This window comes from Oncorhynchus kisutch, linkage group LG4 (assembly GCF_002021735.2).
Source record: "Oncorhynchus kisutch isolate 150728-3 linkage group LG4, Okis_V2, whole genome shotgun sequence".
In the NCBI taxonomy this organism is placed as follows: domain Eukaryota; kingdom Metazoa; phylum Chordata; class Actinopteri; order Salmoniformes; family Salmonidae; genus Oncorhynchus; species Oncorhynchus kisutch.
The window spans coordinates 1,914,867-2,037,366 of record NC_034177.2 but is presented as its reverse complement, the minus strand read 5'-3'; the positions used below and the strand labels follow the sequence as shown (position 1 = coordinate 2,037,366).

The 122,500-nt window shown below is 44.1% G+C and overlaps 2 protein-coding genes across 8 annotated transcripts; one reads left to right on the top strand and one right to left on the bottom strand.

The window, feature by feature from the left end:
* Positions 1-36,685: 36,685 nt before the first annotated feature.
* LOC109878834 (cyclic nucleotide-gated channel cone photoreceptor subunit alpha-like) lies at positions 36,686-56,696 on the top strand. The gene is made up of 9 exons (XM_031822286.1): positions 36,686-36,936; positions 46,214-46,372; positions 47,564-47,680; positions 48,340-48,468; positions 48,954-49,013; positions 51,880-52,041; positions 52,521-52,622; positions 52,758-52,864; positions 54,180-56,696. Exons 2-9 carry the CDS (start codon positions 46,266-46,268, stop codon positions 55,559-55,561), a joined length of 2,166 nt encoding a protein of 721 aa, XP_031678146.1. The 5' UTR covers positions 36,686-36,936; positions 46,214-46,265; the 3' UTR covers positions 55,562-56,696.
* A 6,881-nt stretch (positions 56,697-63,577) lies between these two features.
* LOC109878840 (ubiquitin-protein ligase E3A) lies at positions 63,578-102,881 on the bottom strand. Of its 7 annotated transcripts, none has more exons than XM_031822281.1 (15): positions 102,613-102,881; positions 99,150-99,199; positions 96,417-96,718; positions 91,695-92,404; positions 91,309-91,380; positions 90,105-90,164; positions 87,322-87,417; positions 85,659-85,985; positions 81,340-81,484; positions 72,343-72,548; positions 69,196-69,360; positions 65,929-66,084; positions 65,171-65,244; positions 64,824-64,967; positions 63,578-64,674 (listed from the first exon to the last, which is right to left on the bottom strand). In XM_031822281.1, exons 3-15 carry the CDS (start codon positions 96,454-96,456, stop codon positions 64,554-64,556), a joined length of 2,316 nt encoding a protein of 771 aa, XP_031678141.1. In that variant the 5' UTR covers positions 96,457-96,718; positions 99,150-99,199; positions 102,613-102,881; the 3' UTR covers positions 63,578-64,553. The 7 variants fall into 7 exon arrangements, with proteins under 7 accessions (XP_031678141.1, XP_031678143.1, XP_031678139.1 ...); XM_031822283.1 differs by having other exon boundaries at positions 96,417-96,502; XM_031822279.1 differs by having other exon boundaries at positions 99,161-99,199.
* Positions 102,882-122,500: the final 19,619 nt, after the last annotated feature.

Here is a 122,500-nt window from a genome sequence, read left to right as displayed (position 1 = left end):
CTCACAGGCAGCCACACTGTCACTGAGGACTAGGGCTGCTTGAGTGCCCACGCTGTCACGGTAACCTCCTGCCCTTAAAGTGGCACATTAACATTTGTGTCTCATCTGTGATATCGGATATTAAATATTGAATATTAAATCAATAATGCCCGAGAGGATGTGGTACGGTATATGGCCAATATACCAAGGCTAAGGGCTTTATCCAGGCTGTATTCCATGAAGCATCGTGCCTAAGAACAGCCCTTAGCCGGGTTTCTTCCAGACGTGACTCTTGGAATTCAGGCCAAACAGTTCAATCTTGGTTTAATGAGACCAGAGAATCTGCAGAGATGGTTTTCCTTCTGGAAGGTTCTTTCCTCTCCACAGAGGAACTCTGGAGCTCTGTCAGAGTGACCATCGGGTTCTTGGTCCCCTCCCTGACCAAGGCCCTTCTCCCCTGATTGCTCAGTTTGGCCGGGCGGCCAGCTCAAGGAAGTCTTGGTGGTTCCCAAACTTCATCCATTTAAGAACGATGGAGGCCAGTGTGTTCTTGGGGACCTTCAATTCTGCAGAAATGTTTTGGTACCCTTCCCCAGATCTGTGCCTCGACACAATCCTGTCTCAAAGCACTACGGACAATTTCTTCAACCTCATGGCTTGGGTTCTGCTCTGTCATGCACTGTCAAATATGGGACCTTATATAGACAGGTGTGTGTCTTTCCAAATCATGTCCAATCAATTGAATTTACAACAGGTAGACTCCAATCAAGTTGTATAAACATCTCAAGGTTGATCAATGGAAGCAGGATGGACCTGAGTTCAATTTTGAGTTTCATAGCAAGTGGTCAGAGTTATTTCAGTTTTTTATTTTTAATCAATGTAATAACATTTCTAAAAACCTATTTTTGATGTGTCATTATAGGGTATTGTGATGTCATTATAGGGTATTGTGATGTCATTATAGGGTACTGTGATGTCATTATAGGGTACTGTGATGTCATTATAGGGTACTGAGATGTCATTATAGGGTACTGTGATGTCATTATAGGGTACTGAGATGTCATTATAGGGTACTGTGATGTCATTATAGGGTACTGCGATGACATTATAGGGTACTGTGATGTCATTATAGATTACTGTGATGTCATTATAGGGTACTGTGATGTCATTATAGGGTACTGTGATGTCATTATAGGGTACTGTGATGTCATTATAGGGTACTGTGATGTCATTATAGGGTACTGTGATGTCATTATAGGGTACTGTGATGTCATTATAGGGTACTGTGATGACATTATAGGGTACTGTGATGTCATTATAGGGTACTGTGATGACATTATAGGGTACTGTGATGTCATTATAGGGTACTGCGATGACATTATAGGGCACTGTGATGTCATTATAGATTACTGTGATGTCATTATAGGGTACTGTGATGTCATTATAGGGTACTGTGATGTCATTATAGGGTACTGTGATGTCATTATAGGGTACTGTGATGTCATTATAGGGTACTGTGATGTCATTATAGGGTACTGTGATGTCATTATAGGGTACTGTGATGTCATTACAGAGTATTGTGTATAGATTGATGAGGGGAAAAAATAGAATTTAATAAATGTTATAATAAGAAAATGTGTAAAAAGTCAAGAGGTCTGAATACTTTCCGAAAGGCACTGTACTTGGAACCGAAAATGGTTCTACCTGGAACCAACAAGGGTTATTCAAAGGGTTCTACTATGGAGACAACTGAAGAACCCTTTTAGGTTTTAGAAAGCACCTTTTTGGTTCCAGGTAGAACCATTTTAGAGTCTATATAGCACCTTTTTGGTTCAAGGTAGAACCATTTTAGAGTCTATATAGCACCTTTTCAGTTCCAGGTAGAAGCATTTTAGGTTTTAGATAGCACCTTTTTGGTTCCAGGTGAAACACTATTAGATTGGTCAACAGTAGAGATGTTTGTTGTCGTTTTGTTGTCATTCACTTGTGAAATACTACACCAAACATCTTAGTTCATGTAAAATTATGTGACTAAGACCTCCTCTGCAAAAATGTCAAAATATATATTCTGCACAGTGGTTTAGGAGCAACAGACTGGCTGTCAAAGACTGACTATCCTGGATGCCTTGTTCCCTATAGCCATCACCCACAGCCCCTTGTCCCATACAGCCATCACCCACAGCCCCTTGTCCCATACAGCCATCACCCACAGCTCCTTGTCCCATACAGCCATCACCCACAGCCTCTTGTCCCCTGCACTCATCACCCACAGCCTCTTGTCCCATACAGCCATCACCCACAGCCTCTTGTCCCCTGCACTCATCACCCACAGCCTCTTGTCCCGTACAGCCATCAACCACAGTTCCTTGTCCCGTATAGCCATCACCCACAGCCTCTTGTCCCCTATAGCCATCACCCACAGCCTCTTGTCCCGTATAGCCATCAACCACAGCCTCTTGTCCCGTACAGCCATCACCCACAGCCTCTTGTCCCGTACAGCCATCAACCACAGTTCCTTGTCCCGTACAGCCATCAACCACAGTTCCTTGTCCCGTATAGCCATCACCCACAGCCTCTTGTCCCCTATAGCCATCACCCACAGCCTCTTGTCCCCTATAGCCATCACCCACAGCCTCTTGTCCCGTATAGCCATCACCCACAGCCTCTTGTCCCGTATAGCCATCACCCACAGCCTATTGTCCCCTATAGCCATCACCCACAGCCTCTTGTCCCGTATAGCCATCACCCACAGCCTCTTGTCCCGTATAGCCATCACCCACATCCTCTTGTCCCGTATAGCCATTACCCACAGCCTCTTGTCCCCTGCACTCATCACCCACAGACCCAAACATGTCCCTCTGCCGGAAAAACAGTGTTTGATGAGGTACCTGGACTGATTTAATGTTTGATGAGGTACCTGGACTGATTTAATGTTTGATGAGGTACCTGGACTGGTTTAATGTTTGATGAGGTACCTGGACTGGTTTAATGTTTGATGGGGTACCTGGACTGGTTTAATGTTTGATGAGGTACCTGGACTGGTTTAATGTTTGATGAGGTACCTGGACTGGTTTAATGTTTGATGAGGTACCAGGACTTGTTTAATATTTGATGGGGTACCTGAACTGGTTTAATATTTGATGGGGTACCTGAACTGGTTTAATATTTGATGGGGTACCTGGACTGGGTAAATGTTTGATGAGGTACCAGGACTTGTTTAATATTTGATGGGGTACCTGGACTGGTTTAATATTTGATGGGGTACCTGAACTGGCTTAGTGTTTAATGAGGTACCTGGACTGATTTAATATTTGATGGGGTACCTGGACTGGGTAAATGTTTGATGGGGTACCAGGACTTGTTTAATATTTGATGGGGTACCTGAACTGGTTTAATATTTGATGGGGTACCTGAACTGGCTTAGTGTTTGATGGGGTACCTGAACTGGCTTAGTGTTACAATAATATGGGCCTGTCTCCTGCATGGTTACAATTTATTTATTTTTATTTATTTTTATTTATTTTTTTCACCTTTATTTAACCAGGTAGGCTAGTTGAGAACACCTTTATTTAACCAGGTAGGCTAGTTGAGAACAAGTTCTCATTTGCAACTGCGACCTGGCCAAGATAAAGCATAGCAGTGTGAGCAGACAACAAAGAGTTACACATGGAGTAAACAATTAACAAGTCAATAACACAGTAGAAACCAAAGGGGGAGTCTATATACAATGTGTGCAAAAGGCATGAGGAGGTAGGCAAATAATTACAATTTTGCAGATTAACACTGGAGTGATGAATGATCAGATGGTCATGTACAGGTAGAGATATTGGTGTGCAGAAGAGCAGAAAAGTAAATAAATAAAAACAGTATGGGGATGAGGTAGGTGAAAAAGGGTGGGCTATTTACCAATAGACTATGTACAGCTGCAGCGATCGGTTAGCTGCTCAGATAGCTGATGTTTGCAGTTGGTGAGGGAGATAAAAGTCTCCAACTTCAGCGATTTTTGCAATTCGTTCCAGTCACAGGCAGCAGAGTACTGGAACAAAAGGCGGCTAAATGAGGTGTTGGCTTTAGGGATGATCAGTGAGATACACCTGCTGGAGCGCGTGCTACGGATGGGTGTTGCCATCGTGACCAGTGAGCTGAGATAAGGCGGAGCTTTACCTAGCATGGACTTGTAGATGACCTGGAGCCAGTGGGTCTGGCGACGAATATGTAGCGAGGGCCAGCCGACTAGAGCATACAAGTCGCAGTGGTGGGTGGTATAAGGTGCTTTAGTGACGAAACGGATGGCACTGTGATAGACTGCATCCAGTTTGCTGAGTAGAGTGTTGGAAGCCATTTTGTAGATGACATCGCCGAAGTCGAGGATCGGTAGGATAGTCAGTTTTACTAGGGTAAGCTTGGCGGCGTGAGTGAAGGAGGCTTTGTTGCGGAATAGAAAGCCGACTCTTGATTTGATTTTCGATTGGAGATGTTTGATATGAGTCTGGAAGGAGAGTTTGCAGTCTAGCCAGACACCTAGGTACTTATAGACGTCCACATATTCTAGGTCGGAACCATCCAGGGTGGTGATGCTAGTCGGGCATGCGGGTGCAGGCAGCGACCGGTTGAAAAGCATGCATTTGGTTTTACTAGCGTTTAAGAGCAGTTGGAGGCCACGGAAGGAGTGTTGTATGGCATTGAAGCTTGTTTGGAGGTTAGATAGCACAGTGTCCAAAGACGGGCCGAAGGTATATAGAATGGTGTCGTCTGCGTAGAGGTGGATCAGGGAATCGCCCGCAGCAAGAGCAACATCATTGATATACACAGAGAAAAGAGTCGGCCCGAGAATTGAACCCTGTGGCACCCCCATAGAGACTGCCAGAGGACCAGACAGCATGCCCTCCGATTTGACGCACTGAACTCTGTCTGCAAAGTAATTGGTGAACCAGGCAAGGCAGTCATCCGAAAAACCGAGGCTCCTGAGTCTGCCGATAAGAATATGGTGATTGACAGAGTTGAAAGCCTTGGCAAGGTCGATGAAGACGGCTGCACAGTACTGTCTTTTATCGATGGCGGTTATGATATCGTTGAGTACCTTGAGTGTGGCTGAGGTGCACCCATGACCGGCTCGGAAACCAGATTGCACAGCGGAGAAGGTGCGGTGGGATTCGAGATGGTCAGTGACCTGTTTGTTGACTTGGCTTTCGAAGACCTTAGATAGGCAGGGCAGGATGGATATAGGTCTGTAACAGTTTGGGTCCAGGGTGTCTCCCCCTTTGAAGAGGGGGATGACTGCGGCAGCTTTCCAATCCTTGGGGATCTCAGACAATATGAAAGAGAGGTTGAACAGGCTGGTAATAGGGGTTGCGACAATGGTGGCAGATAGTTTCAGAAATAGAGGGTCCAGATTGTCAAGCCCAGCTGATTTGTACGGGTCCAGGTTTTGCAGCTCTTTCAGAACATCTGCTATCTGGATTTGGTTAAAGGAGAACCTGGAGAGGCTTGGGCGAGGAGCTGCGGGGGGGGCGGAGCTGTTGGCCGAGGTTGAAGTAGCCAGGCGGAAGGCATGGCCAGCCGTTGAGAAATGCTTATTGAAGTTTTCGATAATCATGGATTTATCAGTGGTGACCGTGTTACCTAGCCTCAGTGCAGTGGGCAGCTGGGAGGAGGTGCTCTTGTTCTCCATGGACTTCACGGTGTCGCAGAACTTTTTGGAGTTGGAGCTACAGGATGCAAACTTCTGCCTGAAGAAGCTGGCCTTAGCTTTCCTGACTGACTGCGTTTATTGGTTCCGGACTTCCCTGAACAGTTGCATATCACGGGGACTATTCGATGCTATTGCAGTCCGCCACAGGATGTTTTTGTGCTGGTCGAGGGCAGTCAGGTCTGGGGTGAACCAAGGGCTGTATCTGTTCTTAGTTCTGCATTTTTTGAACGGAGCATGCTTATCTAAAATGGTGAGGAAGTTACTTTTAAAGAATGACCAGGCATCCTCAACTGACGGGATGAGGTCAATGTCCTTCCAGGATACCCGGGCCAGGTCGATTAGAAAGGCCTGCTCACAGAAGTGTTTTAGGGAGCGTTTGACAGTGATGAGGGGTGGTCGTTTGACTGCGGCTCTGTAGCGGATACAGGCAATGAGGCAGTGATCGCTGAGATCCTGGTTGAGGACAGCGGAGGTGTATTTGGAGGGCCAGTTGGTCAGGATGACGTCTATGAGGGTGCCCTTGTTTACAGAGTTAGGGTTGTACCTGGTGGGTTCCTTGATGATTTGTGTGAGATTGAGGGCATCTAGCTTAGATTGTAGGACTGGCGAGGTGTTAAGCATATCCCAGTTTAGGTCACCTAACAGAACAAACTCTGAAGCTAGATGGGGGGCGATCAATTCACAAATGGTGTCCAGGGCACAGCTGGGAGCTGAGGGGGGTCGGTAGCAGGCGGCAACCGTGAGAGACTTATTTCTGGAGAGAGTCATTTTCAAAATTAGTAGTTCGAACTGTTTGGGTATGGACCTGGAAAGTATGACATTACTTTGCAGGCTATCTCTGCAGTAAGCTGCAACTCCGCCCCCTTTGGCAGTTCTATCTTGACGGAAGACGTTATAGTATGGGCCTGTCTCCTGCATGGTTACAATAATATGGGCCTGTCTCCTGCATGGTTAAATAATATGGGCCTGTCTCCTGCATGGTTCCAATAATATGGGCCTGTCTCCTGCATGGTTCCAATAATGTGGGCCTGTCTCCTGCATGGTTAAATAATGTGGGCCTGTCTCCTGCATGGTTACAATAATATGGGCCTGTCTCCTGCATGGTTACAATAATATGGGTCTGTCTCCTGCATGGTTACAATAATATGGGCCTGTCTCCTGCATGGTTACAATAATATGGGCCTGTCTCCTGCATGGTTACAATAATATGGGCCTGTCTCCTGCATGGTTACAATAATATGGGCCTGTCTCCTGCATGGTTAAATCATATGGGCCTGTCTCCTGCATGGTTACAATAATATGGCCTGTCTCCTGCATGGTTACAATAATATGGACCTGTCTCCTGCATGGTTAAATAATATGTGCCTGTCTCCTGCATGGTTACAATAATATGGACCTGTCTCCTGCATGGTTAAATAATGTGGGCCTGTCTCCTGCATGGTTACAATAATATGGGCCTGTCTCCTGCATGGTTACAATAATATGGGCCTGTCTCCTGCATGGTTACAATAATATGGGTCTGTCTCCTGCATGGTTACAATAATATGGGCCTGTCTCCTGCATGGTTACAATAATATGGGCCTGTCTCCTGCATGGTTACAATAATATGGGCCTGTCTCCTGCATGGTTACAATAATATGGGCCTGTCTCCTGCATGGTTAAATCATATGGGCCTGTCTCCTGCATGGTTACAATAATATGGCCTGTCTCCTGCATGGTTACAATAATATGGACCTGTCTCCTGCATGGTTAAATAATATGTGCCTGTCTCCTGCATGGTTACAATAATATGGACCTGTCTCCTGCATGGTTAAATAATATGGGCCTGTCTCCTGCATGGTTACAATAATGTGGGCCTGTCTCCTGCATGGTTAAATAATGTGGGCCTGTCTCCTGCATGGTTAAATAATATGGGCCTGTCTCCTGCATGGTTACAATAATATGGGCCTGTCTCCTGCATGGTTACAATAATATGGGCCTGTCTCCTGCATGGTTACAATAATATGGGGCTGTCTCCTGCATGGTTACAATAATGTGGGCCTGTCACCTGCATGGTTACAATAATATGGGCCTGTCTCCTGCATGGTTAAATAATGTGGGCCTGTCTCCTGCATGGTAACAATAATATGGACCTGCCTCCTGCATGGTTACAATAATATGGGCCTGTCTCCTGCATGGTTAAATAATGTGGGCCTGTCTCCTGCATGGTAACAATAATATGGACCTGCCTCCTGCATGGTTACAATAATATGGGCCTGTCTCCTGCATGGTAACAATAATATGGACCTGCCTCCTGCATGGTTACAATAATATGGGCCTGTCTCCTGCATGGTTAAATAATGTGGGCCTGTCTCCTGCATGGTAACAATAATATGGACCTGTCTCCTGCATGGTTAAATAATATGGGCCTGTCTCCTGCATGGTTAAATAATATGGGCCTGTCTCCTGCATGGTTACAATAATATGGGCCTGTCTCCTGCATGGTTACAATAATATGGGCCTGTCTCCTGCATGGTTACAATAATATGGGGCTGTCTCCTGCATGGTTACAATAATGTGGGCCTGTCTCCTGCATGGTTACAATAATATGGGCCTGTCTCCTGCATGGTTAAATAATGTGGGCCTGTCTCCTGCATGGTAACAATAATATGGACCTGCCTCATGCATGGTTACAATAATATGGACCTGTCTCCTGCATGGTTAAATAATGTGGGCCTGTCTCCTGCATGGTAACAATAATATGGACCTGCCTCCTGCATGGTTACAATAATATGGGCCTGTCTCCTGCATGGTTAAATAATGTGGGCCTGTCTCCTGCATGGTAACAATAATATGGACCTGCCTCCTGCATGGTTACAATAATATGGGCCTGTCTCCTGCATGGTTAAATAATGTGGGCCTGTCTCCTGCATGGTAACAATAATATGGACCTGTCTCCTGCATGGTTAAATAATGTGGGCCTGTCTCCTGCATGGTTACAATAATATGGACCTGCCTCCTGCATGGTAACAATAATATGGGCCTGTCTCCTGCATGGTTACAATAATATGGGCCTGTCTACAATGCAGAGATCAAAAGGGAACGTCAGCTCACTGTTTTACTGTAATGCTCCGGGTGCCCTCGGTCGGACTCGTGACATTTACTCCTCTCAAACTTTATATTTGAATAAAGATTTGGTAATTAGGATTTATTTCCAAGAGGTCTCAGGGGCCAAACCCTTTATTGACAGTCTAGACTACTTTGCAACTGCATTGGGCAGCCAAAAAAAGCCTTAATTAAGAGGAGGACCTGTCTCTATGCTTGGTTTTTAATCAAATACAATGAAATGGTAAAAAACATGATTTTTAAAATGTTTCTAAATGCAAGACATGAGCATGTTTGGGATGGTCTGGATCAATGTGTATGACACCACGTTCCAGTTCCCGCCAATATCCAACAACTTCACACAGCCATTGAAGAGGAGTGGGACAACATTCCACAGGACACCATCAACAACCTGATCAACTCTATGTGAAGCTGTCACGCTGCATGAGGCAAATGGTGGTCACACCACGCCCCCCTACCTTTTTTCTAAGGTATCTGTGACCAACAGATGTATATCTGTATTCCCAGTCATGTGAAATCCATAGATTAGGGCCTAATGAATTTATTATAATTGACTGATTTCCTTATATGAACTGGAACTCAGTGAAATTGTTGCTTGTTGCGTTTATATTTTTGTTGGGTATAATTAACTTGGAGGTTTCATGTCTGCGCCCCCCTACCCAGTCATGTGAAATCCATAGATTAGGGCCGAATGAATTTATTTACATTGACTGATTTCCTAATATGAACTGTAACTCAGTAAAATCTTTGAAATTGTAGCATGTTGCATTTTATATTTTTGCTCAGTGTTTATCACAGAAGACTGAAATATATCTAAAAAATGTTTAACATAGAAATAACAGATTTTTAGCGTTTAAAAAAAAGTTGATTAATTATGAAATTATAAAAAAATATGAATAACATTCCACCCATGAGGCCACTAGGTTCATTTGACGCAGGAAAATGATCTTTGACACCGTGGAGCCCGTGTGTGATATGGGTTGGAAAACATACCTCAAATTCTATAAACATGTTTTCGCTTTGTCATTATGGGGTATTGTGTGTAGATCATTATGGGGTATTGTGTGTAGATCATTATGGGGTATTGTGTGTAGATCATTATGGGGTATTGTGTGTAGATCATTATGGGGTATTGTGTGTAGATCATTATGGGGTATTGTGTGTAGATCATTATGGGGTATTGTGTGTAGATCATTATGGGGTATTGTGTGTAGATCATTATGGGGTATTGTGTGTAGATCATTATGGGGTATTGTGTGTAGATCGCAGAGGATTCCCCCCCCCCCCCAATCCGTTTTATAATAAAGCTGTGACGTGGAAAAAGTCAAGGGGTTTGAATACTTTCCCACTGAGTGTTAATATTTGTAATGGATGCTGGTAGCAGGGAAGTCAGGAGAACGAACAGAGTCGTTTAATAAGTGTTAATATTTGTAATGGATGCTGGTAGCAGGGAAGTCAGGAGAACGAACAGAGTCGTTTAATAAGTGTTAATATTTGTAATGGATGCTGGTAGCAGGGAAGTCAGGAGAACGAACTTGGTATGAACAGAGTCGTTTAATAAGTGCTGACAAAACTCCAAAAACCAAAATATACTAAATAATAAAAGTTGGTACAAAACCCGTCGCACACCAGAACATAACTTGCACATCACATAAAATCAAACAATCTCCGACAAGGACATGAGGGGAAACAGAGGGTTAAACACACAACATGGGATTGATGGGATTGGAACCAGGTGTGAAGGAAGACAAGACAAAACCATTGGAAAATGAAAAATGGATCAGTGATGGCTAGAAGGTCGGTGACGTCGACCGCTGAACAAGGAGAGGGACCGACTTCGGCGGAAGTCGTGACAATATAAGCTATTTTATAGCACATTTCTGGGTTGCTTAAATAAAAATAAAAAAGCTTTACTGGAAGCTTATCAGAAGTAGACTTCCTTGTGTTATTTATATGGCTCTGATAGTGCACGGTGAGCTGCACACAGTGGACTTCCTACTAGGACACACCTCCTCAGTGTTAACAGTGGTCTTCCTATAGGACACACCTCCTCAGTGTTAACAGTGGTCTTCCTATAGGACACACCTCCTCAGTGTTAACAGTGGTCTTCCTACTAGGACACACCACCTCAGTGCTAACAGTGGTCTTCCTATAGGACACACCTCCTCAGTGTTAACAGTGGTCTTCCTACTAGGACACACCTCCTCAGTGCTAACAGTGGTCTTCCTATAGGACACACCACCTCAGTGTTAACAGTGGTGTTCCTATAGGACACACCTCCTCAGTGTTAACAGTGGTCTTCCTATAGGACACACCTCCTCAGTGTTAACAGTGGTCTTCCTACTAGGACACACCTCCTCAGTGCTAACAGTGGTCTTCCTATAGGACACACCACCTCAGTGTTAACAGTGGTGTTCCTATAGGACACACCTCCTCAGTGTTAACAGTGGTCTTCCTACTAGGACACACCTCCTCAGTGCTAACAGTGGTCTTCCTACTAGGACACACCTCCTCAGTGTTAACAGTGGTCTTCCTACTAGGACACACCTCCTCAGTGCTAACAGTGGACTTCCTACTAGAGTACACTGCCTCAGTGTTAACAGTATAACTCTGGATCATAGGCACATAATTACAGCATACAATAGCTGTAGGATCAACAGAGGTATTCATCATAACATGGCGCCGACAGAGAGGGCTGCCTTGCTTCGAGTCCTTAGGAAACTTTGCACTATTTCGTTTTTTAAAAATTTATTATTTCCTTAGTCCAGAAAATCTTAAGTGTTATTACATACAGCCAGGAAGAACTATTGGATATCAGAGCGATGTCAACTTACCAGCAGTACGACCAGGAATACGACTTTCCCAACGATGATCCTTTGTTCGAACCACACAGGGCATTTGAACTGATTCCAGAGGCTGACTGAAAACAACGCCGCCAGAGAAGAGGAAGACGGAATGGTCTTCTGGTCAGACTTCGGAGGCGCGCAAATCACCCACCGCTTCCCAGTATATTACTTGCCAATGTCCAGTCCCTAGATAACAAGGTCAGCGAAATCAGAGCAAGGGTTGCTTTCCAGAGAGACATCATGGATTGTAACATACGCTGTTTCACGGAAACATGACTCTCTCTGGATATGCTGTCAGAGTCAGTATAGCCACCTGGATTCTTTGTGCATCACGCCGACAGGAATAAACATCTCTCCGTGAAGAAGGGCAGGGGTGTATGTTTCATGATTAACAACTCATGGTGTAATTGTAACAACATACAGGAACTCAAGTTCTTTTGTCCACCTGACCTAGAATTGCTCACATTCAAATGCCGACCGTATTATCTCCCAAAATAATTATCTTTGGTTATTGTCACAGCAGCAAGCCGATACGTCGACGGCCCTCAAGGAACTTCACTGGTCTTTATGTAAACTGGAAACCATGTATCCTGAGGCTGTATTTATTGTAGCTGGGGATTTTAACAAAGCAAATTTGAGAACAAGGCTACCTAAATTCTATCAGCTTATCGTCTATAGCACTCGAGCTGGAAAAACACTCCACAAGGCAATCAAACAAGAAACATGTCAGTAAAAAGACAAAGTGGAGTCGCAATTCAACGGTTCAGACACGAGATGTGGCCGGGTCTACAGACAATCACGGGCTACGAAAGGAAAACCAGCCACGTCACGGACACCAACGTTTTTGCTTCCAGACAAACACCTTCTTTGCTCGATTTGAGGATAATACAGTGCCACCGACGCGGCCCGCTACCAAGGACTGTGGGCTCTCCTTCTCCGTGGCCGACGTGAGTAAGACATTTAAGCGTGTTAACCCTCGCAAGGCTGCCGGCCCAGATGGTATCCCTAGCCATGTCCTCAGAGCATGCTCAGACCTGCTGGCTGGTGTGTTTACGGACATATTAAATCTCTCCCTATCCCAGTCTGCTGTCCCCACCTGCTTCAAGATGGCCACCGTTGTTCCTGTACCCAAGAATACAAAGGTAACTGAACTAAATGACTACCGCCCTGTAGCACTCACTTCTGTCATCATGAAGTGCTTTGAGATACTAGTCAAGGATCATATCACCTCCACCTTACCTGTCACCCTAGACCCACTTCAATTTGCATACCGCCGCAATAGGTCCATAGATGATGCAATCGCCATCACACTGCAATTGTGTCCTGGACTTCCTGACGGGCCGCCCCCAGGTGGTGAAGGTAGGAAACAACATCTCCACCTTGCTGATCCTCAACACTGGGACCCCACAAGGGTGCATGCTCAGAGGTAAGGGCTCTCGGAGTGTGGTGTCAGGAAAAGAACCTCTCACTCAACGTCAACAAAACAAAGGAGATGATCGTGGACTTCAGGAAACAGCAGAGGGAGCACCCCCTATCCACGTCGACGGGACAGCAGTGGTGAAGGTGGAAAGTTTGAAGTTCCTCAGCGTACACATCACGGACAAACTGAAATGGTTCACCCACACAGACAGTGTGGCGAAGAAGGCACAACAGCGCCTCTTCAACCTCAGGAGGCTGAAGATATTTGGCTTGTCACCTAAAACCCTCACAAACCTTTACAGATGCAAAATTGAGAGCATTCTATCGGGTTGTATCACCGGCTGGTACGGCAATTGCACCACCCACAACCGCAGGGCTCTCCAGAGGGTGGAGAAACTACCTGCCCTCCAGCACACCTACAGCACCCGATGTCACAGGAAGGCCAAAAAGATCATCAAGTACCACAACCACCCGAGCCACTGCCCCCCCCCACCATCCAGATGGCGAGGTCAGTACAGGTGCATCAAATCAAAGCTGGGACCGAGAGACTGAAGAACAGCTTCTATCTCAAGGCCATCAGACTGAAAAACAGCTTCTATCTCAAGGCCATCAGACCTGGTAAACAGCTTCTCTCTCAAGGCCATCAGACTGGTAAACAGCTTCTATCTCAAGGCCATCAGACTGGTAAACAGCCATCACAAACTCAGAGAGACTGAAAAACAGCTTCTATCTCAAGGCCATCAAACTGTTAAACAGCCATCACTAACTCAGAGAGACTGAAAAACAGCTTCTATCTCAAGGCCATCAGACTGAAAAACAGCTTCTATCTCAAGGCCATCAGACCTGGTAAACAGCTTCTCTCTCAAGGCCATCAGACTGGTAAACAGCTTCTCTCTCAAGGCCATCAGACTGGTAAACAGCTTCTATCTCAAGGCCATCAGACTGGTAAACAGCCATCACAAACTCAGAGAGACTGAAAAACAGCTTCTATCCCAAGGCCATCAGACTGTTAAACAGCTTCTATCTCAAGGCCATCAGACTGCTAAATAGCCACCACTAACACAGAGAGACTGAAAAACAGCTTCTATCTCAAGGCCATCAGACTGGTAAACAGAAAACAGCTTCTGTCTCAAGGCCATCAGACTGTTAATCAGCCATCATCACTAACACAGAGAGACTGAAAAACAGCTTCTATCTCAAGGCCATCAGACCTGGTAAACAGCTTCTCTCTCAAGGCCATCAGACTGGTAAACAGCTTCTCTCTCAAGGCCATCAGACTGGTAAACAGCTTCTATCTCAAGGCCATCAGACTGGTAAACAGCCATCACAAACTCAGAGAGACTGAAAAACAGCTTCAATACCAAGGCCATCAGACTGTTAAACAGCTTCTATCTCAAGGCCATCAGACTGCTAAATAGCCACCACTAACACAGAGAGACTGAAAAACAGCTTCTATCTCAAGGCCATCAGACTGGTAAACAGAAAACAGCTTCTGTCTCAAGACCATCAGACTGTTAAACATCCATCATCACTAACACAGAGAGACTGAAAAACAGCTTCTATCTCAAGGCCATCAGACTGGTAAACAGCCATCATCACTAACACAGAGAGACTGAAGAACAGTTTCCATTTCAATGCCATTAGACTGCTAAACAGCCATCACTAACACAGAGAGACTGAAGGACAGCTTCTATCTCAAGGCCATCAGACTGGTAAAACAGCCATCACTAACACAGAGAGACTGAAGGACAGCTTCTATCTCAAGGCCATCAGACTGTTAAATAGCCATCACTAACACAGAGGCTGCTGCCTACATACACAGACTTGAAATCATTGGCCATTAATAAATGGATCACTAGTCACTTTAATAAGGTCACTTTAAGAATGTTTACGTATCTCACATTACTATTCTCATATGTTGTATTTTATACCATTGCATGCTCATCCATATATTTAGATTTATATATTTCATCCCTTTAAATTTGTGTCTATTAATTAGGTAGTTGTTGTGGAAATCTTAGATTTTTTGTTAGATATTACTGCAATGTCAGAACTAGAAGCACAAGCATTCCGCTACTCTCGCAATAACATCTGCTAAACATGTGTATGTGACCAATAACATCTGCTAACCACGTGTATGTGACCAATAACATCTGCTAACCACGTGTATGTGACCAATAACATCTGCTAACCATGTGTATGTGACCAATAACATCTGCTAACCACGTGTATGTGACCAATAACATCTGCTAACCATGTGTATGTGACCAATAACATCTGCTAACCATGTGACCAATAACATCTGCTAACCATGTGTATGTGACCAATAACATCTGCTAACCGTGTGTATGTGACCAATAACATCTGCTAACCATGTGTATGTGACCAATAACATCTGCTAACCATGTGTATGTGACCAAAAACATCGGCTAACCATGTGTATGTGACCAATAACATCTGCTAACTACGTGTATGTGACCAATAACATCTGCTAACCACGTGTATGTGTCCAATAACATCTGCTAACCATGTGTATGTGACCAATAACATCTGCTAACCACGTGTATGTGACCAATAACATCTGCTAACCACGTGTATGTGACCAATAACATCTGCTAACCACATGTATGTGACCAATAACATCTGCTAACCACGTGTATGTGACCAATAACATCTGCTAACCATGTGTATGTGACCAATAACATCTGCTAACCACGTGTATGTGACCAATAACATCTGCTAACCACGTGTATGTGACCAATAACATCTGCTAACCACATGTATGTGAACAATAACATCTGCTAACCATGTGTATGTGACCAATAACATCTGCTAACCATGTGTATGTGACCAATAACATCTGCTAACCACGTGTATGTGACCAATAACATCTGCTAACCACGTGTATGTGACCAATAACATCTGCTAACCACGTGTATGTGAACAATAACATCTGCTAACCATGTGTATGTGACCAATAACATCTGCGAACAATGTGTATGTGACCAATAACATCTGCTAACCACGTGTATGTGACCAATAACATCTGCTAACCATGTGTATGTGACCAATAACATCTGCTAACCATGTGTATGTGACCAATAACATCTGCTAACCATGTGTATGTGACCAATAACATCTGCTAACCATGTGTATGTGACCAATAACATCTGCTAACCACGTGTATGTGACCAATAACATCTGCTAACCACATGTATGTGACCAATAACATCCGCTAACCATGTGTATGTGACCAATAACATCTGCTAACCATGTGTATGTGACCAATAACATCTGCTAACCACGTGTATGTGACCAATAACATCCGCTAACCATGTGTATGTGACCAATAACATCTGCTAACCATGTGTATGTGACCAATAACATCCGCTAACCATGTGTATGTGACCAATAACATCCGCTAACCATGTGTATGTGACCAATAACATCTGCTAACCATGTGTATGTGACCAATAACATCTGCTAACCACGTGTATGTGACCAATAACATCTGCTAACCACATGTATGTGACCAATAACATCCGCTAACCATGTGTATGTGACCAATAACATCTGCTAACCATGTGTATGTGACCAATAACATCTGCTAACCACGTGTATGTGACCAATAACATCCGCTAACCATGTGTATGTGACCAATAACATCTGCTAACCATGTGTATGTGACCAATAACATCCGCTAACCATGTGTATGTGACCAATAACATCCGCTAACCATGTGTATGTGACCAATAACATCCGCTAACCATGTGTATGTGACCAATAACATCCGCTAACCATGTGTATGTGACCAATAACATCTGCTAACCACATGTATGTGACCAATAACATCTGCTAACCATGTGTATGTGACCAATAACATCTGCTAACCATGTGTATGTGAACAATAACATCTGCTAACCATGTGACCAATAACATCCGCTAACCATGTGTATGTGACCATCTGCTAACCATGTGACCAATAACATCTGCTAACCATGTGTATGTGACCAATAACATCTGCTAACTACGTGTATGTGACCAATAACATCTGCTAACCATGTGTATGTGAACAATAACATCTGCTAACCATGTGACCAATAACATCCGCTAACCATGTGTATGTGACCATCTGCTAACCATGTGACCAATAACATCTGCTAACCATGTGTATGTGACCAATAACATCTGCTAACCATGTGTATGTGACCAATAACATCTGCTAACCATGTGTATGTGACCAATAACATCTGCTAACCATGTGTATGTGACCAATAAAATGTGATTTTTCATGTATTTCATCTGTAGTTTAATAAACTGCATAGTTTCCCGAGTCGTAGTGGGAGGATCACACACCATGACACCAAGTTAAATTCTATATGATGGTTATTATATCAATATTTGCACATAAAAGTGTTTCCACATACATCTCTCACATAATTCATTTTACAAACACAAAAATATCTCACTGTATTTTGTCGTGTTGACATTTGGAAAGTTGACTGAAAAATGATCTGTTTCCATCAGGCCTGTCATAACATGTTTTTGTCTGACGTACTTTACGAATGAAAAGGTTGGCTGGAAAGCAGAGTGGACAGTGTAATGATTATTCTGCTCTCCTTGGCTGACATTGAAAGCTTTCTATTGGTGAAGAGGTTGTAAATTCAATCACTCCTCAGCTGTGTAATCAGTGTAGAGAAGCAAGCAGTGTATCACAAGAGTCTCTATTATAGGTACACGCACGCACTCACACGCACGCACATACACACGCACGCACACACACACACACACACACGCAAACACCTCAGGATATGACCCAGATGCAGACACAGGAGGCGGAGAGTTTGATTGACAGTTCTCAGATGATTTATTATAACACGGAGCAAAAGGCAGGTCGAGGGCAGGCAGAGGTTTGTGATCAGGTCAGAGTCAGGCAGAGGTTTGTGATCAGGTCAGAGTCAGGCAGAGGTTTGTAATCAGGTCAGAGTCAGGCAGAGGTTTGTGATCAGGTCAGAGTCAGGCAGGGGTTTGTGATCAGGTCAGAGTCAGGCAGGGGTTTGTGATCAGGTCAGAGTCAGGCAGAGGTTTGTGATCAGGTCAGAGTCAGGCAGGGGTTTGTGATCAGGTCAGAGTCAGGCAGAGGTTTGTGATCAGGTCAGAGTCAGGCAGGGGTTTGTGATCAGGTCAGAGTCAGGCAGAGGTTTGTGATCAGGTCAGAGTCAGGCAGAGGTTTGTGATCAGGTCAGAGGCAGGCAGATGTTTGTGATCAGGTCAGAGTCAGGCAGAGGTCTGTGATCAGGTCAGAGTCAGGCAGGGGTTTGTGATCAGGTCAGAGTCAGGCAGAGGTTTGTGATCAGGTCAGAGTCAGGCAGAGGTTTGTGATCAGGTCAGAGGCAGGCAGAGGTTTGTGATCAGGTCAGAGGCAGGCAGAGGTTTGTGATCAGGTCAGAGTCAGGCAGAGGTTTGTGATCAGGTCAGAGTCAGGCAGAGGTTTGTGATCAGGTCAGAGTCAGGCAGGGGTTTGTGATCAGGTCAGAGTCAGGCAGGGGTTTGTGATCAGGTCAGAGTCAGGCAGAGGTTTGTGATCAGGTCAGAGTCAGGCAGGGGTTTGTGATCAGGTCAGAGTCAGGCAGAGGTTTGTGATCAGGTCAGAGTCAGGCAGAGGTTTGTGATCAGGTCAGAGTCAGGCAGGGGTTTGTGATCAGGTCAGAGTCAGGCAGGGGTTTGTGATCAGGTCAGAGTCAGGCAGGTACAGGACGGCAGGCAGGCTCGGGGTCAGGGCAGGCAGGCTCGGGGTCAGGGCAGGCAGGGGTTTGTGATCAGGTCAGAGTCAGGCAGGTACAGGAAGGCAGGCAGGCTCGGGGTCAGGGCAGGCAGGCTCGGGGTCAGGGCAGGCAGGGGTTTGTGATCAGGTCAGAGTCAGGCAGGTACAGGACGGCAGGCAGGCTCGGGGTCAGGGCAGGCAGGGGTTTGTGATCAGGTCAGAGTCAGGCACAGGTTTGTGATCAGGTCAGAGTCAGGCAGGGGTTTGTGATCAGGTCAGAGTCAGGCAGAGGTTTGTGATCAGGTCAGAGTCAGGCAGGGGTTTGTGATCAGGTCAGAGTCAGGCAGAGGTTTGTGATCAGGTCAGAGTCAGGCAGAGGTTTGTGATCAGGTCAGAGTCAGGCAGAGGTTTGTGATCAGGTCAGAGGCAGGCAGAGGTTTGTGATCAGGTCAGAGTCAGGCAGAGGTTTGTGATCAGGTCAGAGTCAGGCAGGGGTTTGTGATCAGGTCAGAGTCAGGCAGAGGTTTGTGATCAGGTCAGAGTCAGGCAGGGGTTTGTGATCAGGTCAGAGTCAGGCAGAGGTTTGTGATCAGGTCAGAGTCAGGCAGGGGTTTGTGATCAGGTCAGAGTCAGGCAGGGGTTTGTGATCAGGTCAGAGTCAGGCAGGGGTTTGTGATCAGGTCAGAGTCAGGCAGAGGTTTGTGATCAGGTCAGAGTCAGGCAGGGGTTTGTGATCAGGTCAGAGTCAAGCAGGGGTTTGTGATCAGGTCAGAGTCAGGCAGGTACAGGACGGCAGGCAGGCTCGGGGTCAGGGCAGGCAGGGGTTTGTGATCAGGTCAGAGTCAGGCAGGTACAGGAAGGCAGGCAGGCTCGGGGTCAGGGCAGGCAGGCTCGGGGTCAGGGCAGGCAGGGGTTTGTGATCAGGTCAGAGTCAGGCAGGTACAGGACGGCAGGCAGGCTCGGGGTCAGGGCAGGCAGGGGTTTGTGATCAGGTCAGAGTCAGGCAGGGGTTTGTGATCAGGTCAGAGTCAGGCAGAGGTTTGTGATCAGGTCAGAGTCAGGCAGGTGTTTGTGATCAGGTCAGAGTCAGGCAGAGGTTTGTGATCAGGTCAGAGTCAGGCAGAGGTTTGTGATCAGGTCAGAGTCAGGCAGAGGTTTGTGATCAGGTCAGAGGCAGGCAGAGGTTTGTGATCAGGTCAGAGTCAGGCAGAGGTTTGTGATCAGGTCAGAGTCAGGCAGGGGTTTGTGATCAGGTCAGAGTCAGGCAGAGGTTTGTGATCAGGTCAGAGTCAGGCAGGGGTTTGTGATCAGGTCAGAGTCAGGCAGAGGTTTGTGATCAGGTCAGAGTCAGGCAGGGGTTTGTGATCAGGTCAGAGTCAGGCAGGGGTTTGTGATCAGGTCAGAGTCAGGCAGGGGTTTGTGATCAGGTCAGAGTCAGGCAGAGGTTTGTGATCAGGTCAGAGTCAGGCAGGGGTTTGTGATCAGGTCAGAGTCAGGCAGAGGTTTGTGATCAGGTCAGAGTCAGGCAGGGGTTTGTGATCAGGTCAGAGTCAGGCAGAGGTTTGTGATCAGGTCAGAGTCAGGCAGAGGTTTGTGATCAGGTCAGAGTCAGGCAGAGGTTTGTGATCAGGTCAGAGGCAGGCAGAGGTTTGTGATCAGGTCAGAGTCAGGCAGAGGTCTGTGATCAGGTCAGAGTCAGGCAGGGGTTTGTGATCAGGTCAGAGTCAGGCAGAGGTTTGTGATCAGGTCAGAGTCAGGCAGAGGTTTGTGATCAGGTCAGAGGCAGGCAGAGGTTTGTGATCAGGTCAGAGGCAGGCAGAGGTTTGTGATCAGGTCAGAGTCAGGCAGAGGTTTGTGATCAGGTCAGAGTCAGGCAGAGGTTTGTGATCAGGTCAGAGTCAGGCAGAGGTTTGTGATCAGGTCAGAGTCAGGCAGAGGTTTGTGATCAGGTCAGAGTCAGGCAGAGGTTTGTGATCAGGTCAGAGTCAGGCAGGGGTTTGTGATCAGGTCAGAGTCAGGCAGAGGTTTGTGATCAGGTCAGAGTCAGGCAGGGGTTTGTGATCAGTTCAGAGTCAGGCAGAGGTTTGTGATCAGGTCAGAGTCAGGCAGAGGTTTGTGATCAGGTCAGAGTCAGGCAGGGTTTGTGATCAGGTCAGAGTCAGGCAGGGGTTTGTGATCAGGTCAGAGTCAGGCAGGTACAGGACGGCAGGCAGGCTCGGGGTCAGGGCAGGCAGGCTCGGGGTCAGGGCAGGCAGGGGTTTGTGATCAGGTCAGAGTCAGGCAGGTACAGGAAGGCAGGCAGGCTCGGGGTCAGGGCAGGCAGGCTCGGGGTCAGGGCAGGCAGGGGTTTGTGATCAGGTCAGAGTCAGGCAGGTACAGGACGGCAGGCAGGCTCGGGGTCAGGGCAGGCAGGGGTTTGTGATCAGGTCAGAGTCAGGCAGGTACAGGACGGCAGGCAGGCTCGGGGTCAGGGCAGGCAGGGGTTTGTGATCAGGTCAGAGTCAGGCAGGTACAGGACGGCAGGCAGGCTCGGGGTCAGGGCAGGCAGGGGTTTATGATCAGGTCAGAGTCAGGCAGGTACAGGAAGGCAGGCAGGCTCGGGGTCAGGGCAGGCAGGCTCGGGGTCAGGGCAGGCAGGGGTTTGTGATCAGGTCAGAGTCAGGCAGGTACAGGACGGCAGGCAGGCTCTGGGTCAGGGCAGGCAGGGGTTTGTGATCAGGTCAGAGTCAGGCAGCTCCAGGAAGGCAGGCAGGCTCGGGGTCAGGGCAGGCAGGGGTTTGTGATCAGGTCAGAGTCAGGCAGGTACAGGACGGCAGGCAGGCTCGGGGTCAGCGCAGGCAGGGGTTTGTGATCAGGTCAGAGTCAGGCAGGTACAGGAAGGCAGGCAGGCTCGGGGTCAGGGCAGGCAGGGGTTTGTGATCAGGTCAGAGTCAGGCAGGTACAGGACGGCAGGCAGGCTCGGGGTCAGGGCAGGCAGGGGTTTGTGATCAGGTCAGAGTCAGGCAGGTACAGGACGGCAGGCAGGCTCGGGGTCAGGGCAGGCAGGGGTTTGTGATCAGGTCAGAGTCAGGCAGGTACAGGACGGCAGGCAGGCTCGGGGTCAGGGCAGGCAGGGGTTTGTGATCAGGTCAGAGTCAGGCAGCTCCAGGAATGCAGGCAGGCTCGGGGTCAGGGCAGGCAGGGGTTTGTGATCAGGTCAGAGTCAGGCAGGTACAGGACGGCAGGCAGGCTCGGGGTCAGGGCAGGCAGGGGTTTGTGATCAGGTCAGAGTCAGGCAGGTACAGGACGGCAGGCAGGCTCGGGGTCAGGGCAGGCAGGGGTTTGTGATCAGGTCAGAGTCAGGCAGGTACAGGACGGCAGGCAGGCTCGGGGTCAGGGCAGGCAGGGGTTTGTGATCAGGTCAGAGTCAGGCAGGTACAGGACGGCAGGCAGGCTCGGGGTCAGGGCAGGCAGGGGTTTGTGATCAGGTCAGAGTCAGGCAGGTACAGGACGGCAGGCAGGCTCGGGGTCAGGGCAGGCAGGGGTTTGTGATCAGGTCAGAGTCAGGCAGGTACAGGACGGCAGGCAGGCTCGGGGTCAGGGCAGGCAGGGGTTTGTGATCAGGTCAGAGTCAGGCAGGTACAGGACGGCAGGCAGGCTCGGGGTCAAGGAAGGCAGGCTCGGGGTCAGGGCAGGGAAGGATTGGGGTCAGGGCAGGCAGGGGTTTGTGATCAGGTCAGAGTCAGGCAGGTACAGGAAGGCAGGCAGGCTCGGGGTCAGGGCAAGCAGGCTCGGGGTCAGGGCAGGCAGGCTCGGGGTCAGGGCAGGCAGAGGTTTGTAATCAGGTCAGAGTCAAGCAGGTACAGGACGGCAGGTAGGCTCGGGGTCAGGGCAGGCAGAGGTTTGTAATCAGGTCAGAGTCAAGCAGGTACAGGGCGGCAGGTAGGCTCGGGGTCAGGGCAGGCAGAATAGTCAGAACTGGGAAAACTAGGAAAAACAACTTGAGAAACAGGAAGATGGGAAAGCACCCTGACAAAATAAGACAAACTGGCAACAGACAAACAGAGAACACAGGTTTAAATACACAGGGGATAATGGGGAAGATGGGCGACACCTGGAGGGGGGTGGAGACAAGAACAAAGACAGGTGAAAGAGGTCAGGGTGTGACACACACACACACACACTTTATTTGGATAAATTACCTGATCCCTGAAAAAAGTCATGACCACGCTGATGGAAACAAGATATGCCGGTACAATTTTAGAGATGCCTACAGACAATTTGTTTGTTCGACATGGTGGGATCTGTTTTGTCTTGGTAAAATTAATTATGTGAGAAATTGAAGTGAAATCACTTTTATGAGCAACTATTGACATAATAATCATCATATCATTTTGGAGTCAGGTATTGATATGGGGTGTGGTCCTCCCACTACGACTCAGGAAACCATGCAGTTTATTAGGCTACAGATTAAATCAATTATTATGAACTTCACAGTATGGTGAAAGTGCACGTGATTGAGCAATTATGTAGTGTATTATGTAGTATGTAGTGTATTATGTATTATGTAGTGTATTATGTATTATGTAGTGTATTATGTATTATGTAGTGTATTATGTATTATGTAGTGTATTATGTAGTATGTAGTGTATTATGTAGTGTATTATGTATTATGTAGTGTATTATGTAGTGTATTATGTATTATGTAGTGTATTACGTAGTGGTATTATGTATTATGTTGTGTATTATGTATTATGTGAGTGTATGATGATGTATTATGTATTATGTAGTGTATTATGTATTATGTATGTATTATTATTATGTATTATGTAGTGTAGTATGTAGTGTATTATGTAGTGGATTATGTAGTGTAGTATGTATTATGTATTATGTAGTGTATTATGTATTATGTATTATGTAGTGTATTATGAGTGTATTATGTAGTGTATTATGTAGTGTATTATGTATTATGTAAGTGTATTATGTAGTGTATTTGTATTATGTATATTAGTGTATTATGTAGTGTATTATGTAGTGTATTATGTAGTGTTTATGTATTATGTAGTATATGTAGTTATGTATTATGTAGTGTATTATGTATTATGTAGTGTATTATGTAGTATGTAGTGTATTATGTATTATGTAGTGTATTATGTAGTATGTAGTGTATTATGTAGTTATGTAAGTGTATTATGTATTATGTAGTGTATTATGTAGTATGTAGTGTATTATGTATTATGTAGTGTATTATGTATTATGTCGTGTATTATGTAGTATGTAGTGTATTATGTATTATGTAGTGTATTATGCATTATGTATTATGTAGTGTATTATGTATTATGTTGTGTATTATGTATTATGTAGTGTATTATGTAGTATTATGCAGTGTATTATGTATATGTAGTGTATTATGTAGTGTATTATGTAGTGTATTATGTATTATGTAGTGTATTATGTAGTATTATGTAAGTGTATTATGTATTATGTAGTGTATTATGAGTGTATTATGTATTATGTAGTGTATTATGTATTATGTAGTGTATATGTTTATGCAGTGTATTATGTATTATGTAGTGTTATTATGTATTATGTAGTGTATTATGTATTATGCAGTGTATTATGTATTATGTAATGTATTATGTATTATGTAGTGTATTATAGTGTATTGTATTATGTAGTGTATTATGTAGTGTATTATGTAGTGTATTATGTAGTGTATTATGTAGTGTATTATGTAGTATGTAGTGTATTATGTATTATGTAGTGTATTATGTATTATGTAGTGTATTATGTATTATGTAGTGTATTATGTATTATGCAGTGTATTATGTATTATGTAATGTATTATGTATTATGTAGTGTATTATGTAGTGTATTATGTATTATGTAGTGTATTATGTAGTGTATTATGTATTATGTAGTGTATTATGTAGTGTATTATGTAGTGTATTATGTAGTATGTAGTGTATTATGTATTATGTAGTGTATTATGTAGTATGTAGTGTATTATGTATTATGTAGTGTATTATGTAGTGTATTATGTAGTGTATTATGTAGTATGTAGTGTATTATGTAGTATGTAGTGTATTATGTAGTGTATTATGTAGTGTATTAGGTAGTAGTAGTGTATTATGTATTATGTAGTGTATATGTATATGTAGTGTATTATGTATTATGTAGTGTATTATGTAGTATTATGTAGTATGTAGTGTATTATGTATTATGTAGTGTATTATGTAGTATGTAGTGTATTATGTATTATGTAGTGTATTATGTATTATGTAGTGTATTATGTAGTATGTAGTGTATTATGTATTATGTAGTGTATTATGTAGTGTATTATGTATTATGTAGTGTATTATGCATTATGTATTATGTAGTGTATTATGTATTATGTAGTGTATTATGCATTATGTATTATGTAGTGTATTATGTATTATGTTGTGTATTATGTAGTATTATGTAGTGTATTATGTAGTATTATGTAGTGTATTATGTATTATGTAGTGTATTATGTAGTGTATTATGTATTATGTAGTGTATTATGTAGTATTATGTATTATGTAGTGTATTATGTAGTGTATTATGTAGTGTATTATGTAGTGTATTAGGTAGTGTATTATGTAGTATGTAGTGTATTATGTATTATGTAGTGTATTATGTAGTGTATTAGTGTATTATGTATTATGTTGTGTATTATGTAGTGTATTATGTAGTGTATTATGTAGTATGTAGTGTATTATGTAGTATTATGTAGTGTATTATGTATTATGTAGTGTATTATGTAGTGTATTATGTAGTGTATTATGTATTATGTAGTGTATTATGTATATGTAGTGTATTATGTAGTGTATTATGTAGTGTATTATGTAGTGTATTATGTAGTGTATTATGTATTATGTAGTGTATTATGTAGTGTATTATGTAGTGTATTATGTAGTGTATTATGTAGTATGGTCTACTACACCTGTTGTATTCAGCATTTCACTGTGAGGTCTACTACACCTGTTGTATTCAGCATTTCACTGTAAGGTCTACTACACCTGTTGTATTCAGCATTTCACTGTAAGGTCTCCTACACCTGTTGTATTCAGCATTTCACTGTAAGGTCTCCTACACCTGTTGTATTCAGCATTTCACTGTAAGGTCTATCTATACCTGTTGTATTCAGCGCATGTGTCAAATAAACTTTGATTTGATTTGAGCCACAGTCTGTGTCCCAAATGGCACCCTATTCCCTATGTAGTGCACTACTTTTGACCAGAGACAATAGGAAATAGGTTGCCATTTGGGACTCATCAGTGTAAGAGGATACACGGTGCTGATAGAGACCACTGAACATTACTGATTCCTACAGGACACACTTAAGCCTACTTATGATAGCCACATCTCTGTGTGATTGTAGTGAGGCAACCCACATAAAAAAAAAAATCTTCATTTTACTATAGAATACTACAGTACATACTATATAATTATGTAGTATAGTAAGTATACTGTAGAATCCTATACTCCACACTGTAGCTTCCCTCAATCGTGTAGTGTTTACTTTATCATTTTTACAATCGATTGTAATGTTAGCTAGCTTTACTGCTAGCTGCCAACATTGTCAAAGCTGTTTTGGATGCGCTGTCCCTGGGGAGTTCATGCTGGGGATTTCCTCTAAGCCCCCCCCCCCCCCCCCCCCTGACGTGTAGTGCTTACTATATAACTGTTTAGTATACTGTAGAATACTACACTCCACACTGTAGTATCCATTGATTATATTTGACTATTCAGTATATAGTAATACCTGCTGACTGGGGTTAGTATATAGTAATACCTGCTGACTGGGGTTAGTATATAGTAATACCTGCTGACTGGGGTTAGTATATAGTAATACCTGCTGACTGGGGTTAGTATATAGTAATACCTGCTGACTGGGGTTAGTATATAGTAATACCTGCTGACTGGGGTTAGTATATAGTAATACCTGCTCACTGGGGTTAGTATATAGTAATACCTGCTCACTGGGGTTAGTATATAGTAATACCTGCTGACTGGGGTTAGTATATAGTAATACCTGCTCACTGGGGTTAGTATATAGTAATACCTGCTGACTAGGGTTAGTATATAGTAATACCTGCTGACTGGGGTTAGTATATAGTAATACCTGCTCACTGGGGTTAGTATATAGTAATACCTGCTGACTGGGGTTAGTATATAGTAATACCTGCTCACTGGGGTTAGTATATAGTAATACCTGCTCACTGGGGTTAGTATATAGTAATACCTGCTGACTGGGGTTAGTATATAGTAATACCTGCTGACTGGGGTTAGTATATAGTAATACCTGCTGACTGGGGTTAGTATATAGTAATACCTGCTGACTGGGGTTAGTATATAGTAATACCTGCTCACTGGGGTTAGTATATAGTAATACCTGCTGACTGGGGTTAGTATATAGTAATACCTGCTCACTGGGGTTAGTATATAGTAATACCTGCTCACTGGGGTTAGTATATAGTAATACCTGCTGACTGGGGTTAGTATATAGTAATACCTGCTGACTGGGGTTAGTATATAGTAATACCTGCTCACTGGGGTTAGTATATAGTAATACCTGCTGACTGGGGTTAGTATATAGTAATACCTGCTGACTGGGGTTAGTATATAGTAATACCTGCTCACTGGGGTTAGTATATAGTAATACCTGCTGACTGGGGTTAGTATATAGTAATACCTGCTGACTGGGGTTAGTATATAGTAATACCTGCTGACTGGGGTTAGTATATAGTAATACCTGCTGACTGGGGTTAGTATATAGTAATACCTGCTCACTGGGGTTAGTATATAGTAATACCTGCTGACTGGGGTTAGTATATAGTAATACCTGCTGACTGGGGTTAGTATATAGTAATACCTGCTGACTGGGGTTAGTATATAGTAATACCTGCTCACTGGGGTTAGTATATAGTAATACCTGCTCACTGGGGTTAGTATATAGTAATACCTGCTGACTGGGGTTAGTATATAGTAACACCTGCTGACTGGGGTTAGTATATAGTAATACCTGCTCACTGGGGTTAGTATATAGTAATACCTGCTGACTGGGGTTAGTATATAGTAATACCTGCTCACTGGGGTTAGTATATAGTAATACCTGCTCACTGGGGTTAGTATATAGTAATACCTGCTCACTGGGGTTAGTATATAGTAATACCTGCTCACTGGGGTTAGTATATAGTAATACCTGCTCACTGGGGTTAGTATATAGTAATACCTGCTCACTGGGGTTAGTATATAGTAATACCTGCTCACTGGGGTTAGTATATAGTAATACCTGCTCACTGGGGTTAGTATATAGTAATACCTGCTCACTGGGGTTAGTATATAGTAATACCTGCTCACTGGGGTTAGTATATAGTAATACCTGCTGACTGGGGTTAGTATATAGTAATACCTGCTCACTGGGGTTAGTATATAGTAATACCTGCTCACTGGGGTTAGTATATAGTAATACCTGCTGACTGGGGTTAGTATATAGTAATACCTGCTCACTGGGGTTAGTATATAGTAATACCTGCTGACTGGGGTTAGTATATAGTAACACCTGCTGACTGGGGTTAGTATATAGTAATACCTGCTGACTGGGGTTAGTATATAGTAATACCTGCTCACTGGGGTTAGTATATAGTAATACCTGCTGACTGGGGTTAGTATATAGTAATACCTGCTCACTGGGGTTAGTATATAGTAATACCTGCTCACTGGGGTTAGTATATAGTAATACCTGCTCACTGGGGTTAGTATATAGTAATACCTGCTGACTAGGGTTAGTATATAGTAACACCTGCTGACTGGGGTTAGTATATAGTAATACCTGCTCACTGGGGTTAGTATATAGTAATACCTGCTCACTGGGGTTAGTATATAGTAATACCTGCTCACTGGGGTTAGTATATAGTAATACCTGCTCACTGGGGTTAGTATATAGTAATACCTGCTGACTGGGGTTAGTATATAGTAATACCTGCTCACTGGGGTTAGTATATAGTAATACCTGCTGACTGGGGTTAGTATATAGTAATACCTGCTGACTGGGGTTAGTATATAGTAATACCTGCTGACTGGGGTTAGTATATAGTAATACCTGCTGACTGGGGTTAGTATATAGTAATACCTGCTCACTGGGGTTAGTATATAGTAATACCTGCTCACTGGGGTTAGTATATAGTAACACCTGCTGACTGGGGTTAGTATATAGTAATACCTGCTCACTGGGGTTAGTATATAGTAACACCTGCTGACTGGGGTTAGTATATAGTAATACCTGCTCACTGGGGTTAGTATATAGTAATACCTGCTGACTGGGGTTAGTATATAGTAATACCTGCTGACTGGGGTTAGTATATAGTAATACCTGCTCACTGGGGTTAGTATATAGTAATACCTGCTCACTGGGGTTAGTATATAGTAATACCTGCTCACTGGGGTTAGTATATAGTAATACCTGCTCACTGGGGTTAGTATATAGTAATACCTGCTGACTGGGGTTAGTATATAGTAATACCTGCTCACTGGGGTTAGTATATAGTAATACCTGCTGACTGGGGTTAGTATATAGTAATACCTGCTGACTGGGGTTAGTATATAGTAATACCTGCTGACTGGGGTTAGTATATAGTAATACCTGCTGACTGGGGTTAGTATATAGTAATACCTGCTCACTGGGGTTAGTATATAGTAATACCTGCTGACTGGGGTTAGTATATAGTAATACCTGCTCACTGGGGTTAGTATATAGTAATACCTGCTGACTGGGGTTAGTATATAGTAATACCTGCTCACTGGGGTTAGTATATAGTAACACCTGCTGACTAGGGTTAGTATATAGTAACACCTGCTGACTGGGGTTAGTATATAGTAATACCTGCTGACTGGGGTTAGTATATAGTAACACCTGCTGACTGGGGTTAGTATATAGTAATACCTGCTGACTGGGGTTAGTATATAGTAACACCTGCTGACTGGGGTTAGTATATAGTAACACCTGCTGACTGGGGTTACTGACAGATGGTCGAGGGTTTAAAGACAAGTCTACTGGCAGATGGTCGGGGGGTTAAAGACAAGTCTACTGACAGATGGTCGAGGGGTTAAAAACAAGTCTACTGACAGATGGTCGAGGGTTTAAAGACAAGTCTACTGGCAGATGGTCGAGGGTTTAAAGACTGGCAGATGGTCGGGGGTTTAAAGACAAGTCTACTGGCAGATGGTCGGGGGTTAAAAGACAAGTCTACTGACAGATGGTCGAGGGTTTAAAGACAAGTCTACTGGCAGATGGTCGGGGGTTAAAAGACAAGTCTACTGGCAGATGGTTGGGGGTTAAAAGACAAGTCTACTGACAGATGGTTGGGGGTTAAAAGACTGGCAGATGATTGGGGGTTAAAGACAAGTCTTCTGGCGGATGGTCGTTGTTAAAAGACAAGTCTAATGGCAGATGGTCTGGGGTTAAAAGGCAAGTCTACTGGCAGATGGTCGGGGGTTTAAAGACTGACAGATGGTCGTGGGTTAAAAGGCAAGTCTACTGGCAGATGGGCAGGGGTTTAAAGACAAGTCTACTGACAGATGGTCTGGGGTTAAAAGGCAAGTCTACTGGCAGATGGTCAGGGGTTTAAAGACAAGTCTACTGACAGATGGTCTGGGGTTAAAAGGCAAGTCTACTGGCAGATGGTCTGGGGTTAAAAGGCAAGTCTACTGGCAGATGGTCGGGGGTTGGAATCTCTATTCAATTCAGATGATTATGATTGGCAAATCCATGAAATCCCAGAAACATATTGACAGAACCAAAGTTGATGTAAATACACTTAATGTTGTGATGCCCTGTTTTTCTTCAAATGAGAACCTTAATTAATGTCATGTTATTTTCATTTTATTTTGTATTTTATTTGCTTACTAACTAGTGTACATTAGTATTGGCAGTACGACTGGAGAAAGCCTAATGACCAATTAGGGTTGAATCCCTGTCCTTATAACGTTCTCCATACTTAGGCTAGGAAACTAAGTGGTAAGTACTTCTTCTACAGCCAGGCAACCCCCTAAACACACACTACAGTAGACCTGTCGAAACCGCTCCATCAGGAAACCCAGGGGCTCTATTCTGGTCTGGTTGTTTACACTACCTTTATTTCTGTCTCTTTTATAATGTCTATTTGCTCTTCTGTCAAGTCTACGCATGACAGACCACAATGATAGCCAACCTGAGGTTACTCATAGAGATGGATAGAGGACTCGCTTGGCCCAAAACCTGTTATAGCATGGGCAGGGCTAATCGTCATTGAGGCCTTTCATCATTTCGAAGTAGTCAACTGGGTGGGACTTGCAATAGGTTAGGAAAGGACACAGATAGCCCAAAAAATGTGTAATATGTTGTAATATATTCTAAATGTTCTATGTAACTCAATGTGGAAGGGTCACAGAAGAGGCCATTTTGAAGATAGAAGAGCTCGCTAGTCTCTATGAGGTTAGTTTCTCGAAGGGTACGCCTATCTGTGCCCGTGTCCAAGCAGCAGCATTAGGAGGCTCAGATGGTGCTCAGGTCTAATCTGGGATTAACGGGGCCGCTCTATCTGCAGATTGGCCAGGGATTTCTCAGGTCTTTCTCAGCTAACTGGGGGTGCTTGGCTTATGTCAGGTCAGGTGTTACTTTGTGTAACGGGCCGTGTGTCCTGTGTCCTAATCACCTGGATCGCTGGCTCATCAAATATCAGGCTGCCAACCCAGAATTGTTGTGATAGTTACAGGAATGTTGAGAGTTACAAAGAGTACAGATGACCCTATTGACAGAGAGCATGTTAGATGTTACAGTAGAGGGGCTGTGGTCTATCTAGAAAGCTAAAGCGTTACAGACTCAGCTATAGAAATTGAAAGGTAATTTCTGATTGAGCAGACATAAACATTGTTTTAGTCTCCGCTAAAGAAAGCAACATTACCTTTAAATTCAATCACGCTGTAAAGCTGAACTTCTGTGATGTGGAATGAATATAGCCGAGGTCTAGATATGTCCAGTACTCAGTTATGTACAGTGTACCGTGTTTTCTTATTTTGGCTCGAAACTCCAACATTTTGGATGTTAAATCAAGCAATGACCATGACGTTAAAGTGCAGACTATCAGCTTTAATTCGAGTGTATTTTGTAAACCGTTTAGAAATTACAGCACTTTTTGTACAAAGTGCCCCCATTTTAGGGAACCAAAAGTATTGGGACAACTTCACATACTGTATGTGTATTAAAGTAGTATTTGGTCCCCACAGCATGGAATGACTACATCAAGCTTGTGACTCATTTGTTGGATGAATTTGCTGTTTGTTTTGGTTGTTTCAGATTATTTTGTGCCCAATAGAAATTCATGGTAAATAATGTATTGTGTCATTTTTGGAGTCACTTTTATTGTAAATAAGAACACAATATGTTTCTAAAAATTTCTACATTCATGTGGACACTACCATGATTACAAATAATCCTGAATGAATCTGAAACACAACCAAAACAAACAGCAAATGCATCCAACAAATCTGTAGTCTCAAGATTGATGTAGTCATTCCATGTTTCAAGGCTGTGGGTAACTGGTAAAATGAGTCAGGAGCAGGAGAGCTGAGATGCGTGGACAAGGTATTTAATACAAGATAACATCAGTATAGACACCATAGAATGGTGTGGGAAGAATACCGGTACCACGACATAAACAGGAATAATAACAAAACCCAGCAACAATATACCAGCCGTCAGATACCAGCCTTCAGATACCAGCCTTCAGATACCAGCCTTCAGATACCAGCCGTCAGATACCAGCCGTCAGATACCAGCCGTCAGATACCAGCCGTCAGATACCAGCCTTCAGATACCAGCCTTCAGATACCAGCCGTCAGATACCAGCCGTCAGATAGCAGCCTTCAGATACCAGCCGTCAGATACCAGCCGTCAGATACCAGCCGTCAGATACCAGCCTTCAGATACCAGCCGTCAGATACCAGCCGTCAGATACCAGCCTTCAGATACCAGCCGTCAGATACCAGCAGGTCAGATACCAGCCGTCAGATACCAGCCTTCAGATACCAGCCGTCAGATACCAGCCGTCAGATACCAGCCTTCAGATACCAGCCTTCAGATACCAGCCGTCAGATACCAGCCGTCAGATACCAGCCATCAGATACCAGCCGTCAGATACCAGCCTTCAGATACCAGCCTTCAGATACCAGCCGTCAGATACCAGCCTTCAGATACCAGCCTTCAGATACCAGCCGTCAGATACCAGCCGTCAGATACCAGCCGTCAGATACCAGCCGTCAGATACCAGCCGTCAGATACCAGCCTTCAGATACCAGCCGTCAGATACCAGCCGTCAGATACCAGCCGTCAGATACCAGCCGTCAGATACCAGTCGTCAGATACCAGCAGGTCAGATACCAGCCGTCAGATACCAGCCGTCAGATACCAGCAGGTCAGATACCAGCCGTCAGATACCAGCAGGTCAGATACCAGCCGTCAGATACCAGCAGGTCAGATACCAGCCGTCAGATACCAGCCGTCAGATACAGTCTTCACAATAAAACAAACACGCACACAAACATGCCACACTACATAAAGAGAGACCTAAGACAGCAACATAGCATCAACAGATGACAGCATGGTGGCAACACAACATGACAACAACATGATAGCAACACAGCACGGCAGCAGCACAACATGGTTTCAACACAACATGGCAGCAGCACAACATGGTAGCAGCACAAACAGGGTACGAACATATGTGTATATATTTTATTTAACCAGGTAGGCCAGTTGAGAACAAGTTCTCATTTGCAACTGTGACCTGGCCAAGATAAATCAAAGCAGTTCGACACATACAACACAGAGTTACACATGGAATAAACAAACGTACAGTCAATAACACAATAGAAAAAAGAAAGTCTATATACAGTGTGTGCAAATGTAGTAAGATTAGGGAGGTAAGGCAATAAATAGGCCAATAATCGAAATAATTACAATTTAGTAATTAAACACTAGAGTGATAGATGTGCAGAAGATGAAAGTGCTAGTAGATATACTAGGGTGCAAAAGAGCAAATAAATGTATAACAATAGGGGGACGAGGTAGTGGGCTATTTACCGATGGGCTGTGTACAGGTGTAAATGACCTGGTGTAAGTTAGAGAGGGAGATATAAGACTCCAGCTTCAGTGATTTCTGTAATTCATTCCAGTCATTGGAAGCAGAGAACTGGAAGGAAACGTGACCAAAGGGGGAGTTGGCTTTGGGGATGACCAGTGAAATATACCTGCTGGAAAGCGTGCTACGGGTGGGTGCTGCAATGGTGACCAGTGAGCTGAGATACGGCGGGGCTTTACCTAGCAAAGACTTATAGATGAACTGGAGCCAGTGGGTTTGGCGATGGATATGTAGTGAGGGCTAGCCAACGAGAGCATAGAGGTCGCAGTGGTGGGTAGTATATGGGGCTTTAGTGACAAAATGGATGGCACTGTGATAGACTACATCCAATTTGCTGAGTAGAGTGTTGGAGGCTATTTTGTAAACGACAAGAAGCGGTAGGATAGTCCGTTTTACGAGGGTATGTTTGGCAGCATGAGCATGCTTTGATGTGAAATAGGAAGCCGATTCTAGATTTCATTTTGGATTGGAGATGCTTAATGTGAGTCTGGAAGGAGAGTTTACAGTCTAACCAGACACCTAGGTATTTGTAGTTATCCACATATTCTAAGTCAGAGCCGTCCAGAGTAGTGATGCTGGACGGGCAGGCAGGTGCGGGCAGCGGTCGTTTGAAGAGCATGCATTTAGTTTTACTTGCATGTAGGAGCAGTTAGAGGCAACGGAAGGAGAATTGTATGGCATTGAAGCTCGTTTGGAGGTTTGTTAGCACAGTGTCCAAAGAAGGGCCAGATGTATACAGAATGGTGTCGGCTGCGTAGAGGTGGATCAGAGAATCACCAGCAGCAAGAGATACATCATTGACATATACAGAGAAAAGAGTCGGCCCAAGAATTGAACCCTGTGGCACCCCCATAGAGATTGCCAGAGGTCCGGAAAACAGGCCCTCCGATTTGACTCACTGAACTCTGTCTGAGAAGTAATTGGTGAACCAGGCGAGGCAGTCTTTTGAGAAACCAAGGCTTGGGCAATTGCTGCTGGGGGTGCAGAGCTGTTGGCAGGGTTGGGGTAGCCGGTTGGAAAGCATGGCCAGCCGTAGAAACATGCACGTTTAAATTCTCTTTTATCGTAGATTTATTGTTGGTGACAGTGTTTCCTAGCCTCAGTGCAGTGGGCAGCTGGGAGGAGGTGCTCTTATTCTCCATAGACTTTACAGTGTCCCAGAAAGAGGTGCTCTTTATAGTGCGACCCCCCCCCCCCCCCAGTATACTTTGTAGTGTGATTCCCCCCAGTGTACTTTGTAGTGTGATTCCCCCCAGTGTACTTTGTAGTGTGATTCCCCCCAGTGTACTTTGTAGTGTGATTCCCCCCAGTGTACTTTGTAGTGTGATTCCGCCAGTGTACTTTGTAGTGTGATTCCCCCCAGTGTACTTTGTAGTGTGATTCCCCCCAGTGTACTTTGTAGTGTGATTCCCCCCAGTGTACTTTGTAGTGTGATTCCCCCCAGTGTACTTTATAGTGTGATTCCCCCCAGTGTACTTTGTAGTGTGATTCCTCCCAGTGTACTTTATAGTGTGATTCCCCCCAGTGTACTTTGTTCATGACGTTCATGTCCATTCTAGTATTGTAATTATACGACAGCATCGTTGATAAAAAAATAGCCTGATTCTTTGCCTGTTGAATGTTGATGAATTGGAGCACCAAGAGGCTCCGCACCAACCATTATTGGGTTGCCGCCCCCCCTTGGGTTATGCCGTGGCGGAGATCTTTGTGGGCTATACTCGGCCTTGTCTCAGGATGGTCAGTTGGTGGTTGAAGATATCCCTCTAGTGGTGTGGGGGTTGTGATTTGTCAAAGTGGGTGGGGTTAAATCCTGCCTGTTTGGCCCTGTCCGGGGGTATCATCGGATGGGGCCACAGTGTCTCCTGACCCCTCATGTCTCAGCCTCCAGTATTTATGCTGCAGTAGTTTATGTGTCGGGGGGCTAGGGTCAGTCTGTTATATCTGGAGTACTTCTCCTGTCTTATCCGGTGTCCTGTGTGAATTTAAGTATGCTCTTTCTAATTCTCTTTTTCTCTCTTTCTTTCTCTCTCTCTTTCTCTCTCTCAGAGGACCTGAGCCCTAGGACCATGCCTCAGGACTACCTGGCCTGATGACTCCTTGCTGTCCCCAGTCCACCTGGCCATGCTGCTGCTCCAGTTTCAACTGTTCTGGATGCGAACCCTGACCTGTTCACTGGACGTGCTACCTGTCCCAGACCTGCTGTTTTCAACTCTCTAGAGACAGCAGGAGTGGTAGAGATACTCTTAATGATCGGCTTTGGAAAGCCAACTGACATTTACTCCTGAGGTGCTGACTTGTTGCACCCTTGACAACCACTGATTATTATTATTTGACCCTGCTGGTCATCTATGAACATTTGAACATCTTGGCCATGTTCTGTTATAATCTCCACCCGGCACAGCCAGAAGAGGACTGGCCACCCCTCATAGCCTGGTTCCTCTCTAGGTTTCTTCCTAGGTTCTGGTCTTTCTAGGGAGTTTTTCCTAGCCACCGTGCTTCTACACCTGCATTGCTTGCTGTTTGGGGTTTTAGGCTGGGTTTCTGTACAGCACTTTGATATATCAGCTGATGTCAGAAGGGCTTTATAAATACATTTGATTTGATTTGATTTTTAAAAAGCCAGATTGTTTGCCTGTTGAATATTGATGACTTGGAGCACCGAGAGACTCCGCCCTACCAGACAGCTCAGTGATCTCCTATTAGCGCGCTGTCCGTGATGGTGAAAGGCTGTTCTGAAAGTCACTCACTAAATTCTCTACTATTTGGATTACAATTGGGATTATGATTTTTTTTTCCTCACAGGACAACAACTAACGACCAAACGACGTAGGATTACAATTATTCCTGAAAAATGGAATTATCCAATGTCAATTTGTGAGGAATGATGTGCAACACAGTGTGAGGAATGATGTGCAACACAGTGTGAGGAGAGGACCAGGCTACATTCAGGTGAGCTGCTGGTGCTTTAGCTGAAGACACAGGTCTAGATGAACGTCTGTAACTATATACCTATTAGTGTTTGCCAAACGACTACCAGGTTATTGTCTAAAGAGAGCACCACATCATAGGCTACATGTTTTGTCAGTTTAAGTTAAACAAACAACATTAATTGTCCTACCATAGGGATACTTAATGGACTGTAATTATGTGAAGATGCTGAAATGTTTAAGATCGATGGTACTACTATATGCGCATGTATATTCGGAGTTTACCTAACTAGGATCTGCTTGAGCAGAGCTTAAAGCCATGGTATTATCTACCACTAATCTGTAGGTACACGTGTTAACAGCAGTGGTCTTCACACCACAGATCAGATCACTCCATCACGAAATGAATAAACATCAGGAGTGTGGTCAATTATATTTCAATTCCAGTCAATTCTGGAAGTTAACTGACATTCAAATTCTCTCCAATGTTTTTCAACGAGGAAAATGTGAATTTGGAAATGGGTCTACGTTCTGAATGTAAATGGAAAATACCCATGACCCTGATAAACATGCAAAGACAGTGTCACTTGAGGTCAACAGAAATGTTGATCTCAGTAAATGAATTACGACCTACCTATACTATATCCCATATACAGACATAACCATGTAGGACTAGATATTTTTGTCATAGCATTGATTTTCGGGACTTTTTGACTTTTACTTTAAAACAGGAAGTTATTTCAGTGACGTTTACATTCACAAGTTGAATGACTTAAAAAAAAAACGTTTTGAAATGAGAAAGACAATCAAAACGGAAGCTCTCTTAGTCTCTGTACAGATTATAGTCAATAAATAAACATGGAATCAAATATTAGCCACGTGAGGTCAAAACCAACCTATAGCCTATTCATAACCATGCTATTATTAGCATAGGCTCCCATTGATTGCTATCAATAATTGGGAATATTTTAAATATTACAGCACTTTGATTTGAATGAACTTTCTGGCGATTTACTTGAAAAGAGGACATTCTTTTGGGTGAAATGTAAATTCACAGGGAAATAAACACAATGGTCTCTTCTTTTACATGTTTTACTATCCACACCACCAGTGGTCTCTGACTCTCTGTCTACACCAAAGGTCTGTGGTCTCTGACTCTCTGTCCACACCACAGGTCTGTGGTCTCTGACTCTCTGTCTCCACCACAGGTCTGTGGTCTCTGACTCTCTGTCCACACCACAGGTCTGTGGTCTCTGACTCTCTGTCTCCACCACAGGTCTGTGGTCTCTGACTCTCTGTCCACACCACAGGTCTGTGGTCTCTGACTCTCTGTCTCCACCACAGGTCTGTGGTCTCTGACTCTCTGTCCACACCACAGGTCTGTGGTCTCTGACTCTCTGTCCATACCAGAGGTCAGTGGTCTCTGACTCTGTCTACACCACAGGTATGTGGTCTCTGACTCTCTGTCTACACCACAGGTCTGTGGTCTCTGACTCTCTGTCTACACCAAAGGTAAATGGTCTCTGACTCTGTCTACACCACAGGTAAATGGTCTCTGACTGTCTGTCTACACCACAGGTCTGTGGTCTCTGACTCTCTGTCCACACCAAAGGTAAATGGTCTCTGACTCTCTGTCTACACCACAGGTAAATGGTCTCTGACTCTCTGTCTACACCACAGGTAAATGGTCTCTGACTCTCTGTCTACACCAAAGGTAAATGGTCTCTGACTCTCTGTCTACACCACAGGTCTGTGGTCTCTGACTCTATGTCCATACCAGAGGTCAGTGGTCTCTGACTCTCTGTCTACACCACAGGTCAGTGGTCTCTGACTCTCTGTCCATACCAGAGGTCAGTAGCCTCTGACTCTCTGTCTACACCACAGGTCAGTAGTCTCTGACTCTCTGTCTACACCACACGTCAGTGGTCTCTGACTCTCTGTCTACACCACAGGTAGTGGTCTCTGACTCTCTGTCCACACCACAGGTCAGTGGTCTCTGACTCTCTGTCCACACCACAGGTCAGTAGTCTCTGACTCTCTGTCCATACCAGAGGTCAGTAGTCTCTGACTCTCTGTCTACACCACAGGTCAGTGGTCTCTGACTCTCTGTCTACACCACAGGGCAGTGGTCTCTGACTCTCTGTCTACACTACAGGGCAGTAGTCTCTGACTCTCTGCCTACACCACAGGTCAGTGGTCTCTGACTCTCTGTACATACCAGAGGTCAGTAGTCTCTGACTCTCTGTCTATACCACAGGTCAGTAGTCTCTGACTCTCTGTCTATACCACAGGTCAGTGGTCTCTGATTCTGTGTACACCACAGGTCAGTGGTCTCTGACTCTCTGTCCATGCCAGACTCTCTGTCTACACCACAGGTAGTGGTCTCTGACCCTCTGTCTACACCACAGGGGTAGTGGTCTCTGACTCTCTGTCTACACCACAGGGTAGTAGTCTCTCACTCTCTGTCTACACCACAGGTCAGTAGTCTCTGACTCTCTGTCCATAACAGAGGTCAGTTGTCTCTGACTCTCTGTCTACACCACAGGTCAGTGGTCTCTGACTCTGTCTACACCACAGGTCAGTAGTCTCTGACTCTCTGTCTACACCACAGGTCAGTAGTCTCTGACTCTCTGTCTACACCACAGGTCAGTAGTCTCTGACTCTCTGTCTACACCACAGGTCAGTGGTCTCTGACTCTCTGTCTACACCACAGGTCAGTGGTCTCTGACTCTCTGTCCACACCACAGGTCAGTGGTCTCTGACTCTCTGTCTACACCAGAGGTCTGTGGTCTCTGACTCTCTGTCCACACCACAGGTCAGTGGTCTCTGACTCTCTGTCCACACCACAGGTCTGTGGTCTCTGACTTTCTGTCTACACGACAGGTCTGTAGTCTCTGACTCTCTGTCCACACCACAGGTCAGTGGTCTCTGACTCTCTGTCCACACCACAGGTCAGTGGTCTCTGACTCTCTGTCCACACCACAGGTCTGTGGTCTCTGACTCTCTGTCCACACCACAGGTCAGTGGTCTCTGACTCTCTGTCCACACCACAGGTCATAAAAGAAAATAAACATTCATTATAATGTCAACATTAAACCCTTTTCCCGTATTAATGAAAAGTTGATCACTTTCTATTCAGGGACTTGGATATTCACAATTTGACTGATTAATGGCCCTGTGGCTAGGCCCTGTAGCTAGGCCCTGTAGCCAGGCCCTGTGGCTAGGCCCTGTAGCTAGACCCTGTGGCTAGGCCCTGTGGCTAGGCCCTGTAGCTAGACCCTGTGGCTAGGCCCTGTAGCTAGACCCTGTGGCTAGGCCCTGTAGCTAGACCCTGTGGCTAGGCCCTGTAGCTAGACCCTGTGGCTAGGCCCTGTAGCTAGACCCTGTGGCTAGGCCCTGTAGCTAGACCATGTGGCTAGGCCCTGTAGCTAGACCCTGTGGCTAGGCCCTGTAGCTAGACCCTGTGGCTAGGCCCTGTAGCTAGACCCTGTGGCTAGGCCCTGTAGCTAGACCCTGTGGCTAGGCCCTGTAGCTAGACTCTGTGGCTAGGCCCTGTGGCTAGGCCCTGTAGCTAGGCCCAGTAGCTAGGCCCTGTGGCTAGGCCCTGTAGCTAGACACTGTAGCTAGACCCTGTAGCTAGACCCTGTGGCTGGGCCCTGTAGCTAGGCCCTGTAGCTAGGCCCTGTAGCTAGACCCTGTGGCTAGGCCCTGTAGCTAGGCTGTGTGGCTAGGCCCTGTAGCTAGGCCCTGTAGCTAGGCCCTGTAGCTAGACCCTGTGGCTAGGCCATGTGGCTAGGCCCTGTAGCTAGGCCCTGTCACTAGGCCCTGTGGCTAGGCCCTGTGGCTAGGCCCTGTAGCTAGGCCCTGTAGCTAGACCCTGTGGCTAGGCCCTGTATCTAGGCCCTGTAGCTAGGCCCTGTAGCTAGGCCTTGTGGCTAGGCCCTGTAGCTAGGCCCTGTAGCTAGGCCCTGTAGCTAGGCCCTGTAGCTAGGCCCTGTAGTGTAGCTAGGCCCTGTAGCTAGGCCCTGTAGCTAGGCCCTGTGGCTAGGCCCTGTAGCTAGGCCCTGTGGCTAGGCCCTGTAGCTAGGCCCTGTGGCTAGGCCCTGTGGCTAGGCCCTGTAGCTAGGCCCTGTAGCTAGGCCCTGTAGCTAGGCCCTGTAGCTAGGCCCTGTGGCTAGGCCCTGTAGCTAGGCCCTGTAGCTAGGCCCTGTAGCTAGGCCCTGTAGCTAGGCCCTGTAGCTAGGCCCTGATTAATCTAAATCAGTGTTCTGATTGTTCTCTTTCCTTTTAATGTTGTTTTACTTTATACGGCCTGTCACTTTATTTTGATCCAAGGTTCTCCATCCAGCTACATTTGATCCAAGGTTCTCCATTCAGCTACATTTGATCCAAGGTTCTCCATTCAGCTACATTTGATCCAAGGTTCTCCATTCAGCTACATTTGATCCAAGGTTCTCCATTCAGCTACATTTGATCCAAGGTTCTCCATTCAGCTACATTTGATCCAAGGTTCTCCATTCAGCTACATTTGATCCAAGGTTCTCAATTCAGCTACATTTGATCCAAGGTTCTCCATTCAGCTACATTTGATCCAAGGTTCTCCATTCAGCTACATTTGATCCAAGGTTCTCCATTCAGCTACCTTTGATCCAAGGTTCTCCACTCAGCTACATTTGATCCATGGTTCTCCATTCAGTTTCCTTTGATCCAAGGTTCTCCATTCAGCTACATTTGATCCATGGTTCTCCATTCAGTTACCTTTGATCCAAGGTTCTCCATTCAGTTTCCTTTGATCCAAGGTTCTCCATTCAGCTACCTTTGATCCAAGGTTCTCCATTCAGCTACCTTTGATCCAAGGTTCTCCATTCAGCTACCTTTGATCAAAGGTTCTCCACTCAGCTACATTTGATCCATGGTTCTCCATTCAGTTTCCTTTGATCCAAGGTTCTCCTTTCAGCTACCTTTGATCCAAGGTTCTCCATTCAGCTACCTTTGATCAAAGGTTCTCCATTCAGTTTCCTTTGATCCAAGGTTCTCCATTCAGCTACCTTTGATCCAAGGTTCTCCATTCAGCTACCTTTGATCCAAGGTTCTCCATTCAGCTACCTTTGATCCAAGGTTCTCCATTCAGCTACCTTTGATCCAAGGTTCTCCATTCAGCTACCTTTGATCCAAGGTTCTCCATTCAGCTACCTTTGATCCAAGGTTCTCCATTCAGCTACCTTTGATCCAAGGTTCTCCATTCAGCTACCTTTGATCCAAGGTTCTCCATTCAGCTACCTTTGATCCAAGGTTCTCCATTCAGCAACCTTTGATCCAAGGTTCTCCATTCAGCAACCTTTGATCCAAGGTTCTCCATTCAGCTACCTTTGATCCAAGGTTCTCCATTCAGCAACCTTAAAGCTTTTTTAATAAGAGCAGAATGATGCAGTTGTTATGCAGTTCAATGACGGTATCATGAAACCATCAGTGTGGTGTATTCTCAACATTGAACAGCACCAGTAGTACCAGTCAGAATGTCTGTATTTAGATCAGGCTGGGCAAGCTCAGAAAAGCTCCGTCTCAGCCAGTGCATTTTGGATACATTACAAAGTGTCCTTTGCAAGGACAGGCTAAGTACGCTAATCTCTTCCCAGAAGCCAATGGCTAATGAACTGTTCCTCGAAAATCACCTTTAACAAAAAAAATGTCTTAAAATACATATTCACTCATACTAGAGGTCTTTCAGGGTGATTCTGTAAAATGTCTTAAAATATCTTATTCACTCATAGTAGTGGTCTTTCAGGGTGATTCTATAAAATGTCTTAAAATATCTTATTCACTCATACTAGTGGTCTTTCAGGGTGATTCTATAAAATGTCTTAAAATATCTTATTCACCCATACTAGAGGTCTTTCAGGGTGATTCTGTAAAATGTCTTATTCACCCATACTACATGTCCTTAAAATGAGGTCCTTCACATAGTCTATACGTGACCACAGAACTAGAAAGGTTCTATTTTTATGGACCTGTAGACCTAATGAAACACAGGGCCTAGCTACAGGGCCTAGCTACAGGGCCTAGCCACAGGGCCTAGCTACAGGGCCTAGTCACAGGGCCCAGCTACAGGGTCTAGCCACAGGGCCCAGCTACAGGGCCCAGCTACAGGGCCTAGCTACATGGCCTAGCTACAGGGCCTAGCTACAAGGCCTAGCCACAGGGCCCAGCTACAGGGCCTAGCTACAGGGTCTGGCTACAGGGCCTAGCTACAGGGCCCAGCTACAGGGCCTAGCCACAGGGCCTAGCTACAGGGCCCAGCTACAGGGCCTACCTATAGCCTATAGGGCCTAGCCACAGGGCCCAGCTACAGGGCCTACCTATAGCCTATAGGGCCTAGCCACAGGGCCCAGCTACAGGGCCCAGCTACAGGGCCTACCTATAGCCTATAGGGCCTAGCCACAGGGCCCAGCTACAGGGCCTACCTATAGCCTATAGGGCCTAGCCACAGGGCCCAGCTACAGGGCCCAGCTACAGGGCCCAGCTACAGGGCCCAGCTACAGGGCCTACCTATAGCCTACAGGGCCTACCTATAGCCTATAGGGCAGCTACAGGGCCTAGCTACAGGGCCCAGCTACAGGGCCCAGCTACAGGGCCCAGCTACAGGGCCTAGCCACAGGGCCCAGCTACAGGGCCCAGCTACAGGGCCCAGCTACAGGGCCTAGCTACAGGGCCCAGCTACAGGGCCCAGCTACAGGGCCCAGCTACAGGGCCCAGCTACAGGGCCTACCTATAGCGTACAGGGCCTACCTATAGCCTATAGGGCAGCTACAGGGCCTAGCTACAGGGCCCAGCTACAGGGCCCAGCTACAGGGCCCAGCTACAGGGCCTAGCCACAGGGCCCAGCTACAGGGCCCAGCTACAGGGCCCAGCTACAGGGCCTAGCTACAGGGCCCAGCTACAGGGCCCAGCTACAGGGCCCAGCTACAGGGCCCAGCTACAGGGCCCAGCTACAGGGCCTACCTATAGCCTACAGGGCATACCTATAGCCTATAGGGCATGGTTCTTTTAAATCTGTGGCAGGTGATCTTTCAGAGGGCCAGGGCACTGATCCTGTTTAGTGTTTAAGACTTAATCAGGATGTATTTTTAGGAGCCTCCTGAAGTCCTGCTCCCCTCTCAGATGGCCTGCCTTGATTGTCACTTTGAAAATTGTTTTTCAGTCAGCCAGAATAACCCTCGTCATGACAACAGGTGTGCTTCCCAAATGTCATCCTGTTCCTTTTCAACTGCACTACTTTTGACGAGAGTCCCGTGGGTAGAAACCATGTGGGTAGAAACCCTGTGGGTAGAGTCCCGTGGGTAGAAACCCTGTGGGTAGAGCCCTGTGGGTAGAAACCCTGTGGGTAGAGCCCTATGGGTAGAAACCCTGTGGGTAGAGCCCTATGGGTAGAAACCCTGTGGGTAGAGCCCTATGGGTAGAAACCCTGTGGGTAGAAACCCTGTGGGTAGAGCCCTATGGGTAGAAACCCTGTGGGTAGAGCCCTATGGGTAGAAACCCTGTGGGTAGAAACCCTGTGGGTAGAGCCCTATGGGTAGAAACCCTGTGGGTAGAGTCCTATGGGTAGAAACCCTGTGGGTAGAAACCCTGTGGGTAGAGCACTGTGGGTAGAGCCCTATGGGTAGAAACCCTGTGGGTAGAGTCCCGTGGGTAGAAACCCTGTGGGTAGAGTCCTGTGGGTAGAGCCCTGTGGGTAGAGTCCCGTGGGTAGAAACCCTGTGGGTAGAGCCCTATGGGTAGAAACCCTGTGGGTAGAGTCCTGTGGGTAGAGCCCTATGGGTAGAATCCTGTGGGTAGAAACCCTGTGGGTAGAGTCCTATGGGTAGAAACCCTGTGGGTAGAGCCCTATGGGTAGAAACCCTGTGGGTAGAACCCTATGGATAGAAACCCTGTGGGTAGAGTCCCGTGGGTAGAAACCCTGTGGGTAGAGTCCTGTGGGTAGAGCCCTATGGGTAGAGTCCTGTGGGTAGAAACCCTGTGGGTAGAGTCCTATGGGTAAAAACCCTGTGGGTAGAGTCCTATGTGTAGAAACCCTGTGGGTAGTGCCCTGTGGGTAGAAACCCTGTGGGTAGAGTCCTGTGGGTAGAAACCCTGTGGGTAGAGCCCTGTGGGTAGAAACCCTGTGGGTAGAGTCCTGTGGGTAGAAACCCTGTGGGTAGAGTCCTGTGGGTAGAACCCTATGGGTTTCCCTATGGGTAGAGTCCTGTGGGTAGAGTCCTATGGGTTTCCCTATGGGTAGAGTCCTATGGGTTTCCCTATGGGTAGAGTCCTGTGGGTAGAGTCCTATGTGTTTCCCTATGGGTAGAGTCCTATGTGTTTCCCTATGGGTAGAGTCCTATGGGTTTCCCTATGGGTAGAATCCTATGTGTTTCCCTATGGGTAGAGTCCTATGGGTTTCCTTATGGGTAGAGTCCTATGTGTTTCCCTATTGGTAGAGTTCTGTTGGTAGAGTCCTATGTGTTTCCCTATGGGTAGAGTTCTGTGGGTAGAGTCCTATGGGTTTCCCTATGGGTAGAGTCCTGTGGGTAGAGTCCTATGGGTAGAGTCCTATAGATAGAGTCCTATGCTGGGCTCTGGTCATAAGTAATGCGCTATAACTATGAAGGTAAGAGTGTACCACATGGGACAGCTACTGAGCCTCCTCTAATCTGTCATCTCCAATCTCACTGCTGTTTATCACATCTACAGCCTAGCATCTGATTCAATCTCATGATGGAGAATCTTAATGGAATTAAGATGTACCAGGTGGTGATTACGCACCTTCACCACCATTACAGGCCTTTCTTTCATTACGACTAGCAGTTATAGTCAGACATACTGTAGTCTTACTTTTCTAAATGTTTCATGGGGATTTTATGGGAAAAAAAAACCAGATTCAACTGTAAATTGCTCTTGACGAAGGCCTATTTTCTGGCTGTCCACACGCCCAGTTACTTTCATATACATGCAGGGTACGCGTTTTGTGACGTCCGAGCAGGTTTCACCTGTGAACTGATCATTGATTGGCTGACCTTTTATAATCTCCACCCGGCACAGCTAGAAAAGGACTGGCTACTCCTCAGAGTCTGGTTCCTCTCTAGGTTTCTTCCTAGGTTCCTGCCTTCTAGGGAGTTTTTCCTAGCCGCTGTGCTTCTGCTTGCTCTTTGTGGTTTTAGGCTGGGTATCTGTAAAGCACTTTGTGACATCAGCTACTGATATTATAAGGGCTTCATAAAATACATGTAATTGATTGATTGTGGTCTATGACCCCTTTACCTCTACAGTGTCTTGTTGGATGGCTGGAGGCCCCTGGCCAGCAGAACCTTAGGAGTCAGCATGGCAAAGATCTGCACAGACCAGTCCTACCCGGCAATGACCCGGCAACGGCCATCTCTCTGCACGCCAAATGACAATCTGGATTCCATTGAGAACGGAACCCCAAGGTCAGAGGTCGCTACAGAACGCTTGAGAGCCAATGAGCTTCTGCCTCCTAAATGGCACACTAGTCCCTATATAGTTCTCTACTATTGATCAAGGTCCAAAGGATTCTGGGAATAGGGTGCCATTTTGGACGTACCCAAATCAAAAGGTTTAGGTTGAGCTCCATGAATTCAGTATGTGGTGCATGAACATTTAGGCTGTGTCTCAATCCAAAACAGCTGCCTGCTGTCTACCTTGTGGATTGAGACATGTCGACAGTGTACTGTACGTGTAGGGGAGAGTGTAGGGGAGAGTGTAGGGGAGAGTGTAGGGGAGAGTGGGGTAAAATTGAGCCATGTTTTGCATCCAGCATCACTCCATAAAGGGAAATACAGGATTATTTCTAACAAAGATATCTACATATATTTCAGGATAATGTGTATCCCTAGTAATAATCATCAGAATTCATGTAAACATTACAGTTTTGAAAACAGCTTGTCCAACAAAAGAAAGTGGTCTCTTGGCACAACTTACCCGGGTGTGGGGTAAATCACATGTCTGTACTGAATGAAATATTACCACGCCCTTTTAAAATCACGTCTGTCTTTATTTCCCAAACACTGTTTTTAAAGCCCTTTTATCAAAGGCCCTGCTGTTACCTCACATCCCAGTGATAACGCCTTGAATTACAGCTGGAAGAAAACTATTCAATTGGCTCAAATTTCCTCAAAGCAAACATTTAGACTACATCAGCCCACACAGCTACAGTAATGCTATTTCATGCTAGGTTAAGACCTAAAGCTGATAGAGACCCCAAATGATGTATAGAACAAATTAAAAAAGTTTCTACTTTGGTTTAGAGAAAAGCATAATGAAATCTCTAACACAATAAATACATTTGACTTATTCACCCATACTAGAGGTCTAATCCGTTTTTTTCCCATGTGGTTTCTTCTTGAAAATGATGACCTCGTCCTACACATTTGGTCAAATGATACATTTTGTGTATGGTGTCTTAGAAACAAGGGTGGCTCAACTTACCCTTTTTGGTTCAACTTACCCCACTCTTCCCTACAGTAACAATCACAAATGGCACCCCATTCCCTATATAGTGTACTACTGTTGTGTCCTCTGGGCAACAGGACACATACTGTATGTCACTGCTGTCATGTTCTCTCCCTAACGTCCCACTCTCCATCTCCTATTTCTTTAAGGTCCAACTCAGAGTGTGAGGACACCTCGTCAGAGATTCAGGGTTCTGCCTCCGTGTTAACCATCAGACACCCAGAGTCTCACAGAGATTCCTTCACAGGGTCAGGAGCCCTGGCCAGGTATCCCCACCTCGCAGTGTCGCACCATCTCACTAGTGTGGTCATGAGCGGTGAATTCTTGACCAATGGAGATATTTAATGAAATAGTGATCCATTCTGACTACTACATTTTTCGTCACACAGGAACATCTGCTGATACAGACCAATCACAGGCCTGTTAGACTCACTCAGCCAGGATGAAAACGACTACACCGACCATGATCCTTTGCTATTTACAGCCACATTTACCATGATCCTTTGCTAGTTACAGCCACATTCACCATGATCCTTTTCTAGTTACAGCCACATTTACCATGATCCTTTGCTAGTTACAGCCACATTTACCATGATCCTTTGCTAGTGACAGCCACATTCACCATGATCCTTTGTGATTTTCTTATGCAATTCAGCCCCATTCAGCATTATAGCGCCTTTCATATTGAAATACTTCTGGCTTCACATGAGCCATCGGGAGTTTTCTAGAGGAATTAGTGGATGACGTCAGCGCTATCGCTATCACATATGTCTATGAATCTCATTCAGTCATTCATTTTTCATAGGGAGCCATTTGGGACGTAGCCAGCGGCAGCGAAGACACAGAGTGTGTTATGTTGTCGTTTTACCTGATTGTCTAGACTCTCTCACTTCCTGTTCATGCTGCGGACCTGGGCCTCTCCCAGGATGCACCGTGAGGTGGAGAGACCGGACTCCTTCCTGGAGCGCTTCAGGACCCCTGAGCTCAAAGAGGTCTCCAGCAGAGAGAGCAACGCACGGTCACAGGGATACCCCGACAGAGTCCGTAAGAGGAAGTAAGTCTGGACTAGAGATGGGGATGGTTAACTAGGATTTGCAAAATTCTGCAGATTTTTTTAGTGGAGGTTTCACTTCTTTTGTCCTCATTACGGGAATCTTCCAACCCAGCCTGGGATTTCTGGGAAACCTGTTACCAGAATATAGCAACTTTATACTCAACGAAAAAAAGCTGTCTTGACGAGTGAACCCTAAAAACAGATTGAACAGGTCTCTCTTCTCTCAAAAGAGATTTTCTGATCTCAGCGGGTCTAACCTGTATAAGAAAAAGGTTCAATGAAAACAAACTGAAAATCTCTAACTTGGAATATCCTTTAATAGACCTGTGATTTAATATCTTAACTTAAGATAACTCAGGAGCATTCTAATACATCCACAGAGAAAACTAGAATTAAATTATGCTCAGTTTATGAAATAAATGAAGCTCAATTTGAGTCATTGTTTAACTAACCCTGCCAATCTGTCCCTGTCTTTCCCTCTCAAGCCAAGTCAGTCAATGGCCGCTGGCTATGTACAATATGAACAACTGCAACAACACAGATGAGTAAGTGGAGCTAGACGTAGCTCTTTAGACAGGAAGTAGAAAGTAGCTCTTTAGAGAGGAAGTAGAAAGTAGCTCTTTAGAGAGGAAGTAGAAAGTAGCTCTTTAGAGAGGAAATAGAAAGTAGCTCTTTAGACAGGAAGTAGAAAGTAGCTCTTTAGACAGGAAGTAGAAAGTAGCTCTTTAGAGAGGAAATAGAAAGTAGCTCTTTAAACAGGAAGTGGAAAGTAGCTCTTTCGACAGGAAATAGAAAGTAGCTCTTTAGACAGGAAGTAGAAAGTAGCCCTCGATACTAGTTTATAGAGGACACTGGAACTGTTAGAGGTCTTATCCTATTGGTACACTGTAAATCCTGGTATGTATATAGTGTAGTTGTACACCAGTAGTTGTATAGTCGTATAAGCATGTACGACCATAGACAGTAAGAGCCTCTGTCGATTGTGTTCGTCCGTGGTAGACATTTGCCCTGTAGTTCGGTATGATCAGTTTAAATCCTGAGTGTTGCAAAGATACTATAGGTGTACCTATCTCTGGTAGTGTAATAGTTCTATAGACATATAGTTCTATAGACATATAGTTCTATAGACATAATAGTTCTATAGACATAATAGTTCTATAGACATAATAGTCCTATAGACATATAGTTCTATAGACATTTAGTTCTATAGACATAGTTCTATAGACATTTAGTTCTATAGACATAATAGTTCTATAGACATATAGTTCTATAGACATAGTTCTATAGAGATTTAGTTCTATAGACATAGTTCTATAGACATTTAGTTCTATAGACATAATAGTTCTATAGACATAATAGTTCTATAGACATATAGTTCTATAGACATAATAGTTCTATAGACATTTAGTTCTATAGACATAATAGTTCTATAGACATAATAGTTCTATAGACATATAGTTCTATAGACATAATAGTTCTATAGACATATAGTTCTATAGACATAATAGTTCTATAGACATAATAGTTCTATAGACATAATAGTTCTATAGACATAATAGTTCTATAGACATATAGTTCTATAGACATAGTTCTATAGACATTTAGTTCTATAGACATAATAGTTCTATAGACATAATAGTTCTATAGACATATAGTTCTATAGACATTTAGTTCTATAGACATAGTTCTATAGGCATTTAGTTCTATAGACATTTAGTTCTATAGACATAATAGTTCTATAGACATATAGTTCTATAGACATTTAGTTCTATAGACATAGTTCTATAGACATTTAGTTCTATAGACATAGTTCTATAGACATTTAGTTCTATAGACATTTAGTTCTATAGACATTTAGTTCTATAGACATAATAGTTCTATAGACATTTAGTTCTATAGACATTTAGTTCTATAGACATTTAGTTCTATAGACATAATAGTTCTATAGACATAATAGTTCTATAGACATATAGTTCTATAGACATTTAGTTCTATAGACATTTAGTTCTATAGACATAATAGTTCTATAGACATATAGTTCTATAGACATATAGTTCTATAGACATATAGTTCTATAGACATATAGTTCTATAGACATTTAGTTCTATAGACATAATAGTTCTATAGACATATAGTTCTATAGACATATAGTTCTATAGACATATAGTTCTATAGGCATTTAGTTCTATAGACATTTAGTTCTATAGACATAATAGTTCTATAGACATTTAGTTCTATAGACATAGTAGTTCTATAGACATTTAGTTCTATAGACATTTAGTTCTATAGACATAATAGTTCTATAGACATTTAGTTCTATAGACATAATAGTTCTATAGACATAATAGTTCTATAGACATAATAGTTCTATAGACATAGATAAGCATGTAAAGATCTGCTATGTCAATAGCAGTTGCTCCAGTTGGATTTTAGTTGCAGCTATAGAATGAGAAGACACTATCATTGTTTGAGAGGTCCCATTTGGGATCATTATTAAATAGCTTTTAATGGAATACGTATAGAGTAGTTTTAGTCTTCTTTAGAATGCATTGTTGAAAGTCCTGATCTTGATTATACTGGTTAGGCCACTGTTTGATATTGTATTTCAAAAAGATACATCTAAAAGTAAAATTAAGTATAAACTTCTACTCCTTATTCAACATTCAGTGAACTATACCATTTTATATTTATGTCAATGTAAAATTTAAGTTAGTCTCATGAGAAGTGAACTGTATGGTGAACATAAATAGGAGTGGTGCTGCCACCTACAGGGCTGTCGTATAACCTGCACTTTCACATACGGTAATGCCCTCTGAAACCCTATGGGACTGTTTCCACTGGATATGATTGACCTGTTACTGTTTCTGTAGAGCAGGGGTCCACAGGCATAGGCCGATGGTCGGGGGGACCAGAACATAGTTATAAATAAATATTTAATACACTGCAAATTGACCACAAGAATCCCAATCAGATATAGTATTTGACGATAATCTCCTACCTTGATTACATTGGGATACGATCACATATGGCTTTATTTATGCGTGGGACTACTTGGAAACAGATGTTCTAAATTAAAATAACTTTGAGTTGATTTCCTAGTGATTTTACATTGTTTCATGTCCAACAACAAAAATGATTAAATAAAATAACAATTGTTCAGAAAACTTGGGTGGGCAAATAAAATGAGATTCGGGCCGCCTATTGGGGAACCCTGCTGTAGAGTATCAATGCCCCCTAGGCAAGTAACGACCTTTCCACTAGCCTTGGCTCATATTGTACTATGATTGTCCACCAATAGTCTACCAATAGTATGCCAATTAGTCCACCAATAGTCTGTCAATAGTCTGCCATAAATACCCTAGAAAGTCACTTATAGATCATCTTAATCCTTAAACATCCATTATCCAATAGCAAAAAAGATGACAAGAAGGACGAAATAAAGAAAGAGGAAAAAAAACAGGAAGCGCAAGAAGATGAGAAGAAAGAGGAGGAGCCTAAGAAGGAGGAGCCTAAGAAGGAGGAGCCTAAGAAGGAGGAGCCTAAGAAGGAGGAGAAGAAGAAGGAGGAGCCCCCGTAAGTATGACTGTAGTCTGATTGGTCGTCTGCCCCAAGATGTGAAGGATAAGGCACATCTGGCAGCATTGCTACACTAACATAAAAAATGGATAGGTGGGAGAGTAACACTACTTGGGTGTCGGTAAGAACACACACAGGAGAGAAGGGTAGCCTTTGTTTTACCAACATTGAACATGGTGGCCATTGATTCTACAATGTCGGAACAGACAGTTGTAATGTATTGTATATGCAAGATGGGGGTCAATCTTGTCACTCAACCCCTTTGTGATTGAGGCCACCCCTCATAGCCTGGTTCCTCTCAAGGTTTCTTTCTAGGGAGTTTTTCCTAGCCACCGTGTTTCTACACCTGCATTGCTTGCTGTTTGGGGTTTTAGGCTGGGTTTCTGTACAACACTTTGAGATATCAGCTGATGTAAGAAGGGCTATATAAATCCATTTGATTTGATTTGATTGAAAACTGTGCGGTCATGTTTCAGGAAAGAGATTTGGATCATGGACCCATCAGCAGACAAATACTACACATGGCTCACCATCATAGCAGCACCATGTTTCTACAACCTGATGATGCTAGTGACCAGGTTTGTTCTCATACAGTACAGTTCACTTCATTTTATCTTACAAAGGGAATATATCCGATTTTTGTTGTTGAATGTTTGTTTTATAAAAATAAAAAAATGTATATTGTTGTTGACTGTTGTTTTGCCGTCCAACAGGGCATGTTTTAACGAACTCCAGAACACATACACAATACTGTGGATTGTCCTGGACTACACCTCAGACTTAGTCTACTACGCAGACACATTCGTCAGGTCTAGAACAGGTGAGGTTCTTCTTCTAAAAACACATGATAGACCGGGATGAGCAGGGAGACAGTTAGAGGGAAAGTAGTGTGAAGACCGGTGGGGCTGGGGTGGGAAGACCGGTGGGGCTGGGGTGTGAAGACCGGTGGGGCTGGGGTGGGAAGATCGGTGGGGCTGGGATGGGAAGACCGGTGGGGCTGGGATGGGATGACCGGTGGGGCTGGGGTGGGAAGACCGGTGGGGCTGGGGTGGGAAGACCGGTGGGGCTGGGAAGACCGGTGTGGCTGGGGTGTGAAGACCAGTGGGGCTGGGAAGACCAGTGGGGCTGGGAAGACCGGTGGGGCTGGGATGGGAAGACTGGTGGGGCTGGGGTGGGAAGACCGGTGGGGCTGGGATGGGAAGACCAGTGGGGCTGGGGTGGGAAGACCGGTGGGGCTGGGAAGACCGGTGTGGCTGGGGTGTGAAGACCAGTGGGGCTGGGAAGACCAGTGGGGCTGGGAAGACCGGTGGGGCTGGGATGGGAAGACTGGTGGGGCTGGGGTGGGAAGACCGGTGGGGCTGGGATGGGAAGACCAGTGGGGCTGGGAAGACCGGTGGGGCTGGGATGTGAAGACCGGTGGGGCTGGGGTGGGAAGATCGGTGGGGCTGGGATGGGAAGACCGGTGGGGCTGGGATGGGATGACCGGTGGGGCTGGGGTGGGAAGACCGGTGGGGCTGGGATGGGAAGACGGTGGGGCTGGGGTGGGAAGACCGGTGGGGCTGGGAAGACCGGTGTGGCTGGGGTGTGAAGACCAGTGGGGCTGGGAGACCAGTGGGGCTGGGAAGACCGGTGGGGCTGGGATGGGAAGACTGGTGGGTCTGGGGTGGGAAGACCGGTTGGGGCTGGGATGGGAAGACCAGTGGGGCTGGGAAGACCGGTGGGGCTGGGATGGGAAGACTGGTGGTGCTGGGGTGGGAAGACCGGTGGGGCTGGGGTGGGAAGACCAGTGGGGCTGGGGTGGGAAGACCGGTGGGGCTGGGATGGGAAGACCGGTGGGGCTGGGGTGGGAAGACCGGTGGGGCTGGGGTGGGAAGACCGGTGGGGCTGGGATGGGAAGACCGGTGGGGCTGGGAAGACCGGTGGGGCTTCGGTGTGAAGACCGGTGGGGCTGGGATTTAAAGACCGGTGTGGATTTGAACCAACGCTAGTAGCGGTGTCTTTGATCATTTGTGATTTGTCAAGCAAGAGAGGCAGTAGACACTTCCATGCAGTCAAAATTCATTAACATTTGTTTGTGATTATTTGATTTATTTTTGATTTTCACTAATTACATTTTCTCTTCATTATCTTAAAAGGTTATTTGGAACAGGGGCTGCTTGTGAAAGACAAACAAAAGCTTCTAGACAAATACAGACAAACGGAACAGTTCAAATGGGACGTCATTTCAATGATACCCACAGACCTGCTTTTTCTGAAAGTGGGCATCAACAACCCCGAGCTCAGACTGAACCGGCTTGCAAAGATGAACCGCCTCTTTGAGTACTTTGACCGCACAGAAACCAGAACCAGCTTCCCCAACGTTTTCCGAATCAGCAACCTGGTACTTTACATCCTGATCATCATCCACTGGAACGCCTGCATCTTCTTCGCCATCTCCAAGACCATCGGGTTCGGGTCCGACACATGGGTGTACCCAAACATCAGTCACCCTGAGCACGGCCGCCTTTCCAGGAAGTACATCTACTGTCTCTATTGGTCGACCCTGACACTTACCACCATCGGAGAAACCCCGCCCCCCGTCAGGGACTTTGAGTACCTCTTCGTGGTCGCCGACTTCCTCATCGGCGTGCTGATTTTCGCCACCATTGTCGGTAATGTTGGCGCCATGATCTCCAACATGAACAAAAACCGTGCAGACTTCCAGGCTAAGATCGACTCCATCAAGCAATACATGCAGTTCCGTAAGGTCTCCAAGGATCTGGAGGCCAGGGTCATCAAGTGGTTTGACTACCTCTGGACGGAGAAGAAGACCTGCGATGAGAAGGAGGTGCTGAAGAACCTGCCGGACAAGCTGAAGGCCGAGATTGCCATCGACGTCCATCTGGATACCCTGAAGAAAGTGAAAATCTTCCAGGAATGCGAGGCTGGGCTGCTTATTGAGTTGGTGATGAAGCTGCAGCCTCAGGTGTTCTCCCCAGGAGATTACATCTGTAAGAAGGGAGACATCGGCAGAGAGATGTACATCATTAAGGAAGGGAAGCTAGCTGTGGTTGCGGAAGACGGGGTGACACAGTGGTGTGTGCTCAGCGATGGAGCGTACTTTGGAGATATCAGTATCCTAGGCATCAAGGGTTCCAAAGCTGGTAACAGGAGAACGGCCAACATCAGGAGCGTGGGTTACTCTGACCTCTTCGCTCTGTCGAAAGATGATCTCATGGAGGCTCTTACCGAGTATCCCGAAGCCAAGAAGATCCTGGAAGAGAAGGGAAAGGCTACGCTGATGAAGGACAACATGATCGATGAGGAAATCGCTAATGCAGGTGCCGACCCCAAGGACATGGAGGAGAAGATCCTCAGGCTGGAAAGTAATATGGAAATCATGACGTCCAAGTTGGCCAAGATCATGGCTGAGTTCACATCCGGCCAGGGCAAGATTAAACAGAGGATCACCGACATGGAGTCAACAGTGAAGTCGGTCCGGCCCGAGGATATATCTGAGGTGGTGGCCGACAAGTAGACCAAATAGGCACACGACACAATGTATTTACCCAGAGACTTTAGGAACCTTTCACACTGAGCAATGCAGAGTAAAAGGACGAAGCCAACTCAACGTGTTTCAATAGGGAAGGTGCGTCGGAGTGGGAGAGGTGAAGGTGTACCAGGGTGCGTGAAGTTGTACAAAACGTGGCATTCCTCCGTTAGCTCTGTGTGGGATGTGTTGCCAGTGTGTGTGAGCCCTTACAGTTAACACAGAGATGTTATTTTTGGTTTTCAAAAAACAATACATAAAACGGTAGATAGTTTGATACTTTTTGACTGTTCGTATTTATACATCATATGTACATTACCAACCGCGTATTATGTACCTTCTTATTGAGTAAAAATGCACCTCTAAATATGTGTCAAATGTCAATATGTTCATATCCAGTGTATGCAGTGGATACAGCTTTCCATATGCAGTGACCGAGAAGTTACAGACTTGTGCATCTCCAAAATCAGAATCGTGGCATGGAACTGGTTTCGAGACACTCGTTGGGGCAGTAAGAGAGTCGGGTCGATTCAATTCCAGTCCATTCAGAGACCCACATTTCTATTCCAATTTCAATACTCTTCAATGCTTTACAATTAGTAACATTTAGAATTGTAATCGTGATTTGGTTTACTTTCTGAATTGAAATGGAATCGACCCCACACCCTGGTAAAGAGACAAACTCTTTTTGTACAGGACATTTTCATAATATAGCCTTTAGTGGTTTTGGAAATGTATTCTTTATTTTTCAAATGTTATGAGTCTAGTTGAATGAAGTGCTTCACAGAGAGTATTATAATTTAGTATTATTGATCATCTGTCAATGTGTATGAATGTGGCATGCATGAAACATATTCTAATGGATTCTATTTCTATGGCGACTACAGTCCACAACGGTGTATTTTACAACGGAGGTTATCATCTCATTTGATAACTTAAAAAGTTATGAAAAACTTGACCAAAACATTAGTGTACCTCAAATATGCACAAATCACAAGACCAGACTGTCATCAAAAACGTGTATTTGATCTGGCGTGATCTACAATATAAATATGAAATGTGCAATGGTATGTATTAGCAAGTGTTCAATTCCAACCAAAAGATTAATAATAAAAACCAAATGTTATTGTGTGTGTTCTATGTCTTTATAGTGACCGATGAATGTTCCTGTACATTGTAGTTCATCACTTATATTATATAACATCCTCTAGCTTTGGCTCATATTGTATTCTGTCTACAAATAGTCCAACAATAGCCCACCAATAGACCATCTATAGCCCACCAATAGACCATCTATAGTCCACCAATAGCCAACCAATAGTCCATCTATAGCCCACCAATAGACCATCTATAGTCCACCAATAGCCCACCAATAGACCATCTATAGCCCACCAATAGACCATCTATAGCCCACCAATAGACCATCTATAGCCCACCAATAGACCATCTATAGTCCACCAATAGCCAACCAATAGTCCATCTATAGCCCACCAATAGACCATCTATAGTCCACCAATAGCCCACCAATAGACCATCTATAGCCCACCAATAGACCATCTATAGGCCAGCAATAGACCATCTATAGCCCACCAATAGACCATCTATAGTCCACCAATAGCCAACCAATAGTCCATCTATAGCCCACCAATAGACCATCTATAGTCCACCAATAGCCCACCAATAGTCCATCTATAGCCCATCAATAGCATACCAATAGTCCATCTATAGCCCACCAATATACCACCAATAGTCCATCTAAAAAATAGATAAGTAAACAATAAAAATAACAAATAATTACAGAGCAGCAGTAAAATAACATTGGCGAGGCTATATACAGGGTGTTACGGTACAGAGTCAATGTGGAGGCTATATACAGGGTATTACGGTACAGAGTCAATGTGGAGGCTATATACAGGGTATTACGGTACAGAGTCAATGTGGAGGCTATATACAGGGTGTTACGGTACAGAGTCAATGTGGAGGCTATATACAGGGTATTACGGTACAGAGTCAATGTGGAGGCTATATACAGGGTGTTACGGTACAGAGTCAATGTGGAGGCTATATACAGGGTATTACGGTACAGAGTCAATGTGGAGGCTATATACAGGGTGTTACGGTACAGAGTCAATGTGGAGGCTATATACAGGGGCTACCAGTACAGAGTCAATGTGGAGGTTATATACAGGGGGTACCGGTACATAGTCAATGTGGAGGCTATATACAGGGTGTTACGGTACAGAGTCAATGTGGAGGCTATATACAGGGTGTTACGGTACAGAGTCAATGTGGAGGCTATATACAGGGTGTTACGGTACAGAGTCAATGTGGAGGCTATATACAGGGTGTTACGGTACAGAGTCAATGTGGAGGCTATATACAGGGTGTTACGGTACAGAGTCAATGTGGAGGCTATATACAGGGTGTTACGGTACAGAGTCAATGTGGAGGCTATATACAGGGTATTACGGTACAGAGTCAATGTGGAGGCTATATACAGGGTGTTACGGTACAGAGTCAATGTGGAGGCTATATACAGGGTGTTACGGTACAGAGTCAATGTGGAGGCTATATACAGGGTGTTACGGTACAGAGTCAATGTGGAGGCTATATACAGGGGGAACCGGTACAGAGTCAATGTGGAGGCTATATACAGGGTGTTACGGTACAGAGTCAATGTGGAGGCTATATACAGGGTGTTACGGTACAGAGTCAATGTGGAGGCTATATACAGGGGGAACCGGTACAGAGTCAATGTGGAGGCTATATACAGGGTGTTACGGTACAGAGTCAATGTGGAGGCTATATACAGGGTGTTACGGTACAGAGTCAATGTGGAGGCTATATATAGGGGGAACCGGTACAGAGTCAATGTGGAGGCTATATACAGGGTGTTACGGTACAGAGTCAATGTGGAGGCTATATACAGGGTGTTACGGTACAGAGTCAATGTGGAGGCTATATACAGGGTGTTACGGTACAGAGTCAATGTGGAGGCTATATACAGGGTGTTACCGTACAGAGTCAATGTGGAGGCTATATACAGGGGGTACCGGTACAGAGTCAATGTTGAGGCTATATACAGGGTGTTACGGTACAGAGTCAATGTGGAGGCTATATACAGGGTATTACGGTACAGAGTCAATGTGGAGGCTATATACAGGGTGTTACGGTACAGAGTCAATGTGGAGGCTATATACAGGGTGTTACGGTACAGAGTCAATGTGGAGGCTATATACAGGGTGTTACGGTACAGAGTCAATGTGGAGGCTATATACAGGGTGTTACGGTACAGAGTCAATGTGGAGGCTATATACAGGGTGTTACGGTACAGAGTCAATGTGGAGGCTATATACAGGGTGTTACGGTACAGAGTCAATGTGGAGGCTATATACAGGGTGTTACGGTACAGAGTCAATGTGGAGGCTATATACAGGGTGTTACGGTACAGAGTCAATGTGGAGGCTATATACAGGGTGTTACGGTACAGAGTCAATGTGGAGGCTATATACAGGGGGTACCGGTACAGAGTCAATGTGGAGGCTATATACAGGGTGTTACGGTACAGAGTCAATGTGGAGGCTATATACAGGGTGTTACGGTACAGAGTCAATGTGGAGGCTATATACAGGGTGTTACGGTACAGAGTCAATGTGGAGGCTATATACAGGGTGTTACGGTACAGAGTCAATGTGGAGGCTATATACAGGGTGTTACGGTACAGAGTCAATGTGGAGGCTATATACAGGGTGTTACGGTACAGAGTCAATGTGGAGGCTATATACAGGGTGTTACCGTACAGAGTCAATGTGGAGGCTATATACAGGGTGTTACGGTACGGAGTCAATGTGGAGGCTATATACAGGGGGTACCATTACAGTGTCAATGTGGAGGCTATATACAGGGTGTTACGGTACAGAGTCAATGTGGAGGCTATATACAGGGGGTACCATTACAGTGTCAATGTGGAGGCTATATACAGGGGGTACCGGTACAGAGTCAATGTGGAGGCTATATACAGGGGGTACCGGTACAGAGTCAATGTGGAGGCTATATACAGGGTGTTACGGTACAGTCAATGTGGAGGCTATATACCGGGGGTACCGGTACAGAGTCAATGTGGAGGCTATATACAGGGGATACCGGTACAGAGTCAATGTGGAGGCTATATACAGGGGATACCGGTACAGAGTCAATGTGGAGGCTATATACAGGGGGTACCGGTACAGAGTCAATGTGGAGGCTATATACAGGATTTTACGGTACAGAGTCAAGATCCCCATAAGCCCCACAGGACAGCATTTGTGGATTCGATTACAGGCTCAAAATGGCCAGAAACAAATAACTTTCTTCTGAAACTCGTCAGTCTATTCGAGTTTCAGAAGAAAGTGCTTAGTTTCTGGCCATTTTGAGCCTGTAATCAAAACCACAGATGCTGATGCTCCAGATACTCAACTAGTCAAAAGAATACAATTTTTATTGATTCTTTAATTAGCACAACAGTTTTCAGCTCTGCTAACAATTGAAAAAGGGTTTTCTAATGATCAATTAGCCTTTTAAAATTATAAACTTGGATTAGCTAAGACAATGTGCCATTGGAACACAGGAGTGATGGCCTCTGTACGCCTACATAGATATTCATTAAAAAAATAAAATTAATCAGCTGTTTCCAGCTAAAGTAGTCGTTTACAATATTAACATCTAAACTGTATTTCTGATCAATTTGATGTTATTTTAAATTGACAATTTTTTTTTGCTTTTCAAGGACATTTCTAAGTGACCCCAAACTTTTGAATGGTAGTGTATATATATTTCCTGAGCGTTCTTATACAGTATCTCCTAGCTATAGGACACACTTCAAAACCTTATTCCTTTTTTAAAGGTATTTCTATGGGCTACAGTAGTAAAGGCCAAATTCAATATTTCATCCGGGGTCCTACAATTCAATATCAAATAGCTAAATGATCCATGGTATGGCCTTCTTAAAACAATACCATATGTCAGCTTAGATTTTTAAGAATTAAAGCACCATTTAATGGTAATGTGGCAGCCATATTGGATTTGGAGTCAAATCTAGGGGTGCCCCCTAACTAAGGGTGAGACGTTTGAACATTTAAACGAATTTGGGATCATTAATGTTTAGAAAACATGTCTAACCGAAAACTTTATTTTATTTTTTACTAAATTAAACCGCTAACAGGTCCCGATCATCATCATAAAGGCAAAAATACAAATTAAACAAACATTTAATGCAAATAGGAGGTATGCATCGTTCAAATGATTTGCCACGGATATAAAGCGCACCGGCAGGTCATAGTCGTTAACAGTTGTAAAAATGGCAGTGAGTGAGACAGGGAAGCGACAGCAGTGAAGGATTGTATACGTTGAACAGTTAAATGAGAAGGTGATGAAACATTGCGAGGTGGAATTGAACTACAGCGGCAGTACAGGTGCAATGCTGAAAGGGAGGCACCGGGAGACCCATTCTGTTGCAGGCAGCAGTGTGATGAGGGACAGAGTGGGGCGGCAGGTAGCCTGGTGGTTAGAGCGTTGGGGCGGCAGGGTAGCCTGGTGGTTAGAGCGTTGGGGCGGCAGGTAGCCTGGTGGTTAGAGCGTTGGGGCGGCAGGTAGCCTGGTGGTTAGAGCGTTGGGGTGGCAGGGTAGCCTGGTGATTAGAGCGTTGGGGCGGCAGGTAGCCTGGTGGTTAGAGCGTTGGGGCGGCAGGTAGCCTGGTGGTTAGAGCGTTGGGGCGGCAGGTAGCCTGGTGGTTAGAGCGTTGGGGCGGCAGGTAGCCTGGTGGTTAGAGCGTTGGGGCGGCAGGGTAGCCTGGTGGTTAGAGCGTTGGGGCGGCAGGTAGCCTGGTGGTTAGAGCGTTGGGGCGGCAGGTAGCCTGGTGGTTAGAGCATTGGGGTGGCAGGGTAGCCTGGTGGTTAGAGCGTTGGGGCGGCAGGTAGCCTGGTGGTTAGAGCGTTGGGGCGGCAGGTAGCCTGGTAGTTAGAGCGTTGGGGTGGCAGGGTAGCCTGGTGGTTAGAGCGTTGGGGCGGCAGGGTAGCCTGGTGGTTAGAGCGTTGGGGCGGCAGGGTAGCCTGGTGGTTTGAGCGTTGGTGCGGCAGGGTAGCCTGGTGGTTAGAGCGTTGGGGCGGCAGGGTAGCCTGGTGGTTTGAGCGTTGATGCGGCAGGGTAGCCTGGTGGTTAGAGCGTTGGGGCGGCAGGGTAGCCTAGTGGATAGAGCGTTGGATTAGTAACCGAAAGTTTGCAAGATCGAATCCCCGAGCTGACAACGTAAAAATGTGTCGTTCTGCCCCTGAACAAGGCAACCCACTGTTCCAAGGCCGTCATTGTAAATAAGAATTTGTTCTTAACGGTAAAATAGAAAAAAAAGAGTGAGAAAAACCACAGAGCTGATTACATGATTGCAGTTGTTATGCGGATAGACGTCGGCTTCAATACCCTGATGGCATATCTAGAACCAGACTACAAGACTGTGATGGCCCAGATGGAGAAATTGTACAATGATTGCTCTGCAAGTACAAAGCGCGTTAACAACAGATTGTTATGAACACGCTGTCATACATCACTGCAACGAAATTGATGAGAAGTACTGACCACTGAGAACATGGAGGAAAGGAACACAACAGAGAACCTAAATCGGCATTAATACCATTGTTGCTGAGTGGGTCGGGGACAGCAGTAAGGTGAGCGCCATCTAGCTGGTAGGAGGTCGAGACAACGGTACATTGAAATGAATTGCCCCCTAGTGGTCATAGGCGATCGTATCTGAATTTTGAATTCACGTTATCCTATGATTTTATTACAAATGATTAAATGAGAGAGAAAAAAGTCTGGTTAAATCTTAAGGACATTTTTACATTTGTCACATCCCCTAAAATAATCGCAAGAGCTGTATATATACAATCCAGAGAGGAACCTTTGCCTGGAAAAACATACCGTTATCAGTGTCTGAGCCCACTTGCCTTAGAGTCGATTACAATAGCCAGAACATCAAAAAACGTGTAACTGGATGCATTTTTGTCTGGCAGGCCCATACAGCACTGAATGAGGGCACATATGACATGGAAAGCTGGCATGCTGATGGAGAATGTCTCTGCATGGCTTAATGGGTCACTGTTAATTCCTGACCTTTGACCTTTGTGTTCTGAGCCTTAAGCAGGCAGGTCTGTGACACCATGTAAAGCTGCTGCTTAGATGACACAGCCACCGGAGATAAGGTTATCTCGGGCCGGAAGAGGAGCATCATGGGATTTGAACTCTGACCTTGAACAGTTTCTTCTCCGGTGGCTTACAGACTTCACAGTCACACATTTGAATGTATTAAGGATCCCCATACAACAGTGAGGTACCATCACCAAAGTGACATTCTGAAATCAACCCTAACGAGCGATGGAGAGGTACCAGAATCACTGCCCGGCCATCCGAGTTCATCAGGCCAGTCAATTTAGCATTTCTGCAGAATTTTTGAGCATGTCAAATTCGTGATGGTAAATGCACAGTGAAACATATTGCAAATGCATAGCGGTGCACCTGGTGATTGGAACAGGTTACCAGGAGCACATTTTTAAAACATTTTTTTTAATGCCATTACGGGGTAGCAAGGGGTCCACAGTTGGGTAGGGAGCACCCCCCACCCGTGCCATCCAGCCCCTTGTCATTTTGGATGTTTTCTTAAAAATCGTTAAAAAAACAACAGTCCCACTTCTCCCTCATCATACATGACAAATAGACCATCTAGGTTGATTCATGGCTTAACATAGTGCTATAGATCATTTTGGCAGTATAAATGCCTTTTGGACATGGTTCACTGACTTTTGGGTTTGTAAACCGACTTCCATTGATCGTACACGGCAAATGGACATAACTTCCTGATTTGGCACTTTCAAATCTTCCATATTGCATTTGGACATTTCTTATGGAATTTGGCAAAAAAAAGTGACTTTTGACTTCCGATGAAATCATATTGCAAATGGACAAAACATATGCCTTATGGACAAGTAACATTTGTTTTTTATTATAATCAAATATGACAAAAGTATGTTCATACAGTTCTTATAAAAAATCTAAAGAATTTCGAAAAACGGTCCAGAAAGGACTTTAAGGGGGTGATACGTTTTTGACAAAATGTTACTCTTGAGTCTTGACTTGTGTTACATTTGCAATATGAAAAATTACGGTGGAGCGCACTCGCCATCTATTGGATTTTTGCAGTGTTACACTTGGCATTTGCAATCAACTTTGAATGAAACCACGTCCAATTGAATGGTATTGGACATCGTGTGTATGTTTCATACGGTGCCAATATGTTCCCATTCATTTTTGTCCATTCCAGGGGGGTGTTCCCTGTACATACCATTCACTAACATACAGTCCTGTACATACCATTCACTAACATACAGTCCTGTACATACCATTCACTAACATACAGTCCTGTACATACCATTCACTAACATACAATCCTGTACATACCATTCACTAACATACCATTCACTAACATACAGTCCTGTACATACCATTCACTAACATACAGTCCTGTACATACCATTCACTAACATACAGTCCTGTACATACCATTCACTAACACACAGCACTAACATTCTGAAAGTTTAGTTAAGTGCACTTTCACAACAATCAGAGACAATGATAACCTGCTTCAGACTGGATGTTTTTACACGGCAACCATCTTTAATAAACACATGTAGAAGAACCGAGCTTCACTAAGCATTCTGACTGATTTAAACTATTTGAAAAAGCTACAAATTAGGTTCTACATTAAAGAGATCTGAGGGGGGGGTAGATCAAAGCGTCTGTCTAATTGATATCTTGGCACACACTACTGGAACATTTCCTTGTCGTAATGCCACTTTTTAATTTGAACTCATGTCTCGTATGGTAGAACTCATTCCTTATCCATTAACACATTTAAACCATTTAACTTTATGTTTTGTTTCAGAGTAGTTATTTTGTTTCACAGCATTCCAAATCCTTTGGCATAAGTGATGGCTTTGAGAAGTCTCTCCTTCAGCTTCTCCTTTGTGTCGTATTCAGGGAGCAGCAAGGCATTAAAACACGTGTGAGAAGTAGGTAACCTGGAGAGAGAGGAGAGAGAGATTATTGATCTGGGAGGATCTGGGAGTCACCATTGAAACAGGTATCTGGTCTAAATGGCACCCTATTCCCTACATAGTGCACTACGTAGGGAACAGGATGCCATTTGGGACCCGAGGCCTGGTCTCACCTGTCTGTGTCGGGGCCGTTCTTAGCGATGATCATCTTTAACTTTCCCAGCCCTCCTACGGGTGCTCTGTCAGTCCCCGTAGTAAACTGGAGGAACAGTCTCTTATCCTCCTCACCAAACGAATGCACAGTCTCCCAGAAGTCTCTATGTGTGAGAAATAAAGAACAGCATTTCATAAACATATATAATAACATTACAACAGCAGCATCAGAATGAGCTGGTGGTCTAATAAAATACATGTTCAAAGACAAGTTATTTTAAGAAAAATTTTAATGTATTGGAATAAAACATCTACGTCAACATTTTAACATTATGTAATTCTGGAGAGAAATTGCATGTTTTTTTACTTGATAATGTGACAGTCTTTGTTGTAGCCTCCGTCATACTCTGTTGTTTCTTCAAGTGCGTGAAAGTCTAAATTCTGAAGAGTTAGAATACAAGAGACGGGTACATCAGGGGGTGTAGAAGGAGTTAGAATACAAGAGACGGGTACATCAGGGGGTGTAGAAGGAGTTAGAATACAAGAGATGGGTACATCAGGGGGTGTAGAAGGAGTTAGAATACAAGAGACGGGTACATCAGGGGGTGTAGAAGGAGTTAGAATACAAGAGACAGGTACATCAGGGGGTGTAGAAGGAGTTAGAATACAAGAGACAGGTACATATACAAATATTTACACATGTTAAGTTTGCTGAAAATAAACACAGTTCACAGTGAGGACTTTTTTCTTCTTCTGAGTTTATATATATATATATATATACACTGTATCAACTTATTTCATACTTCAGTGGTCCTGTGACTAAATAACCAGGTAGGCTAGTTGAGATATATATCCACACACACACACACACGCACACACACCAGGCTGCATTAGATCAGGTGGTGTAGAAAACATGAAGCAGTGACCCCAACTATGACACCAAATGTATTTTCTATAGCTCAAGCTCAATTGGTCTTTCCGTGATACCTTGCATCATTGCCTCCAGAAAGTCTCACATTCCTGTGACCATCTCCCCCAAATCATTTAGAGAAGGAAACGAGGAGAGAGGAAGCGAGTAAACAAAGAAATAATCATTGAGAAAGGACCTCAGATGAGTTTCCTTACCCTGCTTCCACAGATCAGTAGCTCCACTTCCTCAGGTCTAAATAAACACTTGAGAGGCGACTCGTTGGTGACCATCTGGAAGCCCCTCCTGAAGGCTTTGAACTGGCGCTCCACACTCTTATTAAGTATGTAATCACTATACAGAGAGACAAACTCCTGGAGATCACAGAAACACAGATGGGACCAGTCAAAATTAAATGGCATCATTCCCTTCCACTGTATCAACTTATTTCATACTTCAGTGGTCCTGTGACTAAATAACCAGGTAGGCTAGTTGAGAACACCTTTATTTAACCAGGTAAGCTAGTTGAGAACACCTTTGTTTAACCAGGTAAGCTAGTTGAGAACACCTTTATTTAACCAGGTAGGCTAGTTGAGAACACCTTTATTTAACCAGGTAGGCTAGTTGAGAACACCTTTATTTAACCAGGTAGGCTAGTTGAGAACACCTTTGTTTAACCAGGTAGGCTAGTTGAGAACACCTTTATTTAACCAGGTAGGCTAGTTGAGAACACCTTTATTTAACCAGGTGGCTAGTTGAGAACACCTTTATTTAACCAGGTAGGCAAGTTGAGAACACCTTTATTTAACCAGGTAGGCTAGTTGAGAACACCTTTATTTAACCAGGTAGGCTAGTTGAGAACACCTTTATTTAACCAGGTAGGCTAGTTGAGAACACCTTTATTTAACCAGGTAGGCTAGTTGAGAACACCTTTATTTAACCAGGTAGGTTAGTTGAGAACACCTCTATTTAACCAGGTAGGCTAGTTGAGAACAAGTTCTCATTTACAACTGTGACCTGGCCAAGATAAAGCAAAGCAGTGAGACACACATAAAATAAACAAACATACAGTCAATAATACAATAGAACGATCTATGTACAGTGTGTAGGGGAAACAGTCAATAATACAATAGAACGATCTATGTACAGTGTGTAGGGGAAACAGTCAATAATACAATAGAACGATCTATGTACAGTGTGTAGGGGAAACAGTCAGTAATACAATAGAACGATCTATGTACAGTGTGTAGGGGAAACAGTCAATAATACAATAGAACGATCTATGTACAGTGTGTAGGGGAAACAGTCAATAATACAATAGAACGATCTATGTACAGTGTGTAGGGGAAACAGTCAATAACACAATAGAACGATCTATGTACAGTGTGTAGGGGAAACAGTCAATAACACAATAGAACGATCTATGTACAGTGTGTAGGGGAAACAGTCAATAATACAATAGAACGATCTATGTACAGTGTGTAGGGGAAACAGTCAATAACACAATAGAACGATCTATGTACAGTGTGTAGGGGAAACAGTCAATAACACAATAGAACGATCTATGTACAATGTGTAGGGGAAACAGTCAATAATACAATAGAACGATCTATGTACAGTGTGTAGGGGAAACAGTCAATAATACAATAGAACGATCTATGTACAGTGTGTAGGGGAAACAGTCAATAATACAATAGAACGATCTATGTACAGTGTGTAGGGGAAACAGTCAATAATACAATAGAACGATCTATGTACAGTGTGTAGGGGAAACAGTCAATAATACAATAGAACAATCTATGTACAGTGTGTAGGGGAAACAGTCAATAATACAATAGAACGATCTATGTACAGTGTGTAGGGGAAACAGTCAATAATACAATAGAAAAGAAAAATAGACAAATCTATGTATAGTGTGTGCAAATGTAGAAGAGTAGGGAGGTAAGGCAATAAACAGGCCATAGAGACAGAATAATTACAATTTAGCATTAATACTGGAGTGAAAGATGTGCAAGAAGAGATACTGGGGTGCAAAAGAGCAAGATGGTAAGTAATAATATGGGGATGAGGTAGTTGGGTGGGCTATTTACAGATGGGCTGTGTACAGGTACAGTAAGCTACTCTGACAGCTGATGAATAAAGTTAGAGAGATATGAGTCTCCAGCTTCAGTGATTTTTGCAATTCATTTCAGTCATTGGCAGCAGAGAACTGGAAGGAAAGGCAACCAAAGGAAGTATTGGCTTTGGGGATGACCAATGCAATATACCTGCTGGAGTGTGTGCTACGGGTGGGTGTTGTGTGCTACGGGTGGGTGTCTTTACCTAGCAGAGACTTGTAGATAACCTGGAGCCAGTGGGTTTGGCGACGAGGATGAAGCGAGGAACAGCCAACGAGATCATTCCAGACTCACATTAAGATGCTTAATGTGAGTCTGGAAGGAGAGTTTACAGTCTAACCAGACACCTAGGTATTTGTAGTTGTCCACATATTCTAAGTCAGAACCGTCCAGAGTAGTGATGCTAGTCGGGCGGGAGGGTGCGGGCAGCGATCGGTTGAAGAGCATGCATTTAGTTTTACTAGCATTTAAGAACAGTTGGAGGCCACGAAAGGAGTGTTGTATGGTGTTGAAGCTCATTTGGAGGTTTGTTAGCACAGTGTCCAAAGAAGGGCCAGATGTATACAGAATGGTGTCGTCTGCATAGAAGTGGATCAGAGAATCACCAGAAAGAGCGACATCATTGATGTATGCAGAGAAGCGAGTCGGCCCGAGAATTGAACCCTGTGGCACCTCCATAGAGACTGCCAGAGGTCTGGACAACAGGCCCTCCGATTTGACACACTAAACTCTGTCAGAGAAGTAGTTGGTGAACCAGGCGAGGCAGTCATTTGAGGAACCAAGGTTGTTGAGTCTTCCGATAAGAATGTGGTGATTGACAGAGTCGAAAGCCTTGGCCAGGTTGATGAAGATGGCTGCAGAGTACTGTCTTTAAATTGATGGCAGTTATGATATCGTTTAGGACCTTGAGCGTGGCTGAGTTACACCCATGACCAGCTTGGAAACCAGATTGCATAGTGGAGAAGGTACGGTGGGATTCGAAATGGTTGGTGATCTGTTTGTTAACTTGGCTTTTGAAGATTTTAGAAAGGCAGGGTAGGATGGATATAGGTCTACAACAGTTCAGGTCTAGAGTGTCTCCCACTTTGAAGAGGGGAATGACTGTGAGAGACTAGATACTTCAGTCAGTCAGTCAGTGGTCCTGTGACAGACTAGATACTCCAGTCAGTCAGTCAGTCAGTGGTCCTGTGACAGACTAGATACTCCAGTCAGTCAGTCAGTCAGTGGTCCTGTGACAGACTAGATACTCCAGTCAGTCAGTGGTCCTATGACAGACTAGATTCTCCAGTCAGTCTGGTTCTGTGATAGATTAGATATTCCTCTATGGGTCGTTCTGGACAGGGCTACAACAAAATATTAATTTCTTACCTTTCTATTGTCCACACTAACAGGTATCTTGTCCCCGTTTTCCTTCAGGTCATAAGTGATGGGGTCTCCAAACAGGTCAGTCTGTGAGATCTGGAAGGTGATCATCATGTCCTCCTCCACATCCCCCTCATAGTCCAGCAGCTCCTTCAGACTCTGGTACTGAACCTGGCATGGGAGAGACCCCAGGCTGTCAGTCAGTATAAATGGGAGAGACCACCAATATGTATTTAACAGAGGGTTAAGAGCGCTATATTAATACGTAGTTAGAGGGATAAGAGCGCTATATTAATAGGTAGCTAACAGAGGGTTAAGAGCGCTATATTAATGGGTAGCTAGAGGGTTAAGAGCGCTATATTAATGCGTAGCTAGAGGGATAAGAGCGCTATATTAATACGTAGCTAGAGGGATAAGAGCGCTATATTAATACGTAGCTAGAGGGATAAGAGCGCTATATTAATACGTAGCTAGAGGGATAAGAGCGCTATATTAATACGTAGCTAGAGGGATAAGAGCGCTATATTAATACGTAGCTAGAGGGATAAGAGCGCTATATTAATACGTAGTTAGAGGGATAAGAGCGCTATATTAATACGTAGTTAGAGGGATAAGAGCGCTATATTAATACGTAGTTAGAGGGATAAGAGCGCTATATTAATACGTAGTTAGAGGGATAAGAGCGCTATATTAATGCGTAGCTAGAGGGTTAAGAGCGCTATATTAATGCGTAGCTAGAGGGATAAGAGCGCTATATTAATACGTAGCTAGAGGGATAAGAGCGCTATATTAATGCGTAGCTAGAGGGATAAGAGCGCTATATTAATGCGTAGCTAGAGGGTTAAGAGCGCTATATTAATGCGTAGCTAGAGGGATAAGAGCGCTATATTAATAGGTAGCTAGAGGGTTAAGAGCGCTATATTAATACGTAGCTAGAGGGATAAGAGCGCTATATTAATGGGTAGCTAACAGAGGGTTAAGAGCGCTATATTAATAGGTAGCTAACAGAGGGTTAAGAGCGCTATATTAATAGGTAGCTAACAGAGGGATAAGAGCGCTATATTAATACGTAGCTAACAGAGGGTTAAGAGCGCTATATTAATGCGTAGCTAGAGGGTTAAGAGCGCTATATTAATAGGTAGCTAGAGGGTTAAGAGCGCTATATTAATGCGTAGCTAGAGGGATAAGAGCGCTATATTAATAGGTAGCTAGAGGGATAAGAGCGCTATATTAATAGGTAGCTAACAGAGGGTTAAGAGCGCTATATTAATACGTAGTTAGAGGGTTAAGAGCGCTATATTAATGCGTAGCTAGAGGGATAAGAGCGCTATATTAATGCGTAGCTAGAGGGTTAAGAGCGCTATATTAATAGGTAGCTAGAGGGTTAAGAGCGCTATATTAATGCGTAGCTAGAGGGTTAAGAGCGCTATATTAATGGGTAGCTAGAGGGATAAGAGCGCTATATTAATGGGTAGCTAGAGGGATAAGAGCGCTATATTAATAGGTAGCTAACAGAGGGATAAGAGCGCTATATTAATAGGTAGCTAACAGAGGGATAAGAGCGCTATATTAATAGGTAGCTAACAGAGGGATAAGAGCGCTATATTAATAGGTAGCTAACAGAGGGATAAGAGCGCTATATTAATAGGTAGCTAACAGAGGGATAAGAGCGCTATATTAATACGTAACTAACAGAGGGTTAAGAGCGCTATATTAATAGGTAGCTAACAGAGGGTTAAGAGCGCTATATTAATGGGTAGCTAACAGAGGGTTAAGAGCGCTATATTAATGCGTAGCTAGAGGGATAAGAGCGCTATATTAATGCGTAGCTAGAGGGATAAGAGCGCTATATTAATAGGTAGCTAGAGGGTTAAGAGCGCTATATTAATACGTAGCTAGAGGGATAAGAGCGCTATATTAATGCGTAGCTAGAGGGATAAGAGCGCTATATTAATGCGTAGCTAGAGGGATAAGAGCACTATATTAATAGGTAGCTAGAGGGATAAGAGCGCTATATTAATAGGTAGCTAGAGGGTTAAGAGCGCTATATTAATGCGTAGCTAGAGGGATAAGAGCGCTATATTAATGCGTAGCTAGAGGGATAAGAGCGCTATATTAATACGTAGCTAGAGGGATAAGAGCGCTATATTAATGCGTAGCTAGAGGGATAAGAGCGCTATATTAATGCGTAGCTAGAGGGATAAGAGCGCTATATTAATGCGTAGCTAGAGGGTTAAGAGCGCTATATTAATAGGTAGCTAGAGGGTTAAGAGCGCTATATTAATAGGTAGCTAACAGATGGTTAAGAGCGCTATATTAATAGGTAGCTAACAGAGGGATAAGAGCGCTATATTAATAGGTAGCTAAAAGAGGGATAAGAGCGCTATATTAATAGGTAGCTAACAGAGGGATAAGAGCGCTATATTAATAGGTAGCTAACAGAGGGATAAGAGCGCTATATTAATACGTAGCTAACAGAGGGATAAGAGCGCTATATTAATAGGTAGCTAACAGAGGGTTAAGAGCGCTATATTAATACGTAGCTAGAGGGATAAGAGCGCTATATTAATATGTAGCTAGAGGGTTAAGAGCGCTATATTAATACGTAGCTAGAGGGATAAGAGCGCTATATTAATACGTAGCTAGAGGGATAAGAGCGCTATATTAATGGGTAGCTAACAGAGGGTTAAGAGCGCTATATTAATACGTAGCTAGAGGGATAAGAGCGCTATATTAATACGTAGCTAGAGGGTTAAGAGCGCTATATTAATAGGTAGCTAACAGAGGGTTAAGAGCGCTATATTAATGCGTAGCTAGAGGGATAAGAGCGCTATATTAATAGGTAGCTAACAGAGGGTTAAGAGCGCTATATTAATACGTAGCTAACAGAGGGATAAGAGCGCTATATTAATACGTAACTAACAGAGGGATAAGAGCGCTATATTAATACGTAGCTAGAGGGTTAAGAGCGCTATATTAATAGGTAGCTAACAGAGGGATAAGAGCGCTATATTCATAGGTAGCTAACAGAGGGCTAAGAGCGCTATATTAATAGGTAGCTAACAGATGGTTAAGAGTTGTCTAACTACTACTTTTTAATTACATAGACCGATTAAAAATTACATTTAAAAATATTTCAGCATGTTCCAGTACCGGGTGTGAGTCTGTCAGGTCCAGATAGGTGCCTTTCTTCCCCATCAGTTTCCTGTAGACGACCATGGGAAAGTGAACATCCAGGATACAGTTGTTGTAGATGGCCAGGCCCAAGACGATGCCTATCAGGGTGAACTGGGCCTCATTCTCCAAAGAGGGTGGGTTGAACCAGAACAGCTTGGTGAACTCGTCATATGTAAACATGCCTAGAGGAGGGAGGGAGCACTGGACATTAATACCAAGAAATCAGATGGACAATTTGTTTGTGAATATTACGTTCAAGTTTACAACTTGATTTATATTTTTATAGAAATGTGTCTATGGCTAACATACAGGGCATTGGCTAAGTGTTCATATCCCTTGAATTTTTCCACGTTGTTTCGTTACAGCCTTATTCTAAAATGGACAACAAAAATATGTTATACGTCATCAATCGACAGACAATACCCCATAATGACAAGGCTAAAACAGGCTTTGGGAAATTTCGCAAAAATCTGAAATATCACATTTACATACGTTTACAGACCCTTTACTTTTGTATTTATTATATATCCCCATTAGTTCCTGTCAAGGCAGCAGCTACTCTTCCTGGGGTTTATTATGGATCCCCATTAGTTCCTGCCAAGCCAGCAGCTACTCTTCCTGGGGTTTATTATGGATCCCCATTAGTTCCTGCCAAGGCAGCAGCTACTCTTCCTGGGGTTTATTATGGATCCCCATTAGTTCCTGTCAAGGCAGCAGCTACTCTTCCTGGGGTTTATTATGGATCCCATTAGTTCCTGCCTTGGCAGCAGCTACTCTTCCTGGGGTTTATTATATATCCCCATTAGTTCCTGCCAAGGCAGCAGCTACTCTTCCTGGGGTTTATTATGGATCCCCATTAGTTCCTGCCAAGGCAGCAGCTACTCTTCCTGGGGTTTATTATGGATCCCCATTAGTTCCTGCCAAGGCAGCAGCTACTCTTCCTGGGGTTTATTATGGATCCCCATTAGTTCCTGTCAAGGCAGCAGCTACTCTTCCTGGGGTTTATTATGGATCCCATTAGTTCCTGCCTTGGCAGCAGCTACACTTCCTGGGGTTTATTATATATCCCCATTAGTTCCTGCCAAGGCAGCAGCTACTCTTCCTGGGGTTTATTATGGATCCCCATTAGTTCCTGTCAAGGCAGCAGCTACTCTTCCTGGGGTTTATTATGGATCCCCATTAGTTCCTGTCAAGGCAGCAGCTACTCTTCCTGGGGTTTATTATGGATCCCCACTAGTTCCTGTCAAGGCAGCAGCTACTCTTCCTGGGGTTTATTATGGATCCCCACTAGTTCCTGCCAAGGCAGCAGCTACTCTTCCTGGGGTTTATTATGGATCCCCACTAGTTCCTGTCAAGGCAGCAGCTACTCTTCCTGGGGTTTATTATGGATCCCCACTAGTTCCTGTCAAGGCAGCAGCTACTCTTCCTGGGGTTTATTATGGATCCCCATTAGTTCCTGCCAAGGCAGCAGCTACTCTTCCTGGGGTTTATTATGGATCCCCATTAGTTCCTGCCAAGGCAGCAGCTACTCTTCCTGGGGTTTATTATATATCCCCATTAGTTCCTGCCAAGCCAGCAGCTACTCTTCCTGGGGTTTATTATGGATCCCCACTAGTTCCTGTCAAGGCAGCAGCTACTCTTCCTGGGGTTTATTATGGATCCCCACTAGTTCCTGTCAAGGCAGCAGCTACTCTTCCTGGGGTTTATTATGGATCCCCACTAGTTCCTGTCAAGGCAGCAGCTACTCTTCCTGGGGTTTATTATGGATCCCCATTAGTTCCTGTCAAGGCAGCAGCTACTCTTCCTGGGGGTTTATTATATATCCCCATTAGTTCCTGTCAAGGCAGCAGCTACTCTTCCTGGGGTTTATTATGGATCCCCACTAGTTCCTGTCAAGGCAGCAGCTACTCTTCCTGGGGTTTATTATGGATCCCCACTAGTTCCTGTCAAGGCAGCAGCTACTCTTCCTGGGGTTTATTGTGGATCCCCACTAGTTCCTGTCAAGGCAGCAGCTACTCTTCCTGGGGTTTATTATGGATCCCCACTAGTTCCTGCCAAGGCAGCAGCTACTCTTCCTGGGGTTTATTGTGGATCCCCATTAGTTCCTGTCAAGGCAGCAGCTACTCTTCCTGGGGTTTATTATGGATCCCCATTAGTTCCTGCCAAGGCAGCAGCTACTCTTCCTGGGGTTTATTGTGGATCCCCACTAGTTCCTGTCAAGGCAGCAGCTACTCTTCCTGGGGTTTATTGTGGATCCCCACTAGTTCCTGCCAAGGCAGCAGCTACTCTTCCTGGGGTTTATTGTGGATCCCCACTAGTTCCTGCCAAGGCAGCAGCTACTCTTCCTGAGGTTTATTATGGATCCCCATTAGTTCCTGCCAAGGCAGCAGCTACTCTTCCTGGGGTTTATTATGGATCCCCATTAGTTCCTGTCAAGGCAGCAGCTACTCTTCCTGGGGTTTATTATATATCCCCATTAGTTCCTGTCAAGGCAGCAGCTACTCTTCTTGGGGTCCAACTACATTAAGGCAGTTTATTCAATTTTAAAAACATTACAGTACATTCCCAGACAGTGTCCCCTCAGGCCCCTACTCCACCACTACCATATATATACAGTACTAAATCCATGGGTACGTGTGAGAATAGTGCGTATGCTATTGTGTGTTAGTTTGTGCCTATGTTTGTGTTGCTTCACAGTCCCCGCTGTTCCATACGTTTTTTAAATCTGATTCTGCATCAGTTACCTGATGTGGCTCTATGTTCCATGTAGTCATGGTTCTATGTCGTACTGTGTGCCTCCCATAGTCCGTTTTGGACATGGGGGACTGTGAAGAGACCTCTGGTGGCATGTCTTGTGCTGTGTGCCAGTAGTTCAGACAAACAGCTCGGTGCATTCAACATATGCATTCAACACCTCTCACAAATACAAGTAGTGATTAAGTCAAGCTCTCCTCCTATTTGAGTCAGGAGAGATTGACATGCATATTATTAATATTAGCTGTGTGTTTGTCTTGCCCTAACCATGTCTGTCTGTCTAACCCTAACCCTGTCTGTCTGTCTAACCATGTCTGTCTGTCTAACCCTAACCATGTCTGTCTGTCTGTCTAACCCTAACCATGTCTGTCTGTCTGTCTAACCCTAACCATGTCTGTCTGTCTAACCCTAACCATGTCTGTCTGTCTGTCTAACCCTAACCATGTCTGTCTGTCTAACCCTAACCATGTCTGTCTGTCTGTCTAACCCTAACCATGTCTGTCTGTCTGTCTAACCCTAACCATGTCTGTCTAACCCTAACCATGTCTGTCTGTCTGTCTAACCCTAACCCTGTCTGTCTGTCTAACCCTAACCATGTCTGTCTGTCTAACCCTAACCCTGTCTGTCTGTCTAACCCTAACCATGTCTGTCTGTCTAACCCTAACCATGTCTGTCTGTCTAACCCTAACCATGTCTGTCTGTCTAACCCTAACCCTGTCTGTCTGTCTGTCTAACCCTAACCCTGTCTGTCTGTCTAACCCTAACCATGTCTGTCTGTCTGTCTAACCCTAACCATGTCTGTCTGTCTGTCTAACCCTAACCCTGTCTGTCTGTCTGTCTAACCCTAACCCTGTCTGTCTGTCTGTCTAACCCTAACCATGTCTGTCTGTCTAACCCTAACCCTGTCTGTCTGTCTGTCTAACCCTAACCCTGTCTGTCTGTCTGTCTGTCTGTCTAACCCTGTCTGTCTGTCTAACCCTAACCCTGTCTGTCTGTCTGTCTAACCCTAACCCTGTCTGTCTGTCTGTCTAACCCTGTCTGTCTGTCTGTCTAACCCTAACCCTGTCTGTCTAACCCTAACCATGTCTGTCTGTCTGTCTAACCCTAACCCTGTCTGTCTGTCTCTAACCCTGTCTGTCTGTCTGTCTAACCCTAACCCTGTCTGTCTGTCTGTCTAACCCTAACCCTGTCTGTCTGTCTGTCTGTCTAACCCTAACCCTGTCTGTCTGTCTGTCTGTCTGTCTAACCCTAACCCTGTCTGTCTGTCTAACCCTAACCCTGTCTGTCTGTCTGTCTGTCTAACCCTAACACTGTCTGTCTGTCTGTCTAACCCTAACCCTGTCTGTCTGTCTGTCTAACCCTAACCCTGTCTGTCTGTCTGTCTAACCCTAACCCTGTCTGTCTGTCTGTCTAACCCTAACCCTGTCTGTCTGTCTGTCTGTCTGTCTAACCCTAACCCTGTCTGTCTGTCTGTCTAACCCTAACCCTGTCTGTCTGTCTGTCTGTCTAACCCTAACCCTGTCTGTCTGTCTGTCTAACCCTAACCCTGTCTGTCTGTCTGTCTAACCCTAACCCTAACCCTGTCTGTCTGTCTGTCTAACCCTAACCCTGTCTGTCTGTCTGTCTAACCCTAACCCTGTCTGTCTGTCTGTCTAACCCTGTCTGTCTGTCTGTCTAACCCTAACCCTGTCTGTCTGTCTGTCTGTCTAACCCTAACCATGTCTGTCTGTCTGTCTGTCTAACCCTAACCATGTCTGTCTGTCTGTCTAACCCTAACCCTGTCTGTCTGTCTGTCTAACCCTAACCCTGTCTGTCGGTCTGTCTAACCCTAACCCTGTCTGTCTGTCTGTCTAACCCTAACCCTGTCTGTCTGTCTGTCTAACCCTAACCCTGTCTGTCTGTCTAACCCTAACCCTGTGTCTGTCTAACCCTAACCCTGTCTGTCCTGTCTAACCCTAACCCTGCTGTCTGTCTGTCTGTCTAACCCTAACCTGTCTGTCTGTCTGTCTAACCCTAACCCTGTCTGTCTGTCTAACCCTAACCCTGTCTGTCTGTCTGTCTAACCCTAACCCTGTCTGTCTGTCTGTCTAACCCTAACCTGTCTGTCCTGTCTTCTAACCCTAACCATGTCTGTCTGTCTGTCTAACCCTAACCCTGTCTGTCTGTCTGTCTAAACCCTAACCCTGTCTGTCTGGTCTGTCTAACCCTAACCCTGTCTGTCTGTCTGTCTAACCCTAACCCTGTCTGTCTGTCTGTCTAACCCTAACCCTGTCTGTCTGTCTAACCCTAACCCTGTCTGTCTGTCTAACCCTAACCCTGTCTGTCTGTCTAACCCTAACCCTGTCTGTCTGTCTGTCTAACCCTAACCTAACCCTGTCTGTCTGTCTTCAACCCTAACCCTGTTCGTCTAACCCTAACCCTGTCGGTCTGTCTGTCTAAACCCTAACCCTGTCTGTCTGTCTAACCCTAACCATGTCTGTCTGTCTAACCCTAACCATGTCTGTCTGTCTGTCTAACCTGTCTGTCTGTTCTGTCTAACCCTAACCCTGTCTGTCTGTCTGTCTGTCTAACCCTAACCATGTCTGTCTGTCTGTCTGTCTAACCCTAACCATGTCTGTCTGTCTGTCTAAAACCCTAACCCTGTCTGTCTGTCTGTCTAAACCCTAACCCTGTCTGTCGGTCTGTCTAACCCTAACCCTGTCTGTCCTGTCTGTCTAACCCTAACCCTGTCTGTCTGTCTGTCTAACCCTAACCCTGTCTGTCTGTCTAAACCCTAACCCTGTCTGTCTGTCTAACCCTACCCTGTCTGTCTGTCTGTCTAACCCTAACCCTGTCTGTCTGTCTGTCTAACCCTGTCTGTCTGTCTGTCTAACCCTAACCCTAACCCTGTCTGTCTGTCTGTCTAACCCTAACCCTGTCTGTCTGTCTGTCTAACCCTAACCCTGTCTGTCTGTCTGTCTAACCCTGTCTGTCTGTCTGTCTGTCTAACCCTAACCCTGTCTGTCTGTCTGTCTAACCCTAACCATGTCTGTCTGTCTGTCTAACCCTAACCCTGTCTGTCTGTCTGTCTAACCCTAACCCTGTCTGTCGGTCTGTCTAACCCTAACCCTGTCTGTCTGTCTGTCTAACCCTAACCCTGTCTGTCTGTCTGTCTAACCCTAACCCTGTCTGTCTGTCTAACCCTAACCCTGTCTGTCTGTCTACCCTAACCCTGTCTGTCTGTCTGTCTAACCCTAACCCTGTCTGTCTAACCCTAACCCTGTCTGTCTGTCTGTCCTAACCCTAACCCTGTCTGTCTGTCTAACCCTAACCATGTCTGTCTGTCTGTCTAACCCTAACCATGTCTGTCTGTCTGTCTAACCCTAACCATGTCTGTCTGTCTGTCTAACCCTAACCCTGTCTGTCTGTCTGTCTAACCCTAACCCTGTCTGTCTGTCTGTCTAACCCTAACCCTGTCTGTCTGTCTGTCTGTCTAACCCTAACCCTGTCTGTCTGTCTGTCTAACCCTAACCCTGTCTGTCTGTCTGTCTAACCCTAACCATGTCTGTCTGTCTGTCTAACCCTAACCATGTCTGTCTGTCTGTCTAACCCTAACCATGTCTGTCTGTCTGTCTAACCCTAACCATGTCTGTCTGTCTGTCTAACCCTAACCATGTCTGTCTGTCTGTCTGTCTGTGTCATCCAAGGGTTCTGAATTAATTGCAATTTTCTTAAGTTCTTTGATGTGGCAGCTGACCACAAGACTGAACAGTAGTCCAGGTGTGACAGGACTTGGGCCTGTAGGACCTGCCTTGTTGATAGTGTTGTTAAGAAGGTAGAAACTAGGACCTGTAGGACCTGCCTTGTTGATAGTGTTGTTAAGAAGGTAGAAACTAGGGCCTGTAGGACCTGCCTTGTTGATAGTGCTGTCTAGAAGGTAGAAACTAGGGCCTGTAGGACCTGCCTTGTTGATAGTGTTGTTAAGAAGGTAGAAACTAGGACCTGCCTTGTTGATAGTGCTGTCTAGAAGGTAGAAACTAGGGCCTGCCTTGTTGACCATGCTGTCAAGAGGGTAGAAACTAGGGCCTGTAGGACCTGCCTTGTTGATAGTACTGTTAAGAAGATGGAGCAGCTCCTTATCATGGACAGACTCGATACTATTGTATCAATATGTTTTGACCATGACAGTTTATAATTCAAGGTAATTCCAAGCAGTTTAGTCTCATCAACTTGCTCAATTTCCACAGTAATGACAAAATGTAGTTTAGGTTTAGGGTTTAGTTAACGAAATGTAGTTTAGGTTTAAGTTAACGAAATGTAGTTTAGGTTTAGGGTTAACGATTTGTCCCAAACTCAATGCTTTTAGTTTTTTTTATATATTTAGGACTAACTTATTCCTTGCCACTCAATCTGAAACAAACTGCAGCTCTTTGTTAAGTGTTGCAGTCATTTCAGTCGCTTGTAGTAGCTGACATGTATAGTGTTGAGTCATCTGAAAACATAGACACTGTCTTTCCTCTAAGTCAGTGGCAATTCTTTAGTTAAGTACTTTGTTGAAGCACCTTTGGCAGTGATTACAGCCTTGAGTCTTCTTGGGTATGACACTACAAGCTTGGCACACCTTTATTTGGGGAGTTTCTCACATTCTTCTCTGCAGATCCTCTCATGCTCCGTCAGGTTGGATGGTGAGTGTCGCTGCACAGCTATTTTCAAGTCTCTCCAGAGATGTTTGATCGGGTTCAAGTACGGGCTCTGGCTGGGCCAATCAAGGACATTCAGAGACTAATCCCGAAGCCACTCCTGTGTTGTCTTGGCTGTGTGCTTAGGGTCATTGTCCTGTTGGAAGGTGAACCGTCGCACTCAGGAGCAAATTTTCATCAAGGATTTCTCTGTACTTTGCTCCGTTCATCTTTGCCTCGATCCTGACTAGTCTCCCAATCCCTGCCGCTGAAAAACATCCCCACAACATGATGCTGCCACCACCATGCTTCACCGTAGGGATGGTGCCAGGTTTCCTCCAGACATGACGCTTGGCATTCAGGCCAAAGATTTTAATCTCGGTTTCTTGTTTCTCATGGTCAGAGACCTTTAGGTGCCTTTTTACAAACTCCAAGCAGGCTGTCATGTGCTTTTTACTGAGGAGTGGCTTCTGTCTAGCCACTCTTACCATGAAGGCCTGATTGGTAGAGTGCTGCAGACATGGGAGAACCTTCCAGAAGGACAACCATCTCCAAAGAGGAACTCCGGAGCTCTGTCAGAATGACCATCGGGTTCTTGGTCACCTCTATGACCAAGGCACTTCACCTTATTGCTTAGGTTTGGTGGTGCGGCCAGCTCTAGGAAGAGTCTTGGTGGTTCCCAATTTCTTCCATTTAAGAATGGAGACTGTGTTCTTGGGGAATTTCAATGCTGCAGAAATTGTTTGGTACCCTTCCCCAGATCTGTGCCTCGACACAATCTCGTCTCTGAGCTCTCCAGATAATTCCTTCGACCTCATGGCTTGGCTTTTGCTCTGACAACTTTTGGACCTTACATAAACAGGTGTGTGCTTTTCCAAATCATGTCCAATCAATTGAATTGACCACAGATGGACTACTCCAATCAAGTTGGAAAAACATCTCAAGGATGATCAATGTAGTTCAATTGAGTTTAATAGCAAAGGGTCTGAATACTTTAAGGTATATGTTTTTTTATATTTTATACATTAGCAAAAACGACTAAACTTGTTTTCGTTTTGTCATTATATGCAGATTGATGAGGATTTAAATTTTTATTTTTTTTAACTTGTGGAAAATGTGGAAAAACAAGGGGTCTTGAAACATGTCTACATACAGCATTAGGACAGTGTCTTTGGATTACATGCATGTATAAAACGCCCGAGACCGTGTTTTATGAATGTTTAATTTCTTTCTGTTTTTGAATCTGCAATTTCACTGGATGTAGGTGGGACGCTAGGTTAAACAGCTTGAAAAATTCCAGAAAATGATGTCATGGCTCTAGACGCTTCTGATAGGCTAATTGACATAATTTGAGTCAATTGGAGGTGTACCTGTGGATGTATTTCAAGGCCTACCGTCAAACGCAGTGCCTCTTTGCATGACATCATGGGAAAATCAAAAGAAATCAGCCAAGTCTTCAGAAAATAAATTGTGGACTCCCACAAGTCTGGTTCATCCTTGGGAGCAATTTTTGTCTTGATTCAACCACAGATACAGTTACATTCCAAGCAGAACATCTCACCAATATCAGGGTTGAACATCTCCTCCAGGACGAGCTGGAAGAACTCTTTAGAGACCCCTCCCTCGTCAACGCCCTGCTCTCCTTCAAACTCTACAAACAGCTGCTTCCTCAGGTCCGCAGGGTTCTCAATGGCGATCATCTCCAACTGTAGGACGCAGACCATTAGGTTAGGAGAGGGACAGACAAACAGAGGAACCCTTCCCATTCACCTTAGAACTAGCCTGGTCTTGGTAGACCGAGAGTCGTCTGTTCTTTCCACCAATCGATTGGTAGAAATGTTAAAACGTGTATTTTTCCATATATAGACACATCCAATGTGTTTTAAATCAAATCAACGATATGCACCGAGCTTGTCTGACAAAATAATTAAGACACAGATGACTAGAGGGAGTCCGACAGACCGATCGACATGGCCGCTCTGCTCCTAAGCAACTCTGCAGTATTATTTTGGTTTTTGTTATTTCTTACATTAGCCCAGAATGTTCTTTGCGTATTTACATAGACGGAAATCCCTCACCTGCATTTCGAACATAAATATTACTGATCTGAATTGGATCCTTTGTTCGTTTCCCCCAAGGTGCATGAACTTATCCCAGAGGCTACTCCAAGATGCCACGGAGATGCCACACACCATCCACCACTTCTGAGTATATTACTGGTGAATGTTCAGTGCCTGGACGATAGAGTAGACAAGCTCAGGGCGAGGACCTCCTTCCAGAGAGACATGAGGGACTGTAACATACTCTGTTTCATGGAATCATGGCTCTCTCCAGATATACTGTCCCTGTCCATACAGCCAGATGGGTTCTCAGTACAACATGCAGACGGGAATAAAGAACTCTCCGGGAAGTAGAAATGCGGAGGTGTATGTTTCATGATTAACCACGCATGGTGTGATTGTGGTAACGTACAGGAACTCAAGTCCTTTAATTCACCCGACCTCGAATACCTGAAATGCTGACCATATTACCTCCAAAGAGAATTCTCTTTGGTTATTGTTGCAGCCATATCGCAGTATATTCCCCCTCAAGCCGATACCACGACGGCCCTCAAGGAACTACACTAGACTTTCCACAACTGGAAACTATAGTACTTGAGCTTCAAAAACTACCATTGTTACTCTCCCTTCCGGGTGGCTACAAGGCCCTCCCCCCTTCCTCCTTTCGGCAAATCAGATGACGACTCCATTCTGCTACTCCCTTCCTATAGGCAGAAACTCAAAACAGGAATCATCCGTGCTAAGAACTGTTCAACGTTGGTCTGACCAATCGGAATCCATGCTTCAAGATTGTTTTGATCACGTGGACTGGGATACGTTCCGGGTTGCCTCTGAGAATAACTTTGATGTATACACTGACAAGGTGACGGAGTTCATCGGGAAGTGCACAGGGGATGTCGTTCCCACTGTGACCATTAAAACCTACCATAACCAGAAACCGTGGATAGATGGCAGCAAAACTGAAAGCGCAAACCACGGCATTTAACCACGGCTAGGTGAATGGGAATATGGTTGAAAACAAACAGTGCAGTTATGCTCTTCGTAAGGCAATCAAACAGGCAAAACGTCCGTACAGAGACAAAGTGGAGTCGCAAATCAACGGCTCAGACACCAGACGTATGCGGCAGGGACTTTAGACAATCACGAATTACAAAGGGAAGCCACGTCTCGTACTCCAACGTCTTCCTCCCGGACAAGCTAAACACAATCTTTGCTCGATTTGAGGATAACACAGTGCCATCGACGCAGCCAGCTCAAGAGGACTGTGGGCTCTCGTTCTCTGTGGCCAAGATGAGTAAGACATTGACGCGTGTTAACCCTCGCAAGGCTGCCGGCCCAGATGGCATCCCTAGCCATGTCCTCAGAGCATGCTCAGACCTGCTGGCTGGTGTGTTTACGGACATATTCAATCTCTCCCTATCCCAGTCTGCTGTCCCCACTTGCTTCAAGATGTCCACCATTGGTCCTGTACCCAAGAAAGTGAAAGTAACTGAACTAAATGAATAACTAATCGCCCCGTAGCACTCACTTCTGTCATCATGAAGTGCTTTGAGAGACTAGTCAAGGATCATATCACCTCCACCTTACCTGTCACCTTAGAGCCACTTCAATTTGCTTACCGCCCCAATAGGTCCACAGACGATGCAATCGCCATCAATGTTTAATTTTACATTTAAGAATGGAGGCCACTGTGTTCTTGGGGACATTCAATGCTGCAGAAATGTTTAGCTACCCTTGCCTAGATCTGTGCCTCGACACAATCCTGTCTCTGAGCTCTCCAGACAATTCCTTCAAACTCATGGCTTGGTTTTTGCTCTGACATGCACCGTCAACTTTGGGATCTTATATATGTGCCTTTCCAAATCATGACAAATCAATTGAATTTACCACAGGTGGACTCCAATCAAGTTGTAGAAACATCTTAAGGATGATCAATTGAAAAAAGGATGCACCTGAGCTACATTTAGAGTCTCATAGCAAAAGGTCTGAATACTTCAAGTATTTTACATTTTTTATAAAAAATGTACAAAAACCTCTAAAAACCTGTTTTCGCTTTGTCATTATTGGGTATTGTGTGTGTAGATATGATTTGATTTAATCCGTTTTAGAATAAGGCTGTAATGTAACAAAACGTTGCAAAGGTCAAAGGGTCTGAATACTTTCCGAATGCCCTGTATGTGATGTAACAGTATAGCTTCTGTCCCTCTCCTCACCCCTACTTGGGCTCAAACCAGGGCCCCTCTGCACACAACAACAACTGCTTCCCACGAAGCATCGTTACCCATCACTCCACAAGAGCCTGGGCCCTTGCCGAGCAGAGGGAAACCACTACTTCAAGGTCTCAGAGAGAGTGACGTCACCGATTGAAACGCTATTAGTGCGCACCACCGCTAACTAGCTAGCCATTTCACACCAGTTACAATCACCCCCCTTTAATCCTTTTCCTCAGCAACCAGTGATCTGGGTCACACACTCGTTAGAGACACACTTACTCATTCCAGGGTTTTTCTTTATTTTTACTACTTTCTACATTGTAGAATAATAGTGAAGACATAACTACGAAATAACATATGGAATCATGTAGTAAGCAAAAAAAAAGTTAAATCTAAATATATTTTATGACTCATTTCTCTTTGCTTATTTGAGCTGTTCTTGCCATTATATGGACGTAGCCTTATTTGGTAAAATACCGACTTCTGTATACCAACCCTACCTCGTCACAACACAACTGATTGGATCAAACGCATTAAGAAGGAAATAAATTCCACAAAATAAGTTAACAAGACACACCTGTTAATTGAAATTCATTCCAGGGACTACCTCATGAAGCTGGTTGAGAGAATGCCAAGAGTGTGCAAAGCTGTCAAGGCAAAGGGTGGCTACTACCTGGATTTCTGCATAAATTGGTTATAACATTTAATCTGTACTTCATCTAAGTCACAGCAATACACAAAAAGTATTGCATTTTTCTTGCTATATTGAATACATCATTAAATTCACAGTGTATGTTGGAAAAAGTATGTGAACCTGTACGCTAATGACTTCTCCAAAAGCTAATTGGAGTCAGATAACCTGGAGTCCAATCAATGAGATGAGATTGGAGATGTTGGTTAGAGCGCCCCCCCCCCCCCCCCCCCCAAGAAGCACTGCCTGATGTGAACCATGCATCGAACAAAGATCTCAGAAGACCTAAGATAAGAAGCACTGCCTTCTGGAGTGGCCCAGTCAGTCCTGACCTCAACCCGATTTGAGGTCATGCCACAGCATCTCAGAGAGCAGTTCACACCAGACATCTCAATAATATTGCTGAACTGAAACAGTTTTGTAAAGATGGTCCAGAATTCCTCCTGAACGTTGTGCAGATCCACAACTACAGAAAATGTTTGGATGAGGTTGTTGCTTCCAAACCAGTTATTAAATCCAAGGGTTCACATACTTCTCCCAGCCTGCACTGCGAATATTTACATGGTGTGTTCAATAAAGACATGAACATATAATTGTTTGTGTGTTATTAGTTTAAGCAGACTGTGTTTGTCTATTGTTGTGACCTAGATGAAGAACAATTTATGCAGAAATCCAGGAAATTCCAAAGGGTTCACATACTTCTCCCAGCCTGCACTGCGAATATACACATACCTTTTCTTACTTGTATATTTTGATTTGTTTAACACTTTTTTTTTGTTTGTTACGACATGATTCCATATCTGTTATTTCACAGTTTTGATGTCTTCAAAAGTTAAGAAAAACCCTGGAATGAGTAGGTGTCCAAACTTTGGACTGGTACTATATAATGTGTGTGTGTGTGTTGTTTGTGACTCACCCTGACGAGGGCGTCGTCGATGATGTGGTCTCGTCGTACTTTGAGCCTGAGGTATGGGTTGAGCTGCTGTCCTTGTACAAGGCTGTAGAGCGCTGTGATCCTCCTCTCGCTGTACATGCTGATGCGGTTGTCGTAGTACAGTCCCAGGCTCTTGGTGCAGGCGTTGAGGATAAAGGGACAGCTCTGGAAGGAGAACTTACTCTCCGAGTCCACCTTGAAGAAGGTGAAGTCCTTGTCCATCTCTAGAACATCGTTCAGAGGCTCGTTGACAAACTCCTCGAAGGGGATGAGGGGTCGTCTGCAGTCCAGGGTCCTGATGCCCAGCTCCTTTTCATTTGACAATTTAAAAACAATTCAACCACACGTGGATACAATCCATTCCAAATCACTGTGGATAACAAAGTATTTAAATCATTGAGGATAACGCAAAAAAAGTATTTACAGGGTATTTGGAAAGTATTCAGACCTTGACTTTTTCCATATTTTGCTCCAGCTTTATTATAAAACAGTTTTTTTATTTTTTATTGTCCCTCATCAATATACACACCACACCCCATAATGACATCACAATACCCCATAATGACATCACAATACCCCATAATGACATCACAATACCCCATAATGACATCACAATACCCCATAATGACATCACAATACCCCATAATGACATCACAATACCCCATAATGACATCACAATACCCCATAATGACATCACAATACCCCATAATGACATCACAATACCCCATAATGACAAAGTGAACAGGTTTTTAGAAATGTTGGCAATTGATTAAAAATACAAAAACAGATACCTTATTTATGGTAGAGTGGTCAGACGGAAGCCACTCCTCAGTAAAAGGCCCATGACAGTCCGCTTGGAATTTGCCAAAAGGCACCTAAAGACTCAAACCATGACGAACAAGATTCTTTGGTCTGAAGAAACTAATATCGAACTCTTTGGCCTGAATGCCAAGAGTCACGTCTGGAGGAAACCTGGCACCATCCCTACAGTGAAGCATGGTGGTGGAAGGATCATGTTGCGAAGATGTTTTTCAGCAGCAGGAACTGGGAAACTAGTCAGGATCGAGGCAAAGATGAACAGAGAGATCCTTGATGAAAACCTGCTCCAGAGCGCTCAGGACCTCAGACTGGGGAGAAGGTTCACCTTTCAACAGGACAACAACCCTAAGCACACAGCCAAGACAACGCAGGAGTGGCTTCGGGACAAGTCTCTGAATGTCTTTGAGTGGCCCAGCCAGAGGCCGGACTTGAATTTGATCGAATATCTCTGGAGAAACTTGAAAGTAGCTGTGCAGCGACAATCCCCATTCAACCTGACAGAGCTTGAGAGGATCTGCAGAGAAGAAAGTGAGAAACTCCCCAAATACAGGTGTGTCAAGCTTGTAGCGTCCTATCCAAAAAGACTCAAGGATTTAATCGCTGCCAAAGGTCTGAATACTTATGCAAATGTGATTAAGCTTTTGCTTTGTCATTATGGGGTATTGTATGTAGATTGAGGGGAAAAAACGATTTAATCGATTTTAGAATAAGGCTGTAACATAACGTGGAACTAGTCAAGCGATCTGAATAATTTGACTGTAAATTATTATAACAAAGAAAAAATACATTCTTTAAAATAAGTTTAATTTCCATTGTCTCTCCTCACCTTCTCCAGAGGATCGACCCGGGGGCCGTTCTTGTTCCTCCTCTCCTCCCCCAAGAGCTCCTGCAGGGTGAGCTCGCTGGACGGGGGCTCCTCCTCCTGATTGAATTTGAACTTTAAAAAAAATAACTTCCCACTACCATAACAATACTTGACCGACATGGATAGGGCCAAATTGAAAACGTTCCTTACAGAACCATGAAAGAGAACACTGAGGATTATGGGTAAATTATTAGACCAAAAGGTGAGGACACAACTGTACATCTGACAATAATGAATCCAAACATTACATTGTTGATTTGATGTGCATTTGACATTTCCTGTACTTTCACTGAATTTGTTGATAACGAAATCTGAAAATACTCCTGATACTTACAGTAACATGATAAGAATATTAATTTAGCTTTTGGAGATAAGATAAGAAAACGATTACAATGGTTTCAGTGAGAGGACTAACTGGTGTCTCCATGTGGCCCCACACCTCTCCAAACTGTGGGTTTCAGTGAGAGGGCTAACTGGTGTCTCCATGTGGCCCCACACCTCTCCAAACTGTGGGTTTCAGTGAGAGGGCTAACTGGTGTCTCCATGTGGCCCCACACCTCTCCAAACTGTGGGTTTCAGTGAGAGGACTAACTGGTGTCTCCAAGTGGCCCCACACCTCTCCAAACTGGTTTTCAGTGAGAGGACTAACTGGTTTCTCCATGTGGCCCCACACCTCTCCAAACTGTGGGTTTCAGTGAGAGGACTAACTGGTTTCTCCATGTGGCACCACACCTCTCCAAACTGTGCAGATCGTAAGTAATTTCAATGCATTATGACAAGGAAAGGTGCTTTTTTGACCTCATAGATTTGCCATTGAGGAACTGAAGCCAGCAAACTTGTAGTTTCTTGTTAGGAACGCATCCCCGCCATCACACAATGACTGTTGTTTACGCAATCCGAAAACATTCCATTATAAATCACAATCTGGGTCAAGTGGGCATCATTTGGAAGCTTATTGTACTGCCAACATGGCTAGCTAAGTTATAAAATACGATCTTAAGCCCTTTACGGACAGGATACATCTTACTGGGGGAGCTCAGGTAATGTAATTATGTGCATAAGCAAAAACCACCACATCTGTCATTTTAGTCCCGTCCGAATCTGCCATGTCACTCATTTTTACTTGTCAAGAAGGTTATTAATCCCAGCCCTAAAAACCTACTGTTTCCCGGGAAACTCCCAGGTCCTCTGATATTACTAACCTGTGTGAATCATCATCCCTGTGTTTTCAGGGAGTTTAAACAGGTTCTGCACCCAGTTTGGGTCAGAACATGGGACTAGATTGATGCTTAAAACAAAGTGGTTTGCACGTAGCGTCCAGATGAATGATCTGTGTCGTCACATCTTTCATAGTGCCATACTTCTCTTTTTAAAAGAAGGAAGTAGATGATATTATATCAATAGGTCACTGAGACTTTCTGAACTGAAGGTCATTACAACACTATTAGACTGTTCCTAGACATGTGAACTGAAGGTCATTACGTCCGGGGGTATCATTGGATGGGGCCACAGTGTCTCCTGACCCCTCCTTTCTCAGCCTCCAGTATTTATGCTGCAGTAGTTTATGTGTCGGGGGTCTAGGGTCAGTTTGTTATATCTGGAGTACTTCTCCTGTCTTATCCGGTGTCCTGTGTGAATTTAAGTATGCTCTCTCTAATTCTCTCTTTCGGAGGACCTGAGCCCTAGGACCATGCCTTAGGACTACCTGGCCTGATGACTCCTTGCTGTCCCCAGTCAACCTGGCCATGCTGCTGCTCCAGTTTCAACTGTTCTGCCTGCAGCTATGGAATCCTGACCTGTTCACCGGACGTGCTACCTGTCCCAGACCTATTATTTGACCCTGCTGGTCATCTATGAACATTTGAACATCTTGGCCATGTTCTGTTATAATCTCCACCCGGCACAGCCAGAAGAGGACTGGCCACCCCTCATAGCCTGGTTCCTCTCTAGGTTTCTTCCTAGGTTTTGGCCTTTCTAGAGAGTTTTTCCTAGCTAACGTGCTTCAACACCTGCATTGCACAGACTAGTGTCCTGTCCAGGGTTAAGGCCCTGTGATAGACTAGTGTCCTGTCCAGGGTTAAGGCCCTGTGATAGACTAGTGTCCTGTCCAGGGTTAAGGCCCTGTGATAGACTAGTGTCCTGTCCAGGGTTAAGGCCCTGTGATAGACTAGTGTCCTGTCCAGGGTTAAGGCCCTGAGACTATATGACCTCAAAGCTGTATTTATTATAACCCTCAAGGTATCATCTGTCAACACATCCTCCCCTCTCTATTTACAGCATCCTCAACATCTCATCTGTCAACACATCCTCCCCTCTCTATTTACAGCATCCTCAACATCTCATCTGTCAACACATCCGCCCCTCTCTATTTACAGCATCCTCAACATCTCATCTGTCAACACATCCTCCCCTCTCTATTTACAGCATCCTCAACGTCTCATCTTTCAACACATCCTCCTCTTGATTAACAACATCTACCTCACTCAGACAACAAATGTGAAAAAGTTACCCAATTCGTGGGAGGGATGGCGGCAACTTCTTGTCGCGTGCTGTGCTCAAATTTATAATGGTTATCAGTCAAGACAAAATATGCCATTTTCAATCCATATTGAAGTGGAAAAGGCAACCTAAACAGTTAAAGTAAGTCACAACGTCTCTTCATAGACAAATACGGTTCTAGTTGATTATGAGTTTATTAGATAATCACAATCAGTAGGCTGCTCCAGCTGGACAACATGTCTTACCTCCTCTTCGTTGTGGCCCGTATCGAAGTCACCTCCCAGCACGTTGGCGTAGAACACCAGCTTCAAACGGAATCAAACATGATTCAAATCACTTTACAGTAAAACAATCATTTACATCTATAATAATATATATAAATATATATTTTCCTGGCAGGGTGTTTCATAGCTGTTGGGATCTGATAAAGGATTCTCCTTGCTTCTACACCTAGAGTGCTTTCAGAAAGTGTTCATACCCCTTGACCTTTTCCACTTTGTGTTACAGCCTTAATTTAAAATGGATTAAATTGTTGTTTTTCTTCTTCTCACCAATCTACACCCCAAAATGACAAAGTGAAAACATGTTTTTAGAAATGTGCTAATTTATTGACAATGAAATACAGAAATATCTTAATTGACATAAATATTCACACCTCTGAGTCAATACATGTTAGTATCACCTTTGGCAGTGCTTATAGCTGTGAGTCTTTCTGGGTACGTCTAAGAGTTTTCAACACCTGGATTGAACAATATTTGCAGATTATTCTTTTAAGAATTCTTCAAAATCTGTTAAATTGGTTGTTGATCATTGCTAGAAAACCAGTTTTACGGCTGTAACACCAGGTATTGTTATAGACCAGCTCCTTGGTTGTAACACCAGGTATTGTTATAGACCAGCTCCTTGGTTGTAACACCAGGTATTGTTATAGACCAGCTCCTTGGTTGTAACACCAGGTATTGTTATAGACCAGCTCCTTGGTTGTAACACCAGGTATTGTTATAGACCAGCTCCTTGGTTGTAACACCAGGTATTGTTATAGACCAGCTCCTTGGTTGTAACACCAGGTATTGTTATAGACCAGCTCCTTGGTTGTAACACCAGGTATTGTTATAGACCAGCTCCTTGGTTGTAACACCAGGTATTGTTATAGACCAGCTCCTTGGTTGTAACACCAGGTATTGTTATAGACCAGCTCCTTGGTTGTAACACCAGGTATTGTTATAGACCAGCTCCTTGGTTGTAACACCAGGTATTGTTATAGACCAACTCCTTGGTTGTATGGAACAAGCACGTCTGTCAGATAAGAGGGAGCAAGGCCGTGAACTTCAGTGCTTTTAAAAGTAAAATGTGGTCGTCTCACCCAAGCTACCTTAAGATGAATGTAAGGTTGCTCTGTACGAGCGAGTCTGATAAATGACTAACATGTCAAATCAATAAGACCCATACCTTCAGACACTTGGTGGCCGCCACAACGCCCTCGTCGTCGTTTACCAGACTGTCGCTGACGTTGCTGATCACCTTAATAATGTTAATAACAACACATGTGATTAGTATAACATCATTTCGCGGTACTTTTTCCACCTGCTGTATCCTGTGCTGTTTATTTTGAGATAGAGCATTGATTCCTCTGTAATGAATAGTTCTAGGTAGGGTAGAAACAAAACGAATGATAGAGCATTGATTCCTCTGTAATGAATAGTTCTAGGTAGGGCAGAAACGGATGTACATAAAACATTGAATGTAAAAGTGACTACTGAAGGTAACTGCGTATTCTGTACAATTCAGTCTGGTCGACTGTGAGCATGAATTAAATAACGTAACGGTAACGTTACCGTGTAGGTGATGAGCTGCTGAAAGGTCTCCATCATACGTCTGATGTGCTCTACACTGTACTGAGACCACAGGCACGTCAGCTTGGCCAGGGCAGGCAGAGGGAGTTTACTCATGCACTTACAGAACAGAGGCATGGCCATCTCCAGGTACTCTGGGCTGTGGAGGCTGCTGTTCTCCATCACGATGATGAAGATGTTTAGGTAGTCTGGGTTGGTGTCGTACACGTCTAGATAGGTTAGATCCAGCTCTACGTTGGGAGTTAGGTAGACCAGGGCGTTGAGGAAGGCCGATTCCATCTTCTCGTTGGAGAGGAGTCTGTTGTACACTCTCCTCACAGCTTCTATGTCCACTGAGACCTCCACAGGACCCAGTCTGTTCTCCGTCGATCCCGTCGCTCCCTCCATGGACGCCGAGGCCTCTGATTCCTGCTCCATGGCGGTGGTTCTCTCCTTGTCGTCCTCGTCCTTGTCCTCATCTTTGGCCTGGTGGGTCTTACGCTGCTCCTTGGTGTTGGGGTGCTGCTCCTTGGTGTTGGGGTGCTGCTCCTTGGTGTTGGGGTGCTGCTCCTTGTCTTTCCTGAAGCTCTGCACCAGCCCGTCAGTGCTGGAGAAGATCCTCCCGATGACTCGGATCAGAGGAGAGTAGTCCTTCTTCCCCTCACAGATACTCAGGATCTCATACACCTTCTCCTCGGTCAGGTAATGCACCTCTGGACACAGATATAACAGAGAAAAATAGTGAGCAACCATTTTAATCTCTCAAAAATGAATGGACTATTGAATAGCATGAATGGAGAAAAGGTTTGTGTCTGCGTCCCTACATACTGCAGCACCACCTTCCCTACATACCGCGTCCCACCCTACATACCGCGGCACCGTCTTCCCTACATACCGCGGCACCGCCTGCCCTACATACCGCGCCCCACCCTAGATACCGCGTCCCACGCGGCACCATATTCCCTACATACCGCGTCCCACCCTACATACCGCGGCACCGCCTTCCCTACATACCGCGGCACCGCCTGCCCTACATACCGCGTCCCAACCTACATACCGCGTCCCACGCGGCACCATATTCCCTACATACCGTGTCCCACCCTACATACCGCGGCACCGCCTTCCCTACATACCGCGGCACCGCCTTCCCTACATACCGCGGCACCGCCTGCCTACATACCGCGGCACCGCCTGCCCTACATACCGCGGCACCGCCTGCCCTACATACCGCGGCACCGCCTGCCCTACATACCGCGCCCCACCCTAGATACCGCGTCCCACGCGGCACCATATTCCCTACATACCGCGTCCCACCCTACATACCGCGGCACCGCCTTCCCTACATACCGCGTCCCAACCTACATACCGCGTCCCACGCGGCACCATATTCCCTACATACCGTGTCCCACCCTACATACCGCGGCACCGCCTTCCCTACATACCGCGGCACCGCCTGCCTACATACCGCGGCACCGCCTGCCCTACATACCGCGGCACCGCCTGCCCTACATACCGCGGCACCGCCTGCCCTACATATCGCGTCCCACCCTACATACCGCGGCGCCGTCCGCCCTACATACCGCGGCGCCGTCCGCCCTACACACCGCGGCGCCGCCCGCCCTACATACCGCGGCGCCGCCCGCCCTACAGGGCTTTTGACCAGAGCCCCTATACAGGGCTTTTGACCAGAGCCCCTATACAGGGCTTTTGACCAGAGCCCCTATACAGGGCTTTTGACCAGAGCCCCTATACAGGGCTTTTGACCAGAGCCCCTATACAGGGCTTTTGACCAGAGCCCCTATACAGGGCTTTTGACCAGAGCCCCTATACAGGGCTTTTGACCAGAGCCCCTATACAGGCCTTTTGACCAGAGCCCCTATACAGGCCTTTTGACCAGAGCCCCTATACAGGCCTTTTGACCAGAGCCCCTATACAGGCCTTTTGACCAGAGCCCCTATACAGGCCTTTTGACCAGAGCCCCTATACAGGCCTTTTGACCAGAGCCCCTATACAGGCCTTTTGACCAGAGCCCCTATACAGGCCTTTTGACCAGAGCCCCTATACAGGCCTTTTGACCAGAGCCCCTATACAGGCCTTTTGACCAGAGCCCCTATACAGGCCTTTTGACCAGAGCCCCTATACAGGCCTTTTGACCAGAGCCCCTATACAGGCCTTTTGACCAGAGCCCCTATACAGGCCTTTTGACCAGAGCCCCTATACAGGCCTTTTGACCAGAGCCCCTATACAGGCCTTTTGACCAGAGCCCCTATACAGGGCTTTCGACCAGAGCCCCTATACAGGGCTTTCGGAAAGTATTCAGACCCCTTGACTTAATCTACATTGTTACGTTACAGCCTGATTCTAAAACTGATCGTTTTTTTCCCACCTCGATCTACACACATGATGACGAAGCAAAAACAGCTCTTTAGAAATGTTTGCAAATGTATTAAAAATAAAACAGAAATATGACATTTACTTTAAGTATTCAGACGCATTACTCAGTACTTTGTTGAAGCACCTTTGGCAGCGATTACAGCCTAGAGTCTTCTTGGATATGACACTACAAGCTTGGCACATCTGTATTTGGGGAGTTTCTCCCATTCTTCTCTGCAGATCCTCTCAAGCCCTGTCAGGTTGGATGGGGAACGTTGCTGCACAGCTATTTTCAGGTCTCTCCAGAGATGTTCGATCGGGTGCAAGTGCGGGCTCTGGCTGGGCCAGTAAAGGACATTCAGAAACTTGCCGAAGCCACTCCTGTGTTGTCTTGACTGTGTGCTTAGGATCGTTGTCCTGTTAGGTGAACCTTCGTCTCAGTCAGAGTCTGGGTTTTTATCTCAAGGATCTGTATGTACTTTGCTATATTCACCTTTCCCTCAATCCTGCTGCTGAAAAACATCCCCACAGCATGATGTTGCCACCAACATGCTTCACCGTAGGGATGGTTTGGCCAGGTGATGAGCGGTGCCTGATGCTTGGCATTCAGGCCAAATAATTCAATCTTGGGTTCATCAGACCAGAGAATCTTGTTTCATGGTCTGAGCGTCTTTTAGGTGCCTTTTGGAAAACTCCTAGCGGGATTCTCATGTGCCTTTTACTGAGGAGTGGCTTCCGTCTGGCCACTCTACCATAAAGGCCTGATTTGTGGAGTGCTGCAGAGATGGTTGTCCTTCTGGAAGGTTCTCCCATCTCCACAGAGGAACGCTGGAGCTCTGTCAGAGTGACCATCGGGTTCTTGGTCACCTCCCCAAGGCCTTTTGCTCCCGATTGCGTAGTTTGACTGGGCGGTCAGCTCAAAGAGTCTTGGTGGTTCAAAACCTCTTCAATTTAAGAATGATTGAAGGTCCCCAATAACACAGTGGCTTCAATGCTGCAGAAATGTTTTGGTACCCTTCCCCAGATCTGTGCCTCGACACAATCCTGTCGCTGAGCTCTACGGACAATTTCTTCGACATGGCTTGTATTTTGCTCTGACATGCACCGTCAACTGTGGGATATATATATATATATATATATATATACACACAGGTGTTTGCCTTTCCAAATCATGTCCAATCAATTGAATTTACCACAGGTGGACTCCAGTGAAGTTGTAGAAACATCTCAAGGACGATCAATGGAAACAGGAAAAACCAGAGTTCAATTTCAAGTCTCATAACAAAGGGTGTGAATACTTAAATAAATAAGGTGTTTTAAAAAAAATATATATACATTTGCCAACTTCTCTAGAATCCTGTTTTCACTGTCATTATGGAGTATCGATGTCACGAACCTCCCTGAAGAGGGTGCCTCTTCCTGTTCGGGCGGGGCTCGGCGGTCGTCGTCACTGGCCTATTAGCTGCCATCGATTCCTTTTCCGTTTGTGTTGGTTATTGGTTCATTGGGTACACCTGTTTTGTATTAGGGTTTGTTTGTAGGGTATTTAAGGGCACTCTGCGCCTGATTCCACCCACTACTCATAGTTATTCGTAACAATCGAGCTTAGATCGATGAGGAAAACAATTTATCTAATCAATTTTATAACAAGGCTGTAACGTAACAAAATGTATAAAAAGTGAAGGGGTCTGAATACTTTCTGAATGCATCGTATGCATTTCAATCAAATTGAAATCAATTTCATGTGTATTGAATTGAGTTCTATTTTGCAAATTGTAGACTAGGCCTACTGTCTGAATATTTTTCAAGGTGGGTAACAACATGTGTGCAATGATGTGCTGAGTCTTGATTCAGTGCATTATTATAGAGTATTGGAATAAATCGTCTCAATCTTTTCAGCCATGGGTGGTAATATCTCTCTAGGAGCTGATCCATCGTCAGTATTGTGGAATAATTCTAATGTTGAGGTAAGACTGGAAAGGGAGAACTCTGATCCGAGAGACGTTCTTTCCATCCCACCAGTATCGACACGATGCCTCAATGTGACGCACTTAGTGAACGTTCCCTCTGTGTGCCGTTTTGGGAAACGCATGTTACACCTTCGGCCGTTGTAGGAAATACGCTTCGTTAAAAGACACTCGCAAGCGCTATCGCTATCGGGAAACCGGGCCCTGGTCAAAAGTAGAGGATTATATAGGGCCCTGGTCAAAAGTAGAGGATTATATAGGGCCCTGGTCAAAAGTAGAGGATTATATAGGGCCCTGGTCAAAAGTAGAGGATTATATAGGGCCATGGTCAAAAGTAGAGGATTATATAGGGAAGAGGGAGCCATCTGGGATACACAGTGTTTACCTCTGAAGTCCTCCCTAGGGGGAAACAGGTTGTCTGTCATCTTCCCGTGGCAGTCGCCCAATAAGGCAGGTTGTGTGTCCTCGGCACTGTTGTTGTCAGGGAAGGCAGCGGAGGGGTGAAGGTCACACAGTTTGGTGTTAATTTTATAGAGCTCCAGGGCTCTGATGGCCGCCGCGTTGTGATCCAGCGGTTGAAAACCAAGACACGAAGCACACAACTCATTCGTGCAGGCCCCATTTCCACAGCCCTCTGTTAACTGGCGAAAGTAGCGCTCAATTAGATGCTTTGCAGCCGCTCTCTTCCTGTACAGGACATTCAAACAGGAAGTGACAAGTTTTTAGTATGACAACCACCGAAAAGGAAGCTTGCTCCCCACAGAACTAACATTGTCATTTCAGCAAGCCGTGACACCCACCACCTCCAATTAATCTGACATTGTTTCTGTCGTTAGAAATGGATATGATTAGCATTCCTGCAACATTATTTCTCAGAGATTAAATTGACTGCACCTAAATGTATAGGATTCATATAATCTTCAATAAAATGTAGTACCTAACATCCAATTTGGACCCAACTTTTTTCTAACAATGAGTTAGAACATGAAGAATTTAAATAAAATGGTCAAACGTCAATTTATATGAGTCCTATAAATCTAAAAAAATTGACAACTTGGGTGCAATCAATTATCTTCATTTTCAACTCAAATTATATTTCAACAAAACAATGCAGCAGGAACGCTAATCTGATCTGTTCTTCCTAATCTGATCTGTTCCTCCTAATCTGATCTGTTCCTCCTAATCTGATCTGTTCCTCCTAATCTGATCTGTTCCTCCTAATCTGATCTGTTCCTCCTAATCTGATCTGTTCCTCCTAATCTGATCTGTTCCTCCTAATCTGATCTGTTCCTCCTAATCTGATCTGTTCCTCCTAATCTGATCTGTTCCTCCTAATCTGATCTGTTCTTCCTAATCTGATCTGTTCCTCCTAATCTGATCTGTTCCTCCTAATCTGATCTGTTCCTCCTAATCTGATCTGTTCCTCCTAATCTGATCTGTTCTTCCTAATCTGATCTGTTCCTCCTAATCTGATCTGTTCCTCCTAATCTGATCTGTTCCTCCTAATCTGATCTGTTCCTCCTAATCTGATCTGTTCCTCCTAATCTGATCTGTTCCTCCTAATCTGATCCTCCTAATCTGATCTGTTCTTCCTAATCTGATCTGTTCCTCCTAATCTGATCTGTTCCTCCTAATCTGATCTGTTTCTCCTAATCTGATCTGTTCCTCCTAATCTGATCTGTTCCTCCTAATCTGATCTGTTCCTCCTAATCTGATCTGTTCCTCCTAATCTGATCTGTTCCTCCTAATCTGATCTGTTCTTCCTAATCTGATCTGTTCCTCCTAATCTGATCTGTTCCTCCTAATCTGATCTGTTCCTCCTAATCTGATCTGTTCCTCCTAATCTGATCTGTTCCTCCTAATCTGATCTGTTCCTCCTAATCTGATCTGTTCTTCCTAATCTGATCTGTTCCTCCTAATCTGATCTGTTCCTCCTAATCTGATCTGTTCCTCCTAATCTGATCTGTTCTTCCTAATCTGATCTGTTCTTCCTAATCTGATCTGTTCCTCCTAATCTGATCTGTTCCTCCTAATCTGATCTGTTCCTCCTAATCTGATCCGTTCCTCCTAATCTGATCTGTTCCTCCTAATCTGATCTGTTCCTCCTAATCTGATCTGTTCCTCCTAATCTGATCTGTTCCTCCTAATCTGATCTGTTCCTCCTAATCTGATCTGTTCCTCCTAATCTGATCTGTTCCTCCTAATCTGATCTGTTCCTCCTAATCTGATCTGTTCCTCCTAATCTGATCTGTTCCTCCTAATCTGATCTGTTCCTCCTAATCTGATCTGTTCCTCCTAATCTGATCTGTTCCTCCTAATCTGATCTGTTCTTCCTAATCTGATCTGTTCCTCCTAATCTGATCTGTTCCTCCTAATCTGAGCTGTTCCTCCTAATCTGATCTGTGCCTCCTAATCTGATCTGTTCTTCCAAATCTGATCTGTTCCTCCTAATCTGATCTGTTCTTCCAAATCTGATCTGTTCTTCCTAATCTGATCTGTTCTTCCAAATCTGATCTGTTCCTCCTAATCTGATCTGTTCCTCCTAATCTGATCTGTTCCTCCTAATCTGATCTGTTCCTCCTAATCTGATCTGTTCCTCCTAATCTGATCTGTTCCTCCTAATCTGATCTGTTCCTCCTAATCTGATCTGTTTCTTACAATTTCAGAACAATCTGAGACGGTGGGTGTCAAACTCCTCTTTGTGCTTTTTTGAGGTGGAACGACCTCGGAACGACCCCCATAACAGAGAGGATTCATTATATTTACAATTTTGTTTAAAAAGCACAACAACAAAAAAACAATAAAAACAGTAAGAATAAACATGCAACAACTATGGACGTACTAATCATGAGATAAAAATCACAGCATTACATGCATTTGGACTAAAATGGAGACCGTCTACAATTTAGCTCCCATGTTGCCAATTGGTCCATGCCAAAAATGATGACACGTTAAAAATTTTTTTTTTTCAACTGTGAATCACCATGGTGACAAGTCATATCAAATCAGCATGGCGATATCTAGCCTTACATGTTCAGTCCAAATAGCACTAAGAGAATAATTGTGGCTCCGTGGTTAATATGGGACATGGGTATTGGCAGTAGTAACATTCCTGTACCTCTCACTTACATTCGGCTTGTTTTCACGTCCTCTGATGTAGGCAACGGTCTGAAACAAGACGGGAGGATGTTAACAAACTAACCTTTGATTTAAAAACGTTATATATACATATGAGGCTTCTGAAGGACTGTCTAAATACAAGTTCATAACTAGGCCAAACGAATAAGCAGCTATATAGGAGGATAACTACTTCATATTCACTTGCTGTCTTCGACATGGTCAGTCACTCGGGATATGGCTACTGCTGCCTAGAGGCTACAGGACACGATGTCAACAAGCTCCTTCCATTTGTTGTTACATTTCAGAATCAGCTGGTTACATTGATGTCATGTAACACATCAGCTAGTCAGACAGGCACTTCTTTACCTCTCTAGAGGGCAACTAGTCAGAGAGACACTTCTTTACCTCTCTAGAGGGCAGCTAGAGGGAAACTAGAGGGCAGCTAGTCAGACAGACACTTCTTTACATCTCACGTGTGTGTCACCACAGCAGCAGCTAGAGGGCAGCTAGTCAGACAGACACTTATTTACCTCTCTAGAGGGCAACTAGAGGAGAAGAATAAATACATGATGCTAGTTCGAGGTGAGCAAAGTGAAACCTACCCAGAAGATACCAAACCTGCCATTACGCTTGTTTAAATTGAGCTGGGAACGCAATCATGGTTACATTAAGACACCATGGAGCCGGTGTGAGATATGGGTTGGAAAATGTACCTCAACGCAGGGATGGGACACTGAACTCAATTTGGACCTTTATCCACACTGCTCCATGGAGAAGAAATACTGCTAGTGTTCCTGGAAAACTGCCCCTTTCATCTTCATGCTAACTAGCAGTAGCCACCGCAGCCAATTAGGAATGTCAGTGTCAGCCAATCAGCTCCTTCATTGTTCAACGTGATGCAAATAATGTAAATTTGAATAATGATTTAGTCTAGTTATTGTCTAAATTACAAAAACAGTTTAGTTTAGTCAACTAAGTGCCCTTTCATTTGTTACATAACATTTGTAGTGCCTCATGAACCTATAGTAAACACAAACATACAGTGGGGCAAAAAAGTATTTAGTCGGCCACCAATTGTGCAAGTTCTCCCACTTAAAAAGATGAGAGGCCTGTAATTTTCATCATAGGTACACTTAGGTCACATTGTAGGATTTGAAAAGCACACAATCTCTCCAAAAACTATTGTCCATTCCACTTAGAATATATATATATATATTTTTTTTTAAATTAGCGATAGTTTTTTCTGGGTCTCTTTAGTCAAGGGCAGTTTTCCCTGAACACTATTTCAATCTTCTAGATGTATCAGTGTGGATAAAGGTCAAATTTGGAGTGAAGTGGCATATCCCATTCCCGCATCGAGGTATGTTTTCCAACCCATATCTCACGCCGGCTCCACGGTGTCAATGGAACCACGATTGCATTCTGACCCCAGTGCAGCTCAGAAAAGCATATTTATGGTCAATCCGTACACAGTTACTGAGAGGCGGCCTCTGCAGAGTCAGGACATACCATACTTCTGGCGGTCGCAGAGCTCGTGTAGGAGAAGTGAGTTTGTGTTTATACGGACAAACTGCCCCCACTTACCGTCAACCAATCAAGGCGCATGGTGATGCGGGAGGCGCGGAACTGGATTTTGGTATCTGCGAGCCTACGGAGGCTCCGCAATTGCGGCAAATCAAATCAAATTTTATTTGTCACATACATGGTTAGCAGATTTGAATGCGAGTGTAGCAAAATGCTTGTGCTTCTAGTTCCGACAATGCAGTAATAACCAACGAGTAATCTAACCTAACAATACACACCCTCCGTACGGAACCTCCAGAACACATGGCCAGGTATAAAGCATAAAATGGCTTTGTGTGAACTAGCGTAACATTAGGGTCACCTATTTCTTGCAAAGTGAAACCCAGGATATCGAGAGCTTTGGGACTATAGCATTCAATCTGCATTCAAATTGTTTTATGGAGTTGTTGACATACTTTTTTTCTACTGTGTTATTGACTTAATTAATTGTTTACTCCATGTGTAACTCTGTGTTGTCTGTTCACACTGCTATGCTTTATCTTGGCCAGGTCGCAGTTGCAAATGAGAACTTGTTCTCAACTAGCCTACCTGGTTAAATAAAGGTGAAAAAAAAATAAACATAGCCTTGTTCTGTCCAACGTTCTCTACCTCAACCGATGACTGCTAAATACTTGACCCTTTCTGCATTAAATATTGTGACTCATCACATATGCTACTGCAATGGTTTACTGTTGGTCATTTTATTGCTAGTTATATGCAAATACACTACATGACCAAAAGTATGTGGACACGTGCCTGTCAAACGTTTCATTCCAAAATCATGAGCATTAATATGGAGTTGGTCCCCCCTTTTGCTGTTATAACAGTCTTCAGTCTACTGCGAAATCTTTCCACTAGATGTTGGAACATTGCTGAGGGGACTTGATTCCATTCAGCCACAAGAGCATTAGTGAGATTGGGCACGGATGTTGGGTGATTAGGCCTGGCTCATAGTCAGGGTTCCAATTCATCCCAAAGGTGTTCGATGGGGTTGATGTCAGGGCTTTGTGCAGGCCAATCAAGTTCTTCCACACCGATCTCGACAAACCATTTCTGTATGGACCTCGCTTTGTGCACGGGGGGCATTGTCATGCTGAGACAGGAAAGGGCCTTCCCCAAACTGTTGTCACAAAGTTGGAAGCACAGAATCATCTAGAATGTCATTGTATGCTGTAGCGTTAAGATTTCCCTTCACTGTAACTAAGGGGCCCGAACCATGAAAAACAGACCCAGACCATTATTCCTCCTCCACCAAACTTTACAGTTGTCCCTATACAGGTACGTTCTCCTGGCCAAACCCAGGTTCATCTGACGGAGTGCCAGATGGTGATGCGGGAGAGTCCAATGGCGGCGGGTTTTACACCAATCCAGCCGACGCTTGGCATTGCGGATTGGGGATCTTAGGCGTATGTGCGGCTGCTCAGCCATGGAAACCTATTTCATTAAGCCCCCGACGGACAGTTATTGTGTTGACATTGCTTCCAGAGGCAGTTTGGAACTTGGTAGTGAGTGTTGGAACTGAGGACAGACTATATGTAAGTGTTAAAGCATTCAGCGGTCCCTTTCTGTGAGCTTGTGTGGCCTTCAGTATGGCCATTCTACTGCCAATGTTTTCCTACAGATCGCATGGCTGTGTGCTCATTTTTATACACCGGTCAGCAACGGGTGAACCTGAATCCCCTAACTTGATGTCCAGATTATTCTGCTATGTAAAGATAGACCCGTATAGTCACAAGCACTTAATATGCCAAAGTGGACAAGTAAAAACCACTGCAAATGTGTATTTTGGCGATCTTTAGACATTCTGCTCATGCAATCGCGTCCTCGCCCTTTAGAGACAAGATTGCAGTCCAATAATATCCCCGGTGTTAGTTAGATAGATATTGTATGCTACCGACCTGTGAGTGCTGTCCCAGTCATGCAGGGCGGACTGTGTGTCTGTCTGTGGCAGAATCAGCTTTCCTTCGACAGTCTTGCTCTCATATCTTATGCACTCACCTACTATTTACGATTCGAACAGATGTTCTGCGTGCCGAATGTTAAGGTACAACTTTTTGGCCTGCTAAACTCCCGGGTCACAAAACATACTCGACCATTTTGTGTCAACACGGAGTTGTATCCCGGCATGCAGCGATGGTGATCCTAAAACAACTCAACCAAAGACAGTGCAGTTAGAGATATTAGAGAGATGATGCCAAAGGAATCCCATTGGGCAGTGAATGGGGAAATGGCAGACTGTCGACCAATCGCGTTCACGTCACGCGGTTGCTAAACTAAAAGTCAGGCTTTGAATCGAGAAACCTGGCTATTTCCCCTCTAAAGTACACTATTCGAAAGCTATATGATATCGTGGAAAATATTTATAATGCTGTACTTCCTTGTTCACGATATTCTTGTTAAATGTTGCGTTTTTGATCGACGCCCAATTAACTCCCATTCACTATTGCATGGGCAATTTAAACAATGCACGACGACGCATGGGCAACGTACACAATGACCAATACAATCATTTCCATGGAGTTTCCCATCTCCTCTAAAGTATCTCTGGGATAGGGTTTAGGGAATGGACGTCCCGAGGATCCCGTATAGCACATGTCACCACGTCACGATGACACAATAGATTGTATTTGGATTATATTTAACAGAAACGTTTTAAAATATTTCATTTGGAATAAATGAACGAAAAAAATAAAATAATTGTGCACCTTATCTTTGTAAGAAAATAGGTGAGAAAGCTAAAATAAAAACATAAATAAAATCCTAAATAAAATACAATAGAGACAGAATAGATATCCAAATCAAAACAACATCCTTATTGAGCAGCAGATGGCAGTGGTTATTAGAGTCCTCAGCAGCAGATGGCAGTGGTTATTAGAGTCCTGAGCAGCAGATGGCAGTGGTTATTAGAGTTCTGAGCAGCAGATGGCAGGCAGTGGTTATTAGAGTCCTGAGCAGCAGATGGCAGTGGTTATTAGAGTCCTGAGCAGCAGATGGCAGTGGTTATTAGAGTCATGAGCAGTAGATGGCAGTGGTTATTACAGTCCTGAGCAGCAGATGGCAGTGGTTATTAGAGTCCTGAGCAGCAGATGGCAGTGGTCATTAGAGTTCTGAGCAGCAGTACATCAGTCTGAGTAGAATATAATATAGTATAATAGAAAGGTATAATGTTTATAGTATATTTGTCAAGGATGTCAAATCAAATCAAATGTTATTGTTCACATACACATGGTTAGCAGATGTTAATGCGAGTGTAGCGAAATGCTTTTGCTTCAAGTTCCGACAGTGCAGTAATATCTAACAAGTAATCTAACTATTTCACAACAACTACCTTATACACACAAGTGTAAAGGAATGAATAAGATTATGTACATATAAATATATAGATGAGCGATGGCCGAATGGCATAGGCAAGGTGCAGTAGATGGTATAGAGTACAGTATATATATATGAGATGAGTAATGTAGGTTATGTAAACATTATATTAAGTGGCATTGTTTAAAGTGGCTAGTGATACATGTATTACATAAAGATGGCAAGATGCAGTAGATGGTATAGAGTACAGTATATACATATGAGATGAGTAATGTAGGGTATGTAAACATTATATAAAGTGGCATTTTTTAAAGTGACTAGTGATACATTTATTACATCCAATTTTTAATTATTAAGTGGCAAGAGATTTGAGTCAGTATGTTGGCAGCAGCCACTCAATGTTAGTGATGGCTGTTTAACAGTCTGATGGCCTTGAGATAGAAGCAGTTTTTCAGTCTCTCAGTCCCAGCTTTGATGCACCTGTGCTGACCTCGCCTTCTGGATGATAGCTTAGTGGCTCGGGTGGTTATTGTCCTTGATGATCTTTATGGCCTTCCAGTGACATCAGGTGGTGTTGGTGTCCTGGAGGAAGGTAGTTTGCCCCCGGTGATGCGTTGTTGTCTACCGAAGGTAACTCCTCTCCCTGTTCGGGAGGTTTACTTGCCGGCCACCGATCCCTTTTTCCTTTTCTGTTTGTTCTGTCTGTGTTCCTTTTTCATTTGCATTCATTTCTGTGTGTATATCGGGCACCTGTTGCCTGCCTTAGTTCGTGCGGGATTAAGCATGTGTGTATTTGCGCTAGATTATCTTTGATGTTTGTTGTTTTCACTATTACGCACGTGTATGTAAAGTGTCGGAACTGTGTTTGTTCCTCCATGCGTTTGCACGAGTTTCTGAATATCAAAAGCATAGTTTTTGGATTTTCGTTTGTGCCATTTTTGTATTGGTGAACTATATGATTAAACACGCTTCTCAGACATCCCTGCTCTCCTGCGCTTGACTCCTACACCTCTCACCGGGATACACCTTATCACAGTTGTGCAGACCTCACTACCCTCAGTATCCACATGTTTAAGTCTGGATACTGTTGTAATAGATCAGCTGAGACGGTAGGTATTGGTCTGTGTATATCAGAGTGTGTATTTTTTATTTTACTAGGCAAGTCAATTAAGAACAAATTCTTATTTACAATGACGGCCTACCCTGGACGACGCTGGGCCTATTGTGCGCCACGCTATGGGACTCCCAATCACGGCCGTCTGTGATACAGCCTGGATTCAAACCAGGGACTGTAGTGACACCTCTTGCACTGAGACTGCCTTAGACCATCTCAGATGAGATGAGCTGAACAACAGAAGGTGTCAGGATGGTCTCCAAGATGGGGTAGCAGTTGGACGTGTGTCTTGTCCCGTCCTGTCCCATGTATATATCATTTTCTTCTTATATTTTAATCTCAATTTCCATCTACGGACAGAATATATTCTCCTGAAACCCGCATCACCCAATGTGGTATTTTTATACATTAGAAGGGGAACCTCCTTCAGAAGCTAGCCAGATAACTAGCTAGTAGCTAGTAGTCAGTTAGCTACTGCTAGCAGTCCACACCGTTAACTCGGACATCAGCCAGCCTCAACCAGGTCAATTCCTGCCAGTCAGCACAGTGCGATATCAACCCAGAGCATATCGGACTGCTTTTTCTCTAACCACATCTCCAGATTCCTACCGCAAGCTCTGAACCTTTACACCGGATCATCGCAGCTGGCTAGCTGCTATCTGACTGGCTACTCCTGGCTAACGTCTCCATCCTAAAGCAAGCACCAGTTAGCCTGGAGCTAACCTCGAGCTAGGCCCATATCCCGGCTAGCCAAAGAGGTCCAACAGCCAATTATTGGGGGAAAATACCTCTTTTGCCAATTGGCCCAGACCCTTTACTGCTGACACGGAGCCCCGCCGATCCATCACCACTGGTCTGCCGACGTAACCATCCGAGGTGGTCTCAACAGGCTCTTCCGTTGCGATGTCTCCAGATGCCCATCCGCTTGCTGGCTGAATCGCAGTGTCTCCAGTTCACCTAGCGTAGCAGTGACGGAATTTGGCTCCCTGACTCATTTTGTGCTACCCAATGGACCCTATGATCACTCGGCTACACATGCCTCTCCCTAAGGTCAATATGCCTTGTCTATTGCTGTTTTGGTTAGGGATTATTGTCTTACTTCACTGTGGAGCCCCTAGCCTTGCCCAATATGCCTTAGATAGCCCTTTTGTTCCACCCCCCACACATGCAGTGACCTCACCTGGCTTAACTGGTGCCTGTACATTATTTCGTGAATCTATTCTTCCACGCTGTTCCGAACGCACTAGACGACCTGATCTTATAGCCTTTAGCTGTACCCTTATCCTACTCCTCCCTCTGTTCCTCTTGTGATGTAGAGGTTAACCCAGGTCCTGCAGCCCCTAGCACCACTCCCATTCCCCAGGCGGTCTCATTTGTTGACTTCTGTAACCGTGAAAGCCATGGTTTCATGCATGTTAACATTAGAAGCCTCCTCCCTAAGTTTGTTTTATTCACTGCTTTAGCACACTCCGCCAACCCTGATATCCTAGCCATGTCTGAATCCTGGCTTAGGAAGGCCACCAAAAATCCTGAAATTTCCCTCCCTAATGTCACACCCTGACCATAGTTTGCTTTGTATGTTTCTATGTTTTGTTTGGTCAGGGTGTGATCTGGGCATTCTATGTTGTGTGTCTAGTTTGTCTATTTCTATGTTTGGCCTGATATGGTTCTCAATCAGAGGCAGGTGTTAGTCATTGTCTCTGATTGGGAACCATATTTAGGTAGCCTGTTTTGTGTTGGGTTTTGTGGGTGGTTGTTTCCTGTCTTTGTGTTTGTTGCACCAGATAGGGCTGTTTCGGTTTTTCCACGTTTATTGTTTTGTATTATGTTCATGTTTAGTTTTCTTATTAAAAAACATTAACTTCAACCACGTTGCATTTTGGTCCGCCTCTCCTTCCCAAGAGGAAAGCCGTAACAGAACCACCCACCAAAACAGGACCAAGCAGCGTGGTAACGGGCAACAGCAACAGCGGCGCAAAGAGGAATGGACATGGGAGGACGAATTGGACGGTAAAGGACCTTGGGCACAGCTAGGAGAATATCGGAGAGGCGCTGGCGGAGAGCGGAGAGGCGCTGGTATGAGGAGGCAGCACGGCGGCGTGGATGGAAGCCCGAGAGTCAGCCCCAAAAATCTCTTGGAGGGGGGCACACAGGAAGTGTGGCGAAGCCAGGTAGGAGACCTGCGCCAACTTCCTGTGCTTACCGGAGGGCGAGAGAGACAGGCACCGTGTTATGCTGTGGAATGCACGGTGTCCCCAGTGCGGGTGCATAGCCCGGTGCGGTACATACCAGCTCCGCGTAGAGTGGGCATCGAGCCAAGTGCCATGAAGCCGGCTCTACGCATCTGGTCTCCAGTGCGTCTCCTTGGGCCAGCTTACATGGCACCATCCTTGCGCATGGTGTCCCCGGTTCGCCTGCATAGCCCAGTGCGGGCTATTCCACCTCGCCGCACTGGCAGGGCGACCGGGAGCATTCAACCAGGTAAGGTTGGGAAGGCTCGGTGCTCAAGAGCTCCAGTGCGCATGCACGGTCCGGTCTATCCGGTACCACCTCCACGCACCAGCCCTCCGGTGGCAGGCCCCCGCACCAGGCTGTCTCTCCATCTCATCCCTACAGGTGCTCCCGCCTGTCCAGTGCTGCCGGAGCCTTCCTCCTCTCCAGCACTGCCGGAGTCTCCCGCCTGTCCAGCGTTGCCGGAACCTTCCTCTCCAGCGCTGCCGGAGTCTCCAGTCTGCCCAGCGCCGCCTGAGCTACCCGTCTGCCCAGCGCCATCAGAGCCGCCAGTCTGCAAGGAGCCGCCAGTGCCGCTAGTCAGCCAGGAGCCGCCAGTGCCGCCAGTCTGCAAGGAGCCCGCCAGTGCCGCCAGTCTGCCAGGAGCCGCCAGTGCCACCAGTCTGCCAGGAGCCGCCAGTGCCGCCAGTCTGCCAGGAGCCGCCAGTCAGCTAGGCGCCGCCAGTGCCGCCAGTCAGCTAGGCGCCGCCAGTGCCGCCAGTCAGCCAGGAGCCGCCAGTGCCGCCAGTCAGCCAGGAGCCGCCAGTGCCGCCAGTCAGCCAGGAGCCGCCCGTCAGCCAGGATCTGCCAGAGCCACCAGTCAGCCAGGATCTGCCAGAGCCGCCATTCAGCCAGGATCTGCCAGAGCCGCCATTCAGCCAGGCTCTGCCAGAGCCGCCAGTCAGCCAGGATCTGCCAGAGTCGTCAGCCAGTACGGAGCTGCCCCTCTGTCCCGAGCTGCCCCTCTGTCCCGAGCTGCCCCTCTGTCCCGAGCTGCCCCTCAGTCCAGTGGGGTCATTTAGAAGGGTCGCCGTGGTTAGGAGGCCACGGAAGCGGACAATGTGGCGGACTAAGACTATGGTGAGGTGGGGGCCACGTCCAGCACCAGAGCCACCACCGCGGACAGATGCCCACCCAGACCCTCCCCAATAGGTTCAGGTTTTACGGACGGATTCCGCACCTTGGGTGGGGGGGGGTTACTATCACACCCTGACCATAGTTATTAAAAATCATGAACTTCAACCACGTTCTGTCATACTATCCAGGTCTGTGCCCAAACAATTCGAGCTTCTACTTTTAAAAATCCACCTTTCCAGAAACAAGTCTCAGCGTTGAAGCTTGTTATCGACCCCCTTCAGCCCCCAGCTGTGCCCTGGAAACCATATGTGAATTTATTGCCCCCATCTATCTTCAGAGTTCGTTCTGTTAGGTGACCTGAACTAGGATGTGCTTAACACCCCGGCCATCCTACAATCTAAGCTAGATGCCCTCAATGAACCTACCCCAGGTACAACCATAAATCCATAACCATGGGCACCCTCTTAGATATCATCCTGACCAACTTTCCCTGTAAATACACCTCTGCTGTTTTCAACCAGGATCTCAGCGAACACTGCCTCATTGCCTGCGTTTTTTGATGGGTCCGCTGTTTAACGACCACCCCTCATCACTGTCAAACGTTTCCTAAAACACTTCAGCTTCACTTCCTTTCTAATCGACCTGGCCCGGGTATCCTGGGATGGAGGAAGATATTGACCTCATCCCATCAGTAGAGGATGCCTGGTTGCTCTTTAAAAGTGCTTTCCTCACCATTTTAAATAAGCATACCCCATTCAAAATATGTAGAAATAAGAACAGATATAGCCCTTGGTTCACCCCAGACTGGACTGCCCTTGACCAGCACAAAAACATGTTGTACTGCATTAGCATTGAATAGCCCCCGCGAAATGCAACTTTTCAGGTAAGTCAGGAACCAATATACTCAGTCAGTTAGGAAAGTTAAGGCTAGCTAGATTGTGGGTTTTAATGACATTATGAAGGGCAGCTCTGAATAGTTGAAACTGGATTTCAAAGAGCTGATTAACTCTGCTAAACATGAACAAGATACCCATCATATCTGGCCCTGTGCCGTCTCTGGATTGGGGCATTGCTTTAGCAGGATTCTTTCTCTTCACAACTGGCTACATGATTATTGCACCTCAATGGGTGAAACTTTTATTGACAATTTCGATACCTTTTGGAATCAAAGCATGTTTTATAAGGAGGATGGGATCCACCCAAATCGTTTGCGTTCCTGGATCCTTTCACAGCATTATTAGGCTCAGTTTGTGTCACTGAGTCATCATAATTGTCACGTTCTGACCTTAGTTTTTTGTTTTGTCTTTGTTTTAGTATGGTCAGGGCGTGAGTTGGGTGGGTAGTCTGTTCTTTTTTCTGTGTTGTGGTTTTGTGTTTGGCCTGGTATGGTTCTCAATCAGAGGCAGGTGTCGTTCGTTGTCTCTGGTTGAGAATCATACTTAGGTAGCCTTTTCCCACCTGTGTGGTGTGGGTGATTATTTTCTGTTTAGTGTGTTTTGACGGAGCTGTTTCGGTTGTGCTTTTTGTTTCTTTGTTTGATAGTGTTTAAATAAATAACATGAACAACGCTGCGATTTGGTCTTCACCTTCCACCAACGACAGTTACAGAATCATCCACCCAAAAAGGACCAAGCAGCATGGTATCGGGCAGCAGTAGAAATCTCTGGACTCACGGAAATGGGAGGAGATTCTGGACGGAGAAGGACCCTGGGCACAGGCTGGGGAATATCGCTGCCCCAAGGTAGAGCTGGAGGCAGCGAAAGCTGAGCGGCGGTGGTATGAGGAGGCAGCACGGCAGCGCGGCTGGGATGAGAGGCAGCCCCAAAAATTTATTGGGGGGGGTCACACGGGGAGTGTGGCTAAGTCAGGTAGGAGACCTGAGCCAACTCCCCGTGCTTATCGTGGAGAGAGGTGGACCGGGCAGGCACCGTGTTATGCCGTGAGGCGCACGATGTCCCGGTGCGCAGGCATAGCCCGGTGCGTTACATCGCAGCGCCTCGTATCGGCTGGGCTAGAGTGGGCATCGAGCCAGGTGCCATAAAGCCGGCTCAGCGCATCTGGTCTCCAGTGCATCTCCTTGGGCCGGGGTACATGGCACCAGCCCTACGCACGGTGTCCCCGGTTCACCAGCACAGCCCATTGCGGTCTGTTCCACCTCACCGCACTGGCCTGGAGACAGGGAGTATCCAGCCAGGTAGGGTTGTTCAGGCCCGGTGCTCGAGACCTCCAGTGCGCCTCCACGGTTCGGTCTATCCGGTGCCTCCTCCACGCACCAGGCCTCCGGTGGAAGCCCCACGCACCAGGCTGTCTGTCCATCTCCTTCCTCCAGGTGCTCCCTCCTGTCCAGCGCTGCCAGAGTCTCCCGTCTGTCCTGAGCTGCCAGAGTCTCCCGTCTGTCCTGAGCTGCCAGAGCCCCCATTCTGTCCAGTGCTGCCAGAGCCGCCAGTCTGTCCTGAGCCGTCAGTCAGCCAGGAGCTGCCAGAGCCATCAGTCAGCCAGGAGCTGCCAGAGGCGTCAGTCAGCCAGGAGCTGCCAGAGCCATCAATTCAGCCAGGACCTGCCAGAGCTGTCAGTCAGCCAGGAGCTGCCAGAGCCATCAGTCAGCCAGGAGCTGCCAGAGCCGAAGGTCAGCCAGGAGCTGCCAGAGCCATCAGTCAGCCAGAAGCTGGAGTCTCCGGTCAGGGTGTGAGTTGGGTGGGTTGTCTATGTTCGTTTTTCTATGATTTTCTATTTCTGTGTTTAGCCTGGTATGGTTCTCAATCAGAGGCAGCTGTCAATCGTTGTCCCAGATTGAGAACCACATTTAGGTAGCCTGTTTTCAATTGTGTTTGGTGGGTGGTTGTTTTCAGTCTCTCTGTGTTTGCACCAGACAGAACTATTTCGGTTGTTTCTTTGTTGTCTTTGTTATTCAGTGTTCAGTTTGAGTATTATTAAAAACAATGAACACTTACTACGCTGCACCTTAGTCCTCACCTTCTTCCACCGATGACAGCCGTTACAACAGTAGATCTAGCTGGTCTGTCATAATATAACAGAGACAGTAGATCTAGCTGGTCTGTCATAATATAACAGAGACAGTAGATCTAGCTGGTCTGTTATAGTATAACAGAGACAATAGATCTAGCTGGTCTGTCATAATATAACAGAGACAGTAGATCTAGCTGGTCTGTCATATTATAATAGAAAGCAGATCTAGCTGGTCTGTCATAATATAATAGAGACAGTAGATCAAGCTGGTCTGTTATAGTACAATAGAGACAGTAGATCTACCTGGTCTGTCATATTATAATAGAGACAGTAGATCTATCTGGTCTGTCATAATATAATAGAGACAGTACATCTAGCTGGTCTGTCATATTATAATAGAGACAGTAGATCTAGATGGTCTGTCATATTATAATAGAGACAGTAGATCTAGCTGGTCTGTCATAATATAATAAATACAGTAGATCTAGCTGGTCTGTCATAATATAATAGCGACAGTAGATCTAGCTGGTCTGTCATATTATAATAGAGACAGTAGATCTAGCTGGTCTCTCATAATATATTAGAGACAGTAGATCTAGCTGGTCTGTCATAATATAATAGAGACAGTAGATCTAGCTGGTCTGTCATAATACAATAAAGACAGTAGATCTAGCTGGTATGTCATATTATAGTAGAGACAGTAGATCTAGATGGTCTGTCATATTATAATAGAGACAGTAGATCTAGCTGGTTCGTCATATTTTATTAGAGACAGTAGATCTAGCTGGTCTGTCATATTATAATAGAGACAGTAGATCTAGCTGGTCTGTCATAATATAACAAAGACAGTCGATCTAGCTGGTCTGTCATAATATAATCGTGACAGTAGATCTAGCTGGTCTGTCATATTATAATAGAGACAGTAGATCTAGCTGGTATGTCAAAATATAATAAAGACAGTAGATCTAGCTGGTCTGTCATATTACAATAGAGACAGTAGATCTAGATTGGTCTGTCATAATATAATAGAGACAGTAGATCTAGCTGGTCTGTCATATTATAATAGAGACAGTAGATCTAGCTGGTCTGTCATAATATAATAGAGACAGTAGATCTAGCTGGTCTGTCATAATATAATAGAGACAGTAGATCTAGCTGGTCTGTCATAATATAATAGAGACAGTAGATCTAGCTGGTCTGTCATAATATAATAGAGACAGTAGATCTAGCTGGTATGTCAAATTATAATAGAGACAGTAGATCTAGCTGGTCTGTCATAATAATAGAGACAGTAGATCTAGCTGGTCTGTCATAATTATAATAGAGACAGTAGATCTAGCTGGTCTGTCATAATATAATAGAGACAGTAGATCTAGCTGGTCTGTCATAATATAATAGAGACAGTAGATCTAGCTGGTCTGTCAATTATAATAGAGACAGTAGATCTAGCTGGTCTGTCATAATATAATTAAGAGACAGTAGATATAGCTGGTCTGTCATAATATAATAGAGACAGTTGATCTAGCTGGTCTGTCATATTATAATAGAGACAGTTGATCTAGCTGGTCTGTCAATATTATAATAGAGACAGTTGATCTAGCTGGTCTGTCATATTATAATAGAGACAGTAGATCTAGCTGGTCTGTCAAAATATAAATAAAGACAGTTGATCTAGCTGGTCTGTCATATTATAATAGAGTCAATAGATCTAGCTGGTCTGTCATATTAATAATAGAGACAGTTGATCTAGCTGGTCTGTCATATTATAATAGAGACAGTAGATCTAGCTGGTCTGTCAAAATATAATAAAGACAGTTGATCTAGCTGGTCTGTCATATTATAATAGAGTCACATAGATCTAGCTGGTCTGTCATATCATAATAGAGACAGTAGATCTAGCTGGTATGTCAAATTATAATAGAGACAGTAGATCTAGCTGGTCTGTCATATATAATAGAGACAGTAGATCTAGATGGTCTGTCAAAATCATAATAGAGACAGTAGATCTAGGGCTGGTATGTCATATTATAATAGAGACAGTAGATCTAGATGGTCTGTCATCATTATAATAGAGACAGTAGATCTAGATGGTCTGTCATATTATAATAGAACAGTAGATCTAGCTGGTCTGTCATAATATAATAGAGATAGTAGATCTAGCTGGTCTGCTCATAAATATAATAGAGACAGTAGATCTAGCTGTTCTTTCATAATATAATAAAGACAGTGAATCTAGCTGGTCTGTCATAATATAATAGGACAGTTGATCTAGCTGGTCTGTCATATTATAACAGAGACAATAGATCTAGCTGGTCTGTCATATTATAATAGAGACAGTTGATCTAGCTGGTCTGCCATATTTATAATAGAAACAGTAGATCTAGCTGGTCTGTCATAAAATAATAAAGACAGTAGATCTAGCTGGTCTGTCATAATATAATAGCGACAGTAGCTTGCTGGTCTTTCATATTATAATAGAGACAGTAGATCTAGCTGGTCTGGTCATATTATAATAGTAGACAGAAGATCTAGCTGGTTGATATATTATAATCGAGACAGTAGATCTAGCTGGTGCTGTCATATTATAATGAGAGCAGTAGATCTAGCTTGGTATTCCAAAATATAATAAAGACAGTAGATCTAGCTGGTCTGTCATATTACAATAGACAGTAGATCTAGATGGTCTGTCATAGAATATAATAGAGACGTAGTAGATCTAGCTGGTCTGTCAATAATTATGATAATACAGTAGATCTAGCTGGTCTGTCAATAATAAATAAAGACAGTAGATCTAGCTGGTCTGTCATATTATAATAGAGACAGTAGATCTAGCTGGTCTGTCATAATATAATAGAGACAGTAGATCTAGCTGGTCTGTCATAATATAATAGAGACAGTAGATCTAGCTGGTCTGTCATATATATAGAGACAGTAGATCTAGCTGGTCTGTCATAATACTAATCGACAGTAGATCTAGCTGGTCTGTCAAATATAATAGAGACAGTAGATCTAGCTGGTCTTCATAATAGAATAGAGACAGTGATCTAGCTGGTCGGTCATATACTAATAGAGACAGTAGATCTAGCTGGTCTGTCATATTATAATAGAGACAGTAGATCTAGCTGGTCTGTCAAAATATAATAAAGACAGTGATCTAGCTGGTCTGTCATATCATAATAGAGTCAATAGATCTAGCTGGTCTGTCATATTATAATAGAGACAGTTGATCTAGCTGGTCTGTCATATTATAATAGAGACAGTAGATCTAGCTGGTCTGTCAAATATAAAAGTGACAGTAGATCTAGCTGGTCTGTCATAATATAATAGAGACAGTAGATCTAGCTGGTCTGTCATATTATAATAGAGACAGTAGATCTAGCTGGTCTGTCATAATATAATAGAGACAGTAGATCTAGCTGGTCTGTCATATATAATAGAGACAGTAGATCTAGCTGGTCTGTCATAATATAATAGAGACAGTAGATCTAGCTGGTCTGTCATAATATAATAGAGACAGTAGATCTAGCTGGTCTGTCATAATATAATAGAGACAGTAGATCTAGCTGGTCTGTCATATTATAATAGAGACAGTAGATCTAGCTGGTCTGTCATAATATAATAGAGACAGTAGATCTAGCTGGTCTGTCATAATATAATAGAGACAGTAGATCTAGCTGGTCTGTCATTTTATAATAGAGACAGTAGATCTAGCTGGTCTGTCATATTATAATAGAGACAGTAGATCTAGCTGGTCTGTCATAATATAATAGAGACAGTAGATCTAGCTGGTCTGTCATAATATAATAGAGACAGTAGATCTAGCTGGTCTGTCATATTATAATAGAGACAGTAGATCTAGCTGGTCTGTCATAATATAATAGAGACAGTAGATCTAGCTGGTCTGTCATAATATAATAGAGACAGTAGATCTAGCTGGTCTGTCATATTATAATAGAGACAGTAGATCTAGCTGGTCTGTCATAATATAATAGAGACAGTAGATCTAGCTGGTCTGTCATATATAATAGAGACAGTAGATCTAGCTGGTCTGTCATATTATAATAGAGACAGTAGATCTAGCTGGTCTGTCATATTATAATAGAGACAGTAGATCTAGCTGGTCTGTCATATATAATAGAGACAGTAGATCTAGCTGGTCTGTCATAATATAATAGAGACAGTAGATCTAGCTGGTCTGTCATATTATAATAGAGACAGTAGATCTAGCTGGTCTGTCATAATATAATAGAGACAGTAGATCTAGCTGGTCTGTCATAATATAATAGAGACAGTTGATCTAGCTGGTCTGTCATATTATATAAGAGACAGTAGATCTAGCTGGTCTGTCATAATATAATAAAGACAGTAGATCTAGCTGGTCTGTCATAATATAATAGAGACAGTAGATCTAGCTGGTCTGTCATATTATAATAGAGACAGTAGATCTAGCTGGTCTGTCATATTATAATAGAGACAGTAGATCTAGCTGGTCTGTCATATTATAATAGAGACAGTAGATCTAGCTGGTCTGTCATAATATAATAGAGACAGTAGATCTAGCTGGTCTGTCATATTATAATAGAGACAGTAGATCTAGCTGGTCTGTCATAATATAATAGAGACAGTAGATCTAGCTGGTCTGTCATATTATAATAGAGACAGTAGATCTAGCTGGTCTGTCATAATATAATAGAGACAGTAGATCTAGCTGGTCTGTCATATATAATAGAGACAGTAGATCTAGCTGGTCTGTCATAATATAATAGAGACAGTAGATCTAGCTGGTCTGTCATAATATAATAGAGACAGTAGATCTAGCTGGTCTGTCATATTATAATAGAGACAGTAGATCTAGCTGGTCTGTCATAATATAATAGAGACAGTAGATCTAGCTGGTCTGTCATAATATAATAGAGACAGTAGATCTAGCTGGTCTGTCATATATAATAGAGACAGTAGATCTAGCTGGTCTGTCATAATATAATAGAGACAGTAGATCTAGCTGGTCTGTCATATATAATAGAGACAGTAGATCTAGCTGGTCTGTCATAATATAATAGAGACAGTAGATCTAGCTGGTCTGTCATAATATAATAGAGACAGTAGATCTAGCTGGTCTGTCATAATATAATAGAGACAGTAGATCTAGCTGGTCTGTCATAATATAATAGAAACAGTAGATCTAGCTGGTCTGTCATATTATAATAGAGACAGTAGATCTAGCTGGTCTGTCATATTAATATAGAGACAGTATATCTAGCTGGTCTGTCATATTATAATAGAGACATTAGATCTAGCTGGTCTGTCATATTATAATAGAGACAGTAGATCTAGCTGGTCTGTCATATATAATAGAGACAGTAGATCTAGCTGGTCTGTCATAATATAATAGAGACAGTAGATCTAGCTGGTCTGTCATAATATAATAGAGACAGTAGATCTAGCTGGTCTGTCATAATATAATAGAGACAGTAGATCTAGCTGGTCTGTCATAATATATAGAGACAGTAGATCTAGCTGGTCTGTCATATTATAATAGAGACAGTAGATCTAGCTGGTCTGTCATAATATAATAGAGACAGTAGATCTAGCTGGTCTGTCATAATTATAATAGAGACAGTAGATCTAGCTGGTCTGTCATAATATAATAGAGACAGTAGATCTAGCTGGTCTGTCATAATATAATAGAGACAGTAGATCTAGCTGGTATGTCAAATTATAATAGAGACAGTAGATCTAGCTGGTCTGTCATAATATAATAGAGACAGTAGATCTAGCTGGTCTGTCAATTATAATAGAGACAGTAGATCTAGCTGGTCTGTCATAATATAATAGAGACAGTAGATCTAGCTGGTCTGTCATAATATAATAGAGACAGTAGATCTAGCTGGTCTGTCATAATATAATAGAGACAGTAGATCTAGCTGGTCTGTCATAATATAATAGAGACAGTAGATCTAGCTGGTCTGTCATATATAATAGAGACAGTAGATCTAGCTGGTCTGTCATAATATAATAGAGACAGTAGATCTAGCTGGTCTGTCATAATATAATAGAGACAGTAGATCTAGCTGGTCTGTCATATATAATAGAGACAGTAGATCTAGCTGGTCTGTCATAATATAATAGAGACAGTAGATCTAGCTGGTCTGTCATATTATAATAGAGACAGTAGATCTAGCTGGTCTGTCATAATATAATAGAGACAGTAGATCTAGCTGGTCTGTCATAATATAATAGAGACAGTAGATCTAGCTGGTCTGTCATATTATAATAGAGACAGTAGATCTAGCTGGTCTGTCATAATATAATAGAGACAGTAGATCTAGCTGGTCTGTCATAATATAATAGAGACAGTAGATCTAGCTGGTCTGTCATATTATAATAGAGACAGTAGATCTAGCTGGTCTGTCATAATATAATAGAGACAGTAGATCTAGCTGGTCTGTCATATTATAATAGAGACAGTAGATCTAGCTGGTCTGTCATAATAATAGAGACAGTAGATCTAGCTGGTCTGTCATATTATAATAGAGACAGTAGATCTAGCTGGTCTGTCATATTATAATAGAGACAGTAGATCTAGCTGGTCTGTCATATTATAATAGAGACAGTAGATCTAGCTGGTCTGTCAAATATAATAAGACAGTAGATCTAGCTGGTCTGTCATATTATAATAGAGACAGTAGATCTAGCTGGTCTGTCATATATAATAGAGACAGTAGATCTAGCTGGTCTGTCATATTATAATAGAGACAGTAGATCTAGCTGGTCTGTCATAATATAATAGAGACAGTAGATCTAGCTGGTCTGTCATAATATAATAGAGACAGTAGATCTAGCTGGTCTGTCATATTAAATAGAGACAGTAGATCTAGCTGGTCTGTCATAATATAATAGAGACAGTAGATCTAGCTGGTCTGTCATAATATAATAGAGACAGTAGATCTAGCTGGTCTGTCATAATATAATAGAGACAGTAGATCTAGCTGGTCTGTCATAATATAATAGAGACAGTAGATCTAGCTGGTCTGTCATAATATAATAGAGACAGTAGATCTAGCTGGTCTGTCATAATATAATAGAGACAGTAGATCTAGCTGGTCTGTCATATTATAATAGAGACAGTAGATCTAGCTGGTCTGTCATATTATAATAGAGACAGTAGATCTAGCTGGTCTGTCATAATATAATAGAGACAGTAGATCTAGCTGGTCTGTCATAATATAATAGAGACAGTAGATCTAGCTGGTCTGTCATAATATAATAGAGACAGTAGATCTAGCTGGTCTGTCATAATATAATAGAGACAGTAGATCTAGCTGGTCTGTCATATTATAATAGAGACAGTAGATCTAGCTGGTCTGTCATAATATAATAGAGACAGTAGATCTAGCTGGTCTGTCATATTATAATAGAGACAGTAGATCTAGCTGGTCTGTCATAATATAATAGAGACAGTAGATCTAGCTGGTCTGTCATAATATAATAGAGACAGTAGATCTAGCTGGTCTGTCATAATATAATAGAGACAGTAGATCTAGCTGGTCTGTCATAATATAATAGAGACAGTAGATCTAGCTGGTCTGTCATAATATAATAGAGACAGTAGATCTAGCTGGTCTGTCATATTATAATAGAGACAGTAGATCTAGCTGGTCTGTCATAATATAATAGAGACAGTAGATCTAGCTGGTCTGTCATAATTATAATAGAGACAGTAGATCTAGCTGGTCTGTCATAATATAATAGAGACAGTAGATCTAGCTGGTCTGTCATATTATAATAGAGACAGTAGATCTAGCTGGTCTGTCATAATATAATAGAGACAGTAGATCTAGCTGGTCTGTCATAATATAATAGAGACAGTAGATCTAGCTGGTCTGTCAATTATAATAGAGACAGTAGATCTAGCTGGTCTGTCATAATATAATAGAGACAGTAGATCTAGCTGGTCTGTCATAATATAATAGAGACAGTAGATCTAGCTGGTCTGTCATAATATAGAGACAGTAGATCTAGCTGGTCTGTCATAATATAATAGAGACAGTAGATCTAGCTGGTCTGTCATATATAATAGAGACAGTAGATCTAGCTGGTCTGTCATATTATAATAGAGACAGTAGATCTAGCTGGTCTGTCATATATAATAGAGACAGTAGATCTAGCTGGTCTGTCATATATAATAGAGACAGTAGATCTAGCTGGTCTGTCATATTATAATAGAGACAGTAGATCTAGCTGGTCTGTCATAATATAATAGAGACAGTAGATCTAGCTGGTCTGTCATAATATAATAGAGACAGTAGATCTAGCTGGTCTGTCATAATATAATAGAGACAGTAGATCTAGCTGGTCTGTCATAATATAATAGAGACAGTAGATCTAGCTGGTCTGTCATAATATAATAGAGACAGTAGATCTAGCTGGTCTGTCATAATATAATAGAGACAGTAGATCTAGCTGGTCTGTCATATATAATAGAGACAGTAGATCTAGCTGGTCTGTCATATATAATAGAGACAGTAGATCTAGCTGGTCTGTCATATATAATAGAGACAGTAGATCTAGCTGGTCTGTCATAATATAATAGAGACAGTAGATCTAGCTGGTCTGTCATATTATAAGAGACAGTAGATCTAGCTGGTCTGTCATAATATAATAGAGACAGTAGATCTAGCTGGTCTGTCATATTATAATAGAGACAGTAGATCTAGCTGGTCTGTCATAATATAATAGAGACAGTAGATCTAGCTGGTCTGTCATATTATAATAGAGACAGTAGATCTAGCTGGTCTGTCATATTATAATAGAGACAGTAGATCTAGCTGGTCTGTCATAATATAATAGAGACAGTAGATCTAGCTGGTCTGTCATATTAATAGAGACAGTAGATCTAGCTGGTCTGTCATAATATAATAGAGACAGTAGATCTAGCTGGTCTGTCATATTAATAGAGACAGTAGATCTAGCTGGTCTGTCATAATATAATAGAGACAGTAGATCTAGCTGGTCTGTCATAATATAATAGAGACAGTAGATCTAGCTGGTCTGTCATAATATAATAGAGACAGTAGATCTAGCTGGTCTGTCATAATATAGAGACAGTAGATCTAGCTGGTCTGTCATAATATAATAGAGACAGTAGATCTAGCTGGTCTGTCATAATATAATAGAGACAGTAGATCTAGCTGGTCTGTCATATATAATAGAGACAGTAGATCTAGCTGGTCTGTCATATTATAATAGAGACAGTAGATCTAGCTGGTCTGTCATAATATAATAGAGACAGTAGATCTAGCTGGTCTGTCATAAATAATAGAGACAGTAGATCTAGCTGGTCTGTCATAATATAATAGAGACAGTAGATCTAGCTGGTCTGTCATATATAATAGAGACAGTAGATCTAGCTGGTCTGTCATGTCATAATATAGAGACAGTAGATCTAGCTGGTCTGTCATAATATAATAGAGACAGTAGATCTAGCTGGTCTGTCATATTATAATAGAGACAGTAGATCTAGCTGGTCTGTCAAATAATAGAGACAGTAGATCTAGCTGGTCTGTCATAATATATAGAGACAGTAGATCTAGCTGGTCTGTCATAATATAATAGACAGTAGATCTAGCTGGTCTGTCAATTATAATAGAGACAGTAGATCTAGCTGGTCTGTCATAATATAATAGAGACAGTAGATCTAGCTGGTCTGTCATAATATAATAGAGACAGTAGATCTAGCTGGTCTGTCATAATATAATAGAGACAGTAGATCTAGCTGGTCTGTCATAATATAATAGAGACAGTAGATCTAGCTGGTCTGTCATTTTATAATAGAGACAGTAGATCTAGCTGGTCTGTCATATTATAATAGAGACAGTAGATCTAGCTGGTCTGTCAAATATAATAGAGACAGTAGATCTAGCTGGTCTGTCATAATATAATAGAGACAGTAGATCTAGCTGGTCTGTCATAATATAATAGAGACAGTAGATCTAGCTGGTCTGTCATATATAATAGAGACAGTAGATCTAGCTGGTCTGTCATAATATAATAGAGACAGTAGATCTAGCTGGTCTGTCAAATTATAACAAGAACAGTAGATCTAGCTGGTCTGTCATAATATAATAGAGACAGTAGATCTAGCTGTCTCTTATACACATCTAGATGTGTATAAGAGACAGTAGATCTAGCTGGTCTGTCATATTATAATAGAGACAGTAGATCTAGCTGGTCTGTCATAATATATAGAGACAGTAGATCTAGCTGGTCTGTCATATTAATAGAGACAGTAGATCTAGCTGGTCTGTCATAATATAATAGAGACAGTAGATCTAGCTGGTCTGTCAATTATAATAGAGACAGTAGATCTAGCTGGTCTGTCATAATATAATAGAGACAGTAGATCTAGCTGGTCTGTCATAATATAATAGAGACAGTAGATCTAGCTGGTCTGTCATAATATATAGAGACAGTAGATCTAGCTGTCTGTCATAATATAAAGAGACAGTAGATCTAGCTGGTCTGTCATAATATAATAGAGACAGTAGATCTAGCTGGTCTGTCATATTATATAGAGACAGTAGATCTAGCTGGTCTGTCATAATATATAGAGACAGTAGATCTAGCTGGTCTGTCATAATATAATAGAGACAGTAGATCTAGCTGGTCTGTCATAATAATAGAGACAGTAGATCTAGCTGGTCTGTCATAATATAATAGAGACAGTAGATCTAGCTGGTCTGTCATATTATAATAGAGAACAGTAGATCTAGCTGGTCTGTCATATATAATAGAGACAGTAGATCTAGCTGGTCTGTCAGAATATAATAGAGACAGTAGATCTAGCTGGTCTGTCATATTATAATAAGACAGTAGATCTAGCTGGTCTGTCATAATATAATAGAGACAGTAGATCTAGCTGGTCTGTCATAATATAATAGAGACAGTAGATCTAGCTGGTCTGTCATAATAAATAGAGACAGTAGATCTAGCTGGTCTGTCATAATATAATAGAGACAGTAGATCTAGCTGGTATGTCATAGTAT

Excerpts from the sequence above, each read along its gene's own strand:
- LOC109878834 (XM_031822286.1), top strand. The coding sequence starts at position 46,266 with ATGGCAAAGATCTGCACAGACCAGTCCTACCCGGCAATGACCCGGCAA. Across the intron at positions 47,681-48,339 it reads GGGTCAGGAGCCCTGGCCAG|GATGCACCGTGAGGTGGAGA; the intron begins GTATCCCCACCT and ends GGCCTCTCCCAG. Across the intron at positions 52,042-52,520 it reads AAGAAGAAGGAGGAGCCCCC|GAAAGAGATTTGGATCATGG; the intron begins GTAAGTATGACT and ends GTCATGTTTCAG.
- LOC109878840 (XM_031822279.1), bottom strand. Across the intron at positions 91,381-91,694 it reads AGCAGCTCATCACCTACACG|GTGATCAGCAACGTCAGCGA; the intron begins GTAACGTTACCG and ends AACATTATTAAG. Across the intron at positions 65,245-65,928 it reads TACTGATCTGTGGAAGCAGG|AATTTAGACTTTCACGCACT; the intron begins GTAAGGAAACTC and ends CTAACTCTTCAG.